Source organism: Sphaerodactylus townsendi, linkage group LG06 (genome assembly GCF_021028975.2).
Source record: "Sphaerodactylus townsendi isolate TG3544 linkage group LG06, MPM_Stown_v2.3, whole genome shotgun sequence".
Classification (NCBI taxonomy): domain Eukaryota; kingdom Metazoa; phylum Chordata; class Lepidosauria; order Squamata; family Sphaerodactylidae; genus Sphaerodactylus; species Sphaerodactylus townsendi.
This window is the reverse complement of record NC_059430.1, coordinates 11,730,256-11,874,434: the sequence shown is the minus strand read 5'-3', so window position 1 is coordinate 11,874,434 and position 144,179 is coordinate 11,730,256. Positions and strand designations below refer to the sequence as shown.

At 47.7% G+C, this 144,179-nt stretch overlaps 2 protein-coding genes across 4 annotated transcripts in view; both read right to left on the bottom strand.

Moving 5' to 3' along the window:
- Positions 1-43,358: 43,358 nt before the first annotated feature.
- BCAT1 (branched chain amino acid transaminase 1) lies at positions 43,359-130,803 on the bottom strand. 3 transcript variants are annotated; one of them, XM_048500250.1, is made up of 12 exons: positions 130,559-130,803; positions 84,726-84,794; positions 74,758-74,958; positions 72,583-72,639; positions 65,655-65,765; positions 63,045-63,164; positions 58,819-58,982; positions 53,696-53,838; positions 49,379-49,464; positions 48,179-48,319; positions 45,693-45,767; positions 43,359-44,344 (listed from the first exon to the last, which is right to left on the bottom strand). In XM_048500250.1, the coding sequence occupies exons 1-12, from the start codon at positions 130,562-130,564 to the stop codon at positions 44,303-44,305; spliced, it is 1,215 nt and encodes a 404-aa protein (XP_048356207.1). In that variant the 5' UTR covers positions 130,565-130,803; the 3' UTR covers positions 43,359-44,302. The 3 variants fall into 3 exon arrangements, with proteins under 3 accessions (XP_048356207.1, XP_048356206.1, XP_048356208.1); XM_048500249.1 differs by lacking the exon at positions 130,559-130,803 and adding an exon at positions 84,932-84,981; XM_048500251.1 differs by lacking the exons at positions 72,583-72,639; positions 130,559-130,803 and adding an exon at positions 84,932-84,981.
- Positions 130,804-142,077: 11,274 nt separating this feature from the next.
- The window catches only part of GOLT1B (golgi transport 1B), a 21,702-nt gene continuing 19,600 nt past the window's right edge, over positions 142,078-144,179 (bottom strand). The window contains exon 5 of the mRNA XM_048500252.1: positions 142,078-142,780. Coding sequence (XP_048356209.1) covers positions 142,742-142,780 — 39 coding nt within the window. The 3' untranslated portion in view covers positions 142,078-142,741. The remainder of the gene's footprint in view (positions 142,781-144,179) is intronic.

Below are 144,179 nucleotides of genomic sequence, written 5' to 3'. Positions count from 1 at the left end.
TGAGCTGGTACTACAATAGAGTGTGCCACACTTAAAAAGACATTTAGAATTATAGATAAAAAATGCAAGTGTAATTGGAATTCTCCGAGTTTTTAATAACTCAGTGCCTTTCAACGGTTAAAATTCAGTACTTTAATTAAAGGAGATTTATAAGCACGTAGTCCTGTTCGGTAGAGCTGTTAAGAGAAAGTTTGGAATTAATTAACTTGGTATCCCTCTGCTGGTTGATTGAAAAATTCACCTTTCTTCCCTTAAATTTGGAAATGGCACATTTGTGGCTTGTAAGATATAAGTCTTTCATCCCGCTTTGCTTCATCTCTATCTGGAATTCAGATCTGGAATTCAGAAGATCAGAAAGTACACCTCCATAGCCCAGCGCAGTGCCTCCTTGGAACATCTTCAGATCGGAAATTCAGAAGACATTTGCGGATCTGGATTCAGACAATCAGGAAGTCCAACCCCTAGCCCAGTGCAATGTCACCTCTGGACGTTCTCTGATCAGAAGATCAGAAAGTCCACTCCTGTTGCCCAGTGCAGTGCCTTCTTAGGTCATGTTCAGATTGGGAGTTCAGAAGATGGGGGGATCCACCCCCATAGCCCAGTGCTGTGCCATCTTCAGACACTTTTAGCTCTGGAGTTGAGAAGATCAGAAAGTCACCCCATATCACACAGCAGTGCCATCTTTGGACATTTTCAGACTAGGACATAAGAACATAAGAACATAAGAAGGAGCCTGCTGGATCAGACCAGAGTCCATGTAGTCCGGCTCTCTGCTACTCGCAGTGGCCCACCAGGGGCCTTTGGGAGCTCACATGCAGGAGGTGAAAGCAATGGCCTTCTGCGGCTGTTGCTCCCGAGCATCTGGACTGTTAAGGCATTTGCAATCTCAGATCAAAGAGGATCAAGATTGGTAGCCATAAATTGACTTCTCCTCCATAAATCTATCCAAGCCCCTTTTAAAGCTATCCAGGTGAGTGGCCATCACCACCTCCTGTGGCAGCATATTCCAAACACCAATCACACGTTGCGTGAAGAAGTGTTTCCTTTTATTAGTCCTAATTCTTCCCCCCAGCATTTTCAATGGATGCCCCCTGGTTCTAGTATTGTGAGAAAGAGAGAAAAATTTCTCTCTGTCAACATTTTCTACCCCATGCATAATTTTATAGACTTCAATCATATCCCCCCTCAGCCGTCTCCTCTCCAAACTAAAGAGTCCCAAATGCTGCAGCCTCTCCTCCTAAGGAAGGTGCTCCAGTCCCTCAATCATCCTCGTTGCCCTTCTCTGCACTTGTTCTATCTCTTCGATATCCTTTTTGAGATGCGGCGACCAGAACTGGACACAGTACTCCAAGTGCGGTCGCACCACTGCTTTATATAAGGGCATGACAATCCTTGCAGTTTTATTATCAACTCCTTTCCTAATGATCCCCAGCATAGAGTTTGCCTTTTTCACAGCTGCCATGCATGTAGTTGACATTCCCATGGAACTATCCACTAAGATGCCCAAATTCCTTTCCTGGTCTGTGACTGATAGCACTGACCCCTGTAGCGTGTATGCGAAGTTTGGATTTTTTTGCCCCTATGTGCATCACTTTACATTTTGCTACATGTAAAGGAGTTCAGAAGGTTGAAAAGTCCACCCCTGCCACCCAGTGCAGTGCTGTCTCAGGAACATTTTCAAATTAGGAGTTCAGAAGATGATCAGAAAGTCCACCTTTATAGCCCAGTTCAGTGCCACCTTTGGACACTTTTGGACTGGGAGATGAGAAGATAAGGAAGTCGCCCATGTTGCCCAGTGCCTTCTGAGATCATGTTCAGATCATGTTCATGTTCAGATCAGGAGTTCAGAAGATTGGGAAGTCCACTCCCATAGCCTAGTGCCAGAGGCGTAGCTACCATGGGGACATCCGGGGACAAGTGCCCCGGGCGCCACCTTGTGGTGGGCGCAAAAATTGCAGGTTCGTTAGTGGCTTTTTCTATTTTTCAGGGTTTTTCCCATTTCTGGCCTGCAGTTTTTAGGCTAGCAGCACCAAACTTTCAGACTATTGCCAGGTGACTCTCCTGATGATACCAGCCAAGTTTGGTGCAGTTTGGTTCAGGGGGTCCAACGCTATGGACCCACAAAATGGGTGACCCCATACTCCATTATTTCCAATGGGAGCTAATAGTAAACGGCGCTACCATTTTGAGGGTCCATAACTTTGGATCCCCTGAATCAAACTTCACTAAACCTAGGTGGTATCATAAGGATAGTCTCCTGCTGATAGCACCCAGGTTTGGTGCAGTTTGGTTCAGGGGGTCCAAAGTTATGGACCCCCAAAAGGGGTGCTCCATCCTCCATTGTTTCCAATGGGAGCTAATGGTAGATGGGGCTACCCTTTTGAGGGTCCATAACTTTGGGCTTCCTGAACCAAACTTCACTAAACCTGGGTGGTTTAATCAGGAGAGTCTTCTGAAGATAGCCTAAAAGTTTGGTACTGTTAGCTTAAACATTGCTCCCCTGACAGGCACCCTCACATTTTCCCCAGGTTCTCTCTTTAAATCCACCTCCTTTGGAGTGGATTTAAAGGGAGAATCTGGGCTCCTAGATTAAAAAAAACATTAAAAGTATTGTTGAAGGCTTTCAAAAACCAGATTCAACTGGTAGTTGTGAGTTTTACAGGCTGTGTAGCCGTGGTCTGATAGATCTTGTTCCTAACATTTCGCCTGCATCTGTGGCTGGCATCTTCAGAAGTGTATCACAGAGAGAAGTCTGTTATAAGAGAAGGCTGGACACAGTGTATAATAGACTTCTCTCTGTGATACACCTCTGAAAATACCAGCCACAGATGCAGGTGAAACATTAGGAACAAGATACACCAGACCACGGCCACACAGCCCAGAAAACCCACAATAACCAACATTGAAAATGATGCTGTTTGGGGTGGGGAATCTACCCTGAAACAGCATCACTTTCAATGTTGTTTAAACTAGGGAGCCCAGAGTATCCCCTTAAGGTGGATTTAAAAGGAGAATCTGGGCTCTGTAGTTTAAACAACATTAAAAGTGATGCTGTTTCAGGGTGGATTCCCCCTCCTTAAAAAAAATAGCATCACTTTCAATGTTGTTTAAACTAGGGAGCCCTGGGTGTGTTCAGATTTGTGTGTTGGGCCATGTTCTATAATGCAATGGTGACTTTGAGATGACCTGGTGCAAAAAATGTTGTTTGGTCGTGGTGGGGGAGGGAGGCTGCCCAAATGGGGGGGGGGGGCGCAAAACTCAGATTTTGCCCCGGGCTCCATTTACCCTAGCTACACCCCTGCCTAGTGCAGTTCCATCTTCAGAAGTTGAGAACATCAGGAAGTCACCCCAGTGCTGTGTTCAGATCAGGAGTTATAAAGGTCAAGAAGTCCACCCCGCCACCCAGTGCAGCGCCTCCTTAGGACATTTTCAGATATAGTAATCCCTGTAGCTCAGAACACCTTCAAACATTTTCAGACCAGGAGTGTGGAAGATCAGGAAGTCCACCTCCACAGCCCAGCGCAGTGCCATCTTAAGACATTTTCAGATCAGCAATTCAGAAGTCGCTCTGGTTGAGTGTATCACTGTCAGAACCTCAGATCTTTTGAAACGTTTCTGGGGCATACCACCCACTCACTCACTCACTCACTCACTCGCTCACTCACTCGCTCTCTCTCTCTCTCTTCTCTCTCACTCTCTCTCTCTCTCTCCCTTCTCTCTCACTCTCTCTCTCTCTCTCCCTTCTCTCTCACTCACTCTCTCTCTCTCTCTCTCTCTCTCTCTCTCTCTATCTATCTATCTATCTATCTATCTATCTATCTATCTATCTATCTTATATACCGCCCTATCCCTGGAGAGCTCTGGGCAGTGCACAACAAAATCAAATCATAATATAGCTAAACACAAACAAGATTAAACAATTAAACGTCCATACAAATAAATTACCAATCCCTTTTTAAAAACAGCGGTTAAAATCAAATTCAAATGTCAGATTTCAAAAATTCAAAGGCACCCCGCAAGCCCACTGTTAAAAAACCCTCCCCAACGAGAAGACTGCTAGTTCCGTCAATAAGGTGTAAAATATAGGCAGAGACGAGAACAGAAGGGGGGCACCATTCAATGGCCGGTCCCTCCAAAGGCCCGGCAGAACAACTCAGTCTTGCAGGCCCTGTGGAATTCACCAAAGTCCCGCAGGGCCCGGACAGCTGGAGGAAGAGTGTTCCACCAGGCCGGGGCCAGGGCCGTAAAAGCCCTGGTCCGCGTGGAGGCCAGCTGTATCATCGAGGGGCCAGGGACCACCAGCAAATTGGCCTCTGCTGAACGCTCACAGGGCTAACATTTTTGCCACCAAAATGGCATTGTCTATGTAACAGCTTGTGGTCTGTGACAACCAAAATACAGGAATGAAAGGGTTGTTCTATAGAGCAGCAGTATTCAACTTGCAGATTGGGAGCTTCTGGAGGATAGCAGATTTCCACTTGCTGGGTCACAAGATCCTGGAAAGCCGCCGTATTATTGGGGGCGTGTAATTTATGGAAGGGTCTGCTGCTTGTGAACATGTTAGAGTACCACATTCTTCGCTCGCCTTAGTGCCGTGGTGGCGAACCTGTGGCACTCCAGATGTTCATGGACTACAATTCCCATCAGCCCCTGCCAGCTTGGCCAATTGGCAGGATGGCAAGGTGAGATCATTCAGTGGAAAAGGACATTTCTTCACCTCTGTGACCCTTGGCCTGTTTTCCAAAGGTGTCCAACTTATGTTCCCTAACCTTAGCTCTCTCATATTGTCAAAGGCTTTCACGGCTGGATTCAACTGGTTGTGGTGGGTTTTCCGGGCTGTGTGGCCGTGGCCTTGTAGATCTTGTTCCTAACATTTTGTCTGCATCTGTGGCTACCATCTTCAGAGGTGTATCACAGAGGGAAGTCTGTTACACTGTGTAACATTCATAGCAGGTTGGGTGGTCTGGAGGAGGTACAACATCTTGAGACAGTCCTTTCTTTGAGAAGTGGCTGTCCCAGCAGGTGTGGAGTAGAAGGAGAAGGAGAAGGAGAAGGAGAAGGAGAAGGAGAAGGAGAAGGAGAAGGAGAAGGAGAAGGAGAAGGAGAAGGAGAAGGAGAAGGAGAAGGAGAAGGAGAAGGAGAAGGAGGTGGTGAAGGAGAAGGAGAAGGAGAAGGAGAAGGAGAAGAAGAAGAAGAAGAAGAAGAAGAAGAAGAAGAAGAAGAAGAAGAAGAAGAAGAAGAAGAAGAAGAAGAAGAAGAAGAAGAAGAAGAAGAAGAAGAAGAAGAAGAAGAAGAAGAAGAAGAAGAAGGAGCAGGAGCAGGAGCAGGAGCAGGAGCAGGAGCAGGAGCAGGAGCAGGAGCAGGAGCAGGAGCAGGAGCAGGAGCAGGAGCAGGAGGAGTTTGGATTTATATCCTCCCTTTCTCTCCCGTAGGAGACTCATAGGGTCTTACAATCTCCTTGTACTTCCCCCCTCACAACAAACACCCTGTGAGGTGGGTGGGGCTGAGAGAGCTCCGAGAAGCTGTGACTAGCCCAAGGTCACCCAGCTGGCGTGTGTGGGAGTGCACAAGCTAATCTGAATTCCCCAGATAAGCCTCCACAGCTCAGGCGGCAGAGCTGGGAATCAAACCCGGTTCCTCCAGATTAGATACACGAGCTCTTAACCTCCTACGCCACTGCTGCTCCTTGGGTAACCAATCATGGGGGCAGGAAGAGAAGAGTGAGTCAAAATTCCTGGGAAAGGACAAAGGGTGAGTGGAAGTCAAACATGCTGACCTCGTATAGGTCGGACTGACCAGGGGAAAATATTTTTGAGGCCATGGGTCAGGCAGTAGCAGGGTTGCCAGCTCTTGGTTGGGAAACACCTGAATATTTGGGGGTGGAGCTTGAGGAGGGGCAGGTTCCGGGGACAGAAGGGACTTCAGTGGAGTTTAATACAGAGGTGGGATCCAGCAGGTTCTCACAGGTTCCCGATAGTAGGTTACTAATTATTTGTGAGTGCCGAGAGGGGGTTACTAATGATTTTGCCATGTGACTTTTGCCTTGGTTACACCCCTCCTCTCGGCAGTAGCGCACAGAACTTGAAGCAGTCTAGCAGGAGGTGCACCAGCGTGCGTGGCAGCCTGCGCCTGCCTGCGTGCATTCATTTCCCGCCCAAGGACTAGCGCAGCAGCTGCGTCCTTGCCACAGCCCCGCCCAGGAATGCCCCGCCCCTGGAATGCCCGGTCACGCCCCTGTCATGCCCCGCCCAGGCCCACTGTCACTGTTTGAATCCCACCACCATGGGAACCTGTTACAAAATTTTTTGGATCCCACCACTGGTATAATGCCATATAGCCCATCTTCAAAAGTGGCCATTTTCTCCAGCCGACTGGATCTCTGTTACCCGGAGATCAGTTGTCATCCCCTGTAAAGGATTCAATGGTGTTGATGAGCGGGTCAGCCGCCTGGCCTTGACTACATTCCACAGCCCGGGCGATGGGCCAGCTTCTCCATGGAGACCTTTATCTCTAAGTGAGATGAGACCTCCGCTCCTGGGCTGGAAACCGGGAGGGGGGGATGGATTGACAGAGTTATAACCTGTGCTTCATGGAGATCTTATTCCTGCCAATGCAATGCGAGCTTCTAGGATGTCTGAATAAACGGTCTTTTACACCCAAAAAGCCTTTTATTTCTGCTTCTATGGAATTCTTACATTGTGAAATCAATCGCTCATCTGTCTTCCCAGTGCAGTGGACCCTGGTGTCCTCGCATGGAGAGGCTGAATATTCCCATGGAAGGTTCGTAGCCCCAAAGAGGGCCCGAAGCCTCCCTTCTGGGATTTGGAGGAACCGGGCTGGAGAACAGGTCTCACAGGTGACTCTTTCCCGTCCCTCAGATCAGCACCTAGTCTCCTTACCCTGCTGGAATGAGGGGACCAGAAGACTCCACCATGGGGACTTACATGAGTCGCTTTGGGCGCTTGTCTATGGATCGAAGGCCAGGATCGGATATCTGCCCGCTTTATTATGGGATTACAAACCTCAGATGCAACCTTGTCGTAGGAGACGGGCCTGACCCCCTTTCCTGCGTCAACACAGGAGTCCATTGAACGATCCCTGGACTCGTATTTTGGTGATGCTCCCAAGGGATCCACCGGCATAGCACTGGGGCCCGGCCCGAAGACCACCGTGCTAGAAACTGGGACTATACCGGGATTGGGGTATCCGTACCTGCCCGATCGGAACCCCCAGATCCCGGACCAGCAGCTGCACCTGAGATGCCCCAGGGAGCCACCGGTGGGCAATGACGTCCCCGCGCTCAGATGAAGAGGAGTCCGAAAGCCTTGCACTCCCATCCTGGATCTATTCCCTCTCCCATCAAAGAGCTGGGATGAGGAAGTGGGCCGACTGCTAGATGCCCAAGAAGCATGGGCCCGTGAACGCCAGCTATGGGAAGAGGAACCAGAGCAGCTGCAGCAAGAGCTGAAAACCTGCAAAGAGACCGAAACAGTAGCCAGAAATCCAACTCAATTGGACCGCGCTAAAGACGCTGCAACGGCAATATGTGCAGAACCTATCAGTCCATGATAAAGTCCTGAACACTCCAAACTGGACTTACAGCTGCCAACAAAGCTGCTCAGGCTCCCCGCGTATCGCAGTGAACTAACTGCAGCTGTTCAACGGTAGACGAATTCACAAACTGGAACGAGGAAAGCAGCTTTGCAGCATTCAGGGATGCATTGACTGCGCAAGGGAGAGAGAGCTGGTCAGCCTTTGGAGAGGGAACTGAAGAAGCAGCAGAACAAGACACTCAAGTTGGAGTTCACGCTGTCACTGGTACAGCCGGCACCAGGCGACACTGCTGGTCCCAAGCACCTTTCCAAGGACCGGCTCCCACCCAGAACACCAGCGGCACCGGCGGTACCTCCCACCTCCACTGATTCCGGCCCCTGCGCTGCTGCCTAACCTGCGAACTGGCCAGCTGGCGCCAAGGAGTCAGTGGAGAGGATATTACAGACCTCCAATACCTGCCTCGCTTTCAATGGGACCGCCTTCAAACTTCCCTACTTCATCCTGCAACCGACATGCCCACATGGAGGACTATGATCATTTATACCCGGTCTGAGCGGTGTCATCGGGACATCGGCTCACCTGGATGCAGCGGCAGCCACTGGTTTGTGACTCTTTGAACCTACAAGATGAAGATACTTGCACGGTGCCCGCTCCTCCAAGCCTTAAGGGCTCGCCTAAGATCCAGGTGCTGAAAATGAAGCTATCCGCACCATCAAATCTATTCAGCAAGGCAACCGCTTCGCTTGCAGAATTTGCCCGTGAATTTCGATGCGGCGGCTGCCTCGACCTCCTGAGTGGGCCTGAGCGCATGCAATGTGAATACTTCTCGGATGCTGTCGACGGCAAGCTGCGTGAAACGGTGTTTTTAATTCGATCCCCGCATCTATTGCTGATTGGATCACCAATCCCAGGTGGCGCCTCGCTTGGAATGCTGCCAGTGTCGGGGCTCGCACGCCCAAAACCCGCCACTCACGGCTCACCGCCAAGTGGTTCACCAAGCCAAGCCCAGCCGCCTCTACCGAGACCACCTCGAGCTGGCCGTGCCGACTGGGATTAATGTCTTTACGCGGAGGACCGGGTCATCTAGCCGCTAACTGCCGAAAAGCAGAAGCCAACCGCCCGCCGCACGCACCTCCCATCTGCCAAGCCACCACGCAATCCACTTCCCAACAGGCTCGTCTAAGGCAGTTACCGAAGGCGCACCCAGAGGAGGAAGCAGCTGTTTGCCTTTCTTCAGCCCCCCATGGACATGTAGGGTTCGACTCCAGACGCTGTGAGTGAAGGCAGCCCCATTACAATCCAAGCGCTTGGCCAACCCGCTAAGCATACCTCGGGGACATATAGCCTCAGCCCTTGTAGATTCTGGGTGCTCCCATTTGCTTAATGCGGCTCCAGGTGGCGGAGGAACTAGGTTTAGACCAAGTCTCTGGCTAAGCTCCATACCATTCACTCCAAATGGACAGCAGTCCTCTCGGGAGCTAAGGACCGCCCAATCTAAAACGCAACTGGTTCTCCTCACATGTAATTCATTGGGAGAAAATTAGTTTTATTCTGGCGCCAGTGGCCAAACACTCCATAGTCCTGGGCAAGGCCATGGTTGTTGCTGTATGAACCAAATTTATTTGGAAAGAAAGGATCTTAGAATTCACTGGACCCTCCCCTGGCGGAGAACACATGAATTGGGGAAAACTCGCTTCTCCTGACATACCGGCTTCATCAGCGATGCACGCCTAATTGTTCCCGATTCTACCGCATTCCAATCGCTTACCAAGATTTAGTAGAGTATTTCAGGGATAAGAATGCATCAGTTGCCACCCCATAGAGACACTGACTGCAAAATCGTAATACAGCCAGGGGCGCAACTGCCCAAAGGTAGAATCCACCGCATGAGTCCTGCAATGAGGAGAAGGAACTTCGCGGTTCTTAGACAAGAACCTCGGCTGGTTCATAATGCATGGGCTACCAAACACACACATGCTGCTCCTGTATTGTTTGTAAAGAAAAGATGGGTCTTTAATACGGCTCTGCACAGATTACCGAGGGACTCAATGCAGTCTCCTGTCCAATAAATACCCCTTTGCCATTAATCAAGGACCCTTTTAGGACGATTGGGCAAGGGACGATTCTTTACTAAGTTGGACTTGAGAGAAGCTTACTACAGGGTCAGAATTCATGGAAGGCTATGAACACTTGACTGCATTTAACACGAAGTTTGGACAGTTTGAATACTCTAATGCCATTCACAAGTGGGGCCCCCGAGCTTTTATGGCCTTTATCAACTAAGTTCTCCATGATTTATTGTACAAGGAGTAGTGATGTACTTAGATGGCGTTTTAATTTACTCACAAACCATGGAGGAGCATGAAGCATTGGTTCGAAGTATTAAAGCGTTTGCTCAACAACTCCCTCTTTGCCAAACTTTGAAATGCTGTTTCCACCAAACCTCTATTGACTATTTGGAGTTGCGGATCTCACTGAGGGCCTAAAATGGATCCTGCTAAGATTGATGCAGTCCTCCAATGGCCTGCCCCTACCAACCAAAGGAGCTCCAATCTTTCCTAGGGTTTGCTAATTTCTATCGTGGACTTTATACCCCAATTAGCTGAACTGGACTCTCCCACTCACAGACCTCTACGCACTAAGGGTAAGGGATCCACAGACTTCCAAACCCGGGCCCCTTCCTGGTCTAAGGAATGTCAGACAGCCTTTCAGCTTTTAAAAAATCTGCTTTTACTACCTAACCTATCCTGAAGCACCCCTGACCCAGATCTCCGTTTGTGGTTCACGCGGGATGCCTCGGACAAAGCGCTTTGGGCAGCCCTGTTGCAGAGAAATAAAGATGATAGGCTGGTTCCGTGTCTTATTTATCAAAGAAATTCTCGGTGCTGAGCTCTCAACTGGACTGTAGGGGATAAAGACTGCGGCCATCAAAGTAGCACTCTCCACTTGGCCACTGGCTGAGGGGGCTAAACACCCTTTCAAGTTTGGTCGGATCATAAGAACTTGGCCGCCCTCCACCCCCCCCTCAAGATGTCTCAATATAACCGTCATAATGATTTCTTTTCGTTTCGCTTTCACGGGTCCATTTTTCCCCGAAACCAATAAACTGGCTGATGCTTCCTCGCTACCGTCTGGGAGGGTGGAGCTGCCTTACGGGACATTCAGCACTGTTCTCTCCCCTCCCAATTGGGGCTGGCTGTCACCCGATCTCAGGCGCCCACTCTCCTTCTCTGCCCATTCCCAGCCTGGTCTCTCCTTTCCCTACGAGAACTCGAGGGAGGCGGGGAAGGCGCGAGCCACCGGGCGAGGAAGGTGACTCCACCAGTGCGTTTGGAGAATGGGGTCTGGCATGGGGATTGTTGGTACGTGCCTCCCTCCGTAAGCAGGTTCTCGAGGGCTGTCATGATGCCCGCTCAGCTGGACATTTTGGCTTCCTAAAACTCTGCATTTGGCCCGCCCGTCAATTTTGGTGGCGCGATGCTAAGGACATTGAGACGAGTATATAAAGGTTGCTCTGTTTGTGCAGCCAAGAACGTTCTGAAACCCCATGGTCTGTTGAAACCTCTCGGTGGCCTCCGCCCTGGGAAGTCATCTCCATGGATTTTATTACAGATTTGCCAGAAAGTCATGGCAACACGGGTCTTCAGGGTGGTGGTGGACTTATTTTCAAACAAGCCCATTTCATCCCATGTGCTTCCATCCCTCCGGCCCTAAGTTAAGCGTCTGTTCATTCAGCATATTTATCGTCTACACTCCGCCCTCATAAGGTGGTCTCCGACCCATGACCCCAATTCATTTCAAAGTTCTGGAAAGCTTTTCTGGGTTTGTTGGGGGGGCGGGTTGTCAGCCTCTACCTGCCTTCAAAGTGGCGGTGAGTCAGAGAGAACGAACAGAACCCTGGAGCAGTATTTACGTTGTTACAACCAACTACCACCAAGACAATTGGTGCGAAGTTAATTCACGCAGAACAATGCTTCTTATAATAATCGCGGTTCATAGCGGTACAAAAAAAGACCCCCCGCCGAAATTGTGTCTGGTGCTCCCTTCCCTCCGTTGCCGCAACTACCTAATGGAAGCATTGGATCCTCGGAGTTTCAGCAGTGGATTTCATCTCTGGCGAGGGTGGAAAATGGTCCAGACTGCCTTTACAACAGGCTAAAGACTCCCAAAACTGTAGCGGATAAGCACGCTGGATTTCCCTCTGCGTGTGGGAGCCTGGGTGTATTTGTCTACCAAAAAATCTCAGAGACGTGCATAAATTTTCAAAACTAGGCAAAAGATTCGTGGGACCTTTTCAGATTACTAAAGTGATTAATGATGTCACTGCCCGGATTGGACTTGCCTAATTCTCTTTAGTAATATCCATCCTGTCTTCCATTCCAGTTTACTCTAAGGAGGCTCCCGCTTCCGATGCCTGGCACGACTCGCTGAGAGACCCCCACCGACTATTATTGATGGGCCGATAGCATTCACGAAATTGGCGCTTCATCCTGGACTCTCAGCTTTAATCGCATAAGCGCTTGCAATATTTAGTCTCTTGGGTGGGGTATTCCTCTGGGTATAATCAATGGTTTATTCGAAAATATTGATTCCGCCTCATTTCTGCTTTCCATCGTGACCTTTCCGCATTAAAACCGGGGAGAAGTCTTCTTTTAAAGGGGGGCAGAGTGTAAAGGATTCAATGGTGTTGATGAGGGGGTCAGCCGCGTGGTCTTGACTACATTCCACAGCCGGGGCGATGGGCGAGCTTCTCCGGCCGGAGACCTTATCTCTCAAGTAGGGAGATGAGACCTCCGTTCCCATGGGAAACCGGGAGGGGGGATGGGATGGACAGAGTTATAACCTGTGCTTCTGGCGGGAGATCTTATTCCTGCCACGGCGTGTACGTGAGCTTTCTAGGATGTCTGAATAAACGGTCTTTTACACCCAAAAAGCCTTTTATTTCTGCTTCTATGGAATTCCTTACATCCCCGGAGATCTCCACCCACCCACCTGCAGGTTGGTGACCCTAGGCAAGAGTGAACGCACTCCATTTTTGTGATTCTAGCAGCCGGTGTTCATTACTGAAATCCGATCGGATTTTGTAACTAGGACGTGCCTCTTCCAATTAATATATCAGGCTACTTCTGAGTTCTACAAGCCTGAAGCTCTTAACGCAAAACAAACGGGGCCAATTTTATTATGAAGCGGGCTGGTCGGGGCCGTGGACTACTGCCTAAAGGGGTCCCTAGTTGTCATAAACTGACCCTTCATAGTGCAAAAACCAAGGTTGCCTGGGGCTTCTAGGATGTGCTCTGAAAAAGTTGAAGGGTTGGCTGCTCCTCGGAGCTCTTCAAGAGCAAGGTAAACATCCATTTATTAGCAACCAGGGTGAAGAGGGTCTTTCATTTCCCACTTCTCTGTCTCTCTCTCTTTCTCTCGCTCTGACAAAAAAAAGGCAAACAACATTTGCATTTAAAGAGGTGCAGAGACCTGGAGCTTGATCCTACAGGATGGCTACTCAAGAGGTATTCGGGAAGCCACTAAAGGGCTCCTGACAGCTGCTCAGTTCAGCACAGAGATACTTCACCGTCTTGAGAAGTAGGTGCTAGACCCGGCAACGCCAGCTGCCGCACTGCTCCCAGCAGGGAGATGGTTTTTAGAGGAAACAAGGCTGCAAACTTCATTGCCGTGGTGCGAGCTTAAATGATGTTGCGATAAGTAGGCCTTATGCAAAAACGTCCTTAATCACAGAATTGATATGTCTGGAGAAGGGACCCGAGCACTCACCAATCCGTGATTTCATCATAGAGTGCCACCTGGTGGTCCCTGAAGCAGTTTTCTCACACACACACGCACACGCACACGCACACACACTGATGACAGGCTTCCCAATTCCTTAGACCCAATCCCCCGCCCACAAGAAATTGAGGAGTGGGAATGGCCGCCACTGTGATGTTCTAGGAGTTTCCTCACGGCGTTCTGATTTTTACCATAGACATTAGGGGAAATTCCTAGAGTGTCACTCGGACGTGTCATCAGATGCAGCTGAAAGAAGGCACAGTGCCAGGTTAGAAGCCCATTCTCCAGCCAGTGAGTCAGACTATTGCTTTAGGCCAGTGGTGGCGAACCTATGGCACGGGTGCCAGAGGTGGCACTCAGAGCCCTCTCTGTGGGCATGCAAACAGAGTCGCCCCCACCCACCCCCACACACATCTAGACTGGCCTGGGCTGCTGGGCTCGATTATTAGCATTAAACCTAAGACCTAGTTTTGGGGAAGCAGTGTAGGTAACCCAGGGCCTCTCCCCAATCCCTTCCATCCCCCCTATGCCGCGCGCTGCTCTCAGCGCGCGGCATCCCAGGCGCGCGCCCAGGCGTCCCCACGACCCCGCGCTCTGTGCGGGGTCGTCAAAAGGCGCCGTTCGGAAGAGCGCCTGGGATGCCGCGTGCTAAGGGGGTGCGACAGCGGCAGCGTCGGGGCGGCTGCACTGTAGCCGCCCCTGCCGTGGGGAGGGAGGAGGAACCCCGCGCTCCTCTCCTCAAGTAGCGCGGGGCTTACGGTAAGTGGGGAAAGGCCCCCTGTTAAGTGCTGTTAAACCCCACTGATTTTCATGCGACAAACTAAAGCGTGATCCTTTACCTGGGAGTAAGCTCAGTTGCTGGCAATGGGGCTTGCTTCTGAGTAAACCCTCCTAGGGTCGTGATTCACCCGTAGGAAGAGTTGCACGGTTGCTTCAAAACAAAGCCAGCGACTACCACCAAGCTTACTCCTGAGTAACGCATGCCTCGGAGCCAACCATTTTTTCTAAACTAAAACCTCAGTACTCAGGTTAAGTTGCCGTGTTGGCACTTTGCGATAAAGAAGTGGGTTTTGGGTTGCAATTTGGGCACTCGGTCTCGAAAAGGTTCACTATCACTGCTTTAAGTCCCCGTCAGGCTGACTAAGTCCCTCAGGATTCGGGCCCCATGAGGAGCTTGTCAGGTGAAATCCAGAAGAAGCCTTCAGGACAGCTGGACCTGCGTCAGCCTATTTCAGTTGAGATAAGGAGCTGAATCAGTTTGCAAACTACTGACCCAGAGACTCGGCCCTTCCCAAGCTGTAGTTGGCAGGTAAGTCCTTGCTCTTAAGGAGACCAGCCAACTTGGAAGCCCAAGGCTAGAAAACTGCCTGATGATCCTGCCACATTTTAATCAATGAGGCAAAGAATTTGCAAGATACTTTGTTTATTTATTTATTTAGGAGTAACATTGTCACCTGAGATGATTGACAGCCACCCCGTCTTTTTCATAGGGGTTCCATTTTAAGATGTATGGGCAGGACTGATCCTTGAACAAGCAGAAGATTTCATTTTAAAAAAATAATCTTTATTAGTTTTCACAAACAAACCAATTAATAAAATTCTGTACAGTTTCAATTTCCTGATGATTTATCCTCTACAAATATCAGGAATCTACCATTTCTTTCATAATATTACTATCAACTTCCCGCTAGAACTTAAACTTGTTTTGATATTCTTTACAGATCTATGTCACGGATCAAAGTTTAATCCATTATACTATCCCTCTTTGCTATTAGTTACCTACTAGCGGGGCCCGGCCATGCGTTGCTGTGGCAATTGTCCTTCTCATCACAGTCTGCAACCCACACAGATATCCATGCAGGCCAATGATCCCCAGCATAGCCTTTTGGGGTGGTCAAATGGAATCCCTCTTTCCCTTTTCAATTCACATTGTTATATGGTGGTGTCTTGTTTTTTTAGTATAAGGTAACCCTTTCCATTCCACAACGGAACTGTCCAGAGTGCGAATCCCGCTGTCCATGGGGCTGGTTGACACGCACAGTCCTGGCTTGGGGAAGGCAGAACTGGGGCAAGGAGGCTATCCCAGTCAGGCAGCAGAGGCAGGGTGGTGAGGAGCTGAGATCGAGGCCAGCTCCCTGGGTTCTTAAAGGGCCTTGTGCAAAAGAGGCGGAGCAAGTAGTGTTGGTTTGCCACAACCCAGCGGATTTTCTTAGAAGAAAAAGGCAAACTCCAGCCTGCTTTTAGTAAAAGAGAGCTGTGGCAAATATGGGAGAGGAAGTGGGTAAGTGGTGGTTGGATGTGAGGGAGGGCAGAGTGAGGTTTGTGAGGATGAGCTGGATGTGTATGAGAGTATGTGTGTTGTGTGGTAGCCGTGGGTGAGGCACAGAGAGTGAAAGTTACCTGCATGTGAGGGGGGGAACCCCACCTGGTGTCTCACACGGCAAAGTGTGTATGTGTTTCACTTCCACTCGTATTACCTAACAGTATTACCTATTTACTGTTTTAACTGCTCATCTCTGGCCATCTGCACGAACATTGTAAAGGCAGACCAAGCCCTCAGGCCACAAACAGGCTGCACGAACATTCTAAGGGTGACAGTTAAACCCAGCCAGCTTCATGGCCTGGTGCACCAGGAAAAAGATGTTTTACCTGGCTCAGGTATGGACTTTTGGCGATTTGAAGGTCCGATTACCTGCCCACAACAGGGAGGAACGTTATGTGAAAATTTGGGGGGCGATCCGTCCAGCCGTTTCGGCGTTAGGGCATGACTAACAAAGTCACTGCTAGCTTTTTATATATATAGATGAGCTATGTGTCATTTCTCCTAAACTACTTCTGCATTAGAACTGTAGACAATTTGTCAGATGTTGAAGATCTTTTTTGCTTTTAATATAGTTCAACAGCGGGTCCCAGTCTTCTAGAAAGTTATCCCAATTCTTGTATTTAATTAATGTGGGCAGTTTATCTATTGCTGCATATTCCATTATTTTATTTATCCAGTCTTCCCTTGAAGATTTATCCAATCCCACCCTTGAAGGGATTTCCTAAATTTCCAATTCTTCGCTATCAGAATCCATGCCGCTGAAATCATACACAGTACAAATTTCTCATTCCTCTTACTAATATCAGAACCCAACATATTTTACAGAAACATCTCCAGTCCTGTTATAAAATCATATCCCAAAATACTTTTCATTAACTTATAAACTTCAAACCAAAAATATCTGACCTTCTTACACCCCCACCACAAAAGGACCCTTTCCCTCATTTGCATTTCCAACAAATATATGATACCTTTGTATACATTTTTGCTAGTTTTACTGGATACAGATACCAACCGTAAAACATATTAGGAAAATTTTCTTTTATATTTGTAACAACACGTAAATTTCAGATTTTTTTTCTCAAATTCTGTCCCATTCTTCTAATTTAATAATGATGCCTAAATCTTGTGTTTATTTTATCATATTTTATTTTAAGCTTTCCGTTTCTGTTTCCATGGCTAATAACAATTTTGTACCTTTGGAAGGCGTTTTAATGTCAGCTTGTCTGATTTGGATTTAGCAAGGGATTCTACAGCTGTGTTCCAATACATGCACAGCATTGGACCAGGAGTGATGGGTTCAAGGTGAAGGAAAAGAGATTTCACCTAAACATCAGGAAAAACTTCCTGACAGTCAGGGCTGTTCGACAGTGGAATGCACTACCTCAGAGTGTGGTGGAGTCTCCTTCTCAGTGGCGAATCCGCCTAGGGACAAGGGGTACCCCTTGTCCCCGGGCGCCACTCTTCTTGTCACGTGGGGGGTGCAAAATTGGCTTCCTGCACCCCAAGCCCCACCCCCCAACCTCAGTGCTTATAAAAGAAGGTCTCCAAGGCCAGGACTGCAGTCTCTTCTGGCCTGCCCGGAGGGGAGGTCAGAAGAGACTGCAGGCTGCTGGCTGGGAGCCCAGCTGGCAGGGGGAGTCTGGGGGGAGAGGTGGGCGCCCTAAACCTTGCCCTTGTCCATGGTAACATGGGTGGGGTCGAGGGATGTGGGGCGGAGCCAGGGTGGGAGGGGCGGGGGCAGAGCCTGAGGTAAATCTGTCCAAGCCCCTTTTAAAGCTATCCAGGTTAGCGGCCATCACCACCTCCTGTGGTAGCATATTCCAAACACCAATCACACGTTGCGTGAAGAAGTGTTTCCTTTTATTAGTCCTAATTCTTCCCCCCAGCATTTTCAATGGATGCCCCCTGGTTCTGGTATTGTAAGAAAGAGAGAAAAAATTTTCTCTGTCAACAAAATTCCTCTCTGTCAACACCATGACCATCCAGCCTCTCTTGAAAAACCTCCAAAGAAGGAGCAGAGGCGTACCAGGAGGTGGTGATGGCCACTAACCTGGATAGCTTTAAAAGGGGCTTGGACAGATTTATGGAGGAGAAGTCGATTTATGGCTACCAATCTTGATCCTCTTTGATCTGAGATTGCAAATGCCTTAGCAGACCAGGTGATCGGGAGCAACAGTCGCAGAAGGCCATTGCTTTCACATCCTGCCTGTGAGCTCCCAAAGGCACCTGGTGGGCCACTGCGAGTAGCAGAGAGCTGGACTAGATGGACTCTGGTCTGATCCAGCTGGCTTGTTCTTATGTTCTTAAGTCACAGTTGAGACACTCATGCCGCCATATTGGTAGGTGTTGTTGTTTTGGCTGCTTGTGAATCCCATGGCTCTAGTACTCTAGGCTCTTCAACCGTTGGTGGGGCGAAGGAAATTTAATGGAATCTGCTTGATGTTTTCTCTGGCTGTTGTTGTTGAGAAGCTGGTTGTTATCAAAAGCTATGCTTGGAGCAAAAGTGAGACAATTTTCTTTACCAAGAAAGCCTTGGCTGCCAAGGGTGCCATGGCTGCCAAGGGTGGACTGAGTGGGTGATGGTAACCCTGTCTTTGTTTTCCTTGATGGAACAATAGTAGATCTCTGCTGCCATATCGATTCTTCAGAGTACTGATGGATTGGAGGTCTCGGAGGTTCTAGCAGATAGAGGACTCTTCCTTTCAATATGCTGGACTGAATTGTAGAACTCAACATAAGCAGTAGAGTTCTGAGAGCTGTATGTTGTTAGACAAGGCATGGGAAACTGCGGGCTGAAATCCCTGCTGACCATGAAAGTCTACGCTTGACCTTGGGCCAATACTTCTTCTGTGGCCTAATTTATCTATGAGGCTTCCATGAGCATAAAATGGAGAGTAGACGAACCAAGTACTCCACTCCAAGCTCCTTGAAGGAAGGGTGGAATAAAAAATGTGTGAAATAAATTCTGAGCCGATAGATCGGCGTGTACCCCTGCAGTTCAGAGTTGGGGGGCCGAGTCACATCTTTAACCATCCCTGCAGATTAGAAAAAGGCACATCAAAGAGACTAGTTCTAATTTAGTTCTCCACAGCCTCTGCTCATTTGCTCTTTACCGAGAATGAATTACGGAGGGAAATTTTGAAATACGTACTCTCTGACCTGCCGTCTGAAGCGATATGGACATTCAACCACCTCAGCGTTTTACCAGTTCATTTCCGGAAGATGGTAATCCAGTATAGAAAAGCCAAGTGATATGAAATAGTCACATTGCCTCAGTTGCAGTTATTTCAGTTCAATGTCCTTCTGTCATACATAGGGTGGTCAGCCCCTGGTACCCTCACCAGTTTTAGGTGCCTCTGGGAGCCTGTTGCCTGGTACCCCTAGGAGTTTTAGATCAGGGCACGGAGTGGGAAATGAGGTCAAACAACATGCCAATGTCACTTCCTGATGAGAATCCTAAAGTGTCATCAGATAGCAATTCTAAGCAGGTCTACTCAGGTCTATTCAGTGGGACTTACTCCCGGGAAAGCGTTCTTGGGATTGCACGATTAGGATTCTAAGTCGTATTATTAGTTGGTCTGGAAGTCCTCTACAGTTTTCGTCTTGACTGTCTCACTGACAGGAGGGCAGACGCAGCCTGGCAGAAGGGGGGAGTGGTCTACATCCCCTGTGCAGTGATGTCACTTCCAGCTTGACAAGGAAGTGCCAGCATTGCACCAGGGGGACCCTGTAGGTCTCTCCCCCCAAATTCTTTGAAAACCATAGAGGTTGGGGACAAGTGCTAAAGCAATGATGGCGAACCTATGGCACGGGTGCCAGAGGTGGCACTCGGAGCCCTCTCTGTGGGCACGTGCGCACAGAGTTCGTCATGTGGGGGAGGGGGCGGAAAATCACACACACACACCCACACACACACATCTAGGCTGGCCTGGGCCACTGAGTATGACGTGTGCACACCGCAGTGAGCAGGGAGGACTCGGCTGGTGGGCCTGGTGCCTGAGCTCCGGGTGGCTGCTGCCCGAGAGGCGGGTGCAGAGGAGGCAGAGATGCTAGAGAGGCACAGAGCGGTGCGCGCGGGACTTGCTGGAGGCTAGAGCAGGCTGGCCCCTGCTCGAGCGGGTGGGGCGGAGGAAGAGGGAGCCAACCGGTTTTCTCTAAACTAAAACCTCAGCATTCAGGTTAAATTGCCGGGTTGGCACTTTGCGATAAATAAGTGGGGTTTGGGTTGCAATTCGGGCACTCGGTCTCAAAAAGGTTTGCCATCACTGTGCTAAAGCATCCCCCCTACAAGTGCAATGCTGGCACTTCTTTGTCAAGCCGGAAGTGACGTCTTAAAGCAGGGGACACAGATCGCCACCCCTGAACCCCCATCCCTAAAATTCCTGTCAGCTGCTGAGAGGGTCCTGGAAACCCTACTCGCTGATTTTTGTTTGCTTTCAGTCACGGTGTTCTGTTGATATTATTTTCCCCTATTCGTTTGTACTGGCATTTTGGTTGCAAAAAGGCAGTTCAAATCAATGCCAAGTTTTTCCCCCCCGAATCCCTGCAGTTAGTTGAAATGTCTCGGTAGTTCTGTCTCTGCCTTGACACAGAGGTTTATCAGTTGCATCATTACAGGCCTGTCAAGATAATCACCCTTAAATAAAACCGGGTTTCTGTAAATGCCAGAAACGTAGGAGCTAAGCACCATCTAGTGTTCTGCTGATGGAAGTGCCATCTGGCTGGCACGCAAAACCTCTTGGTGGTCGGAAAATTGCACAATTGCCGGGGTGGGCGCGTGGTTGACGGAACCCCACTGTGGATCCTCTGGAATTGACTGGATTCCAGAATTTTCAGTTTGCAATGATCAGTCTTCTAACATGCCATGAAATACCACTGCATTGAAGAAGACTCCATTCTGTACTGTTAGTAGGTTATTTATCTCCCCCCACCCCCCCACCCCGGGATGAAGGACAAGAGGCAAGATATGTGGGCACTCCTGGACATTTATGGAGCTGAAGAAGAACGGAGTGGCAAAAATGGAAGATTGGTCTATACCACAATCGATCACGTAGTTTGCGCACTATTCCCTCAAGAAATCACGTTTTGGAATCCTTGCCTATGCAAATAGAGGGGGAAAAGGTAAAGTTTCCCCTTCAGTCGTGTCCGACCCTGGGGTACCACTGCGAGCAGTGATTTCATAGGCAAGCCGTTTTTATGGGGTAGTTTGCCATTGCTTTCCCTGGCTATTCTTTACCCCCTAGCTATGAGCTAGGTACTCGTTTACCGACCAAGAAATGGATGGATGGCTGAGTTGACCATGAGCTACCTGCCATGATATGTGACCCACAGGGGGCTTGAACTCCACGTGAGTGGCAGTTCAAGCACTTAACCACTACGCCACGCGGCTCCTACCTACCTTCAAATGGAGAACCAACATTGCAAGCTACAGCATAAGTGGATAGAACATTCCTCCATGCTGTTCTAGCTTTGTCTGTACTGCATCTTTGTCATACAAACACATATTCTACATTGCAGTCCCACAAATAATTCCAATCCACTTTTGATCCATTCACATTTTGCAGTTAAAAAAAAAGAAATTATGTGTCCTATCAGTGCCGGATAATTATTACTACTGCCAATGTTATTGTGGTTTTAATGTTTTCTTTGCCTTGAGTTTTTTTTTATATAATTTGAAATATAGGCAAGAGTTTTGTGGCACCTTAAAGACTGATACATCTTGATTCCTGAATAAACTTGGGAGGACTAGAACCCATTTCCTCGGTTGCATCTCAGGGTGAGATCTTAAGCATTTAAGCATTTACAATCCCTTCCCCCCTGGATTATCAATTACTTCAGTGTTACCAGACAGACCCACGGTGGGTGAAGGAGGCCTGTTTTTTGGACAGCAGAGTCACTGCCTATCCTACCAGCCATAGAGGTAGCTAGCAGCAGCAGTGGCGTAGGAGGTTGAGAGCTTGTGTATCTTATCTGGAAGAACCAGGTTTGATTCCCAGCTCTGCCGCCTGAGCTGTGGAGGCTTATCTGGGGAATTCAGATTAGCCTGTACACTCCCACACACACCAGCTGGGTGACCTTAGGCTAGTCAGAGCTTCTTGGAGCTCTCTCAGCCCCACAGGGTGTTTGTTGTGAGGGGGGAAGGGCAAGGAGATTGTCAGCCCCCTTGAGTCTCCTGCAGGAGAGAAAGGGGGGATATAAATCCAAACTCTTCCTCTTCTTCCTCTTCAATGCAGTGCCAAGATGGCGGCCATTCCTGTATTTGCATAAAGTTACCAGTAAGGACAGAGACCTGCCTGGGCAAGATGTCCTGGCAATATTAACTTGCAGATAGCCAGTCTTGCCTTTCCTAAAGCAATTAGAAAGCCTGGGAAATTCCAGTTCCCATCTCAACCGTGATACACTTGTCTTCTGTGGACAAAGGGTATGCAAATTGCCTAAGACATAATGCAATAAAACTTCCTTTCATAGAATCATAGAGTTGGAAGAGACCACAAGGCCATCAAGTCCAATCCCCTAGCATGCAGAAACTCAGAATCAAAGTACTCCCAACATATGTTCATCCAGCCTCTGTTTAAAAACCTCCAAAGAAGGAGACTCCACCACCCTCCGAGGCAGTGAATTCCACTGTCGAACAGCTCTGACAGTCGGGAAGTTCTTCCTAATGTTTAGGTGGAATCTCTTTTCCTGCACCTTGAACCCATGACTCCGTGTCCTAGTCTCTGAGGCAGCAGAAAACAAACTTGCTCCCTCTTCAACATGGCATCCCTCCAAATATTTAAACATAGCTATCGTGTCCCCCCCCTTAACCTTCGCTTCTCCAGACTAAACATCCCCAGCTCCTTAAAGTCTCTCTTTGTAGGGCATGGATTCCACACCTTGGACCATTTTGACTGCCCTCCTCTGAACACGTTCCGGCTTGTCAATATCCTTCTTGAATTGTGGTGCCCAGAACTGAACACAGTATTCCAGGTAAAGCCTGATCGGTGCAGAACAGAGAGGTACTATTACGTCCCTTTCAGCCACTCTTCAAATGCACCAATCCAGGGGTTTCAAACTCATGGCCCTCCAGATGTTCATGGACTACAATTCCCGTCAGTCCCTCTCAACATGAGCATTGGCTATACTGGCATGGGCTGATGGGAATTGTAGTTCATGAACATCTGGAGGGCCGCGAGTTTGACACCCCTGCACTAATCCAATCTCTACTCTTCCTGACCAATCTCTAGAAAATACCAGCTCCATCTGCAGGGCGTAATGCCCATTGGGCAAGGTGGGCAGCTGCCCAGGGCATCACCTTGTGGGGGGCATCAAAATGCAGGGTTCGTTTTGGGGTATTTTTAGTGGTTTTCCATTTTTGGCCTGCAGGGGGCGCCGTTTTTAGGCTAGTGGCACCAAATTTTCAGCGTATCATCAGGAGTCCGTCCTTATGCTACCCCCCAAGTTTGGTGAGGTTTGGTTCAGGGAGTCCAAACTTATGGACTCCCAAAGGGGGTGCCCCATCCCCCATTGTTTCCAATGGGAGCTAATAGGAGATGGGGCTACAGTTTTGAGGGTCCATAACTTTGGCCCCCCTGAACCAAACTGCACCAAGCCTGGGGGGTATCATTAGGGAAGTCTCCTGATGAGATCCTGAGACTGTGCCTTCAGAAATGTGTCCCCCCAGCCTGCAACCCCCATTGACAGCAATGCAGAAAACTCAATGCAGAACCAAGATTCTTGGGCAAATTTCTGGGATGTTCCTGCAGGGAGTGCATTTTTGGACGTATCAGCACCAAAATTTCAGGGTATCATCTGGAGACTGTCATTATGGCACCCCCCAAGTTTGGTGCAGTTTGGTTCAGGGAGTCCAAAGTTACTGGACTCTCAAAAGGCTAGCCCCCATCTCCTTAGCAAAGAATGGGGGATGGGGCACTGCCCAGAGCCATCCAGGGGTGGGCAGTTTAGCAAACCCAAATAATACATAAATAAATAATGCCAGGACTGTGATTGTATCAGTCCCATACCAAACTAATCATCTTTGGACGCTCCCCAGGTTTAGACCATTAAGTCTAAGTGTCCACCTCTCCTTTGTCCCGGGAAAATCAAGTCTTTTAGCATAGCCTCTGGACCCAGTTCTCCCTATAATGAGCCCAAAGTGTTCAGTATTTCTTGGAGTGTGCTTTGGTCTAGAGCAGTGGTGGCGAACCTTTGGCACTCCAGATGTTATGGACTACAATTCCCATCAGCCTCTGCCATCATGGCCAATTGGCAGGGGCTGATGGGAATTGTAGTCCATAACATCTGGAGTGCCAAAGGTTTGCCACCACTGGTCTAGAGATACTGTTCTCAGTGCCAGTTTGATATTGGCCTCAGCTTCCAGGGGGCCAGCTTTAACCTGCAGGCTTCCAGCAATTTCTCGGCAGTTTTTCACCCTGCAGTTTAAAGCTTCATCCATGTCTCTCTGAGGCCAGGATCAGACTGATCACTGGAGGTTTACCAGTTCTCGCTCTACGTTGTTGGCTCCACCCCCAAGCTCCACCTGACCAGAGCTGGAGCTTTGGGGGTGGGAACCAATAGTTTGAAGCTGGAAGCCTGCGTTTGGGACTCTTTAGTTTGGAGAGGAGACGTCTGAGGGGGGATATGATTGAAGTCTATAAAATTATGCATGAGGTAGAAAATGTGGACAGAGAAATTTTTCTCTCTTTCTCACAATACTAGAACCAGGGGGCATCCATTGAAAATGCTGGGGGGAAGGATTAGGACTAATAAAAGGAAACACTTCTTCACACAACGTGTGATTGGTGTTAGGAATATGCTGCCACAGGAGGGGGTGATGACCACTAACCTGGATAGCTTTAAAAGGGGCTTGGACAGATTTATGGAGGAGAAGTCGATTTATGGCTACCAATCTTGATCCTCTTTGATCTGAGATTGCAAATGCCTTAGCAGACCAGGTGCTTAGGAGCAGCAGCAGCAGAAGGCCATTGCTTTCACATCCTGCAGGTGAGCTCCCAAAGGCACCTGGTGGGCCACTGCAAGTAGCAGAGAGCTGGACTAGATGGACTCTGGTCTGATCCAACTGGCTTGTTCTTATGTTCCTATGTTCTTAGTTGAAAGCTGGATTCAGGCGAGCTGAGGCTAGCATTAACATGGAGATTGGGGGCAGGGCAAGCCAACTGGCCCCACTCCCAAGCCACACATGGAGCTTGGAGGCAGAGCAAGCCCACTCATCTGGTTTCAACTGCAACGCGGCCCTGAACGCCACAGCAGGTTTGGGTCTGAAGCGCAGTTGCAAGGGGTGTGCGGCCCTTCAATACATCTCCAAAGACGTGGCTCTTGAGGCTCCACCCACCTCCAGCGTACCCATGCTACAGCACTGCCTATGGGTCACATTGTGGTACTGCATCAAGGGATGACGCAGATATATCACCAATGTAGTAAAACAGCCATTTTTGTAGAAGGCTTCTTTGGTTTTTTTTTAAAAAAACAACCTTAAAAAAACACTCGGTTGCTTTCCTTCTATAAAGAATGAAAAGCAAAAATTGCAGCTAGAGAAAAAGGGTGACAAGAATGTAACTTTTATTACCTTTTTTTTGTTCCCATCCATCAAAAATCATCAAAAGGCCCCTGATTTGAAGTTCGGGCAATGAACAGATTTATTTACACTCAACCAATCAATTAATTTAATTAGCTAAAAGGCAGATGACCAAAGGCAGCTGTTAATCATTTGACAGCCCAAACTGAAATTATTAGCAACTCTTGGACCAATCACTTCTGCGTACTGAGCAATTCAGTGCTATGCCATAGTCTGAAAAAGGGCTATGGAAATTATTAGTGCCATAAAATAAAATAACAAACGCATTCCCCAATGTTTGTGTCATACCGGGCTGCATAACAGGTGTTCACGAAACGGCTTTACAAGAGAGAGAAACATCACATAATTACAGATATGATTTGAAAACACAATGGCGGCGTGTGTTTCCATTGCCAGCAAAACACCATTATTGCGTCTCTTTTCGAAATACAAATAAAAAGTGTTCCTGTCGCACCAGATGGTTTCTGTGCAACAGCCCCGCTAGGGGCATTTAATTGTGCTTCTCCGAAACTTTAAAAAGAAGAATGAGGCGCAGTTTTCCTTTCTTTACCCCATAATTTCTCCCTCAACCATCTGGTTCTTTATGATTTTTATCTGTTTGTCCCTTTGGAAAATATACTGTTACTTAAACATTTATAAAAGCAGAGACTCTTCCAAAGCGTACTCTGTGGCATTTTGTTTCCTTCGGATACTGATAATGGCGGGAGTGTTCTCGTAACCAATGAAAAAAAAAATGAGAAGACAGTTTCTCCATCTTTTTTGATTGGTGACTTCCAGCATTCCATTGCTTTCTCTCTGGAGCAGACGGAAGAAGTGCGTGCTGAGCCTCTAAGCCATCTGAAGAGCTTTGTGGAACCATATGGTACAAGACAAGAGCCAGTGTGACGTAGTGGTTAAAAGCAGGTGGATTCTAATCTGGAGAACCGGGTTTGGTTCCTCACTCCTCCACCTGAGTGGCAGAGGCTTATCTGGTGAACCAGATGTGTTTCCGCGCTCCTACGTTCCTGCTGGGTGGCCTTGGGGTAGTCACAGTTCTTCAGAACTCTCTCAGCCCCACCTACCTCACGAGGTGTCTATTGTTGGGAGAGGAAGATAAAGGAGCTTGTAAGCCACCTTGAGTCTCCTTACGGGAGAGAAAGGAGGAGTGTAAGTCCAAAATCATCATCATCATTTCCTTCTTCATCATCATCATCAAGTCAAATAAGTCAAGGCTATGATAACATAGACATGAGATGGTATTTCCTTACTCCAGTGTCTACTGAGGCATGACTGACAGGCATCGAAGACCTTCCAAAATTTGGTGAAGACTGCTCGTAGAGAGAGGGTTTGGGGCTTTCTTGTAGCTATTGCTTCTCACTTGGATCTTTGGGTCCTTCTAAATAATGCATGTTCAGGGTTGCCAGTTCTTGATTTGGAAATTCCAGGAGAATTTTGGGGTGGAGCCTGCAAATGTAACCCAACTTAGGGTTTAAGAGGGATATTATCATTGTTGGAAAGGGAGTTCAAGTTTCTGACAGTGTGATCCCACCTTGTGACCCATACCATTCGCCAGACTTGCAACAAAAGAAGACTTTAAATCTGTGCTCTGCTCATTATAACAATAATGTGCAATACAACAATGAAACATGGTAAACCAATGCAGAACAATAATCAACATGTCATAGTTCTGGCCTGTTGTGCAAAACAGGCTAGCAGGGTCTCAGTCCTTTGCAATTTTCTCTAGCTGTGTCCTTTGGCACTGTTGGTGGACTTGCAGCTTTGCTGTTCTTTGCTGAGCCCTCTCTCTTGGTTATCAAGCCTTCAAGGGCAGCCCTGAAATATGCAAATATAGTTCATAATAACAGAACTCTGTGAAGTAGGCTGGCTCCAGTCACAGGCCTCTAACAGATCTGAGGGAATTGGAGCTCTTTCTTCCTTATATGGAAAATCTGAGCTCTTTAGCCCCCCCCCCCATTGGACCTGGGTTACACAAAGAGTGGGATTTTGGGATGGCAAGGAGCTTAGTAGGGCATAATGCTAGTAGAGTCCATCCTTCAACAGCCATTTCCCCAGAACTGTGACCTCTGTCACTGGATACCAGCTGTAATTCTGGCAGATCCCCAGATCCCACCTGGAGGTTAACAACCCAATGCACATTTGAAATTGTGGTTCAGAGGTTCTGTCTTTTTTTAAAAAAAAGTTGTAGATGCTTGCTGTTTTTGAGATATCTCTGGTGAGATATTGTATGCCACTGTGCAGTGAATACTGTTGCCTATCAAGAGGTCATCCACATAGACTGTCTATAGATGATCCCACATGTACGACCTGAATTCTCCAAGAGATATTGTTCACAGGATCATCTAAAACCATGATTTTTACACAGCAATCCATGGACAATCAGGGGTTTGTGTGGCAACTTCAGATGGCTTCTGGGACCATGGTGAAAACACAGAGAGATACCCCAGGGCGTTCCAGAAGGAACAGTCATGAACAGCAAATCAAACTCCAGGTTCTTCTTTAATCCTGATTTTCTGTAGTGACATTTGGGGAAAGGCTGCCCATATAGTTTGATTTGATCAACATTGGGTTAAGGAGGCTACACCTTTTGGGGTTTCCCTAGCATTATTACTGTTGGCCGGAAGCAGGACAGAGCTTCTCCGAAATCACAAATCATGCAGATTAGCACCACAGCAGTAAACAGGTGGTCCTAATGACACATGATTGAATTCAAAAGGATACCAGAAGAGAACTTAGCTACAGTGTAAATGACAGAATTTCACCAGAATAGGTGACTGGCCGAACCATCACTTTTCCTTTCTTTGATAAATTTAACGGCCTGCAGCAACTTTCAAACGTTTTAGAGTTGGAAGAGACCCCAAGGGCCATCAAGTTCAATCCTCTGCAATGCAGGAACATATAATTAAAGTATTCCTGACAGATGGCCATCCAGTCTCTGATCAAAAGCCTTTAAAGAAGGAGACTCCACCGCACTTCGAGGTAGTGCATTCCACTGTCGAACAGCCCTTACTGTCAGGAAGTTTTTCCTGATGTTGAGGTGGAATCTCTTTTCCTTCACCTTGAACGCATCACTCCTGGTCATAGTCTCTGAGGCAGCAGAAAATAAGCTTGCTCCCTCACCAACGTGACATCCCTTCAAATATCTAAACATGGGTATCATGCCACCACTTAACCTTCTCTTCACCAAACTAAAAATGCCCAGCTCCCTAAGTCTCTCCTCATAGGGCATGGATTCCAGACCTTTTACCATTTTGGTTGCACAACTCTGGACTCGTTACAGCTTGTCAATATCCTTCTTCAATTGCGGTGCCCAGAACTGTACACAATATTCCAGGTGAGGTCTAACCAACGCAGAATAGAGAGGTGCAATTACATCCCTTGAACTTGACACTATACTCCTATTGATACAGCCCAAAACTGCATTGGCTTTCTTGGCCACTGCATCATGCTGCTGACTCATGTTCAGTTTGTGGTCTACTCCCAGATCCCTTTCACATGTAGGGTTGTCAAGCTAGGTGTCAGGTTATCTCAAAGTATTATTTCCCGCCTTGATCTGGATGGCCCAGGGTTTCCCAATCTCATCAGATCTTGGAGCAGCGGTTCTCAACCTGTGGGTTGCGAGTAGGGGAACGACCATTTCACAGGGGTCACCTAAGGCTCTCTGCATCAGTGTTCTCCATCTGTAAAATGGATAAATGACATTTAGGGTAGGGGGTCACCACAACATGAGGAACTGTATTAAAGGGTTGCAGCATTAGGAAGGTTGAGAGTCACTGTCTTGGGGCTTTTTCGCACACATGGTTTGTTCTTGATTTAATATGTGAGGTCGTCACGGTTTCTGCCTTTTTTTTCACGCACACTTGAGCCGTAATGTGGCCCAACCCCTAATCTGTTGCTCATTTCAGCCTTTGTCTCACATTTTTCTTGTCGCTTGATAATTGTTCAACTTTCTTGGATAAAACGGATTCCCCCCACAATCTGGTGCCTAGGTGCAAAACGCAACTGGAACAAGCGACTGCGAGGGATCACGCCCACTGCGTGATGCGATTTCCTCCAACCAATCAGGATGCGGTAGAGCTTGCCAGTTGCGTGCACACATTTCACTGTTTCATTTCCGTCTCACTCTCCTCCCGCCCCTCCTTGCAGTCGCTCATGCAGTGCATTGTTTCCAACGCCGCCCCGATATCTCGAGATAGCGAGTTCTCAATGCAGTGGTACACTAAGATAGTGAAATCACGCTGACTCGTTAGCTCGTGATGACGGGGGCCAAGCATCACACGGAACACACCCTTGGACGGCACAACAGCCAATCGGAACTCTCGTTTGTACTGCATTCCAGGGCAATGCAAAACCAAGGGATTTCTGAAGCAACAAGAACATCCACAACAACCTGGTGATGTGTGAATGATCTCGAGCGATGAAACAGCAACAAAAAGGTCAGGATGTCGATGCAGATTGTCTTAATTCAAGAACAAACCGTGTGTGCGAAAAAGCCCTTGAAGGATAAGCAGGGTAAACCTGGTTAGTGTTCGGATGGGAGACCACCAAGGAAGTCCAGGGTTGCTACGTAGAGGCAGGAGATGGCAAACCAGTTCTGAATGTCTATTGCCTTGAAACCATACAGTGTTGCCTTAGTTGGCTGCAATTTGACAGTCCCTTCCACCAGCACCATTATTTCCTATGGATCAATACAACATCAACCTTACGGAAGTTTGGCATGCACAAAAAAAATAGAAAAGAAAAAAGAACGAAGCCGGGCACGTTCCCACGCACAAAACGGGATCGATTCATATCATCCTCAAGCCCCACCCTTTGCCAACTCTACCCAAACCCGAGAGGGCTGAATAGCCATTTGAACAACCCAATTAAACATTAAATAATTGCAGCCAATTATGCAAATATCACGCAACAATATTAATTTGTTGATTTCTTCTTTGAGCAGCCCCAAACGTTCCTAACGTTAGCCTATCTCATGTGTTAAACGACCAATTAGCACTACCATAACTAAGCGGTGAAGAATGGATAATTGCCCAGTTATGATGTACCATCCCCTCGCAGTGTTAATCCACCACAATTAAACAAATAGTGCACAGGGGAAAGGAAAGACGCACAGATGTTCTTTTACAATCCATTATTAGCTTGGGGAATTGTGCAGTTTTCGGCTAAGCGGCAAGGTTCGGGGTGAAGGGAGAAACACAATAGAATCTAATATCTCAGACTGGGTTATTGTCATTTATGCAGAAATAGATTCATTACAAAAATTAGTATCTGGAAGCCCAGCATACCTCAAACTATAGATATGTCTACCTCAGCGACTGTGAATGCCCCCTGCAGCTGATTCACCTCAACTAAGGTGACCAGATGGTCACCTTTGTGAACCGGGACGGGGGGGGGGGGTAAGCGGCCGCGTGCGCAGCTGCAGGAGCGCACTGCCTTCTGGGGCTTGCTGTTTCCCGCCCTGTCACAGGGCGGGAAACGGCAAGCCCCAGAAAGCCGTGCTCCTGCGGCCGTGCGCATGCGCGAATGGCAAAGCCCCCCCCAATGGACAGAGGCGCCTTCAGCTCCCGGGCCGCTCCCCCCACGGACAATTTGTCCCACGTCCCGTGGGTTATTTCAATTGTCCTGATTTTTGGGAGGCTGCCGCACTGCCTTGCACCCCAGAAGGCAGTGCGCACTGCCTTGCACCCCAGAAGGCAGTGCGGCAGCCTCCCAAAAATCAGGACAATTGAAATAACCCGCGGGACACGGGACAAATTGTTTGAAGGTGGGACTGTCCCGCCAAAAGCAGGACGTCTGGTCAGCCTCTGTTGTGCTGCTGTCCCTGGAGATGCTACCCAAGAAGAAGAGTTTGGATTTATACCCCACCTTTTTCTCGTGTCACGAGAGTCAAAGGAGCTTACAAGTTCCTTTCCCCACAACAGACATTTTGTGAGGAGGGGGGAGTCTGGGAGAGTTCTGAGAGGACTGTGACTGGCCCAAGGTCACCCAGCAGGAATTTAAGAGCAGGGTAACAAATCTGGTTCCTACCAGATAAGACTCCACTGCTCATGTGAAGGAGTGGGGAATCAAACCTGGTTCTCCAGGGTAGAGTTCACCTGCTTTTAACCAGTACACCATGCTGGCTCTTACCCAGGTCTCAGAATCAGGGTGTGGCAAGGGCTGTTATGTCCAGCCCTCTTCCCAGACAAGAGTTCAACCTGTATACCATCTCTTCCCCCTCCCCCAGCCCTTCTCCCTTCCCTACTCTTCTCATACCCCAGGGTGGGTGGGCCACAACCAGATGATGGGCCCTTTTCTACTCCTAGGGTGGGTAGGCCATGACCTGATACCCCTCCCTCCAGGGTGGGTGGGCCATGACCAGATGATGGGCCCTCTCCTACTCCTAGGGTGGGTAGGCCATGACCTGATACCCCTCCCTCCAGGGTGGGTGGGCCATGACCAGATGATGGGTCTCCTCTCCCCCCGGGGGGGGGGGTAGGCCATGACATGATACCCCCTCTCTCCAGGGTGGGTAGGCCATGACCAGATGATGGGTCCCCTCTCCCCCAGGGTGGGTAGGCTATGACATGATACCCCCTCCCTCCAGGGTGGGTGGGCGGGCCATGGCCAGATTGATGGGTCCCCTCTCCCCCAGGGTGGGTGGGCCATGACCAGATGATGAGCCCCCTTCCCTATCCCTTCCCTTTCCCTCAGTCCAGGTGCCTCTCATTAGGTTTAACTATGAGTTCTGGCCATTGGCCAGTTGTGGTGTGAAGAGGCTGCTGATTCTTCATTTCCATCTAGTGATGTCATCAATAGGCAACTGGGAGCCCTCTTGTGAGGGCTGGTTCCTGGGCTTCTCAATCAGTGTGGGTGCCAGAAGTGAGCTGGATCCTTGGTGCACCTCCATCCCCGGTTCCCAGTGTGAACGGATTTCCCCCAGTGGACCAGGTAAGTATGGTAGTCCAGGGGTGACCCTGGGGTGAAGGCCAGGTAAGGGGCTGCACCTGGACAGAGTAGTAGCTCAGTGTCACAGTGCCATCTTCACGTGCAGACGATCCCAGGTGCTGCTTGTGGAAGCTCCAATGAAAAGGACATCAGATAACGGGACTTTAAAAGATATTGCTTGACTTAGGTTGGCCAACTATCTGACACAGTAGAGAGGATGAATATATTCATTGTCTATTTAAGTACCACTTCCCAAACTCATGTGTTGATGAAGATGATGGCAATTCAGGGGAGCTGGGCTGGGTACGAGAGTCTGTTTCAACAGAAAGTGTCCCATATATTTGCCAGAACAAAGACTTCAAACTCAACGGTGACCAAGAGCTGCACAGACACCGGGTTTGCCCAGTGGAGGGAGTTTTCTTGACTAAACTGTGGACCACCACCCTATCCAAAGAGCTTTTAGATCCCCATGCTAGCTTTGCAAAGGTCCCCTCATTTATTGGGTGAGGAATTCACTGGTGATAGGAGCGGTCAAAAAGGAGAATGCCCAATACTTTCAAGCTACTTCTCTCACCTTCATTAAGCCACATAGATCTCCCTTGTAGCCAAAAGACTATTTAAATAGAAGTACACACAAAGGCATCACCCCAATGGATATACTACTGTGGACGACTAACCGTGAAATCTCATGCAAAATTAATCCAGTTTGCAGCCTAAAGCTCCTTCCACCAGGGGGCAGAGCAAGGGGGAACTGCGCCCAGTGCACACGTGTGTACGGCGCCCCTGCCACGCCCCCGTCCCATCCCGCCACCGCATGGTATGCCCTTGCCACACCCTCGCAGGGCCGTGCACAAGGTGTGTCGCACAGCCCCCCATCCCCTTGGCGCTACGCCACTGCCTTCTGCACATGTAGAATAATGCACATCCAATCCACTTTCATAATTGTTTGAAAGTGGATTTTGCTATTCTGCACAGTAAAACTCAGCTTTAAAGTGCTCTGAAAGTGGATTGAAAGTGCATTATTCTGCATGTGCAGAAGGGGCCTATGCAGTGGTGGGATTCAAACAATTTAACAACTGGTTCCGGTAGTGGGATTCAAATAACTTAACAATTGGTTGTATACAAGCACCATTTTAACTGCCGAAGTGGTGTGAACCTGCTGAATCCCACCACTGGGCCTATGCCTCTTAGTTTCACTGATAGGATTGTACTGAAAATCACTGAACTGAAGAGTGGGGGAAACAGAATTATTTTTAACAGCCTACTTGGGAACTGAGGCTGTGTCCACATAGACATGCAACAACACTCCTCAATCATGTACTGCCCATCCCTTCAAACTTGTGTGGAAACAGGTGAGAATGGTGTCCACATCTCCCATTCTTCCGCTGCTTTTTTCTGCCACTGCCACCATCCTGTTCCTCCCCTTCCCTCCTTGGTACGTGTGCAAAAACATAGACATGATAGTGATGGATGACCTTCACAAGAAGGTGGATGGGGACGTGCGATTGTACCGATTCTCTTGAACCTCTCAGCAGCTTTCGATACCATCAACCACGGTATCCTTCTGGACTGCCTCTTAGAGCTGAGACTGGTAAGTGCTGCTTTGGGGTGGTTTTGGTCCTACACAGAAGGTCGGTTTCAAAAGTTGGTGCTGAGAGAGTGCTGCTCAGCTCCTTGGCCCATGGATCCCCACAAGGTCCCCATCTTGTCCTCCATGGTCTTTAACATCGGCACAAAACCACTCGGTTAGGTCACACAGAGATTCTGTCTGGCCTGTCACCAATATGTGGTCGACACTCTGCTCTATCTTTGAAAAGATCACAAAGAAGGGTGTCGAAACTCTGAACAGATAGATGGAGGCAGTTTTGGGGTGAATGCGGTTAATAAATGAAGCACAATCCCAACGATTGAGGATTCTTGCTTTTCATGCTGGAAAAATCCCCTTGGCGAAGCAGCTTGAATGGAAAGGCTAGTGGACCGGCCAAATGATTCTCATAGAGAATTGCTTCATTGGTCCACTAATCTTTTAACTTAATTCCCAAGTCATTCTGTTTTTACCTTCCTACAACAATTCCAGCAATTGTCTCCACCGTATTGCCAGTTGGGCGAATGCCTCCAATATTGCCCGAGTGACATACTAGGTGTTGAGTCACAACTTATTCATAGCGACCCCATCAAAGGGTTTTCTAGATAGGAGAGAAGCAGAGATAGTTTATCATTGCCTTCCTCTGCAGCCTACCTTAGTAGTCCCCCATACAAGTACTAACCCTGTTGAACTTCAGAGACTGGATGAGATAAGCCACACCATACCACATCCTCAGTATGTATCCAACTACACGTGTCTAAAAATGTAACTACACGTGTCTAAAAATGCACTCCAGCTTCCAAAGAGGAGGTAGCGATTGCTACGGATTCCCCTCTCCCATGGCAAACTTTCAATTTGTTCTGCTAACAATCAGAAACTAAATTTCCTCAGTGGGCTGTGCTAAGAAGAAGGTTAGATAAACATCATGTGAGCTCCCAAAGGACATCTGGTGGGCCACTGCGAGTAGCAGAGTGCTGGACTAGATGGACCCTGGTCTGATCCAGAAGGCTCTTATGTTCTTCAACCCCACTGATTTGTCTACCTTTGGACTCAGTGACCCAGAACATGTTGTGCTCCATCGAGTGTAACCTTCGTGGTGGACCGCATGGCTTCTTTGTTATCACGTAGAAGATGTTTACTGCTGCAGTGCAAACATTAAACAACGCTGGCAACAGAAGGTATCGTTTTTATTTTATTTTTTCATAAGATTGTCACGCAATATCAAAACACTCTGCTGGTTTGGGTGTGATTTGATAACCTCTTGACATTTAAGAAAAGACTATTTAAAAACCTGGACCTTCATCAATCACAGTGCAGGGAGCAGGGGAGAGAAAAAGTCATACAGATTGTGCCAACAGCCATAGATAATTCCAGGGTTTTAAATTTTGGGTAGTATGTTTCAAAGACACAGAAGTGCACTCCAGCTCATCTCAATGGCCTTGAAGAAGAACGTCCACTCACACAGCCCTTAATTCAATAGCATGCGCATTCACACAGCCCCTCTGGCTCCGTTTGCTACCTTCCTATAAACTCCTTGAGCTGAAAAGGAGCACGAAAATCTGGCGGGGAAAACCAAAGAGGGAATGCATGCCTAAATCCAAGCATACTGAGTTGATGGTACTTGCTACGTTCAACCAATGGTTTTTGTGGCAGAAGGGAAAAGCAGTTTATGTTGTGCTCCTCGAATGGTAACTATAAAGACTATTGGGGTGCATCATAGCAAAAATATGTATAGTCCCTGCGGGGTCAAGATAGGAGGCCCGATTTTTCACCGGGCTGTATGGCCGTGTTCTAGCAGCATTCTCTCCTGATGTTTCGCCTGCATCTGTGGCTGGCATCTTCGGAGGATCCATACAGCCCGGAAACCACACAGCACCCCAGTGATTCCGGCCGTGAAAGCCTTCGACAATATGAAGACAGAGCTAGCACATAGAAGAGTCATTTCTCAGGGGAGATGCAGGTTGCTCTCAGGATAGATTCAGCGCAATCCGTACAACTTCCCTGGTGAAAAATCGGGCCTCCTATCTTGACCCCACAGGGACTATACATATTTTTGCTATGATGCTACTTTTTCCTGGCTCTTTAGATTTCATTGGAGGTCTCAAGGAATCCTCTTGGGCCATTCAAGGTCATATATGGACTTAAGCATGTGCTTACTCCGACTCTGCGGCTGTCTTGAACCGACTGGCTCCCTGTGGCAACACACGTCCGCCCTGTGTCATCTGCTGTTACATGGAAAATGTGGGCATAATGGCTGACGGGCACCATTTCCAAGAGGCAATTCACATCTGCAATTTTTTACCCACTCCACCCACACAAAGTGATCTCTGGGAATTGCTGCCGGTCCATATGGTTATGCTAATTCACCTATGAACTCCATATTGCTTGGGAATGCTAGCTGTGGAAAGGCAAGGAATATCCAAATAGGCCCCATGAGTAAAGAGTGGATCTATAATGGCGAAAGACCAAAGTCCACCTAAATTAGTTAGCTCCAATTATCAACAGAGGCAAAGAGACGTGGGAGTGGATCCCACCCTTGTCCTTCCACTGAGCAAATTTTGAAGCCTTCCTCTGGCCTGAGGAGACTTCCCCCAATTTAAAGTGGTTCTTCTATTGGAACAGCCTTCCACTGAAGGAAGAACTGAAGGAAGTCTCTTCAGGTTTGAGGAAGGCCTTTGTGTCCTGTCCTTTCTCCCCATCCCAGTGTCTTTTAAAACAAATAATGACAAAACTCCTTTCAATAACAGAATCTCATTACAAGCAACAAGAGAATTGTTCAAAACACTTCATGGTTTTTTTGAAAATCAAAATGTGCATGGAGAAGGTCAGTGTTGGGAAAACTACCAGGATGACGTGAATCTGTGGTACGTTCTCATTTGATGATTTCAGAAATTTCTAGGCCACCTTCTCAGAGACCTCACTGCTCACTGAGTAGTAGCAGCAGAAGAAGAGTCCGTTTTTATACCCCACTTGTAAGTGGCTTACAATCACCTCAGCCCCCCCCCCCCCAATTCCAGCCCAGATAGTCTCCTCAAGGCATCTGGCAAAAAGGAGTGCACTCCGTGTATCTTTATCACATTACCAAGAAGCAACTCTTCATCTTCATGGTATCTCAATAGTAGTAGAACAAAATTCGAGTTAGATGTCTGATGAGGTGAGTTTTGACTCACAAAAGCTTTTACCCTGGTATTTGTTGTTGGTCTTTAAGGTGCTATGGGACTCAACTTTTGTTCCTCGTCTCAGTAACTCTTCTCAATTTAGTGCTACTTTACAAGCTCCATACAAGAAACCTTTTCCAACATACATGAAACATACATAGAACAGAACTCAAGAATCCCACTGTGAACCAGTGTCCTCCTGATAATAGCGACCTCCTGGTACGATGTCAGTCGTTCAAAAGGAACTACTTTGAACCTTTACATAACATATATAAGAAAACAATTTACAGATTTCTTTCAGACTTCAGCAGCTGAGAGCTGGATTTAACAAAATACGTCCAACGAACATCAACATCAGAAATACCACAAAGGCTGTGGCCAAGTCAATAGATATTTGTCCTCCATAATTCTGGGATTGGTTTGATTTCTTGTGTACATGTCTTCTTATAAGCATAGCAAGACCACAGTATGCCTCTATCGTCCACCACACTGACATGCCTAAGCACATTTACTAAGAAGTAAGCCACATTGAACTCAATGAGATTTACTTTTGAGTAAAAACATTTAGAATTGCGTCTTCCCTTTTGCTTCAGGGTATTTAACAATGCTACCTCTTCTTTATATGCCTCAAATTATCCTTCCATTTGTTTTGGGGGGGGGGGTCTTGGGGGGGAGAAACTAGGCCTAGTGGGGAAACTTGTGCCAGCCTCAACTGTAAATATTGTTGGGAGGAATAAGAAAGATATATGTCCATCTTCCCAGGAATCTGGATATGGCCTCCTTTCTTCATTCTCTCCTCGGGCTCACCATTTTCCTCTTTATAAAAAAAAAAAAACTGTGTAGGGAGGTATTCAAAACACCTGCAAACCGGCAAGGAGGAATTCACTGGGGGTTAGTTGTTCCAAGAACTCACAGTGGGTTGGTTCTTGGCACCCCATAAACCAGAGCTTTTTGCGTCCAGTTCACCAAAAATAGCCCTCAGGAAACACGCAGGGGAAAAATTCCTGCCCACACTGAAACAAGCTGAGCGTGTCCTATGCTTGACAGAATGCACGGCCTTAGCTGGAACTGTTAATTCCCCTCAGAAGTCTGGCCTCAGAAGTCATCATTCCAATGAGCATTCGAACACAGGGCCCAGAGGAGCGTCTGCTGCTGATCCCTGACCTTATGACCTCTTGTTGCCTAACTCTTGCTTTGGGCGTCAGCTGAACGGGTGGCCTCAGAAGGACTGGGCCCTTCTCCCTCTCCGGCCTCTAGCAACAAAAGCTTTTGCTACATACCCACTGGGGTAACCGATAGCAACCACCACTGCCTGCTTTCTCGGGGAAGGGTGGGAGCACACCTGAAAGAATCTCGACAAGCCCCCCCCCCCCCAGCCAGGTGAAACTGGTCTCGGCCATGGAAATGGGATGGGATGGAACCTCCCGACCATTTCTCCCCCGAGGTGACTTGTGGCAGAGAAACAAAGGGGAGGGATCTCAAGTGTTCCCTTGCCTGCCACTTGTCCTCTGCAATTCCCCTCGTTCGACTATTTCTCTTCATTTCAAGGTATAAACGAACACCTAGGAATCCTGGGAGGGAGACGATTAGCTGGAGGTTAAATGCTGCCCTCCTTCTGCTTGCTTCTCCAGTGTCAACGGCCTCCCTGGCAGCCATTTTCTACGGCAAACATCGCCGATCGACAGCCAGCATCGCCGATTCCTGCATTCGCTGAATATTATTTAAACACGCCGCTTCCGTTTTGGCTCAGTGAGGTGAAAAACCCCTGATGTGGACACATGCTCTCAAGTCGAAAGGCACTCTTCAGTTGTCATAGTGACCTCGTACGACCAGCTCCGCTATCCAACGTTCGACACCTTGGTGTGCCCCACTTAATATTGTGGCCACTAGTCAAACGACAGAGGAGTTGGGCACGCCAGATAGCAATTAGTGGTACATGTACGTTGAACAATGACTGGAGCACGAAACACATTCGAGTGAGAAGAAGAAATACGCAGGACTACGTCTACCATAAAGCGGCACAGTGGTTTGTGCTTAACATTGGTATCCTAAAGAGAAAACTGTCCGGGACAGTCGACTTCAACTGGTCTTCAATAAAGTGTGTGTATATACATCTACAAAATGGATACAAACATACAAAACTAACACCAGACTTCTCGGGCTGGTTCTGAAACTGGAACGGCAGTTCTCGGCTTGCCAGCTGCGGGCAGGTTTGTGCAATACACTCATTTTCTCAACGAGAGCAGCCGTGAGCAGCCAGGTTCGCCACAGTGGACAGAATTTCCTATGACTGAGGTGTCTGAAAAAAAACTCATTATAATTGTAGGAAGAGAGGGCAGCGGCAACGTGGGAAACGCAGGGGCCACAGTAGCCCAGGGCATGTAGCTATGTAGAGAGAGGTCAGCCCAGAAGGACAGCTGGAATGAGCACTGTAGCGCCACCTCCTGGCAGCCGAGCACATCATCCCTAGCCTCCCACTTGTAAACATTTGATCACACATGAGCTCTGCTCACGTAACATGATCATGGGATGGAGCCAAACTATGTTCAGCTTGCAGGTGTGCCGTCATTGGGCCTTTCCCCACTTACCTTAAGCCCCGCGCTACTTGAGGAGAGTAGCGCGGGGTCCCCCGGCACTCCCCACGAGAGGGGCGGCAACAGCGCAGCCGCCCCGACGCTGCCGCTGTTGCGCCCCCTCAGCGCGAGGCATCCCTGGTGCTCTTGCAAAAGGGCGCCTTTTGATGACCCCGCGCAGAGTGCGGGGTCGTGGGGACGCCCGGGCGCGCGCCTGGGATGCCACGCGCTGGGAATTGCGCGCAGCAACCCTCGGAAAAAGGTAAGTGGGGAAAGGGCCTTAGAGGGCCCTTCCGCACATGCAGACTAATGCACTTTCAATGCACTTCGCAGCTGTGCGGAATAGCAAAATCCACTTGCGAACAATTGTGGAAGTAAATTGAAAGTGCGTTATTCTGCATGTGCGGAAGGGGCCTTGGTGAGCGCACACAGGAGGGGTTTGAGCCAGCATGCTCTTTTGAAAGGGTGCGCAAAGGCAAGAGTGCACAAAGAGCCTCTTGGCTCTGCAGACATATACATTTCATGTATAGTTTACAACTGTATTCTCGAATCCAAGAGGTGCATTGTGGGAATTTAGATCACGAGCCAATTCAAAGGTCCCGAAGCACTCAATATAGTATTCCTGAGACTGAACCACTCTGGAAGGTAAGTGGAGGAACGTTTCTCAGTGCTCTCTTCTGTAAATGAGAACTTGGAAATGCAAACCTAGCATGTTCAACAAGTGGTTACGTCTTCAAGTGGTTGAGAGGATGGTGTTCAAATATGAGTTTTCCTTTCCCCTGTACTGTGAAGTAGCATGATCTTGTTTGGGATTTCTCTGTATGTTTTAATTAAGGAGAAGATCAAAAATTATGAGCAGAGACACCGAGAAATGCTGAACGCATTTCCAGGTGTTGGCAAAATAACCGGTAGAGGTAGGCTCTGTTAGAAAAGAGGTAAAGTTACAAGTTTCCCAAATTTTTCAATAGAAAAAAAAAATACTCCTTAGTTTTCCAAGTGCTGTAGAAGTGCAATAGCAAACAGAGAACCAGTTCTCCGTGCTGTTTCATGGGATATCTTACTGGAATAATACAACTGCATCTTTTTAAAGGGACGGTAACGCTAGCTAAATAAACGTCTAATCCTTGGAGTTGTGCAAGTACGGAACGCTGTTGTAAGTAACCTCTTTGGCAAAAGATGTCTCAAAGCTAGCTCAAATAGAGGGTGAGCCACGACAAAGTCTTTTTTTGCAGATGGCACAATTCACGCAAGGGTGAGAGGCAGCAATGATCTGAGAAAGTCAGAGCAGATCCAACAACAAGGAGACTAGATCTAAACCAAGAAAAATGACCATAAAATAGTCAAAGGAGCAGATCCAACAACAAGGAGACCAGATCTAAACCAAGGAAAATGACCATAAAATAGTCAAAGGAGCAGATCCAACAACAAGGAGACCAGATCTAAACCAAGGAAAATGACCATAAAATAGTCAAAGGAAGCTGTCACCAGTGGCCTATCTGCCAGAAAGACATGGGGGTCAATTGACCCCGAGACTCACCCATTAGATCACGTGGGGGCCGCCCCTCAGCCCAGCTTCGTCAGGCTGCTCCTTCAGCGGGAGGAGGAGGGTGGCAGTTGTCCCAGGCAGCCTGGCCGGGCTGGGCTGAGGGGCGGCCCACAGCTCCTGGCCCAGCCTCCACTGGCTGAAGGAGCAGCCTGGCAGGGCCAGGCCACACCCGGGCCAGGAGCCTGCAGCAGACCTGCGGGCCCCGGAGGCCATTTCCCCCCGGTAAAACCTCTGGATATCACAACTCTCTAGTCTCCTGCATATTTAATAAATCCCTAATGGCCGTATTTAGACGTTTGGGATAGATGTAACTTGGCCATCGGTACAATCCTAAGTATGTTTACTCAGAAGTAAATTCCATTTTGTTCAATGGGAGTTACTCCTCGTAAGTATGAACCACTCTGGAAGGTAAGTGGAGGAACGTTTCTCAGTGCATTGCAGCATTGCAGCCTTGGACACTCACTGATATCTCAGGATGCTTAAGAGCATGTGGGGCTAAGAGTACCATCCTAAGCAGAGAGTTTGGGAGGACATCCTTGTTGACCTGTAGTCAAAGAGCTAGATTCAAGCCCAGTAGCACCCTAGAGACCAACAACGTTTTCAGGATGTGAGCTTTCGAGACTCAAAACTCCCTTCGTCAGGTATCTTTGGTCCTTTCCGCACGGCAGAAATAAAACGTCCGGCAGATGTTTTTAAAAGTTCCATTTTGGCATTTCGTGTTCCCACCGAGCGGAGAACACAAGCATTGTTGAAGGCTTTCACGGCCGGAATCACTGGGGTGCTGTGTGGTTTCCGGGCTGTATGGCCGTGTTCTAGCAGCATTCTCTCCTGACGTTTCGCCTGCATCTGTGGCTGGCATCTTCAGAGGATCTGATAGTCTATCAGATCCTCTGAAGATGCCAGCCCCTCTGCTTACAGCTCACCTGTACACGGTTTCCTTTTAAAATGTAGATGAATAGAGATTGTTTTGTCCAACAATCCCTCGCTCATGTCATTTTTTTCTTTCTTTTTTTGAGGGGTATGTCTGCGAAGCTAAGTCAGCACGACTACGCGCATACTGCAGCTTCTCTAATCGTGACGTCGAAGCTTCACAGACGCACCACAAAACAAAACAAAAAAAGGAAAAAGGACACCTGCGTGGGATTGCTAGGCAAAAAACTTTATTCGTCTACTTTTTACACAGAAATCACACGTGAACGAGCTGTGAGCAGCATTGGAAACCTCCATTGGAAACCTTCATGGAGAATCTGCTGAACACACAAAAGGTGGGCGCAAATGGCAAAATGAGAGGAAGAGGTTTGGATGGGAGAAGTGAAGCGTTTCCTGCCTGCTTTTGTTCTCTTAGAAGGCAGGACATGTCTTCAACCCAAGTTGGAGGAAAAGATTGCTAGTTTATCGATTTTTGGAAAACCCAGGTTGAGAGAAATAAAACGTTCTGAAGACATTTTGGGGAGGAAGCTGTACGAAGGTCTTCCCCAAAACGATTTTTAAAACATCCTCAAGACGGTTTATTTCCGCTGTGCGGAAATTACCTTTGACTCTCAAAAGTTTATATCCTGAAAATCTTGCTGGTCTCTCCCAGTGCTACTGGACTTGAATCTAGCTATCCAAAGCAGAACGACACCCTTTAAAGTCCATGGGCTTTGAAGAGTGTCACTGTGCTTAGAACGGCATTGTAAGAATGGTTCATTTGGGTGAGTAAAGGGGTGGCCGCAGGCGTCATCGGAAAGCCAGGATTTCTTTTCTGGTTAGGCAGCTCTGAGGCTTAGGAGTGGACGATCTGGTTTAAGCCCTCCTGATTGGAAAGCTGCAATCCTCCATGCTTACCGGCAGAGGGAGACAGGCATTTTATATACAAAAATGAGATATAGCTGTGAATCTCTATAAAATCTTGCTCTCCTTGCTAAGGGTCACGTTGATTTGTTTTGACCTTCAACAAGTTTGACCTGTGAGGCTTTAAGGGGAATCAAGAATACAAGGATTGTCCGAGGGAGATTCAATGGATGATCTGATACTACGGGAACAAGCTTTGCAATCAGCAAATGGGAGAACTGGATCACCTAAGTGGAATAAAAGAATCCTAGCCTGGGAAACTGCCATACATTTGCCAATCCCCTCAAAATCTGACTGTCTCGATATGAGATGGTAAAGGAACCTATTGCTTATTAGACTTCCCCGTGTACCGGGGGCAGTCTGCCTGTTAGGCTATAAATGACTGCCTAGGGATCCACAGGCGGAGAAGCGTCAACCAGACTGGATTCTCCCCTAGGGCATCGGGATTTGCCCTGGGAGGTACTCTCGGCCCAAGGAGATGGCTGGTAGGGAACCTAATCAATCCTCTCCTTCCTGTATAAGGGATAAGGGTGGGCACTACCATACTCTGTTGCCTGGCGACAATTTGGCGGTCACCTCACTCTATTGCCAGGTGATAAGGATGGTGAACAACAGCTTTCACTACAGCCCAGCTGGATGTGGGTAGATTCCATCTGTGTGCCTCAGGCATCTTAGCCTAGGGTACCCCAAAACCTGGGGGCAGCCCCACGCGTGTCCTATGGTGACTAAAGATGTCCTTTCATGAAGGGGGGTGGGGAGAAGCAACGGGAATTTATCCAAGGCATGGTGTCACCAGACACCAGAAGGGAATCACTCTCGTTTAGAAAATTTGGTGGCTAGGAGGAACTGGAAAAGTAAAAAGCCTTCCGGGGATTTAAGAGAAATGTCCCCACAACGATCAAAGATAACAATAGAAAAGATTAAAAACAAATGAAGAAAAACCAAGAGAGTTCGATCGTCTTCCCAAGCTGGGAATAAAGAAAAGACTCAAAGATAGCAAAAAGGTTACCTCTGAGCCATTTGGCAACTGCGCTACAGGACGCAACTTCGCCTGTGCTTCAAAAGCTTAAGTTAACACGGACAGCACTCGGCTTGGACTGAAGAGCAGTTGAAGAACTTTTTTTAAACACACTGGTGGACTGTACTGAGGACACGAGGGGGCACCAGGAAAACTGCCAAGACAGTGTCTATTGCTTACATCTAGCACCTCTACCAGAAGACAGATTTCTACTCTAGAGCAAAATCACAGTAGAAAATCGAAACGATTGTACTCACACTCCCTGGCACGTGGAAATCAATCCCTACCCCACCCCCAGGCGCAGGAACAAAGTGATTACACATGGACTATGCTACGCAGAGCTATGGTACAGCCGGTCATCGGTCAGGTGGTACGCTGGCCTGCCTTGGTCTGTGTTCCAAGTGGGCTGAGACTTTCCAGTCCTCCGCGTTCAGGATACCTCAACTGTCCACTCGCTGTCTTCTCTTCCATACTACAAAAAAAGCGCAAAGAGCGTTATTCTTTGACCAAAGGGAATAGATCCGTGGTGGTGAACCTATGGCACTCCAGATGTTCATGGACTACAATTTGCCCTGGGAGGTAGTCCATGAACATCTGGAGTGCCATAGGTTTGCCACCATTGCAACAGATCAAACACAACTGGAGGACACGATCAGGACGGACAAAAAAGGAACACTTTAAAATGCGGAATCTGCGGCCAGAGGATGTAGTGCCGGCCACAGGACAGGTTTTTTTCAAGGGCATTCAATAATACAAATCACTTGTGGACTAACAATTATAAGTGATGCTCTTTTATAAGCTTAAATCACATCAAAGGCTTTTCACAGCACACTTGTGTAAATTCTAACTTTTAAAGATATCATATAACAATTATTGCCCTAAATATTTTACTTTAATTCCTCCTTAGAGTTTCTTGTATCTGTTTAATTCACAGGTAGAGTCCAATGAAAGACGCCTCAATCAACATAATAATACCAAGTCCCAATAGAGCAGGGGTCCCCAAACTTTTTAAACAGGGGGCCAGTTCACTGTCCCTCAGACTGTTGGAGGGCCGGACTAAAAAAAACTATGAACAAATTCCTATGCACAAATGATTGTAAAATGTTTGATTTCACCTTTCAGCCTTTCTGTCATGGTCTATTTTTAGATCAGTGACCAAAGTATGTCAAGTACAGGGTGGGCTCCAAATATTGTTGGGGAGGCTGTGGAATACCTTCCCCTGTAAAAAAAAAAAAAAGCAGAACTTTCCCAATGAAACATTCCATCTAACCCAGGATCAGGTATCTTCCTGGGCTCTTTCCTCCCTAGCAGCCAGCGAGCGATTCGCCAGCCTGGCTGATGCCAGAAAATGGGAGTGAGGATGAACAAGAAAGTTCTGAGAGCAACACATGGATGGAGTAGCTGAGAGGGAAGGGCGGAGCAGGCGTTGCCACATGTAAGGTTTCCAACTCTGGGTCAGAAAATTCATGATTTGGGGGTGCCATCATGTAACTGCAATCAACAGCCGTTGGAGCCGGTTCCTCCTCTCCCTCGAGTCCCCACTGCATTGAATGGAGCCATCACCGCCATGCCTGGCGGGCCGGATAAATGCCTTCAGGGGGCCACATTTGGCCCCCGGGCCGTAGTTTGGGGACCCCTGCAATAGAGTGTAGTTTCATGTGGGTGAGCCTATCAGAATGCCGAGACTTGAACCTGGGACCTTGTGTATGCCAAGCAGATGCTCTAGCCCTGAGCCACACTCCCCAATGAAAAGAGCAACTAGATTATTTCTGTTCTTTTCCCCCTTTGCAGTCATCTTAGCAAACAACTGAGGTCCTTACTTGGATATCAGTCAGCTCTTTCAAAAAACGGGTTGCTATCTTAGGTCCGTTGTCCATGGTTGGAATGTGCAAAGTCTACGAGAATAAGAAGGGCAACCGTTATACAAAAGTTACTCACACACACAAACAGGTTCGGGACATCAAAATGCAACTAGTCAAAGGGCCGGGTTTTGTGTGAACTGCAGGAGCTACACAATCAGAAAAATAAAATAAAAAAACCACCAAAAATTGTTAGCCATGGAGGTCGAAAGGAAGTTTATCTTTCTCATCCTCCCTCTTAGGAATAGTGATAAGAATCATTTACCACTCAAGAAGAAGAAGAAGGAGGAGGAGGAAGAGGAGGAGGAGGAGGAGTTTGGATTTATATCCCCCCTTTCTCTCCTGTAGGAGACTCAAGATGACTCAAAGGGGCTTACAATCTCCTTCCCCTTCCCCCCTCACTACAAACACCCTGTGAGGTAGGTGGGGCTGAGAGAGCTCCGAGAAGCTGTGACTAGCCCAAGGTCACCCAGCTGGCGTGTGTGGGAGTGCACAGGCTAATCTGAATTCCCCAGATAAGCCTCCACAGCTCAGGCGGCAGAGCTGGGAATCAAACACGGTTCCTCCAGATTAGATACACGAGCTCTTAACCTCCTACGCCACTGCTGCTCCATAAATTCTATTGTGTTTGTAAAAAGTTGATAGAATGTTTACACCAACGTGGTGTAGTGATTAAGACCAAGTGGACTCTAATCTGGAGAACCAGGTTTGATTCTGCTCTCCTCCCCGTGAGTGGCAGAGGCTTGTTTCGTGAACCAGATTTGCCTCCGCACCCCTGCATTCCTACTGGGTGAAAAGTTCTTCAAAATTCTCTCAGTTCCACCTACCTAACAAGGGGTCTGTTACAGCAAAAGAAAGGGAAAGGAGTTTGAAAGCTGCCTTGAGTCTCCTCACAGGAGAGAAAGGCAGGATATAAATCCAAACTCTTCTTCTTCTAAATAAATAAATAAACTTGGGGTTCCTCAGTCTCCCACGACTGACCCTCATTTCTCTATCAAGCTTGCAAATAAGCTTGGCATACTGTTCTCTTTGCACTTTTAACATATTTGTTCATGTCTTTCATAACATACTAGTGGGCCCAGCCTCACGTTGCTGTTGCTCAGTCTGGTGAAGTGGAAAAGAAAGAAAAGGGGAAGCGAACGGTTCGAACATGTGTCATTGCACAATGCTTGCAAAGGAGGGGAGGGGCAAGGGGCCCTTCACTCCCCTCCCTCTCTCCCGTTTCCTTGCATGGCACCCCGCCCCGTCCCTCCCTACCGTTCCCCTTCCTCTGCTAGGGTAGGTGGGTCATGTCCAGGTGGCGGACCCTGTCTCTTTCACTCCCTTTCCTTGCAGGCAAATTACCTAGCTTAAAACACGCTGGGAGGCATGAGCTACACTGTGTTCAAATTTCAGAGCGTTTGGTCCAGCAAACCCCCGGGCCCTCCCTCACCTTCCCCTTCCTCCGCTAGGGTGGGTGGGCCATGTCCAGATGGCGGGCCCCATTTTTTTCACTCCAGATGGCAGCGGTTTTCAAGGAAGGCATGGTTGTTTCCCTTGTATCAGAGGGTGTTGTTTTGACAACCAGCAGATGGCACTGTTGCGGAACAGAACTGTGGTTCCAACTGTCACATGTGTGGCATGTACACAATAACTGGCACAGTTGTGACATGTACACAACAGGAGGTGTGCAAACAGTATGGAAACCTGGCTGCACGCGAATGTGACGTTGTGTGAAAATTTCAAAGCAATCAGTCCAGTAGTTTGGGAGATTACCTGTCAGCAGAAAAACGCACTGATAGATTTTTATATATATAGATTATTTCTCTTGAACAGAAATCAAAACTGGCTTCCAACTTTCCTCCGTTTTATCCTCACAACCGTCCAGTGAGGTTAAACTGAGAGTGTGTGACGGACCTAAAGTCATCCAGCAAGCTTACGTGGAAGAGCGAGGATTTGGACCTGGCTCTCCCAGATCGTACACAGACACCACATTGAGTCTTCAGAATGGCATGAGCCACCAGTGGTGCTTCAGCGACAAAGTACATGAGCTGCCAAGCCAGACCCCCAAGTTTAGCACAGTGCTTTATCAAATATTCTGCCAAATCCCACAGTGAACTCCTCTATGTACCTCAATATTCAACTTTAGCTTTAAAAAGGGCTTAGCTTTAAAAGGGGCTTGGACAGATTTATGGAGGAGAAGTCAATCTATGGCTACCAATCTTGATCCTCCTGGATCTGAGATTGCAAATGCCTTAGCAGACCAGGTGCTCGGGAGCAGTAGCAGCAGCAGCAGAAGGCCATTGTTTTCACATCCTGCATGTGAGCTCCCAAAGGCACCTGGTGGGCCACTGCGAGTAGCAGAGTGCTGGACTAGATGGACTCTGGTCTGATCCAGCAGGCTCTTTCTTACATTCTTAACTTATTTTGCTGGGCTGAAAAACGAAGCAAAATCCGGTCACCCTCACCTCTCCCTGATACAATATTGTTGAAATAGGACACACAACACAAGCGGTTCCAGCCCCAAACATCTCCTTCACTCGACGATCCTTTAAGGCAGCGATCAAATCGCTCATGGTGATGTATCGCTCTGATACTTTGAATTCCCCCTGCACAGAGAAAAAAGACATAGCGCTAAAAAACGTGCATTTAGAGGCCAAAAGTCGACCTTTGGTTGAAGAAGCAGAAAGTTGACAAAAATATATACCTGGCTGGCAGGAAGCCCTGACCAGGATGACGCAGGCTAGCCTGATCTCAGCACAGAAGCTAAACAGAGTTGTCCCTAGCTACCAGAGGTGGGATCCAGCAGGTTCTCACAGGTTCCCGAGAGTAGGTTACTAATTATTTGTGTGTGCCGAGAGGGGGTTACTAATTGGTGATTCTGCCACGTGATTTTTGCCTTTGTTACGCCCCTCCTCTCAGCAGTAGCGCGCAGAACTTGAAGCAGTCTAGCAGGAGGTGCACCGGCGTGCGTGGCAGCCTGCGCCTGCGTGCATTCGTTTCCCGCTCAAGGACCTGCGCAGCGGCTGCGTCATTGCCACAGTCCTACCCAGGAATGCCCCGCCCCCGGAATGCCCGGTCATGCCCCCATCATGCCCCGCCCAGCCCCATTGGCGCTACGCCACAGTTTGAATCCCACCACCATGGGAACCTGTTACTAAAATTTTTGGATCCCACCACTTCTGGCTACTACTTGGATGAGAAACCACCAAGGAAGTCCAGGGTCACTATGGAAAAGAAGGCAACGGGAAACCATCTCTGTTAATCAGTAGCGTAATGAGGGGGGGGGGCAGAGCCCTGAGTACCACTTTCTAGGGTCTCATGGGAGCACATTGGAGGGCAGCCCCCTTTTTTGCAATAGCACCCTGCCCCCAAACTCCCCGTGGAATTCAGGGCACAGGCGAAGTTAGAGAGTCTGTCTTGGAATCCTCTATGACAGTGGTGGCGAACCGTTGGCACTCCAGATGTTATGGACTACAATTCCCATCAGCCCCTGCCAGGATGGCCAACTGACCATGCTGGAAGGGGCTGATGGGAATTGTAGTCCATAACATCTGGAGTGCCAAAGGTTCGCCACCACGGCTCTATGAAGTTCATAGCAACCACATAGGGTGGAAATGATGCCCTGCGCATTGAGTTTGGAAAGCCACTGGTATTGGACTACCTACCCACTTGTGTGCCAGGTCCAAAATACTCTGCCTTGTCACACCAGGGAGAATGATGCCATCCAGGGGTGGGGTTGCCAGTTCCTCCTCTGTCAACACAAAACACAATGGCGTTGTTTAAAAACAAAAATAAAACTCTCCTTTAATTTAAAAAAAAGGTCACACAGCCAATGAAATGTGTGCAACCAAAATGACCATTTTTATCACTGTTGCAATTATGTTAATTCTGGCACTTATAAAGTTGCCTTCCTATGAGGAGCAGTGGCTCATGCTACTGGTACCTCCACACAACCCAAATAACCCCAGCTGAGTTGTGAGTTGTCCAAGTTCCTTGTAGAGAGCCTGTTGAAGCAGCGGATTTACTCGGAGTAGACCACCTTGTAGGACGCAATGTAGACAAGAACTGACAAGACACACAGTCACCAGTGCAGTTCTATTTATTGCTCTCTACTAACAAAGTGCTTCGCCAGACCACAGGTGTTTTCAGGCACCCATCACACTGCTGTCTGTGCTAACTATATACAATAGTGGGACCAATCAGGTGCCCTCGCCTTATCAGGTTTGCACACGGAACAAGCTGTGCACTCGGTACTAATCTGCACACGGCACCTGTTAGAAGGAGGGACCAGCTGTCATTTAGATTTTGCTCATCTAAACATTTACACATGTTCTGACAGAGCCAGCGTGTAGTAGTGGTTAAGAGCTGGTGTGCTCTAATCTGGAGAACTGGATTTGATTCTCCACTCCTCCGCAGGAGTGGCAGACTCTTATCTGGGGAACCAGATTCGTTTACTACGAAAGAAAACCTCTGCCCGGCTCAAAGAGCAACATTAAAACTATACCTTTAATAGAAATAATTTTAAAGTCTGTATCAAATAACCCAATTAATTAAATAAAGAAAAATACACAACACAGATAACACAATCCAAACAGAAGAGGGATCCCAAAATATACACCTAGAATTCAGTGGTGGCGAACCTTTGGCACTCCAGATGTTATGGACTACAATTATCATCAGCCCCTGCTAGCATGGCCAATTGGCAGGGGCTGGTGGGAATTGTAGTCCATAACATCTGGAGTGCCAAAGGTTCACCACCACGGACCTAGATCAACAAGTCTCTGCATAAATGATATCCCTTCCGTGAAAATTCATAAAATATCACAAGTTGAAAGGGTTCCAAACGTCAGATGATCAGTTGGATTCCACTTCTCTGTCTCCAGCTAATTCTCCCCAACCAGTGTGGAGAGCTGCCTACAGTTTGGAGCCACTGTTCAAGACTATTGCTGCTAGTAGTGTTTGGATTCTGCATGCGGTCATGAACCTCAGAAATGGGCTGCTGCGGCCTTTTAAACAAGCTTTACCTCATTTTCCTCCCGGGGTGATCGTAACAAACCTCCCTGGCATCCTCCCACCCTGTGGCCAGCGCAGCAACCGTCAAAAACTGGCTTCCAAGAGCTATTGTGCCGTTTTGATGGCTTGCCCTGCCGGCTGCCAGAGAACGGCGCTCCCGCGAGCCATTTTAAACTCCCCTTTCGCATGGAATCTTCACAGAGCTTGCGCATAGTGCCCACCCGTCTAGCATTGCCTGGAGCAACATCTGCTTCCTTTGGTACCCAACCGAGAACATGACAATGTGCAACCACTGGGGTGCCAAAAAATGCTCGTTCTTTCCTGTGAACTGCAGCCAAAGCTGACTCCATATGCTTTGTACATTTCGCCACTGCTAAAAAAAATCCCAAACGATGAGCCAAAGGCACTGCTGGAGCTAATAGGAAACGCCTGCACAGAAGCACTTCACAGCCTTTATTCAGACTTTGCCATTTTTTAAAAATAAGCTTTTCACAAAACAAAATCAAAGTATCCCCCATGACATCACTTTTTATTCGAAATATATACGAGGCCAAGCAAGCCATATATGTAGGCAGGAAATGTCTGTCCCCCTCTGGTGAAAAGCTGCAAACGCAACCGTTTTGCATCCAAACTGTATCTGTCAATCAAAAGTCCACACTATACTGAGCTAGACAGAGATGTTCCATTTCTGATGTCTTGCTCATAACCTTGGGATTCTGGGGTCTGCCAAGCTTCCCAGGCACTTTGGTGATTGGGCAAGTGCTTCTATGACATCGAAGCAGCTAAGCCAATGGCAGCCACTGCCAACACAGGATCATTGTGATATCACAGCAGACCAGTAAGTATTGAAGGAGGAGGTTGGACAAGCAGAGAGATCCTATGGAGGACCACACACGTTTTTACTGCGCTCTGCTTTTGAGTGTGTGCACTGTGCTAAACTTGAAGCACTGATGTTCCAGAAATAACCTCATATGGCAGTATTTGTTCATGAAATACCACACTGGCATGTTTCAGGGCAAGAGAAAGATCGATTAGCCATGTTTCCTGTTTGCAAAACATGACTGCTACCTGATCCTAGAATCCGAGCTTTGTTCAAAAGTGGAACAGTGTCAGGAGACTAGAAATTCAGAATAGATCATTTTTAATACTTGTTTTCTAACATCTAAGCAAGGACGACTGAAAGGCAAAGAAACTACCTAGGTAGACCTCAGGTCAATTACGCTACCATTCAATACAACGTTGTTCTCGATTTAAGAAATTAGCATTCTGATTAACTCTAAATGGTTTAGGTTGGATCCAGACAAAATTTTCCATTGGTGGATTGAAAACTCCTCCACCCCTCCTGGAGCAGCAGTGGTGTAGGAGGTTAAGAGCTCATGTATCTAATCTGGAGGAACCGGGTTTGATTCCCAGCTCTGCCGCCTGAGCTGTGGAGGCTTATCTGGGGAATTCAGATTAGCCTGTGCACTCCCACACACGCCAGCTGGGTGACCTTGGGCTAGTCACAGCTTCTCAGAGTTCTCTCAGCCCCACCTACCTCACAGGGTGCATGTTGTGAGGGGGGAAGGGCAAGGAGATTGTAAGCCCCTTTGAGTCTCCTGCAGGAGAGAAAGGGGGGATATAAATCCAAACTCCTCTTCTTCTTCTTCTTCCTCTTCTTCTTCCTCTTCTTCTTCCTCTTCTTCTTCTTCTTCTTCTTCTTCTGAAGGCCAATAATTTCCATGACATGAAGTATGGGGCCCCCAAAGGAGTGACAATATAGGTGTGTGAAGTGGGAAGGAGAAATTGGTAGAAATGTCTTCTTTGCTTATTTAGTCTCGATCTAACCCAATGTCTGAATGGTGCAGACCAGTGATTCCCAAAGTGGGCGCCACCACCCCCTGGTGGGTGCTGCAGCAATCCAGGGGGGCGGTGATGGCCACAGGTAGAAACATTAATACACATATATTTCTGTTTAATTGCTATTAAAAATTTTAAAAAATTAATTTCCAGGGGGCGCTAAGTAATATTTTTTCTGGAAAGGGGGCGGTAGGCCAAATAAGTTTGGGAACCACTGGTGTAGACCATAGGTGTCAAACTGAGGCCCTCCAGGTGTTCATGGACTACGATTCCCATCAGCCCATGCTAGCAGGCCCAATTGGCCATGCTAGCAGGGGCTGCTGGGAATGGTAGTCCATGAACATCTGGAGGGTCTCAGTTTGACACCTAGGGTGTAGACTCTGATACTATTCCAAACTCCTAGAAGTTGGCCATTAACAGTTATGCCCAGATTTGTCTGGCTGCTCTTTTTTTCCTGAATCTGAAAACCTATGGTCAGCACATCAGATGTGGCTGAGCCGGGAGTTAACAGTAGATCAAGTGAGGGGAAAGACCCTGAAACTGGGTCACATCTCCTGTTAAAGAGCATTATGCATGTCCTGGTTTCATTTCATGCTCTAGTTTCCCTTTCCTCTCCCACATCCCAGCTGAGGAATGTAAGAAAATACTTCTATTTTCAGAGATCCTCAAAATGTTAACATTAGCATCAGACGTGAAAAAAATTAGATGTCAAGTTTGTTGATAGCTTTGCCTCAGGTGAAACTTTGTTTTAGAAGCAGACCAATGAGTCTTAGGCCTAGAGATGAAGCTGCCGTTTTGCTCCAACGTTTACCACATAAATAGTTGTCAAAGCTGAGGTAAAAGCCCAGACTGATGAATGGTACCTGAAGGCCCAGAGATGAAGCGCCCATTTTGTTCAAACGTTTACCACAGAAATAGTTGTCAAAGCTGAGGTAAAAGCTCAGACTGATGAATGGTACCTGAAGGCCCAGAGATGAAGCGCCCATATTGTTCAAACGTTTACCACAGAAATAGTTGTCAAAGCTGAGGTAAAAGCTCAGACTGATGAATGGTACCTGATGACGCAACCATTTTATTTGAATGTTTGCCACAGAAATGGTTGACAAAACTGTGTTAAATGCAACGGTTACCTCCATCTTCATTCTGCCAATGCAGGAAGAGATTCATGGTCCCAACTTCTGTGATTTGATGGTCTTCCCCATATAGCCAGAGAACCTGTTGGCACCCTAACTCCATAGCTTCACGCTGGGCATATATAGAAGATCCATAGTTCCTTTTGGAGACAGAAGAAAAAGAGCAGGCTACTGTTATTTGCATACTTACGTATTTTATTGCATTTTTTATCCCACCCTACCTTCAAGAAATGCATCCATCTCTCCTATCCTCCACTTTAACCTCTCAGCAGCCTAGTGGTTAGGCTGGGAGAAAGAGCAGCTTGTTCAAGGTCAACCAAATAAGTTCCATGACAAGCAGGGATTTGAGCCTGGATGTCCAGATACTAGTCCAATATTTGTGCCTATGCCTAGAAACATATTCTGGATATGTTAAGGCAGCCTAAAACTGTGTCATGATCACCATTGGGTAGAGCTGTTTTTTATTTATTTTTATTTATTTATTATTCGATTTATAGGCCGCCCCATCCCCGAAGGGCTTGGGGCAGCTCACAACACGGCTGTTATTCAAACAGCAATCACATAAAACTTAACCTATTAGCCAATTAAAATTAAGCAGCAATTATATACAACATCTAAGACTGAACAACAGAAATAATTTAACAGTTGATCAAATCATTAATTAAGTTAAATTTAGCGTTAAAAGGTTAAAATCGGCGCCCAATCTATAGGCCAGAAAAAGAGGGAGCAGGAGGGCCTGTGATGGTATCTGAAAAACAGGCCCAACCGGGATGGAAAGGATGGACACAGATAGCCTCAGTTGCAATTCCAGCTTCAGTGGGGGGCAGTAAAACCACGGCCAGCCCCCCCCCCCCAAGGCCCGGTGGAAAAGCTCTGTCTTGCAGGCCCTGCGGAACTCACCAAGGTCCCACAGGGCCCGGATAGTTGGAGGTAGCGCATTCCACCAGGCAGGGGCCAGAGCCGTAAAGGGGGAAGTCTAAACTGCAGTTTCAAGAATGGTGAGAATGTTTATGTTTTCTTTAACATGCAAGTGAAATATATGTGTTTTATCAAAGTAAAATTCCACATGGAAGTTGGTGGGAGATATAGTTGGGTGCTGAGGGATGATCAATCCATATGACCACCCCCGTCTCCCCTGTCCCCTCAGAAGGGTTACCGCTGGAGCACTGTCGGAATGGAATCTGCAGCATGAACTTGAAACTTCAGGCTCAAAATGGTAAAACTCAAACAAAAAGGAGAAGAAAAAACTTCAACCCAGAAAAACCAGGCAACCAAGAATGTTGAGAAAAGGCCTAATAATAGAATGGGTTACATCTGATAAATTAGAAGAAGAAAAAGAGTTTGGATTTATATCACCCCCTTTCTCTCCTGTAGGAGACTCAAAGGGGCTTACAATCTCCTTGCCCTTCCCCCCTCACAACAAACACCCTGTGAGGTAGGTGGGGCCGAGAGAGCTCCGAAAAGCTGTGACTAGCCCAAGGTCACCCAGCTGGCGTGTGTAGGAGTGCACAGGCTAATCTGAATTCCCCAGATAAGCCTCCACAGCTCAAGCAGCAGAGCAGGGAATCAAAGCCGGTTCCTCCAGATTAGAATGCACCTGCTCTTAACCACTATGCCACTGCTGCTCCTATTAACCTAAATTAACCTAACTTCAATACAATACCAATAGTAAAAAAGAAATCGTTAATACCAAATGAATTTCAGCCAATAGACCTTTCTCGGTGGTACAAATTGTTGAAGTAGGGCGAGTTGATTAATTAGATAACCCCCTCTGGATAAAATCTAGCTAACGAACTGGCCCTATTTCTTGTGTGTGTTTCAAAGCTTAGGTCAGAAATGTTGGGTTTGGTATTTTTAATCGTTTTGCCTTATGGTACACGGTTTAACAATTTGTACCACTGAAGAACATAGTCCGAAATGTGTTTTGTTTTAATTATTATTAACTTTTCACTGTACCGAACTAAAGTTTTGTTAATTTATCAAATGTAGTCCATTAGTATTCATTTTGCTATTAGTCAATTTGTCAGCAGGGGCTCAAAATGGTACTCAGTCAGTTTTGCTGCAAGTCCTTGTAAAATTTTCAAGTGACGAACATGATGTCAAACCCCAGACTGTTCAATAATAAGATTCGGTTTTCAGCTGATTTCTTTATTATGAAACAATTTCAGGAATCAGTATTTAGACTTCTCTTGCCGGAACTAAGCATAGCCAATGCTGCAGTCACCATTATACCCCTCGTCACCCACTACATCATGTCATGACATCCCAGCTGACCAGCCATTTTACCTCAGAAGTTCATAAACATAAGAAGAAAAATAAACAGTATGTACATATCAACAAATTATCGCATATATATCGTTACATTCATGGCTCATTGTTTGTTACAATTTGGTTGTGATAATAAGCTTATACAGTATCTTTAGTCAAAGGAGCTTTTACATAGCATTGGTTAGCAGTACACAGAGAAACCTCTTTTCTCTCAGTCAGTCAGGGAACAACAGAACTACCAACGGTTTTTAACTGTCACCTTTAGAATGTTTGTGCAGCTTCCCAGAATTCCCTGCTGCTTGTGCTGCTGCTGCATGCAAACAAGGCTGGAAATTCCAACAAAAACAACCGACATTCTCCACAACTGACAGAGCTGCAATAACACATGGTTAAAGAGCTGATAATGGGTCTGGGAAAAAGCAAAGCAGTGTAGCTGAAGCAGAGCAGGGAGAGGTTCTGAGCACCATCAACTTCCCAGATCCCATCCAGGAATTGAAACACGGCACGATCAAACAGAGGCTGATCATGACACATGATGTGGCTCACTAGTTGTAAGGTGTGACATAAGAGGCAGCTTTCTAGCAAGTCAGAGTGTTGGCCCTTAGCAGTGTCTTCTGTGCCAACCCTTCTGTGCCAACCCTTGAAGGCATCAAGGCATTATTCCTACCTAAATGCTGCTACCTGTAGCCCTTTTACTTTTCTCAAAAATAAATTGTTAACTTTCTGAACTATGGTTTTCTGATGGAAAACAACCTTTGTAAACTCAGGTGGCAAAGATCTGTGGTTATCCCCTCTTGCAATGCAGGGTCTGATCTTCTAATTTCCTATCCTAAAAGGGACACACCCTACCAATTTTGGTAACGCTACTGTGGCTGCCATTTGCGGTTTAGAAACTAGCAGGATACCCTTTGGGGATTACCAGTTGCCAATTCCACTCAAGCCCCTCTTCATATCACATCCATGTCATGAACTTCAAGAAGGACCCTCTTTCTCTGTCAGGACAAAAACATCCTACGATGCTTTATCTACTAGCGGCATGTGCTAAATCAACAGCTGCACTATGGCTCAATTGTTCTGGCTCATGCTGCTGGACGCTGTCAGGCGTTTGGCCAGCGGTTCCCCCAGAGCCTGTCAAACACATTTCCCACATGCCTGTATGCCACTAGACGATTACAGATGTCTTTGGCCTGTGCCAAGGAAAGTGGGGATCACAGCCAGGTCTGTCCCCTAAACTTGGCAACGGGTGGCAGAATCTAACAAAGCTGAAGAGGGTCATTGCACGAAAGCTACCAGCTTCCAGAAACCAGAGCGCTCAATGCTTTACAGGGTAGTTTTCGGAGGTCCAGCCCCGCAGATGGACAGTGCAAGAGACCGTTGTCAAAAAACCATCTGCAAGATTAATTCACCGCTCTAGCATTTGTCCAGGTCCAAAAGCAAACCTCTGCCCGGAGCTCATAGCTGAATCCAAGACTACAAGAGTACAATGTGGTGTCCTGGTCAGAGGTGCCCCCCCCCAACTTTTTAGCATCTGTGGGCACATTTGGAATTCTGGCACAGAATGGTGGGCGGAACAACAAAATGGCTGCTACATCTTAAGAAGAAGAAGAAGAGTTTGGATTTATATCCCCCCTTTCTCTCGTGCAGGAGACTCAAAGGGGCTTACAATCTCCTTGCCCTTCCCCCCTCACAACAAACACCCTGTGAGGTGGGGGGGGGGGCTGAGAGAGCTCCGAAAAGTTGTGACTAGCCCAAGGTCACCCAGCTGGCGTGTGTGGGAGTGTACAGGCTAATCTGAATTCCCCAGATAAGCCTCCACAGATCAAGCGGCAGAGCTGGGAATCAAACCCGGTTCCTCCAGATTAGAATGCACCTGCACTTGCTCTTAACCACTACGCCACTGGAGGACTAGGAGTGACCACTACCCATGGGGACTGAGAGGAACCCCTGAACACCAGTGCCAGAAGGCAACATCTTTGAAGACCTCAATCTTTATGCCCTGCTGTTGGTTTTCCATAGTGACTGGCTGTTTATTTTTGAACTCAGACTATTGCCCCAGTGTGGTGTAGTAGTTAAGAGTGGAAGACTCTAATCTGGAGAACTGAGTTTGTTTCCTTGCTCCTTCACATGGAGCCTGCTGGGTGACCTCGGGACAATCACGGTTCTCTCAGAACTTTCGCAACTCCACCTACCTCCCAAGGGATTTGTTGTGGGGTCAGGAAGGGAAGAAGTTTACAAGCCACTTTGAGATTCCTTACAGAAGAGAAAGGCGGGGTATACTTCTCCTCCTTCAAACAGTTTTAGCAGCTGGTTGCTAATAGTTTTTGTGTCATTTCACACACAACCATTTTGGCTCTCAGCTGCTACCAAATTTTTAATAACCTTTTCATACAAGTTCTGTTTGCAAAGAGGGGCTGAGCCAATTTTTCTGAAAGCGGCTTTCTCCCGTTTTCACGTCTTCTTTGCGCTGCTGAATTGCTGTAGCGTGGCGTTTGAAATATCTGAGGCGTTTGGGAAGTGCTGCTTTTTCCCGCCTTTTTGCAGCTCATCCTTTTTTGGCTCTCTCTCTTTTTTTTTGAGCTGCAAATATAGCACTGAATTGCTCCAGTGCTACAGCACCAGAGTTGGAACAAGTTGCCCAAAACTACAAATAAATTTAAAGCAGAACGAACTGCTAGAAAAAACTGGTGCGTGTGCGGTATATGCAAGGCAAGGCAAGGCAAGTGCAAGGCAAGGCAAGTGACATAGCTCTTGCAAATGGCCAGAGCTCTTCAGACATGGCTCATACACGGTGTTAAATTTAGAATTTTACAAATGTCTTATACTTTAAAATTTTCCCATTGGGATGTTCTTACCCTCCCAGTTTGCAGTCTCCTGTTCCTCCTTTCCAGGCCCTGACGTATTTTGGATCGGCCCACAAGGATATGGGATTAAAGCTTCCGGTTGAGAAGTACGGACCCACGGGGCTTAGGATCACGTATAACAGGGCTTTGGATGGCTTCTTGACTCCGAGGGACGGCTGAAATGTCAAAACAAAGACAAATTTAGCTTGCAAGCCGGTTCCGGTAGACGAACTTATATCGAAACAACACTGTTCTAGAGGAGACAGGACCAGAAGTCAATTGGAAGGGAGAAAAGCCATGTTAAATTGATCTCGAAGAGGTCTCCCGGTATATCGGCCATTTGCATTTATTTTACTTGTATTTATTTAGACATTTACACTGTTCATTTCTCGCAGAGGTTTAGATTATCACTACCCCTCATTTGATGCTCACCAAAACCCTTTAGCTGTTTTGTGTTTTTACATACGTATGATACTTTTGGTTTTGATTGGTTTTTGTTTTTAGAATGTTGTATTTTATAATTATTAGCCTCCTTAGTGGCCCTGATTGGGCAGAAAGGAGGTATATAAATGTTACAAATGAAATATAAATAAACCCTGTGAGGTAGGCCAAGCAAAGAGGGACAAGCAGTCCAAGTTCACAACAGGATGGTGATTTGAACCCGAGTCTTTCGGATCCCAGTTCAATATTCTAGCTGCTACATCAGAGGAGGTGAGGGTTGCTCCTTCTTTCGCCATCTCTTGGATCAGTCCCTTTGTTCTCTCATTGCTGCAGATAGCACTCCATGTTTTATTCCCAGCCAATGGCAACATCCACCTGCTGAACTCTAAGAACATAAGAACTAGCCTGCTGGATCAGACCAGAGTCCATCTAGTCCAGCATTCTGCTACTCGCAGTGGTTCACCAGGTGCCTTTGGGAGCTCACATGCAGGATGTGAAAGCAATGGCCTTCTGCTGCTGCTGCTGCTCCCGAGCACATGGCCTGCTGAGGCATTTGCAATCTCAGATCAAGGAGGATCAAGATTGGTAGCCATAGATCGACTTCTCCTCCATAAATCTGCCCAAGCCCTTTTTAAAGCTATCCAGGTTAGTGGCCATCACCACCTCCTGCGGCAGCATATTCCAAACACCAATCACATGTTGTGTGAAGAAGTGTTTCCTTTTATTAGTCCTAATTCTTCCCCCCCAGCATTTTCAATGGATGCCCCCTGGTTCTAGTATTGTGAGAAAGAGAGAAAAATGTCTCTCTGTCCACATTTTCTACCCCATGCATAATTTTATAGACTTCAATCATATCCCCCCCTCAGACGTCTCCTCTCCAAACTAAAGAGTCCCAAACGCTGCAGCCTCTCCTCATAAGGAAGGTGCTCAAATCCTTCAATCATCCTCATTGCCCTTCTCTGCACTTTTTCTATCTCTTCTGTCTCTTCAATCTCTCCATCTCTGCAGATTATAAAGGCAGATGAAGGTTTGACCAGACTTTTTTTGGAAGGCTGGCTGGCTGGCCAGCACTCCCAGTTCCTAGTCATCCCTGCATTCCCACACACCTCTATCATTGCCTTTCCTTTTCAGTTTTTTTAAAGGTGTGTTCACATTGGGATGTGGAATGGCAAAGTATAGCCTGATCTCATCAGAACTCAGCAGCTAAGCAGGATTGGCCCTGCTCAGTATTCAGATGGGAAACCTCCAAGGAACGCCATGACGTTGAGGCAGGCAATGACAAACCATCTCTGAAGTCTTTTGCTGTGGAAATCCTAGGGGGTCGCCATAAGCCAGCTGCGACTGAATGGTCCTTTCCTCCACCTTTACAAACACACAGAAGTCTCAAAGCGCTCTTTTGAAACACAAGCCCATGCAATGCAAAAAAATGCATTTGGGATCTTCTGCAATGCTGCCAAGGATGCTGAGATGCAGTTCTTGGACCATGCAACAATGTGCACCATGCAGAGTTTTGTTCAAGCGTTCTCTGACACAGAACCTTGACGCTTGCCTCTTGGACGGTGGGCTGCCTGGTTGCGGGTGTGAAATATTCCTATAGGCAAGCAGTTGTTTAGTTAGGCTGGCCACGGCTCAACACAGACCCCTAATGAATCACATATTGGGAGAACGTGGTACACATCACACATCATAGATCGAAGAATGGCAGACAAAACTTGACATGGGCAGTGCAGTGGCAATATATTTCCACTAGGTGGAGGTATGATCAAACACAAGTATTACTTTTCTGTTTCAAAGTAGCTGTATTTCTTTACTAGTGAATGCATTTATTTTACTTCATCTATATCCTAATTTCTCCCCAAACCCAAAGCCCCTCAATCATTCTCCTCGCCTCTGTTTTACCCTCACAACAATACCTGGAAGTAGGGGTGGGTAGCGTGGAGGCCAAGTTTGCAGATGATGGAGGAAAAGTCGATTTATGGCTACCAATCTTGATCCTCTTGGATCTGAGATTGCAAATGCCTTAGCAGACCAGGTGCTCGGGAGCAACAGCCGCAGAAGGCCACTGCTTCCACATCCTGCATGTGAGCTCCCAAAGGCACCTGGTGGGCCACTGCGAGTAGCAGAGAGCTGGACTAGATGGACTCTGGTCTGATCCAGCTGGCTTGTTCTTATGTTCTTAACAATGCTGCGAGATAGGTTAAGCTGAGACAGATAGACAGGCCCAAGATCAGCCAGCAAGTTTCCATGGAAAACAAGGGATTTGAACGTGAATCTCCCAACACGCTAACTAGTACACCCTACCGGCTGTCTGATATTACTGTGAAATATTATGTCATGTGCGTAGCAGACACAACATAGCTCCCCCATGCCTGCCAGTTAGGTTTGCCAGTTTCCAGGTGGGCCTTAAATTATGGCTGGTCTCCAGACAACAAAGATCGGTTTACCTGGATAAAATGGCTGCTTTGGAGGGCAATTGTTATGGTATGCCATATATCCGTGGTGGCGAACCTTTGGCACTCCAGATGTTATGGACTACAATTCCCATCAGCCCCTACCAGTATGGCCAACTTAGTTCCAATTGGCCATGCTGGGAGGGGCTGATGGGAATTGTAGTCCATAACATCTGGAGTGCCAAAGGTTCGCCACCACTGCCATATATTCTAGGTCAGGGGTCTGCAACCTGCGGCTCTCCAGATGTCCATGGACTACAATTCCCATCAGCCTCTGCCAGCATGGCCAACTGGGAGTTGTAGTCCATGAACATCTGGAGCGCCACAGGTTGCAGACCCCTGCTGTAGGTGAAATCCCGCATGCAAAAACGACGAGACAGCAGGACTTTCTGGTCACATGGGGGGCCGATTTTGCACCCCCCATGTGACCAGAAGAGTGGCGCCCGGGGACAAGGGGTACCCCTTGTCCCTAGGCAGATACGCCACTGTTAAGAGGTGACAGGATAGCCATGTTTAGAGATTTGAAGGGATGTCATGTTGGTGAACAAGCTTGTTTTCTGCTGCTCCAGAGACTAGGACCAGGAGTCATGGGTTCAAGGTGAACGAAAAGAGATTCCACCTAAACATGAGAAGAAGAAGAAGAAGAAGAAGAGTTTGGATTTATATCCCCCCTTTCTCTCGTGCAGGAGACTCAAAGGGGCTTACAATCTCCTTGCCCTTCCCCCCTCACAACAAACACCCTGTGAGGTGGGTGGGGCTGAGAGAGCTCCGAGAAGCTGTGACTAGCCCAAGGTCACCCAGCTGGCGTGTGTGGGACTGTACAGGCTAATCTGAATTCCCCAGAGAAGCCTCCACAGCTCAGGTGGCAGAGCTGGGAATCAAACCCGGTTCCTCCAGATTAGATACACGAGCTCTTAACCTCCTATGCCACTGCTGCTCCTAGGAAAAAAATTCCTGACAGTCAGGGCTGTTCGACAGTGGAATGCACTACCCCGGAGTGTGGTGGAGTCTCCTTCTTTGGAGGTTTTTTAACAGAGGTTCGGTGACCATCTGACAGAAGTGCTTTGATTGTGTGTTCCTGCATGGCAGGGGGTTGGACTTGATGGCCCTTGGGGTCTCTTCCGTGATTCTAAATGCAGTTAACTGCGGACTCAAAGACACTTGAATTTCACTTTGCATTTAATTATGAACAAATCAGACTTTTGAGAGCACGAAACTCTCGACTCCAAAAAGATTAGTAAGGGTAATATTGGCAAGCTGAGCGCTGCCCTGTTCATAGTCAAATAACTACCGGTACATAGTTTTAATTGTGGAAAAAAATTAAGTTTATAAAATCGCCCCTCTCACCTCTGTTCCAATCAAAGTAGGGCGGATATACAAGCTAGCCGAAGTCGAATATGGCACCCACTCCTTTTCAACTTCCACAAGTTTCCGGATACACTCCAAAAGCTCTTCTTTGTCAAATCCCTAAAAGAAAAAGGGCATGTTTAGAAACAACCCCGACTTTACGAAAACGGTCTGGAATGGGAACACTGAATTCGGCTATTAAATGAGCAGCCACGACGTTCCGGAGAGTTTCGTAAACTGCCAGAGGCGTGTGACCAGGCATGACGCCAAAGGTCATATGATTTTTAAGCACCCAAGAAACAAGCTGGCGTGACTGGTTTTATTGCCGCTGCAAAGTGTGCTTCAGAAACGCAAATACAGGAGATTTGAATCGGCAGTTTATCGCACTTGCAAACAAGGAAAACAAGAGCTAAGGTGATGATCCTGTCTCGTGTTCTCTTTTCATTCTGGCTTTTTCAGAGAAGTGTTAAGGAACAACTTTGATGGGCGAAAGGTCACCCTTCAAGCTCCCTTCTATAGAATCAGACCATTGGTTCAGGAAGGTCAGTATTGTGTACTCAGGCTGGCAGGTGCTCTTCAGGGTCTCAGGAGAGTCTTATTTGTTTGTTTGCTTGTTTGTTTATTCATATTTTTATCCTGCCCTATCCCGGAGGGCTCAGGGCGTACATCACCTGCTGCCTGGTCCTTTTAACTGGAGATGCTGAGAATTGAACTTGGCACCTTGTGTATGCCAAGCAGAGGGAGCAAATGCAGAAAAGCCCACTATCTATTCTGATTGGATGCTACCAGTGGCATAGGGGGAGAAAATGGCGCCCGGGGCAAAATGGCGCCAAGCCACGCCCCCTGCGCCCCCCCCCCTTTACCTTAGCTCTATGAGCAATGTAGTTCCCACCAGGGCTTTTTTTCAGCCTGAACTGAACAGGCCGCTTTTTCAGCCTGAAGCTTTTCAGGCTGAAAAAGCGGCCTGTTCAGTTCAGGCTGAAAAAGTCCTGGTGGGAACTACACTTCCCAGGAGACCATGGGGCTCGCAAGGTCTCCTGGGAAGTATAGTTCCCACCAGGGCACTTTTTCAGCCTGAACACGGTGTCCCCCCTCCCCCGCCCCATTGTAGTTCCGCCTATGGATGCAACTCTTATGGATTTCAGGAAGAGAACAATCTCTTCAAACATCTGAGATCCTTTGGGATGGTTAGGGATTGAACTTGAATCTTCAGCATGCGTTTAGGCAATCTAGTTGCTGAACCTACTTGGAGACTAAATTAAGATGGCTGGAAACACTTATTCCAGATTTCCTGCTATGGGTTCCACACTTAAGAGTTCCCGATAACTCAAAACCGCGCATCCTCTTCATGCTACCGTTTGGTCCAAGAGCAAATAGGGTCAACGATTCCATCTGTAGGCAAGACCAATGGATTGGATTCCATGGATCCGTTCTACAAACTGTGATGGCTCTCTTCCCTGAGCATCTGCAGAAACCAACCCATTTCCATTCCTGAAATGAAGAGAGGTTCCTAGCATGCAGCTCAGTTGCCATGAAGCTCCAAAGAATTTCACTGATTTGTGATGAAGCTACTGCAGAGCCCAATAGCTGAGTTCATATTTCCTTACTGCCAAAAAAAAAAGCATTTCATGAGCAAAACTCATGAAAAGAAAAAGAGGTAGCACCTAGTACCTAGTAACAACTGGTTGTTTACAAGCACCATGTTAACAACTAGTTCTGCCGAAGTGGTGCGAACCTGCTGAATCCTACCATTCCACTTTTGAGTTCCCTCCTAATCCCACAAGGGGAAGATGGGGTCCACAAAATGGGGTCACGAAACGAGGGCCATTTCCAGTGAAGTTTTGGAAGGAGTTATTGCTTAAGACACTACTATTCTGAAATGGAATGTAAGGAAAATTACTGAAGGGTTGTTTAGAGACAGTGTGTTATGACAATTATAAGAAAGGTCTATGATGGTGTCCAAAATATTATACATCTTGACTGGAGGCCCTCTAGATTTTGAGGCCTTAGGCTTTGGCCTGCCAAGTCTGTAGGTAAATCCGGCGCTGAGTGCAGGTACGATTCTAACATGGCTACATCTACTTTCATCTGATTGTCCCTTCCTCCAATTACAACCTGCGATTGCTGTGCCTTTAGTTGGAGGACAAATGGCAAGCCCCAGAGAGGTCGGAAAGTGCTCCTGCATATGCTCGCGGCACGCCAGGAGCGCCACCGGCTACAAGTTCTGATGACGGCTTCAGCCGTTTCCGCTTCACCTCTGCTTCACAGAGCTGACAAAACAACAAGCCCCAAAAGGCACACCAGGTTCTCCCTCGTGCCGCGTGCGCGGGAGGCTGCCACACCGCCTTGCGCCCCAGAAGGCAGCGCGGCAGCCTCCCCAAAATCGGGACAATTTGAAGAACCCGCGGGACATGGGACAAATTGTTTAAAGGTGGGACTGTCCCGCCAAAAGCGGGACGTCTGGTCAGCCTACCCAAGAACCACTTTAAACACGTTTCCTTGGAATTTGTGTTGGATTTTAAATTGTTAGGTGCTAGCTGCTTTGGGAATCAAAGAAGGAGCGAAAAGAGATCAAGAAATAAGGAGGAAACATTGGCTTGCAGTACAGACCGGCAAAGTAGCCCGCATAGCCGACCGCAGCATCCGGTCCATGTTCAGCCTGGGTCGGAAGAGGCGGATTTTGCCGTCCGCTCCTCGATACGCCTTCATGCCTTCGAACAGCTGTGAAGAACCAAGCAGAGCCGTGGCAAAGGGTCAGTATGGCTGAGCAACATCTGGTGTAACGAAAACATGGCTACATTCAAAATGCTATCAGAATAAATGGAATGTTAAGTTTATTGACATATTTTATGCATTCAGAACTGGAGATGTAACAGGAGCTGAGCTGAGGCAATGAACTGTGATCTGTCAGGAGCTTGCCAGTTCCAATTGTCCCTCGTTCACAAACCCCATAGATCAGGGGTTTCCAACTCTGGCGCTTCAGATGTTCATGGACTACAATTCCCATCAGCCCCAATTGGTGGTGCCAGCAGGGGCTGATGGGAAATGCAGTCCACGAACATCTGAAGCGCCAGAGTTGGACACCTCTGCCATAGATAGTTCTCCATCTCAGCCATTCTCTCAGCCCCATTCTCCCACCCCCTGGGGATAATTATACTGCCTAGCATTACAACATCAATGTAACAATTGCAACAAAAAATTATATATCAAGGCTGCCCGCTCCATTTTCCTGCTGGGAAAACTGCCATCAGTCTGACAGTGTGGTAGTACTTGCAGGGAAAACCTGGAAGTAGCATCCCACCTCTCTAGGAGTTACCAAAGTCTCAATGGTTTTACCACAGAGTTTCCAGCAACTCCTAAAGAGGCATGAGATCCATTACAGGTTTCTTTCAGAGGGGATGTTCTGCCATCACTGACGGCACCCTGATGTGTTTCTCCCCAGATTCCTAACAGTTATATATCTGTAAACACTAAAAGCACTATACAAATGTTACATATTATTAAGTAAATGTTAGCTAAATACCTTCTAAATTAAGGTGACCAGATTGTCACCTTTGTAAACTGGGACCCGGGCGGGTAGGCGGGAGGGCGGCCGCACGCGCAGCCGCAGGAGCGCACTGCCTTCTGGGGCGCTCCCGTTTCCCGCCCTGTGACAGGGCGGGAAACCAGGAGCGCCCCAGAAGGCAGTGCACTCCTGCGGCAGCCTTCCAAAAATCAAAATGGTTCAAAAAACCTGCGGGACGCAGGACAAATTCTTTTTAGGCAGGACTGTCCCACCAAAAGCGGGACGTCTGGTCACCATATTCTAAATACTATTGTTTTCTGCTACCCCCAATTAGAAAAATCCTGACTTGCATCATCGACATGACGATGAGGATGATTTTGAGCTGGCAGGGAAGGCAGGACTTCCTGATGCAGACTCTTGAGTGACTTTCTTTTTTCCCAGGGGTTGCTAACTTTAGCTGGCAGCTCAACAAGCCCTTTGATTGACTGATCTTCCGAGTCTGTTTCTAATCAGCACTCATTTAAGGCAGGGGTCCTCACAGCGGTGCACCTGGGCACTCAAAGCACCTTTTCTGGGGCCCACCAAGTGTTTTTAGAAAGTTGGTTAGGGCCAGGTGGGGCTGTTCCCCACAAAAATTTCTGATGGGCTGTGAGGCTTTTTACAAATGCTACATGGGCAGCGGCTGTCACTACAACACAAAGATCTTCACTGTGTGACTGAAGTTAAGCTGTGGCAGCCATTTTCTGGCTGGCTCCACCTCCCGCGGCAGACATTTTGTGACAGCCATTTTGGGTCTGCGCCGACCGTCTTGTATCAGAATTCCAAAGGTTCCCACGGGCTCAAAAAGGTCGTGGACCCCTGATTTAAGGACTTGCAGGGAACGTTGCTTATTAACTTCCAATATCTCAGCATCAAAACGGCAACCTCACCTTGACCTTTTCGGCAATCACAGTTTAAACCAGTGGTGGGATCCAAAATTTTTAGTAACAGGTTTCCATGGTGGTGGGATTCAAACTGTGGCGTAGCGTCAATGGGGCTGGGCGGGGCATGGCCGGGCATTCCGGGGGCGGGGCATTCTTGTGCGGGGCTGTGGCAAGGATGCAGCCACTGCGCCGGTCCTTGGGCGGGAAACAAATGTACGCAGGCGCAGGCTGCCACGCACGCCGGTGCACCTCCTGCTAGACTGCTTCAAGTTCTGCGTGCTACTGCTAAGAGGAGGGGCGTAACTAAGGCAAAAATCTCAGGGCAAAATCACCAATTAGTAACCCCCTCTCGGCACACACAAGTAATTAGTAACCTACTCTCGGGAACCTGTGGAGAACCTGCTGGATCCCACCTCTGGTTTCAACCATATCCTAAATAACTGTGAGGGTGAAAACTTAGATTCATTTGACAAATTAAAGCAGGGATCCTCGTGGATTTAAGAGGACTCCATAAGCCACCCTAACTAGAGAAAGAAGGGTCTGTTCCAGAGGTGGGATCCAACCAGTTCTCACCACTTCTCTAGAAGTGGTTACTAATTTTTTCTGAGTGCCGAGAAGGGGTTACTAAAGCAACCTCCCTGCCCAATAGGGACCGGAGGTGCATGTGTGCGGTGGTGCCACTGTTTGAATCCCACCACCATCGGAACCTGTTATTAAAATTTTTGGATTCCCACCACTGGTCTGTTCTAATTGGCAAGACTGCTGTTAGAACTAATCAGTGCCTGTTGTGTTCAAGGAATGCCCTGATTTCTACACATACTGAGCAAGGCGGTAGCTGCCGTGGTGAAAACATCCGAGCCACACACAGTTAAGGAAGATGCACCACATGATCCGGGCTTTTATGATTCTTATTGTAAACTCTGACCATGCAACCCCAGACATTACTCAACTATGCCTGGATGGAAACCAAGAATGAAATTAGATGTCCACAAACAAGAAGGCCTTGCATAACCATTCCTGGAAATGTGGGGAGCATCTACAGAAACTTTCAGCTCATCCTTTTCGGTAGCGGAGAAAGCAGCGGGGAGTTCTGAACCCGCTGATTTCACTGAAAAACAGTGGCTTGCAATTGCCTGCGGGTGGGATTTTATCACTGCACACAAAGCAGAGCTTGTAAGTGGAGTAAAGTCCTCTGGTTTCCAGGGAAAGCAATGGCAAACTACCCCACAAAAATGGCTTGCCTATAAAATCACTGCTTGCAGTGGTACCCCTGGGTCGGATATGACTGAAGGGGAAACTTTATCTTTACCTCTGGTTCGATTCTCAACGCAGCCATAAACTATCACAGCCCCTCTCATCTCCAAGAGGATACTAATGCTGGTATGCTTTACGGGGCTGTTGTAAGGGTTCTTGAGATAAAATATATAGACACAGATAAAACAAAGCACCATAATGTTGAACAAGGTGCACACTGGTAGCTCATTCCACCTCCGACTTATGGGATAGGTAACATGGACCAAAAAAAAGTAATATTTGAAATTCATTGGTATTTCCACACCGTTTTCTCTGGATCCAAACCTTAGTCCCTTCCCCCCGAATGGTAGCCAAAAGAGGTCTTTTGGAGAGCTACCGGAAGCTGGGCGATACCCTTCTAAGCCCTCTGATATCAACTGATGTAGAAGAGCGTCACTCTGATTAGAACAGGGGTCTGCAACCTTCAGCTCTCTAGATGTTCATGGACTACAAATCCCAAAGTGGAAGAAAGCATTGCCGTTCTACTGGCAATCAATATTTTTAAAGAGGAGAGAGGGAAGTAGTCCGGTTCCGGCTGCCGTTCCGTGCGGTCGCTCCCTGATGAGCTCCTCCGCATTTTTACGATAAGTTTTTAAAAGTTCTTTTACCTCACTCACTTTTTATCTACTACTATTGTTGTTGTTGTTGTTGTTGTTGTTGTTGTTGTTTATTGGGTTTATAGACCACCCTCCCCCGGAGGGCTCAGGGCGGTGAACAGCATTTAAATAGAGCACAGTCAGGTTAAAATACAATAAATATACGTTAGTACGGCTCTAATAAAAATAAACCCTACCCCATTAAAATGTAGCATGTAAATTAATGTTAACTCAAGATGGCGTCTGATATCAATTCCCTCCAATTCTACTAGCACTTCCTTTTAATCTAAAATTGTTTTATCATTCTTGCTTAATGCTGGCGACATGCCAGTTGCACTCATTTGACTGGGACTACAAATCCCATCAGCCCCTGCCAGCATGGCCAATTGGCAGGGGCTGATGGGAATTGTAGTCCATGAACATCTGGAGAGCCGCAGGTTGCAGACCCCTGGATTAGAACATTCCGCTGAAATGTTCAGGCTTGGGATCTTTGAAAATTTCCACTCCCTTGACGTGAGAACCTAACTTTGGATGGTATCACTGATATATCTCAGGGAAAACCATAGTGTCCACCATGGGGATGCTGCTGCCATGTTAAAGTGGTTCAAAAATGCAGTGAGGGCCCCATCTTGTAGCATTCTTAAATCATGTTAAAATGGCCGTTGTGTTCCTGTGGCAAGCATGCGGCTGCCATCATGTCAGAGCTTGTAATGGGGGCACATGGGGGAGGATGCGATCTTTGAAGTATGCTGGCCAAACACTGGTTCGAAAACGAGTGGCCCTTTCTGTACAGACGCTTTAAAACGTTTTAAGGCTGGAAATAAAACATTTTTCCCCAAGGAGTTCCACATAATTTTTACCCCAAAAATGTTTTATTTCCATCCTGAAAATATTTTAAATGCATGGTCAAGAATAGCGCTTCTTTCGCTGAAACTGTTTCAAAACGTTTTGATCTGACGTGGGATTTCTTTAAAATGTTTCCCACGCCTATCTGCAGTCCCCGGACTTCTTGCTCGATGTCATTTTCTGAGCTCGCTCTGATCTGTCTCGCCTGTTTTTTTCATCTGTCTGTTTTTTAATTTGGGAGGTGAAATCTACGAAGCATTGATTACACGAGCTATGGCGAAGGGCAGAACGAAACATTAAAGCATCGAATCCATAAGGAATTTTTTAAAACCTGGAACAATCACAAAAAGGCAGCCAGGCGGCGTTTCGCAGGAGTGCAGACAAACTGGGGAGGGGTGGTTGAAAATGTTTTGCAAATGTTTTGCAAACATATTCAGTGACTTGTGTAGAAAGGGCCACTGTTTGCCATGAAACAAGTAGGTGTTGCTTCTAGGTGAGGAGGCGAAGAGATTCCTAAGATGGATCCAGGCTAAATTGGCTGTCCCAGATTGGTACTTTCCTGGCGGCCTATCCCATTGGAGCCCAACGGACTACACACTGGGGGCAACGAGGAACAACATGAACAAGGGTCTGTAGCAGGAAGTGGAATTTGCAGAAACAGCAAGTTTAGTCTGGGTCCAGCCCTTTCCATTCCTTAGGCAAGAAATACAGAATCTACACAAGCTGCGTTAAATAAACTATCTACTGTGTTTCCTTGAAAATAAGACCTATCATGATTTTTCAGGCTCTTTGGGGGATGCTTAAAATATAATCCCGACTCCAAAAATAAGCCCTACCGGTAGTTACAGATCAGGATGGTGTGATCCAGCAGGGTGTTCCCTGCCAATGAGGATGCAGCTTGCATCACACGTGACGGGAAGCCCACCTTAATGAATTGTGAAGGTACCGTATTTACCCTAAAATAAGCCCTACCCAGAAAATAAGCCCTAATGCATCTTTTGGTGCAAAAATTAATATAAGACCCTGTCTTATTTTTGGGGAAACATGGTAGCTCTGTACTGTGGCTAGCTGAGAAAAGTCTTTTCGAATATCTGCTACTTGTAGGGATGAGTGAACAGTCCCTTTTTCATCTACTTTTGTTTATTTATATTTTTGTTAGAAAGTTATCAGGGCCCTCAGAACTAGGACAAAGAGGCTTAGAGACAGCTTCTACTCTAGAGCTGTGGCTATGCTAAACTCCGCTGCTTCATATTGATGTATTTGGGGCTATGTAGGGATGGGTGGAGGATGATGATGTATGAGTCTGAAATTGCATGAGTCTGAAATTGTATGAGTCTGAAATTGTGTGCATCGAGGAATGCTGCTGTAAATTTCGTTGTGCGTGCACAATGACAATAAAATGCTTATGCTTATGCTTATGCTTATGCTTATGTTATCAGGGCCCTCAGAACTAGGACAAAGAGGCTTAGAGACAGCTTCTACTCTAGAGCTGTGGCTATGCTAAACTCCGCTGCTTCATATTGATGTATTTGGGGCTATGTAGGGATGGGTGGAGGATGATGATGTATGAGTCTGAAATTGCATGAGTCTGAAATTGTATGAGTCTGAAATTGTGTGCATCGAGGAATGCTGCTGTAAATTTCGTTGTGCGTGCACAATGACAATAAAATGCTTATGCTTATGCTTATGCTTATGCTTATGTTATCCCTCTTTTTGCTATTGATTTTGTCGCTTTCCATAGATTTCTATGGCACAGTATGTACACGGTGCGCCACTTGTTGATTTAACATACAAACAATGCTGATTTATCGATGCACAAATCCGTTGAAAAAGGCACACATTTAATGGAACCATTCAGATGCAAGGAAACGGAACAATGGCGCAAAAAGAAAGAACCGCCAGTTTGACTGGCGAAAGGTAGAAGCAAAACTGGGATTTTCGGGGCGAAACAACAGGAGATGAGAAATTCGGCATTGTTCGTAATAGCTGAATTCTTGAACGAGGGACTGAATCATGGAACCTCCGCATGCAAAAAATTTGCTCTGCAATCCACCGTGATGCAATCCCACCTAACCGCTAGCTGTATAGCAACATGTGACAGGCAAGCAGGCTACTAAGTTCTATGAGCTCCGCAAGGCCGGTTCAAGGCATCTTACTGATGGATCGATATAAAACGGAAAAACAAAATGAAAACAAACGAATGTATGAACAATAACCTGACACTCGCCATGTAATCTGCAACAGACAAGCCGGACCACGTAGGTGGCAGAGCCAGGATTATTGGAGGAATCACAGACCACAAAAAATGCAGAGACGGGGAGTGGGAGGGGGAGGGGAACGCCAAAAGCATCATTGTGAACTCGTGTTATACCCACTGTGTATTCATTGAGCCACAGCATGTGGAGCAGTTTCGCCTCTGTCAGTCCTCGTGGCTAGAGGAAACGTGAAGCAACAAGGGTCCAAAAAAAAATTGAAACGAAAACAACGGGGAGGGGACATATAAAAAAGAGCATATTCGTTATTAGCAATGAAGACTTCAGATACTGTATATTACAGCATTTCACATCCAGGATTATCTAGGGTGTCTCATTGCTCCTCACAAAGACCAGGAGCGCTTAATGTATCCAGCTCTATTCAGCCAAAGAGAGATCTGATAAAATCACAGGACTGATCTCTGGGAGAGAAGAAATTGGAGGGGGTCAAGATCAAACGGAGCCTGATGTAGAAGAGTGTCACTCTGATTAGAACAGGAGTCTGCAACCTGTGGCTCTCCAGATGTTCATGGACTACAAATTCCATCAGCCCTTGCCAGCATGGCCAATTGGCAGGGGCTGATGGAAATTGTAGTCCATGAACATCTGGAGAGCCACAGGTTGCAGACCCCTGGATTAGAACATTCCACTGAAATGTTCGGGCTTGGGATCTTTGACAATTTCCACTCCCTTGACGTGAGAACCTAACTTTGGATGGTATCACTGATATATCTCAGGGAAAACCATAGTGTCCTCCATGGGGATGCTGCTGCCATTTAAAAGTGGTTAAAATGGATCCAGGCTAAATTTGCTGTCCCAGATTGGTACTTTCCTGGCGGCCTGTCCCATTAGAGCTCAACGGTCTACAAACTGGGTCTTCCTAAGGACTCTGGGGGCACGGAGGGGACCCGAGGCCTTCAGCCAGACCCTGGTCCTACCCTTTGGAAGCCACACAGGACATATACCACCTTACAAAACCAATTGACCATTCTCAAATTCGCAACACAGGGAGAAGGGAAAAAACCCTAAAAAAGAAACAAAAAAAAGCCCCACGTTTTCTCCACACACTCCTTGGCAGCCAAAACATGCTCTTAACTGAGGCTCCGACACAGATGGAAGTATAACATATGCCACTCTTACGGGCACCAACATGGCAGCATTTGGCACGAACGCCTCAAACGTTCACCGCGCTGGTTTCTGGCAGGCACCAATTAATTTCAACGCTGGAGGCAACACACTTTTGGCTTCCAGTGGATGTCTGTACTAGAAAGAAGTTGTTGGCCCAGGAGAGTGACGGGGAGTTTGGGAAAGGTCAGGGAACAAATGCCATAGGTTCTTCTGCCAACCTGAGGTAGAACATAAGAGCATAAGAACAAGCCAGCTGGATCAGACCAGAGTCCATCTAGTCCAGCTGTCTGCTACTCGCAGTGGCCCACAAGGTGCCTTTGGGAGCTCACGTGCAGGAGGTGAAAGCAGTGGCCTTCTGCGGCTGTTGCTCCCGAGCACCTGGTCTGCTAAGGCATTTGCAATCTCAGATCAAAGAGGATCAAGATTGGTAACCAGAGATCGACTTCTCCTCCATAAATCTGTCCAGGCCCCTTTTAAAGCTATCCAGGTGAGTGGCCATCACCACCTCCTGTGGCAGCATATCCCAAACACCAATCACACGTTGCGTGAAGAAGTGTTTCCTTTTATTAGTCCTAATTCTTCCCCCCGGCATTGTCAATGAATGCCCCCTGGTTCTGGTATTGTGAGAAAGAAAGAGAAATGTCTCTCTGTCCACATTTTCTACCCCATGCATAATTTTATAGACTTCAATCATCTCCCCCCTCAGACGTCTCCTCTCCAAACTAAAGAGTCCCAAACGCTGCAGCCTCTCCTCATAAGGAAGGTGCTCCAGTCCCTCAATCATCCTCGTTGCCCTTCTCTGCACTTTAGGTAGGTGCTGATTCACAAACATGCGTTCAGCAGCTGGTGACAGCAACCTCAAACCACGATGGGCGTATGTGAATGAGCCATTGGGAACTGAAGAGGGACTTTTTATATCACCTCACATTCGCCTCAGTGCTTTCCAGTGGAGCTAGGTCATGTACTTAGCTGCAATTCACACTTCATTCTTTTCCAATTACACATGTCATTTTTCCGGAGCAACAATTTTCAAATAATAATTTCGGGACCCTACGTTCAACCGTTCGAACGAAAGCAGCGAGTTTGTAACGCAAGAAACGATGCTTAAAAACGACGAAGCTTAGAACTATAACAGATAAGAACTCGTTTTTGTCCTACTGCGGTACTCACTTCTACGGCGTAGTGAAAGGCTGATATGGCGGGATGTACGGACAGGTTCTCCAGAGGCTTAATATGAGGTTTCTCCCATCCTGACGCTAAGGACCACTCTATAAACAGCATGTTGTCAGAGAACACGGTTCCAAACACGAGACCAGTGGGATCCGGCTTTTCCTTGAACGTAGCAGCGGGGTTGATGATTAAGTCGGCAGCCTATGGATAAAACAAAACAAAACCAGGATACATAAAAATGTTTGCACCTGCAATCCTGGACTTGAAGAAACTATCCATCATGTTCTATTATATTGCCCTTTATATGCTGTAGAGCGGGAAAGACTACTTAATCCTCTCATAACTGATCTAGGCAACACTACAGATGCTGTCAAAACTTTGTTCTTGTTAGACAGCAACTCAACCGCTACTATCGAACAAACTGCCAGATTCTTGTGTGTTGTCATCACTGAACGTTCCCAAATGCAATCCCAATTCAGTGGCTTAATATTCCAGCTCTTATGATGCTTGTTTTTTAAAAAACTTTTTTACCAGCCAATTTTAATTTCTATTGTATAATTTATATATATGCCATTAAAGGTTTCGCCATCATCATCACATAAAAATGTAAGATCAACTACGTTGAATTGGTCACCGAGCCAGACCACCAACCTGTTTCATACAAGGGTCAGTCACGTACCTCCAAACAGAATATCGATAGTCTGTAATAGCCTTCTCTGTCCTCATTCCACATCATCTGATATTCAGAGGACTACTGGCTTTGAACCCCAAAAATCTATTTAGTCATCACGGTTAATAGTTGGTGACGAGGTGATGAATCTGCCTTTCGTGCATTTGTCTAATCCCTTTTCAAAGTCAACTAACCTAGTGGTTATTGTGATACCTCGTGGCAGATAATTCTACAATTCAGTGAATTTTTGAGTGAAGCAGAAGTTACTTTTTAATGTCTTAAATCTTCTACCCAACAGCTTCACTGGATTCCCATGAGTTCTGGGATTATGAGAAAGGGAGCGAAACAGCTCTTTTAAGAACATAAGAACATAAGAACTAGCCTGCTGGATCAGACCAGAGTCCATCTAGTCCAGCTCTCTGCTACTCGCAGTGGCCCACCAGGTGCCTTTGGGAGCTCATGTGCAGGAGGTGAAAGCAATGGCCTTCTGCTGCTGCTGTTGCTCCCGAGCACCTGGTCTGCTAAGGCATTTGCAATCTCAGATCAAAGAGGATCAAGATTGGTAGCCATAGATCGACTTCTCCTCCATAAATCTGTCCAAGCCCCTTTTAAAGCTATCCAGGTTAGTAGCCATCACCACCTCCTGTGGCAGCATATTCCAAACACCAATCACAGGTTGCGTGAAGAAATGTTTCCTTTTATTAGTCCTAATTCTTCCCCCCAGCATTTTCAATGAATGCCCCCTGGTTCTAGTATTGTGAGAAAGAGAGAACAATTTCTCTCTGTCAACATTTTCTACCCCATGCATAATTTTATAGACTTCAATCATATCCCCCCTCAGACGTCTCCTCTCCAAACTAAAGAGCCCCAAACGCTGCAGCCTCTCCTCATAAGGAAGGTGCTCCAATCCCTCAATCATCCTCGTTGCCCTTCTCTGCACTTTTTCTATCTCTTCAATATCCTTTTTGAGATTTAAAAAAAAATCCGCTGTCTCTATCCCAACAGATTGGAAGCTAAAGAGTTTTAACCATGGTCAGTACTTGGGTACCAAGGAAGACTCAGGTTGCTACGCAGAGTAAGGCAGTGGCAAACCACCTCTACCCATCTCTGGTTTGTAACACCTTGCAAATGAGGTCACCGTGAGTTAATTGCCACTCCACAGCACATTCTTCTTCTCTATCACATGCTTAATTTTATAAAACTCTACTGTAACCTCTGTTCCCCCCACTGAGGCCTAAATTTTCAGGTCTTCTCCTTCACCCTCCCACTTTGTTGGCCTTCCTCAAAACCACTTGGTTGATCTTCCTCAAACTTCTATGTCTTTCTTTACGTCTATAATAACTGTATTATAGTGAAATGATTCAAACTAGATTTCAAGGGTAAGAGCAGTTCCATATATTATGATGGCCATGGAAATATTAGCAGCCTGAATAGTCCAGGCTATTCACATATCATTGGTCTTTGGAAGCTAAGTAGGGCTGGCCCTGGTTAGTATTTGGATGGGAGACCTCCAAGGAAGTCCAGAGTGGCTTTGAACGAAAAGTTATGACTTAATGGTCCATCATTGTCAGTATTATTATTATTTTACAAAAACACTAGACACGAGTTGATGCTTCCTGCAGCAAAAAATAACACGGGGATCTCTTTCTCACACCACACTCCCGTTCACATGTGGTTGGAAACTGTGACTGGGGCAGGTTTCCCAACCCAATATTCACACATGTGATTTGCTACAAAAGTCTAACACTGGAAATGCAATCAGAAGCAGAGTTACTGCCTTTAAGACCATCAACTGCAATGGACTCAGAAGGCTACGCCTTTGTTTATGATTGCATTGTGTGTGCCCTTCACCTCCTAGCAGTAATAAGAATTGTTGTCAAAGTCACAGGTCGTTTCCTCACTTATCTGCTGCTGCGCGCTACTCTCCCCAAGTAGCGCGGGGTCCCCCAGCACTCCCCACTACAGGGGCAGTGACAACACAGCTGCCCCGACACTGTCGCTGTCCCGCCCCCTCAGCGCGCATCATTCCTGGTGCTCCTCGAAACGGCGCCTTTTGATGTGGGGAAGCCTGGGAGCGCACCAGAAATGATGCGTGCTGGGAGTAGCGCACAGCAACCTTTGGTAGAGGGAAGTGGGGAAACGACCACAGTCGAGGCAAGAGGCATTCAGAGGTGGTTTGCCATTGCCACCGTTATTCCTTGGAGGCCTCCCATCCAAACATTTGCCAAGGTCGAGGCTGAGAGTGTGTGACTGGTCCAGGGTCCCCCATCAAGTTTCCATGGCAGAGAAGGGAATCAAAGCTGAAGGGATGTCATGTTGGTGAGGGAACAAGCTCTAGAGACTAGGACCAGGAATAATGGGTTCAAGGGTGAAGGAAAAGAGATTTCACCTAAACATCAGGAGAAACTTCCTGACAGTCAGGACTGTTCGACAGTGGAATTCACTGCCTTGGAGAGTAGTGGAGTCTCCTTCTTTGGAGGTTTTTAAAGAGAGATGGCTGGATGGCCATCTGTCAGGAGTGCTTTGATTGTGTGTTCCTGCATTGCAGGGGGTTGGACTTGATGGCCCTTGGGGTCTCTTCCAACTATGATTCTATGATTCCAAGATCCTAGTCCAACACCTTCACCGCTATACCACTCTGGCTACCAGATTTTTTTTTAATTGCAGATACTGGGATTTAAACCTGGGACCTTCAAAGAAGAAATGTTATTCAGCGACAATCCCCCTCTACCATGAAAAAAGTACAGAGTATCTGTATACTCTCCCTCCCTTCAATAACATTCCAAGTCATCCATCTACAAAAACATTGTCCTGGATGAAGACAGCACTACAGCAAAGAAAACATTTCAGTAACATCCCACTAGATCTTGACTATTAGCAGAAGAAGACCTCATAACTAAAGAGCATTTGTTAGGTGCCTGATCAACCTTCAGCATCCTTCATTTCAGACAAAAAGGGAAATTCATGATCCGTATCTGATGCGCGCTGCTGGCCAAGTGAAACCGTCTAGCCCATAATATCCTGCTGAGGCATGCAAACAAAGAAGAAAGCCTCCTTCCCTGAAACAGCATAACAAAGATCACAGGGAAATACAGTTCTCGAAGAAGAAGAAGAAGAAGAAGAAGAAGAAGAAGAAGAAGAAGAAGAAGAAGAAGAAGGAGGAGGAGGAGGAGGAGGAGGAGGAGGAGGAGGAGGAGGAGGAGGAGGAGGAGGAGTTTGGATTTATATCCCCCCTTTCTCTCCTGCAGGAGACTCAAAGGGGCTTACAATCTCCTTGCCCTTCCCCCCTCACAACAAACACTCTGTGAGGTAGGTGGGGCTGAGAGAGCTCCGAGAAGCTGTGACTAGCCCAAGGTCACCCAGCTGGCGTGTGTGGGAGTGTACAAGCTAATCTGAATTCCCTAGATAAGCCTCCGCAACTCAAGCAGCAGAGCTGGGAATCAAACCCGGTTCCTCCAGATTAGATACATGAACTCTTAACCTCCTACGCCACTGACGCCTCTTTCAGATTTGTCTGAAATGGGGCAAGACATTGTCATTAAACAAGTTGCAGACACGGCCTGCAACAGCTTTGTCTGGGTGATTTTTCTCCACAACCCCCTGCACCTTACTGCAAATCGATGAAAACCAAGGCAAATCGATGAAAACCGAGACAAATTTTTCACTGAAAAAAATCGATGAAAACCAAAACCGATGAAATCCGAAGACAATGAAAACCGAGGTTCCACTGTATTATTATTAGGGAGAAAGACTATTTAAAAAGCAATCTGGGGGCTTTTAAGTCAGTATTCTGATTCCTGCAGAGCAATTAGAATATGGTTGAGGGATGTTTTTATATAAAACATTGGTAATATTCTGCATGCGGAACTGAAGGGTAGAGGTCACAGCTCAATTAGGCTTATTCCGCACTTGCAGAATAATGCACTTTCAAACTGCTTTCAGTGCTCTTTGAAGCTGTGCGGAATGGCAAAATCCACTTGCAAACAATTGTGAAAGTGGTTTGAAAACGCATTATTTTGCGTGTGCAGAAGGGGCCAATGACAAAGCTTCTTTTTTGCACGCAGAAGGTCCCGGTTCAATCCCTGACCTCTCCAGTCAAAAGGGTCAGGGAAACAGGTGAAAGACCTTGACCTCAGACCCTGGAAAGCTTTAGCCGGTAAGAGCAGACAATATCAGTCTTGACAGACCAATTGCCGGACTCAGCATAAGGCAGGTTTGAGTACGATTCTTCAGGAACTATGTGTAACCTCCACATCAGACTGGCCTCAACTGGCAGCGTGGCTGCAATCAAAAATATAAACTACATTCGCAGTGTAATGTCGAAGGCTTTCACGGTCGGATTCCACTGATTGTTGTGGGTTTTCCGGGCTGTGTGGCCGTGGTCTGGTGTGTAATTTACATTAGCAGCTTTTTGTTCAGTGGCTCCCTACACACCTCCAAAGCTTTTGTCCCTGCTGACAAAGAAGAAGAAGAGAAGAGTTTTGGATTTATATCCCCCCTTTCTCTCCTGCAATCTCCTTGCCCTTCCCCCCTCACAACAAACACCCTGTGAGGGGGGTGGGGCTGAGAGAGCTCCGAGAAGCTGTGACTAGCCCAAGGTCACCCAGCTGGCGTGTGTGGGAGTGTACAAGCTAATCTGAATTCCCCAGATAAGCCTCCACAGCTCAGGCGGCAGAGCTGGGAATCAAACCCGGTTCCTCCAGATTAGATACATGAGCTCTTAACCTCCTACGCCACTGCTCCTATGGTAGACAAATCCATAGGTCATGAGTAATTAGGCCTGCCAGACTTGTAAGCTGCAAGTTCCTGTTTCTTGAGGGTGTGTTTCCTGTTCTAGTTCATGTCCAGCATAAAAACCTGCAGTTTAAATCTGAGGGCAGATATGCTGGACGTAAATTTGTATAATACTAAATCAACCACTAGAGGGAGCAAAACACATATGGAACAGGGGGGAAAAAACTCCTGAAGAAACAGGAATTTACCAGCTAGGAAAACGAGAATGTGACCTCTATAGAACGGCAGCAACTTAATGGCATTTTCCACTATTGCCAAAGCAGGTTTTAAATGGTTGTTTAGTATGCATTGATTTGAGCACAGTGAGTCATCTGGACAGCCAGTTTGGATAAACGAGTCATAAATAAAATCTGACCACAACTGGCAATTGTACTATGACTACCATCTTTTCACAGATTCTCTGGCAGAAGAGAATTTTTCTTGGTACCAGTTCATTATTTCCAAAAGGTCACTTTTAACAATTTCTAAAAGTTACACAAGGGCCGTTTCGTGCGTGTGTGTAATTTACTTTCCTTCCCTCTAGTTTTAAACACATAAAAGGAACAGTCAGCTGCTGCTGCTCTTTCCTGACTGCCACAATGCGTGAGCCAAAAACGTTAACATCCTTTGGGAAGCGGCAAACTCTTTTTTTTTTTAAGATTCATATTCAAGGTCACTCAAGTCTGTGTTTGCAGTTTTTGCTGCCAGTTGCTGTTTCATTTAGACTAGGCTAGGAATAAACACGATCCCTCCCGAACTGCAGGGATGGCAAAACAAATTGGCATCAGGTTTTTCTTATGGGAGTGGCTGACTTTGATAGAGCCTTAATTGAAGGATTGATTGCTGCTCTGAGCCAGAGTTTCAAGCTGAGCTCATTTGTGGTCGCCGATATCTCCCACATCCTCCAGTTTGGAGTGCTAGCAGTTGTCATGGGGAACCTTCTTCCATTAAAACAAGAGTCTCCAACCGGTTGTGGTGGGTTTTCCAAGCTGTGTGGCCGTGGTCTGGTGGATCTTCCACCAGACCATGGCCACACAGTCCGGAAAACCCACCACAACCAGTTGAATCCGGCCGTGAAAGCCTTCGACAATACAAGAGTCTCCCAAGTTCAATCCCTGTCATCTGTAGTTAAACAGTCACAAATAATAGTGATCCTTAACAGATCCTTAACAATAGTGCCCCCTCACTGCTCTTTGCCTTGGTGCTGTTACATCAGGGTCCCCTCATATTGAGGGGCCCGCCGTCCCCCTTTCTTTGGGGGTTTTAATTGGGGTTTCTGGACGCCTCTTGTGTATTTATTTATTAACTGTTATCAGCTGTTTTATATGAGTTTTTAGGTTGTTTTATTGATGACTATGGGATGGAGCTTATGTAATTATATTTTGTGCATGACCTGCTCCTGCTTGATGTTTGAATTGTGTTGTTCACCGCCCGGAGCCAGCACAGGGGATCAGGTGATGCCTCATGAGGGGGGGGGGGGGGGGGGGGGGGGGGGGGGGAAGGAAGGAAGGAAGGAAGGGGGGAAGGGAGGGAAGGAAGGAAGGAAGGGAGGGAAGGAGGGAGGAAGGGAGAGAGGGAGGATGGAAGGAAGGGAAGGAGGGAGGAAGGAAGGAAGGAAGGAAGGAAGGAAGGAAGGAAGGGAGGAAGGGAGGAAGGGAGGAAGGGAGGAAGGAAGGAAGGAAGGAAGGAAGGAAGGAAGGAAGGAAGGAAGGAAGGAAGGAAGGAAGGAAGGAAGGAATCATACCACTTTTTGAGCTGAACATGTAACACAGCAGTCCTGTAAGGTAGGCTAGCGTTATTGTCCCGATCTTGCAGGTAGAGTAGCTGCTCGCTTAAGGATGCCCAGTGTGTTTGTCGCTAAGACGAGGCTAGATCCAGCAAACTTCTCGATCGTTCTCCCAGCTGCTAGGCTGTATCACCGTCCAGGCAAAATGAGACGCTGGACAGTTGCTGCCAATTAGAGCTGTCAGTACTGAGCTGGTTAGACAGACAACCAGAACGGGGTACCAGTCAAAGTATCGGACCAGGAAAAGCAGTGAGGTTCAAATCCCCAGATGATTATGGAGAACAGGGGACCTTGGAGGCATACACATGTGTGAGTCACACACCCAGAGGCGTGCCTCTCATTGGGCAAAGTGGGCAGTTGCCCAGGGCACCGCCTTGTGGGGGGCGCAAAAACTGCAAGTTCGTTTGTGGGATTTTTTATATTTTCAGCGTTTTTCCATTTTTGGCCTGCAGAGGGTGCAGTTTTTAGGATAGCGGCACCAAAATTTCAGGGATTTTTCGGGAGACTCTCCTGATGCTATCACCCAGGTTTGGTGAGGTTTGGTTCAGGGAGTCCAAAGTTATGGACTCCCAAAGGGAGTGCCCCCATCCCCCATTGTTTCCAATGGGAGCTAATAGGAGATGGGGGCTACACCTTTGAGGGTCCATAACTTTGGACCCCCTGAACCAAACTTCACCAAACCTGGATAGTATCATCAGTAGAGTCTCATGAAGATACTCTGAAATTTTGGTGCTGCTATCTTAATAATTGCACCCCTGACAGCAGGCACCCCCTGACCACAGGCATTTCCCCAGATTTTCCTTTTAAATCCAACCCCCTTCCTGCCAATGCTTGTTTTCTTTCTTTCTCAGGTTTTGCCCAGGGCTCCAGTTTGCCTAGGTATGCCACTGATCGCACCCTAAACCTCCCTCCCAGGGCTGTTGTGAGGACATAATTCAGAAGAGGAGAAATGTGTAAATCGATCAGCGAAGTATAATGTCACAGAGAGACCACCCTCTTAAGCGGCCACTTTCTCCAGGGGAATTGATCTCTTATTAGGCCCCTTCCGCACATGCAGAATAACGCACTTTCAATCCACTTTCATAACTGTTTGCAAGTGGATTTTTCTATTCCGCCCAGTAAAATCCAGCTCCAAAGTGCATTGAAAGTGGATTGAAAGTGCATTCTTCTGCATGTGCGGAAGGGGGAAGAGCAGGTCTAATTCAGGGGGAAATCTTGCTGCCATATGGAAGTTGTCAACCCCATTGTGAATAGTGGCAATGAACAATATTGAGCTATGAAGCAGAGGCAGAAATAAGAGAGGAGGTTAGCAGGGAGTTTTTTTTTGGGGGGGGGACTCCTCCGCCAGGACTTAAGCAAGAGCAAAAAAATGAGAGGAATGACATCTGGGCAAATGCAGACAAGTTGGGATCCCCCTGCGAAATCATCTGTGGTTTGCTTTTTACCGACAACTAGAGAAAGATTTCTCATTTGTTTTTTTAAAAAAAATTGACAGAGGAAATAACAAAGGGAGAAATAAGGAAGGATCTGTCCCATTTGGGGTGGGGGGGACAGGAAAAGAGGAAGTGTCCACAGCACAGTTGATTTTAGGAGCTAAAAAGCCTTTCTGTGTTAAAAAAAAAAGCCTTTCTGTGTAAAGCAGCTGAGCAGAACCCTAATTTGCACTGAGACTACAATAGGGTTGCCAATCTCCAGGTGGGGCCTGGAGATCTCTCGGAGGCCGTTTCCCCACTTTTAAAATGACGTTGGTTTCGTCTGGTCCAGGACCTTTTTAGCGCGAGGGTCGTGTTCCCGGGCTTCCCCACTGCCTCGCGCTGCGCGCGGGGTCATCAAAAGGCGCCATTTTGAGCAGCGCCAGAATGGCCCGCGCTGAGGGGGCGCAAGAGCAGCAGAGTTGGGGCGGCTGCGTTGTTGCTGCCCCTGTAGTGGGGAGTGCAGGTGGACCCTGCGCTACTCGGCAAGAGTAGCGCGCAGCAAACAGTGAGTGGGGAAAGGGCCGGAATTAGAACTTATCTCCAAGCTATAGAGATCGAGTCTAGTTTGACCCAAAGAAGTTTATCTAACCACATTTCTCTCTCTCTCTCTCTCTCTCTCTCTCTCTCTCTCACACACACACACACACACACACACACACACACACCCTTATCGCCAAGGAATTCTGGATAGCTTACAGGGTCCACCCCGCCTCTACTGTCTCTGTACAACAACCATGCAAAGTAGGTTAAGTCAAGAGACAGTGACCAGACCAAGGCTTCCCAATGACCTTCAATGAGAGGATATCAGAACCCAGATCTAGCTATCAAACTGTTTTTATCCCATCAAGAGTGGCCAACACAATCCCTGTTTCACCTTCCATCTTCTCAACAACCTTGTGGAGTAGGCCAGGCCCAGATAACATGACAGATCCAAATTCCCCTGGCAAGGTTTGCAGAAGAATGTGGATTTGGCCCTGGCTCACCCGTGTCCTAGTCAAACACGCTAACTTCTGCACGACACTGCCTTCCCTCTTCTTAACATGGCACTCTAAATACAACCGAACACTGTTTTTCTTAACCACCGCAACGCATCAGGATCAAGCGTGTCGGAGACCCATGCTGCCACCCACGGAAGAATCCTTACACCCACGGAAGAATCCTGCAACACGCTCGCCCACCACACGTCAATAGCTTCACAACCCTCACAGGCCAAGCCAAATCCAGAGAAACGCTCCAGGCAAGAAAGCTTTCACAAATAACGTACCTTGAACGATTCGGTCACGTGCTTTGCGGTGGCTGAGGCACATCCAGCTCCACAGTCGTTCTGACAACCCTGCAAGGGACAAAACACTATTATAAAAAAAAATCTATATACTCGGCAAGAAGTGCTGCAGTACGTCAAGCACCTGTCCGGAAAATGCTTGAAAAGAAACTGGGCAATTGTTATTCAGGCCAGGCTCAAAACCCTACCTGAGGTTTACCGTCCTCATTCATTTTGCTACAAGGCAGATCCGAGGAGCCTTCTGCACTTCTGGGCACGTAAGAGGATTGGGCAAAGGCGACTACCCGTGCTTAGGACCCCGACTTCCTGAGACACAAAAGCACAATTGTTCCAGCTTAAAGCCGAACCAAATGCTCAGTAAATTAGCAGGCAAGAGGTCTGAAAGGTCCCCTGTGCTCAAGGCAAAAGGTGATGAGAGTACAGGAAGGAAAAAGGTGAGACCAGTACAGCTTTTGACAATCAATCATCGCTCACTCCCAAATCAAACAGGGTCCACTGTGCCAAACATCCAGAAAAACAAGACCAACGCCAAACCTGTTCCAGTGAGTATGTTGTTATTAACCCAGTTACGTTTGATTTCTTGAAAGCAGATGTTATCGTAAGAGGGAGCCAAGGGGAAACAGCAAACACACCACGGCGGTAATAGAACCGCCTGAAATTATGTTCTGCAGACAAGAGAAGACCGCTTTCCTATCACTATGTATCTCGCAGGACCATCAGTGGATGGATGTGAACAAGATGCAATTCAACAAGGAAGTTCAGATTTATACCCTGCTTTCCTCAACTTTAAGGAGTCTCAAAGCGGCTTACCAACTCCTCCTCTGCCTCTCCCTGCCACAGACCCCTTGTGAGATAGGTGGGGCTAGGAGAATTCTGAGAGAACTATGACTACGCCTAGGTCACTCAGCAGGCTTCATGTAGAGAAGTGAGAGATACTCATGTGGAGGAGTGGGGAATCAAACCTGGTTCTCCATATTAGAGCCCACCACTCTTAACACTATACCATACTGGCTCTAAATGCCAAGTTGTACATCTGGGGAACAAAAGCAAGGAACACGCATACTGGATGAGGGACACAAGTCTGGGTAGTGGTGTGTGTGAAGAAGATGCTGTAAGCTGATCCTGAATTGAGCAGGACATTGGCCAAAATGACCTGTATGGCTCCTTGCAACTCTATGATTCCAACACCTGTCTGTCCCAGGGATGAATCAAACCTAACAAAACCCTCATGTTCTCCCCATGTGTCTGGTCAACAGATAGCACATTGGACTTCTGCGCTCAGGAATTAAGTTCCAGAAATAGCAGGACTGACTTTAGGTCACAACCTCAGCACGTGGAGTGACGGAGGGGGCTTAACGGTTCCCCTTTGCAATTTTCCTGAACTTAGACAGATCTAGAGAGGCAAACTCTATGCTGGGGATAATTAGGAAAGGAATTGAGAATAAAACTGCAAAGATTGTCATGCACTTATATAAATCCATGGTGCGACCGCACTTGGAGTACTGTGTTCAGTTCTGGTCGCCACATCCCAAAAAGGATATCGAAGAGATAGAAAAAGTGCAGAGAAGGGCAACGAGGATGATTGAAGGACTGGAGCACCTTCCTTATGAGGAGAGGCTGCAGCGTTTGGGACTCTTTAGTTTGGAGAGGAGACGTCTGAGGGGGGATATGATTGAAGTCTATAAAATTATGCATGGGGTAGAAAATGTTGACAGAGAGAAATTTTTCTCTCTTTCTCACAATACTAGAACCAGGGGGCATTCATTGAAAATGCTGGGGGGAAGAATTAGGACTAATAAAAGGAAACACTTCTTCACGCAACATGTGATTGGTGTTTGGAATATGCTGCCACAGGAGGTGGTGATGGCCACTAACCTGGGTAGCTTTAAAAGGGGCTTGGACAGATAAATGGAGGAGAAGTCGATTTATGGCTACCAATCTGGATCCTCTTTGATCTGAGATTGCAAATGCCTTAGCAGACCAGGTGCTCAGGAGCAACAGCCGCAGAAGGCCATTGCTTTCACATCCTGCATGTGAGCTCCCAAAGGCACCTGGTGGGCCACTGTGAGTAGCAGAGTGCTGGACTAGATGGACTCTGGTCTGATCCAGCTGGCTTGTTCTTATGTTCTTATAGATACACTATATGCCAGTGGTGGTGAACCTATGGCACGGGTGCCAGAGGTGGCACTCAGAGCCCTCTCTGTGGGCATGCGGAAACAGAGTGCCCCCACATACACACATCTAGGCTGGCCTGGGCCACTGGGCTCGATTATTAGCATTAAACCTAAGACCTAGTTTTGGGGAAGCAGTGTAGGTAACCCTGTTAAGCACTGTTAAACCCCACTGATTTTCATGCAAAGAACTAAAGCGCGATCCTTTACCTGGGAGTGAGCTCGGTTGCTGGCAATAGGGCTTGCTTCTGAGTAAACCCTCCTAGGGTCGTGATTCACCCGTCGGAAGAGTTGCACGGTCGCTTCAAAGCAAAGCCACCGACTACCACCAAGCTTACTCCCGAGTAACACATGCCTCGGAGCCGACTGTTTTTTCTAAACGAAAACCTCAGTATTCAGGTTAAATTGCCGTGTTGGCACTTTGCGATAAACAAGTGGGTTTTGGGTTGCAATTTGGGCACTCGGTCTCGAAAAGGTTCGCCATCACTGCTATATGCTTTGCTGGGAAAACTTACTTCTGGATCTTCAGGAATTACAATTGAGCTCTAGATTACAGAGATCAGTCGTCCTGGATAAAATGGCTGTGTAGAAGTTGGACTTCATAGAATTAAACTCTGATAGTGTTGCCAACTCTGGGTTGGGAAATATCTGGAAATTCTGAGGGCGGAGCCTAGGTAAGGCGGGGTTCAGGGAGGGGAGGAACCTCATTGGTGTATAATACCATAAAATCCACCCTCCAAAACAGCCACGTTCTCCAGGCGAGCTGATGTCTCTCAACTGGTGACCAGCTGCAATAGTGGGGGACCTCTAGGTAAAATCTGGAGGTTGGCACTCCTATCTGTTGAAGGCTCTCTCCAAACCTCACCTTCCACAGGCTCCACCCACAAATCTCCAGCAATTTCACAACCCAGAGGCGGCAACCTTAAAAAAAGACCTATTTACGACCAGGCAACCTCAGCCGGCATACTAAAGAGGGATGCAACGTTCTGGTAGCAGGTGGTGAGGATCTACCTCCTGAGATGGAAGACAACTCTAGGACACCCTTCTCCCAGGATCAGGGGGAAAGAACATAGTGACCAGATGTCCCGCTTTTGGCGGGACAGTCCCACTTTTAAGCAATTTGTCCCACATCCCGCAGGGTTTTTAAAATTTCCCGATTTTTGGAAGGCTGCCGCACTGCCTTCTGGGGCGCTCCCCTTTTCCCGCCACAGGAGAGCGCCCCAGAAGGCAGTGCGGCAGCCTCCCGCACTGCCGCACTGCCTTCTGGGGTGCTCCCGTTTCCCTGGGACGCCCTGTCACGGGGCGGGAAACCAGGGAGCGCCCCAAAAGGCAGTGTGCTCCTGCGACTGCGGGCGGGCACGCGCCCCGCTTTGAAAATCTGGTCACTTTAGGAAAGAAGAGAGAGTGGGGCTGCCCTGTTCCCTCCTCTTTCTTCACCCTACAGCCCCATTCATTCCCAGGGGATTGGTTTACTCCCCAAAAACAACAGTGCAGGAGGTACATTGCCAGCGGCCTGCAACACTATGTTCTAAAAAGCAGAGCAAGTTCCAATAGCAGATCACATTTCAAAAAGTTTGAGGACCACTAGTCTTTCACAAAGGCAAAGGGAATCTAACAGCAACACAAGAACTGGTTAGATCCAGGTACGTGTTATTACGAGAACCACACGTGTGTATTTATTTATCCGCACTCACGGGATAGTCAGATTTCTGCCGCGTCCTCCAGACCAAGCAGAGGACGGAACGACTCAGAGACAAGCCACGTCATACCCGCCTTTTTGACAGGTCTGGCAGGCCTTCTCCCTTTTGATATTCTACGCCATTCCTCAGCAAAGCTCAATCATTTCATACGCAGCAGGAGCTTAGATACACGCTGGCACACAGAGGCCTCTCTGACTGCATCTGGAAACCAAGTGAGACTCCAGCCAGAACATTTTTAACCTGCCCCTACAGACATCAGAGTCAGCACTGGCGTGGGCTGGGAAAAAAGTCTGGCTTTTCAGCCAGCCTCCAAAACGTACCGTGTTTCCCCGAAAATAAGACAGTGTCTTATATTAATTTTTGCTCCCAAAAATCCGCTATGTCTTATTTTCAGGGGATGTCTTATTTTTCTGTGTTCTGTTCGTCGGGCATGCTTCCAAACAAAAACGTTGCCAATACCTCTTACTCTCTCTGGGATGCCCTATATTCCTCAAGGCTTTCAGCAAAACCTCTACCACAGCCTTTGTATTTCCTTTTCTGGGGATGTCTTATATTCGGGGAAATAGGGTAGCTTACAACAGACCTCTTTGCCCTGCAAAAATAAGACAGTGTCTTCTATTAATTTTTGCTCCCAAAGATCCGCTACGTCTTATTTTCGGGGGATGTCTTATTTTTCTGTGTTCTGTTCGTCGGGCATGCTTTCAAACAAAAACTTTGCCACGTCTTACTTTTGGGGGATGCCTTATATTTCACGCTTCAGCAAAACCTCTACTACGTCTTATTTTCTGGGGATGTCTTATATTCGGGGAAACAGGGTAGCTTACAACAGACCTCTTTGCCCTGCAACTCAACAGGCTGAACGCAGCTAAGTCCCATGTTCTGTGGTCTGCCAGCTGCTTCCCCCCCTCCCCATTTCCTTCCCAATTTTTGCAGTCCCAGGCAGAAAGCAAAAATAGAAACTCCGTCAAATCCCTGAAAGGACACAATGCAGAGTTGGTGAACCGCTGCTGGCCTAATTGTGGAAGCGGGGTGTCTGTTTACAGACCCCTGCACTAACTTGATGCTCTGGTGAGTCGTGCCTGTTTTGGACATCACACATCTATATATATATAAATCTAACAGTGTGTTTGTCCCTGACGGTCTCCCTCAGAAGCTGCTGGACGGATCGCCCCCAAATTTTCACAGGACGTCCCTCCCTGTTGCGGGCAGGTAATCGGACATTCAAATCACCAAAAGTCCATACCTGAGCCAGGTAAAACATATTTTTCCTGGCGCACCAGGCCATGAAGCTGTTTGTGTTTAACTGTCACCCTTAGAATGTCCGTGCAGCCTGTCTGTCTGTGGCCTGAGGGCTTAGAGTGTTCATGCAGATGGGCAGAGATGAGCAGTGAAAACAGTACATAGGCAATACTGTTAGGTAATACGAGTGGAAGTGAAACACATACACACTTTTCCATGTGAGACGTCAGGTGGGGTCCCCCCCTCTCACAGGCAGGTAACTTACACTCTCTGTGCCCTACCCATCAAGCTATAACACACATAACCCAGCCTATCCCTCACACACCTCACTCTGCTCCCTCCCTCACATCCAACCACCACTTACCCACTTCCCTACCCATATTTGCTACAGCTCTCTTTTTAATTAAAAGTAGGCTGGAGTTTGCCTTTTTCTTCTAGTGCAATCCACGGGGTGGGGGGCAAACTAACACTACCGGCCTCATTTCTTTTGCACAGGGCCCTTTAAGGTCCCAGGGAGCTGGCTCCTTGATCTTGCTGCCTCACTCATCTGCCTCTGCTTCCTGACTGGCAGTCTTTCATTGTTCTAGTTCTGCCTTTTACCCTGGCCAGGCCAGTGCAGGCAACCAGTCCCATGGACAGCAGGATTCGCACTCTGGACAGTTCCGCTGTGGAATGGAAAGGGTTACCTTATACTAAAAAAAAGACAGCACCATATAACGATGTGCATTGAAAAGGGAAAGAGGGATTCCATTTGACCACCCCAAAGGCTATGCTGGGGATCATTGGACCTGCATGGACATCTGTGTGGGTTGCGGACTGTGATGAGAAGGACAATTGCCACAGCAAAGCGTGGTCGGGCCCGCTAGTTTATTTATAAAATGTATATGCCAGAGATACGCCACCTCTCTAAGATCTGATCAAAGTGGCTCACAGCAGAACATGCGAAGGAATCATCAAAGCCGAATAAAAACCTGGGAAATCCAGTGGTCAAAGGCCACTTCAACCTAATTATCTGAAGTGAAACAAGTCGGAGGCACAGAGGTACAGTTCATAGGCTAACAAACCATGGTTTGGCTATTGAGACGTGAGACTTTTGTTCATGTGCGCCCTCTCCCCTCCATGCTTTCCTGAACTTTTGTACTCTGGACAGACCATAGTTTGCAGTTCCATATAGAATCATAGAGTTGGAAGGGACCCCAAGGGCCAACAAGTCCAACCCCCTGCCATGCAGGTACACACAATCAAAGCACTCCTGACATATGTTCATTCAGCCTCTGTTTAAAAACCTCCAAAAGAGACTCCACCACTCTCCGAGGCAATGAATTCCACTGTCGCACAGCCCTGACAGTCAGAAAGTTCTTCCTAATGTTTAGGTGGAATCTCTTTTCCTGCACCTTGAATCCATTACTCCGTGTCTTAGTCTCCGAGGCAGCAGAAAACAAGCTTGCTCCCTCTTCAACATGGCATCTTCGACATGCACTGGAAAAACTACAGTTTGTTCAAATTGCTTATCAGCAAACATCCTCTTTGATCTGAGATTGCAAATGCCTTAACAGTCCAGGTGCTCGGGAGCAACAGCCGCAGAAGGCCATTGCTTTCACCTCCTGCACGTGAGCTCCCAAAGGCACCTGGTGGGCCACTGCGAGTAGCAGAGAGCTGGACTAGATGGACTCTGGTCTGATCCAGCTGGCTTGTTCTTATGTTCTTATGTTCTTAACTAAGCCAATGGAACATGACTCTCTTGCCCGACAGCTATGCCTCTGCATCTGCCATCTCCATGTGCATCTCCATGTGCTAATGATGCTGGGGGTACACTTATTAAAGCATCCAGAGAGACAGAGGCAACACTCCTATTTGTTTACCATGCTGTGTCGGCAGAGGCGTAGCTCGAAGGGGACAGGGGGGTGCGCGACGCATTGGGTGCATGCCCCTGCGGGGGTATGGCGGGGCAGGGGCGGAGGACGCACCAGTGCAGTCGGCGCTTTCCCCTCTTGCTACGCCTCTGTGTGTCTGTTGCACAGGCCAGAATTATGGAGATTGTTCAAAACTGCACACCTTTGCTGTTTGAAAGCCAACGTTCTTCTAAATGAATTTAAACCAGCCATTTAGAGCAATGGTATAGTGAAGATGTTTCCAGGACTGTTTGGGCTGTCCCTCACCTTGGCCCCTTTTGCACATGCACCATAATGCACATTCAATCCACTTTCACAATGGTTTGAAAGTGGATTTTGCTATTCCGCACAGGAAAATCCAACTTCAATGTGCACTGAAAGTGGATTGAAAGTGCATTATTCTGCGTGTGTGGAAGAGGCCCTTGAGAAGTAAGCTGGGCTAGGAAATGTTGAAAACAGAGGCATTCAGTCCTGGTTGGGGTTTGTAAATCTATTGCTGTTTCATCAAGCAGAGAAAGCGACGACGGCGCTCTGTGTCTGAGTCACGCAAAACTATTTTTAACTCCAGCTGAAATGGCTCGGAACTCCTCGTGACCTTTCCAGAAGAGATCTGGAGGAAAAGGAATACAGTCAAGGAAAGCGCATCCCCCCACCACCACCAATGTTGTCAATTTTGTTTTTGAACTGAACCAAATTTGGGTAAGAAGAAAACTGTGCAACCGTCAAAAATCGAGGGACAGTCTGCTAGTGCTAAATTGCACAAGATTGGCTATATATTTGACCATCTGCCAACCCCCTCCCTCCCAGGGTTTGACCACTGGGGTCTGATACCAGACGTCTCTTATTATTAACTAGCGGGCCTGGCCATGCTTTCACGCATGGCTTAAGGGGGGTTTCACAGGGATCTTGCCGCTGCTTCCCGGCGGCGGCTATCCTCGTGCCTGGCTGGCCCTCCACTCAAGGCGCTCTTCCTCCGACGGCAGCTAAGCCTAGAACTGGGTTGTGGTATTTCCCCCGGCCCCACTCTGCTCGGGGTCGGGACTGGGGCCCATCAGCTGCCCTTCCGTGTCTTGCCGGCTCGCTTCCTCATTCTGCCCTTCTGTTTGTGCCTTCCTCGGGCGGCGGCGGCCTGGCTGTTTGGAGCGGCTCCGAGGTTTGGGGCATGCGCAGTGGACCCCAACCCTTCCGAGCATTTTTACCTGGCTCAGGTGTGTTACCTGAGCCTTTTCAGTATGGGGCAAACATGCTCGGATGGATGAGCAGCATTCCCTGAAAGTTTCAGGGCGTTTGCTCCAGCAGTTCCTGAGTTAGACCGTGAGTAACAACCTCACGGTTAGCTTTTTATATATATCGATCACCTACTGACGGTCACTGCTGCTATAGTTTTATAGTTTTAAGGTTTTGTATTATTTTAACTGGGGCTATTCGATTTGTTTTATTGTGTTGTTTGTTGTTGTACCCCGCCCTGAGCCCTCCGGGGGTAGGGCAGTTTATCAAATCGAATGAATGAATGAATGAATGAATGAATGAATGAATGAATGAATGAATGAATAAATAAAATAAGATTATGCCCTGTGAGAATTAAGACAATAATGAGGCTAGAACTTGAAATAATGGGTCTAAATTACAGGGGGAAAGGCACAGGACATTAGAATATTTTTTACAGTAGGAGTAGTTCCATGGTGGAATTGGCTGGCATAGGCAGGGGGTGAATTCCTCCTTTCTAAAAGTCTTCCGACTGGACAAACATTTGTCAAGGATGCTCCAGGCTGATTCTGCATTGAGCTGGGGGTTGGACTAGATGGTCTCTATGGCCCCCTTCAACTATATGATTCTATGATCTATAGCCGTGGGGGTGAACCTTTGGCACTCCAGATGTTATGGACTACAATTCCCATCAACCCCTGCCAGCATGGCCAATTGTAGGGGCTGATGGGAATTGTAGTCCATAACATCTGGAGCGCCAAAGGTTCGCCACCACGTAGGCTCCTCTGAGGCCAGAATGTTCAGAAATAGCCAGGTGTAGACTGGGATGGGATTATGGCCCTTAAAATGGGGCCGTCTCCCTTGCTGGAGGGAGGGAGGGAAAGAGGAGAAAGCAGCCTGCCCCGGGAACTACCTCTTCCGAGCACTGTGCAGACCTCTGGCTGGCCAGCCATCTCTCGCCCAGCCACACAGGCCTTTGGTGGACTTTGTCTGCCTCTCTCGGGCTGTTTGGGCCATGCGAAGACCAGGTGTCACCTCCCCCTGGACTGTGTGGGCCCCAGACAGGTAGGGCACTATGTTGGCTGGCCGAGTACACATCTGGTGAGTCAGGTGTTCTTTCCCCAAGCCACCCAGGCCTCAGGCAGACTGGGCAAACTGACCATGAGCTGCATGAGCTTAGAGACGACCAGGTGCCGGGAAATTCATGACATATTCTATTTACCCTAACAACCCCCCGGAAAACCTCCAAGATTCCACAGTGAACGAACCCAGCCCAAACATTTCACTGTTATCTTCCGCCAGATTCTGCCACAGGAGGTGGTGATGGCCACTCACCTGGATAGCTTTAAAAGGGGCTTGGACAGATTGATGGAGGAGAAGTCGATTTATGGCTACCAATCTTGATCCTCCTTGATCTGAGATTGCAAATGCCTTAACAGACCAGGTGCTCAGGAGCAGCAGCAGCAGAAGGCCATTGCGTTCACATCCTGCAGGTGAGCTCCCAAAGGCACCTGGTGGGCCACTGCGAGTAGCAGAGAGCTGGACTAGATGGACTCTGGTCTGATCCAGCAGGCTATTTCTTATGTTCTTATGTTCTTATTCTTTCCCTCCAGTAACACGTCGCCAGAAATGTAGTCTGTCAGGACAGTGGCTCAAATTCTAAAATTTTGTGGCTTGAATGCCCAGCAGGAGGAGGACTGGCAACATACAGGGTGAATTTTCTGCAGAGTTGTGTGGAGGAAACGGAAGCGACAAAATTCTTATTTGCAGCCTTCAATTGCCCTTGCGCACGGGTCTCCATGATGTTGTCGTCACCAAGGGTGAACAGCATCCCCTCCTTAGGAGTCCCTTCAGCCCATTTTACCTAATTATATTCTACACGTCTCTAGGGCCCCTTCCGCCCATGCAAAATAATGCACTTTCAATTCACTTTCGATGCACTTTGCGGCTGGATTTTACAGTGTGAAATAGCAAAATCCAGCGGGGGGGGGATCCAAAAATTTTAGTAACAGGTTCCCATGGTGGTGGGATTCAAACTGCGGCGTAGCGCCAATGGGGCTGGGCGGGGCACGTCGGGGGCGTGGACGGGCATTCTGGGGGGGCCGGGGGGCAGCATCCTCCTGGGCTGGGCTGTGACCAGGTGCAGCCTTCTTGGGAGATCAACCTTGGAAGCAGGGAACGAATGCACGCAGGCACAGGCTGCCACGCACACCGGTGCCCCTCCTGCTAGACTGCTTCAAGTTCTGCGCGCTACTGCTGAGAGGAGGGGCGTAACGAAGGCAAAAATCACGTGGCAAAATCACCCATGAGTAACCCCCTCTCGGCACACACAAATAATTAGTCACCTACTCTCGGGAACCTGTGAGAACCTGCTGGATCCCACCTCTGGCAAAATCCACTTGCAAACAACTGTGAAAGTGGATTGAAAGTGCATTATTGTGCATATGCAGAAGGGGCTCAAAGGAGTTTAGGATGCTGTGCGCTGTCTCCCCTTTCTCCTCACATTTTCTCCACACAACCACCTTGTGAGGTCGGTTAGGTTGAAAGAGAGGGATTGGCCCAAGGTCACCAAGTGGGCTTTACGGTCTAGACCATATCGTTCTAGTCTGTCATGCTAACTACATGTCAGCCTGTTCACCGCTGCCTGGGACAGATCCTCCCTGTTGGTTTGCCTGCCTGCTAGCCAAGCAGAAGTCCACCTGGTGAGCTGCTGCCTGCTGCCCATGGGAAGGAGTGAGAGTCCTTCCCCACCCACCCCATTGGACACACCTGCAGGGGGTGGGGTCTGGCAGCTACAACAGGAGTTCCACCAGCAGCCCAAGGCAGGTAGGACTTGGAAGGCAGCTGAGGCCGAAGAGGCACCACCCGTTCAGGGACTGTTTGGGGAGGGTTGATGGAGCAGACTCTATGCTAGTTCACTGTATTTTAGTTTTTGTAGTTGTGGGAACTGTGATTTGGGGGTTAGCTGATATAATTGGTTGTTGTTTATAGCATATCATTGTGATGCATTATTATGCTGTTGATATTGATTTATTGTTGTTGCTGTTTATTATGCTGTTGTTATTATGCTGTTGATTATGATTTATTGTTGTTGCTGTTTATTGTTTGTTCACTACTGTTGTTTGCCGCCCTGAGCCCTCCGGGGGAGGGCGGGATATAAATTAAATGTGAAATGAAAACGAAAAACATTAGACAACGTTCAGACCTGCAGGAGACTGAAACTTACAACCTTCTTCACGCCCAATAGTATTGTGCTATCAAGTCGCTTCCAACTTATGGTAACCCTATGAATAAACTATCGTCAAAACGATGAACAGCTTTCAGTCCACATTCACAATTGCTTGCAAGTGGATTTTGCTATTTCGCACAGTAAAATCCAGCCGCAAAGTGCACTGAAAGTGGATTCAAAGTGCATTATTCTGCATGTGTGAAAGTGCCCTTCGGGGATGCCAGCAAACAGATCTGGCAGTGGCACCCACAAGCATTATGTTCAGGGATCTCTGGCCCTTTCCGCATGAGCACAACATACAGGAGGTCAGCAAGTGCCTTGGGGTAGGTGTCCCCTGGCCTCCAGCTGACAGCGCCCGGACTGGTCACAGGGGAAGGTAGGTCGATCGGGCTTAATGTGCGCAGCGCCATCTTCCCGGTAGCTCTGGGACCCGTTAGATGCGAAGAAGGGGTCCCAGAGTGGGTTAAGTCAAGGCGTAATGTATCACTGGACCCGACCCCCAGCGTGGCCGTGTGGAAATGGCCTCTGACGCAAGGAGAATACCTTCCCCCTCTTGCGCTATTCACTGTCCCTGAGATGGCTCTGTAGATCTGCTGTTTGCCCCATTATGGGAAAATACTACATCCCCCAATTGAACTAGAGCCCCAAATGGCTGCTGTTTACAATAAAAGAAATGTCTTGCTCTGCATGAGTTTTCCCCCTGATCTGTGATTTCTCAGCCTACAGTGAGCCTGAAAAACCACTGCTTTAACTAGCACCACCAGCCTCGCTCTCCTGTTCCAAAAGCTGCTATATCACCCATGGCCCAATGTGAAAATGACCTGGATATAAGCGCACTGATGGTTCCCCCTTCTCTTCCCTGTTCCGCTTTAATTAAAAACGTCAAGAATGGATTTCAAAATTATATAAGAAGTAAATCTTTAGCAGCTCTCCCGCCAGGACTCAGCATAACAATTAGGTTAGGCAACTAGGATCAGCCAAGAAAGTAAACAGCCTCGGAGGAAAACAATATGTAGATTGCAAGGGGACTATTTTTTAAAAACAAAAATGAAGGGCTGTGATTAATGCTCGGGAAATGAATTTGCTAAGAACTATTTAAGTTAAGCAATCTATGCCCTGTATAATCATTTGAGGTAGAAAAGCAAAGATGTACACAATTTCGCCCAGCTAGCCAAATATATGCCTTTTAAACCAGATTTTTTTTGGTGTATTGGCTGTATTTTTTATTTATTCTTATTATTTTACCAACAAAAACAGTTATAGAAAAGAAAAGAAGGGTGAAAAGTGAAAGGAACATAACAACCATGATCATCAGAATTAGAAAAAAACAATTATATTGAACACATTAACTTATATAGGTCAAAATAAGCAATAACAGTGTTAAATATACAATGGATCTGCAATTATAACCTTCAAAATAAAAAAAGAGCTACCACTGACAACTATACTGGTTAAAAATCCAAAAATTTGTTAAGTGTTTTTTAAATTGGTTGGTTAGTAAAGGTAAATTCAATTTTAATTTGATTGGTAAAGGCAAAAGAGGATATTGCAGTAATCTTAAAAGGCTTTATTCTGGTCTGGGTATTAGAATATTACAAATACTTGACTTACAGTTATCTATTAATATATTTATTCAAAACTGTGCTGGCTATGATTAATTTCTTTCTTTGTCATCTCCAAGGTATTCCTTAGATACCAGATTTTATTTACAGTTTGATGTTTTCTTTCTGTGCTGTGTGTCTTCCACAACAAAGGGCTTCAACAGACAAAACAAAGATTGTTTCATCCAGAAAATGCAAATTGCAGGCTTGCAAAGCTTCAATTTGCCTTGGGGCCGTGAAAGGAAGGGAATGAGGGTTAAAACTCCAAAGCCCATTCAGTTTCCTATTCAAAACTTGGCTCCCTATTTTTCAACTTGATTATTTTAAAGTGCTTTTTAGAGGATATGTCTTTTTTCCTCTCGAATGCTAATAACAAAGCAGGAAACCCAGTTTGAAATCACAAAACTGAGGAAAACTCAAAGGGTTAATTTTCCTCATCGCTTCCCATATAGCCCGAGACAAATTGAGGCAGAACAAGCTTGGAATGATATTTTATGGAGGGAGGGAGGGTGGGAGGTGCTCAACCATCATCTCACCTGTAGGAGCCCTAACTCTAGAGTTTTGGCAGAGTAAATTCCATGGAGAATCAAGGGCCCTTTCCAAACGGGCCAATAAACACAGGTTAAGGCGGGGTAAAACCCGGGGCGGGGGCTTCGCATGGATCCCGCTTCTAAAGTGAGTCCGCCCCGGGTTTTCCCCCCCAACCCGGGTTTAACAAGAATCGCAATTTTCACAATTCTTTTGTTTTAATGTGCCTCGCAGCTGTGGCTGAGTGAATGGCCGCAGCCGCAAGACGCGTTATGTACCGTGTTTCCCCGAAAATAAGTCGGTGTCTTATATTAGTTTTTGCTCCCAAAGATGCGTTATGTCTTATTTTCAGGGGATGTCTTATTTTTCTGTGTTCTGTTCGTCGGACATGCTTCCAAAAAAAACCTTTCCTATGTCTTACTTTCGGGGGATGCCTTATATTTCGCACATTAGCAAAACCTCTACTACATCTTATTTTCAGGGGATGTCTTATATTTGGGGAAACAGGGTAGGTGCGATTCTCTGGTTGGATCAGTCCCTTCTTCACATCTGTGGACCCACACAGGCACAAAGGGCTGTATCTTGGCCCTGGGAGTCAGTCGTGCCTGCCTGCGAAGCTGCGCGTTGTGAGGAGGTAAGAGCCACAACAAAAGACACGATGCCATTTGCATGGCTGGCTGTCCATGGGACAGGGCCCGGGTTGAGGACAGGTTCACGTAACCCGCCTTTCACCCGCGTTTATTGGCTTGTGTGGAAAGGGCCAAGGTGGGATTGCCTGGGTGCCTACCTAGTCTGCAATGTGAATACTTCTTGTGTGCTTTGTGGAACAGACTAGGGCTGTTTCCGCACGGGTGGAATACAGTGTCCCAGACGCTAAAAACAGCATCCCTGAGGAGGGGTTTGCACAGCCGCCGCTGCTGCATTGCAGCGGCGGCAGCCTCGCAACCCCCGAACGGCGCGAAGCCGCTGTTTCCGAACCTCGCTCCCTGAGCGAGGTATTTCGGAAACAGCGGCTTCCAACCGCTGCCATGCGAACGGCAGCAGCTGGAAGGCGCCATTTCCCCTTTCCCGGACGCCACGAAATCTGTCTCTGGTTTTTTCCAGCTTGCTCGCAGGAGGCCAGGGGACACACCCCTGGCTCATGCGACTCCAGAGCCGTGGTTCCAGGCACTGTGGGAGTGTATCCCCTGGCTTCATGCGACGAGCTTGAAGCCAGGAGACAAGGTAGGTATTCGGCTGACGGCTTACGGAAGCCTGTGCAGTAGCTCCAAGGCGCCACCACTCTGCCGCCCTCCCGCCGTACCGCCCATGCGTAACGTGTCTGGGGGTGCATCGGCATTGTTTATGCTGATGCACCTCACGTGACTTATCGAGGTGGTGCATTGAAAGGGCCTTGTGGGATCCTCTATTGGATGACAGTATCTTGTGTTAGGACCACTTGAGAAATGGTTGTGTAACAACCGAAAATCCAGTTACACAGCCAGTGTAAATAGAATGTTGAACCAGGACTGTTCAAAACCCCACACCATCATTTATTCATTTTAAAAAAATATTTACCCATTTTCTCCTGGCTGATTCAGGCCCCAACAATAAAATATAACAAAAAGTGTAAAAAAAAAAACCCTCGTATAATTATAACATTAAAACAATAAGTAAAATGCATTTTAAAATATTTTTAAAGCACAGTTTTTAAAATATCCTATTTATATATTGCCTTTGACCTAGACTTGGCTCCCAATGCCCTGAAGAAGTGTACTGTTGTAGAGTCTCGTCCGAAAGCCAAGACGGAAACATTCCTCCCTTTGACCCCTTCTGGGAGGCTGTTCTACAGGCAGGGGCAGTCATTGGAAATGCTCAAACCCAGGAATTTACAGAGCCCCTCCCCCTGCCACAGAGGGGCCACAACCAGCAGGCCCTGCACAGGTGAGCGAAGCTCAGTTTTGAAGCTCGTTGGGTGACCAGACACTAACCAACCTCACAGAGTGATGAGCTGGGGAATTATACCTTGCCAAGAGGTATTTGGAAAAAGGGTAGGAAAAATGCAAATGAATCAATTGCCAATATTTTCAACTTCGGACTGGGATGCCAGACTAGGATCTGTAATATCCCGGTTCGAATCCCCACTCTGCCATGAAAGCTTGCTGGGTGACCCAGGGCCAGTCACATTCTTGGTCTAACCTACTTCGCAGGCTTGTTGTAAGGATAAAACGGAGGAGAGGAGACCTATGTAAATCAATTTGGGTCCTCATTGGGGGAAAAGGCAGGATATAATTACAGTAAACAAACAATCAAAAAGGTTTGCTGATCAACAGCTAAAACTGTGCAACCCATCTTACGGTCTTGATCCATGGCTTTAAGACCTATGCAGATGACCATTCAAAAACTACACGCAACATTACACACCCGCACCAAGGGTTCATGGTTTGGATCAGCATAAAACGGAAGCATATGCATACATGTGCACATGGAGGGCAAATACTCACCTAGGAAAATAAGTAATTAATGTGATTCCTGCTACAACAATCTTCGGATCCCCCTTTCATGCTTTGAAATCAACCCTCTCTAGCTCATAGCTCCTCAGATAATGTGGAGGGCTGTAAGCTTACATCTGTGCAATCACAGACATATACTGAACAGATGGTTAGGGGGACAGATTTCTCATATTCCCACTATTCTGGGTTGTTTGGGGGGGGGGGGTTTGGTGAAGAACGCAAATCAAATAACACAGTTGGAAAAACATGACAAGCAAATCCCACAATTTAATCAAAACTGTAGGGCGCCCACATCGTCGGCCTGTTTCGCAGCCACCGAGAAATTCTGGAATTTGCTTGCGGTATCATTTGGTGCTGGATTAAGAAGGCAGCGTTCTAGGGATTAGAGATCGGCCCAAGAAATCCTCCCAACCACAGGAAAAACGTGCATTTTACATAAGGATCACAGTCATGTCTCGTCTCAGATCTGGGCACTAAACTGGAAGCAGACACGATCACTTACAAACAAGTTATTCGCCCTGATTCAGACGGTATTGGCACGTAGGTTGCTCTCTCACTTCCTCTCAGCATCAGGGTGCTTCTATGTACCTCCTGCGGTTTCCTCTGTGGTTTCCAATGCCATTTTTCTGTAATGCTCTGGGAAAGGTCACAGCAAAGCCAGGATAGCACTAGTACTGCGGCCCCTTCCGCACATGCAAAATAATGCACTTTCAATCCAGTTTCACAACGGTTTGCAAGTGGATTTTTGCTATTCCGCACAGTAAAATCCGGCTGCAAAGTGCATGGAAAGTGGGTTGAAAGTGCATTATTTTGCATGTGCGGAAGGGGCCGCCGCCAGTCTCCAAGCAGTGGATGCAGATCTCCTGCAGCAGTGGCATAGGAGGTTAAGAGCTCGTGTATCTAATCTGGAGGAACCGGGTTTGATTCCCTGCTCTGCCACCTGAGCTGTGGAGGCTTATCTGGGGAATTCAGATTAGCCTGGGCACTCCCACACACGCCAGCTGGGTGACCTTGGGCTAGTCACAGCTTCTCGGAGCTCTCTCAGCCCCACCTACCTCACAAGGTGTTTGTTGTGAGGGGGGAAGGGCAAGGAGATTGTCAGCCCCTTTGAGTCTCCTGCAGGAGAGAAAGGGGGGATATAAATCTAAACTCTTCTTCTTCTTCTTCCTCTTCTTCTATTAAAAACTATCTCCAGGTGGCAGAGATTAGTTCCCCAGAGAAAATGGCTGCTTCAGAAAACGGACTCTATATCATTATATACCCCACTGAAGTCTCTCCCCTCCACAAACTCCACCTTCCTCAGGATCCACCCCCCAAATCTCCAGGCAATTCCCAACATAGAGTTGGCAATCGTAAGGATGGGGAAGTCTAGATCTTCTAGCACTGCTGTTTTCTCTTCCCCAGTACCACACAGCACCCCATCACTGTTTGAGGGCCCTTTTAAAAACACTGACAACTGACATGCTGTTACCATAGTGATTCTGCACAGGCAACTCAAACAGGTTACATGACCTTGTGTTGCCTTGCGCTGTAAATCAATTTGGGTCCTCATTGGGGGACCCAATCTCCAAGTGTGCATTTTTTAAACACCTCCTACCTGTAGCTCAATGTTAGATCTTCATGAAGTCAGAACAAATAACTCTTATGCTCTGATTTCACGAAGACCGAACACTGAACTACAAGTGAAAGGTGTTTAAAAATGCGCACACATGTTCTTTAGCTACTGTTCAGCACTGCAGTTAAATGCTCCTAAATGCAATTTGTGTGTAATTTTAAAAAAACACCTTACAAAGAACTGAACGTTGATGGGGAGGAAAACCTGTTTCCGCCTGGTTTCAAACCAGGGACCTTTCGTGTTAGGCAAATGTGATAACCACAACTCTACGGAAACCTCCATGCACAAGGATGTAACTATTTTAAAGGTAATTTTAAAATGTCTCTAGAAATTACAGTTCTTGACTTCCTGTTGTCGCTTGAGATTAACACAAACCTGACTTCCACGAATATCTGAGCGGCTACAACCCTTTAAATACTCAGAGTCTGGCTGTCAACAGTTCGCCTCTGGAAGAGCAGAGAAGACAAAAAGCCTTGTATGATTAAATTCAGAAACCAACAACTAAGCGTTGTGGAAGAAAACAACCTGCCAGCTGTCAATCACCATCATCTGTTATAGTCCCGACAAAGAATATATTGCCTTAACAGACCAAAGAACTCAGGATTCCACTGGGGCACCTACACAATCGCTGAAAATCTGTCAACACTCATAGAAAGTCTTTCTAAAAAAATTAACGTGAAGCTTTCTCTTAATTCATATTGTTTGTTTCTCCCAGGGGACTTCAACGTTTTCAACTTGCAGACATCTCTGGAATTTTGACACTAGATGGTGGACCCAACGACAAAATAGCTGTCACAAAATGGCTGCCACGGGAAGCCGAGTTGACCCAAAATGGCTGCCCCAGCTTACCTTCAGTCACACAGTCAAGATCCTCGTGCTGTGATGGGAGATGATGCTAAAGCAATGTTCTAATAAAAATGCACAGCCAATCAGAAGCCTTGCTGAGTAAAAACCCATCTAGTCCTGCCCAGTTTCCAAAAACACTATTTGGGTGCCTGAAAAGGGCACAACGTTGGAGAACCTGGTTTACCTACCTTGGAAATATATCCCAAATTGACAAAAACAAAACAAGGTCTCAGTCTGAAGTCTTCACACAGATCAGTGGTGGCGAACCTATGGCCAGAGATGGCACTCAGAGCCCACTCTGTGGGCACGTGCAAACAGAGTGCCCCACACACTTCTAGGCTGGCCTGGGCCGCTGGGATTGATTATTAGCATTAAACCTAAGACCTAGTTTTGGGGAAGCAGTGTAGGTAACCCTGTTAAACCCCACTGATTTTCATGCGAAGAACTAAAGCGTGATCCTTTACCTGGGAGTAAGCTCAGTTGCTGGCAATGGGGCTTGCTTCTGAGTAAACCCTCCTAGGGTCGTGATTCACCCATTTGAAGCACTGCATGGTTGCTTCAAAGCAAAGCCAATGACTACCACCTAGCTTACTCCCAAGTAACGCACACCTCGGAGCCAACCGTGTTTTTTCTAAACTAAAACCTCAGTATTCAGGTTACATTGCCGTGTTGGCACTTTGCGATAAAGAAGTGGGTTTTGGGTTGCAATTTGGGCACTCGGTCTCGAAAAGGTTCGCCATCACTGTCCTAGATCCTGTGCATTTAGACCGGTGTAAATTTGTTTAGAATTGCACTGCAATTTCTTTATAGGAGCAGAACAAATCAAGGGAAAAGTCCCCTCCCAAGATTCCAAAACTCAGAATATCAAGGCAGTAAGTAACCCAGATGCTCGGACTGGTTTATCGGCGGACACAATCCAGGAAACCCTTGGACTAAAAAATAGTGGTTTCGCTGGATTTGCAGTAGAAGAACAAAACCTGCTCCTTCAGATGAGCAAAGTCAACACATTTCCAGTGGCGGACGAGCAGTATTTGCTGAAGCTCTCCTAATGGAAGAAAGTTAATTTAGCCTCTAATATAATAATAGGTTCATTGAAGAGGCTGAGCGCCCAGCTCCCTAAATGCAATAACCTGGTTTCTTAATGGAGACGTTATTAGACAAAGCACTTAATTCCGAAGAGATATAGGAATCACTCAAGCTTGTAAAAAAAGAAAAATAGGTATGCTGCATTTTACCGGGGTGGATGAAGCATTCATTAGGAGAAAAAAAGGAAAGCCCTGCCAAAAACACCATGCAGATAATGAATATTGTTCTCTTCTCTACGTAAGTACCGTGTTTCCCCGAATATAAGACAGTGTCTTCTATTAATTTTTGCTCCCAAAGATGCGCTATGTCTTATTTTCGGGGGATGTCTTATTTTTCTGTGTTCTGTTCGTCGGGCATGCTTCCAAACAAAAACTTTGCTACGTCTTACTTTTGGGGGATGCCTTATATTTCGCACTTCAGCAAAATCTCTACTACGCCTTATTTTCCGGGGATGTCTTATATTCGGGGCAACAGGGTAGCTAAACGCTACAGTGTCCTAGAAGCAAAACGGACTGATTTATATCGGCTTTGTTTTAACAACTAGTTTGTTTACTGAGAACTGAAACCAAAAACCGAATGTCTCGATGCCAAGCTCTCTTAGGAACACAGTATATATATTTATCCTGCCTCCTGCCTAGTTTAACTCATCCTCATCCATCTCCAAGTAGTTACTCTCGCTTTACCATCTCTTGTCTGCTTAATAAATCTGTTATTCTGGTGAAGTTAAAATCTGCCACAAGTATTTATTGTAGCTGTGCTTTTGTGAGAGGAATGCCTGTGGAAAAGAGAAATAAAAGTCAACAGTCATCCTCCGTCTCCTGAGACATAGACCTGGGGCTTTGGGAAGAGATGCACTTTGTTCCTAGAGGGAAAAAAATGGCCAAAACCTGAGTGAGTGGTTTCCCTGCTTGAAAAAGCATAGAAGGAGGTGGGGAATTGTTGCAGCCTCCAACTCTGGGAGGGATTTTTCGTACCAGGACTATTATGATGGCCCATTTTGGAGTTCTGGATTAGATCAGCTGTAGTGTTTACCGAGCATGCTGATAGTGCGTAGGGTGACAACGTCTGGCCCTAGAGCTAAATTTGGCTCAATATGGAATCAGATATGGCTCCTCAAAGAGAGAGAGAAGAAGAAGAAGAAGGGTTTGGATTTATATCCCCCCTTTCTCTCCTGCAGGAGACTCAAAGGGGCTGACAATCTTTGGGTGACAATAAAAAAATATATAGAAGCCAAGTGATAGATGGTCCGGCAGGGTCACCTTTTGTAGCCCAGTTAACCTTGCTGTGCGCCCCCCCCCCTCCCCCGAATCATCCTAAACAGAGTGGGGCCACAACTCGCTGGTCGGGCATCTGCTTTGGATACAGAAGGTTCCTGGTTCAAATTCGGCATCCCCAGTTAAAACTATCAGGCAGCAGGGTGATGTGAAAGACCTTAACCTGAGATACTGGAACGTCACTACTGCCAGAGCAGTCGATTCTAACCTTCCTAGGTTCTAACTCAGTAGAATGCAGCTTCATGCAAGATCATGAGTTACAGCTTCCTAGATCAGTGGTGGCGAACCTATGGCACGGGTGCCAGAGATGGCACTCAGAGCCCTCTCTGTGGGCACATGCAAACAGAGTGCCCCACACACTTCTAGGCTGGCCTGGGCCGCTGGGATTGATTATTAGCATTAAACCTAAGACCTAGTTTTGGGGAAGCAGTGTAGGTAACCCTGTTAAACCCCACTGATTTTCATGCGAAGAACTAAAGCGTGATCCTTTACCTGGGAGTAAGCTCAGTTGCTGGCAATGCGGCTTGCTTCTGAGTAAACCCTCCTAGGGTCGTGATTCACCCATTTGAAGCACTGCATGGTTGCTTCAAAGCAAAGCCAATGACTACCACCAAGCTTACTCCCAAAATGCTTAGCACCTCCCAGAGCCAACCGTGTTTTTCTAAACTAAAACCCCTCAGTATTCGATTTGCATTGCCGTGTTGGCACTGCGATAAAGAAATTGGGTTTGGGTTTGCAATTTGGGCACTCCCGGTCTCGAAAAGGTTACGCCATCATAGCTGTCCTAGATCCTGTGCATTTTAGACGGTGTATGCAAGAATTTGTTTAGAATTGCACTGCAATTTCTTTATAGGAGCAGAACAAATCAAGGGAAAAGTCCCCTCCCAAGATTCCAAAACTCAGAATATCAAGGCAGTAAGTAACCCAGATGCTCGGACTGGTTTATCGGCGGACACAATCCAGGAAACCCTTGGACTAAAAAATAGTGGTTTCGCTGGATTTGCAGTAGAAGAACAAAACCTGCTCCTTCAGATGAGCAAAGTCAACACATTTCCAGTGGTAGGGCTGAGCGAGTATTTTGCTGGAAACTCCTAATGGAAGAAAGTTAATTTAGCCTCTAATATAATAATAGGTTCATTGAAGAGGCTGAGCGCCCAGCTCCCTAAATGCAATAACCTGGTTTCTTAATGGAGACGTTATTAGACAAAGCAATTAATTCCGAAGAGATATAGGAATCACTCAAGCTTGTAAAAAAAGAAAAATAGGTATGCTGCATTTTACCGGGGTGGATGAAACGACCATTAGGAGAAAAAAAGGAAAGCCCTGCCAAAAACACCATGCAGATAATGAATATTGTTCTCTTCTCTACGTAAGTACCGTGTTTCCCCGAATATAAGACAGTGTCTTCTATTAATTTTTGCTCCCAAAGATGCGCTATGTCTTATTTTCGGGGGATGTCTTATTTTTCTGTGTTCTGTTAAATTAGGACATGACTTCCAAACAAAAACTTTGCTACGTCTTACTTTTGGGGGATGCCTTATATTTCGCACTTCAGCAAAATCTCTACTACGCCTTATTTTCCGGGGATGTCTTATATTCGGGGCAACAGGGTAGCTAAACGCTACAGTGTCCTAGAAGCAAAACGGACTGATTTATATCGGCTTTGTTTTAACAACTAGTTTGTTTACTGAGAACTGAAACCAAAAACCGAATGTCTCGATGCCAAGCTCTCTTAGGAACACAGTATATATATTTATCCTGCCTCCTGCCTAGTTTAACTCATCCTCATCCATCTCCAAGTAGTTACTCTCGCTTTACCATCTCTTGTCTGCTTAATAAATCTGCTATTCTGGTGAAGTTAAAATCTGCCACAAGTATTTATTGTAGCTGTGCTTTTGTGAGAGGAATGCCTGTGGAAAAGAGAAATAAAAGTCAACAGTCATCCTCCGTCTCCTGGTTGTGAACAGGGCTTCAGGAAAGTGCACTTTAATTTCTGAAGGGAAAAAGGCGGCCAAAACCTGAGTGGTTTCCCTGCTTGAAAAAGCATAGAAGGAGGTGGGGAATTGTTGCAGCCTCCAACTCTGGGAGGGATTTTTCGTACCAGGACTATTATGATGGCCCATTTTGGAGTTCTGGATTAGATCAGCTGTAGTGTTTACCGAGCATGCTGATAGTGCGTAGGGTGACAACGTCTGGCCCTAGAGCTAAATTTGGCTCAATATGGAATCAGATATGGCTCCTCAAAGAGAGAGAGAAGAAGAAGAAGAAGGGTTTGGATTTATATCCCCCCTTTCTCTCCTGCAGGAGACTCAAAGGGGCTGACAATCTCCTTGCCCTTCCCCCCTCACAACAAACACCCTGTGAGGTGGAGTGGGAGCTGAGAGAGCTCAATGGCCCATTGTAGCCCAAAAAAAAAAGGTCACCCAGCTGGCGTGTGTGGGAGTGCACAGGCTAATCTGAATTCCCCAGATAAGCCTCCACAGCTCAGGCGGCAGAGCTGGGAATCAAACCCGGTTCCTCCAGATTAGATACACGAGCTCTTAACCTCTTACACCAGAGAGAGAGAGAGAGAGAGAGAGAGACAGAGAGAGACATAGACAGAGAGAGACAGAGACAGAGAGACAGAGAGAGAGACAGAGAGAGTGTGTTCTGGACCCAGTTTGCACCCAGTTTGCATTTCCACCCTCCAAAGGATCCATTTTCTCTTGGGGAATTGATCTCTGCAGTCTGGAAATGAGTTGTGCAATTCCAGGGCACCCCCAGGTCCCACCTAGGGACTGGAACCCTAATGCTGGAATAGTGAGTATGTGAAGGGAATGACAGGCAGAAGTTTTTAAGAAGCTGAACTAGGGCTTCTTCAGCAGTGAAGGAGCAGCAGGGGCGTAGTGGATAAGAGCAGGTGTACTCTAATCTGGAGGAACTGGGTTTGATTCCCTGCTCTGCCACATGAGCTGTGGAGGCTTATCGGGGAATTCAAGGTCCTTAGCTATGCAGCTCCAGCTGGATTTGTTTGACCTTGAGCTAGTCACAGTTCTTCGGAGCTCTCTCAGCCCCACCTACCTCACAGGGTGTTTGGTGTGAGGGGGGAAGAAAGGAGTTTGTAAGCCCCTTGCAGGATTGAAAGGGGGGATATAAATCCAACTCTTCTTCTTCTTCTTCTTCTTCTTCTTCTTCTTCTTCTTCTTCTTCTTCTTCTTCTTCTTCTTGTGCTTCTTCTTCTTCTTCTTCTTCTTCTTCTTCCAGAAATGTACTGTCAAAAGGCTTTCACAGTCAGAAGAGATCAACTGGCTGTTGTGGAGTTTTCTCTGGGCTGTGTGGCCACGCAGTCCGGCAGTTTTACTCCCTAAGTTTAGCCTCTCTGAAGATGTCAGCCATAGATGTGGGCAAAAGTTAGAAGCAAAAACTACCAAACCGCAGCCACACTCTCCAAAAACCCACAACAGATGCTTTGCAGAAAAGGAAATGAGAGAGGGGAACAGTTGCAAGAGGTCAAAGTGCAAATAAGGCCCAGTTACATATTAGTAGACTAAAACAATATATAAAGAGCTGCTGGATATACCACTTATTGTGAGACGCTGCGTGTGTACATTACTTATAGAAAGTATTTGCAACAACCATAGTTAGGGCTTCAGAAACCTGTCAATTATCTGTCGTGTTCCACTGCATAGTTTCAGATACCAAACAAATTTTCTTATTCTGGCTGTTTTGCTGATCTCTTGATCTGAATGTCAATGCAGTGTGGCTCTTGAATCATTAAAAGGTTGCCGACTTCTGTTTTTGTCCAACCGAAGTGGAGCATATAAATCTTCTAAATTTAAAATATTTCAATAAACGGCACGGTAAGTCAGCTTGGAAGGGAAAAGGGTGAAATAGCTGTAGACTAAGTTGCGTACGGTCCCTTTTGACTTGAGACTGGAAATGTTTTTAACTATTGTTATAAGCTATCTTGAACCTCATAGAAAGACAGGGTATAAATATATTTAAATATAAGAACATAAGAACATAAGAACAAGCCTGCTGGATCAGACCAGAGTCCATCTAGTCCAGCTCTCTGCTACTCGCAGTGGCCCACCAGGTGCCATTGGGAGCTCACATGCAGGATGTGAAAGCAATGGCCTTCTGCGGCTGTTGCTCCCGACCACCTGGTCTGCTAAGGCATTTGCAATCTCAGATCAAAGAGGATCAAGATTGGTAGCCATAAATCGACTTCTCCTCCATAAATCTGTCCAAGCCCCTTTTAAAGCTATCCAGGTTAGTGGCCATCACCACCTCCTGTGGCAGCATATTCCAAACACCAATCACACGTTGCGTGTGATATATAATACATTTTAAGGATCACGGCCGAAACAAGATTTGGAAACTGGCAGCACTGTGCTATTTTAATAAACCAGTTCCTCCAATCAGGGTTTATAATATCAGAGCTTATAATGTTGCTTTGGATGACCACCACAAATTGTGCCAAATAATTTTTTAGTAGCCTCTGTTTGCACCCAGTTTGCATTTCCAGAACCACACCCTCCACCTCCTCTCTGGACAGAAGCTACCGCCGTTGCAACGATGCACAATAATCCATTGATAAATCCTCTTTGTGTACACTGGCCATTCAGTTATATTTGCAGAAGGCAGCGTGATAGTGACTTGGCCGTCTCGCGAGAATGCCGAGAGCCACAATTAAGCTGAATCGCATTACCTAGAGGATGATCGGCGGATGCCAGCAAAGCCTCAAATAACAATTTCAAATGCCCCCGAGTGTAGACACAACTTATTTCAGAGATCAGCCATACATTTTCTAAAACAATTTTACTTGGAGTACTGTGTCCAGTTCTGGTCGCCGCATCTCAAAAAGGATATTGAGGAGATAGAAAAAGTGCAGAGAAGGGCAACAAGGATGATTGAGAGTTGGAGCGCAGCCTATGAGGAGAGGCTGCAGCGTTTGGGACTCTGTAGTTTGGAGAGAAGGCTGACTGAGGGGGGGATATGATTGAAGTCTATAAAATTATGCATGGGGTAGAAAATATTGACAGAGAATTTTTCTCTCTTTCTCACAATACTAGAACCAGGGTATACATTGAAGAAAATGCTGGGGGGGGGAAGAATTAGGATTTAATCAAAGGAAACGCTTCTTCAGCATAGCGTGTGATTGGTGTTTGGAATATGCTGCCACAGGAGGTGGTGATGGCCACTCACCTGGATAGCTTTAAAAGGGGCTTGGACAGATTTATGGAGGAGAAGTCGATTTATGGCTACCAATCTTGATCCTCCTTGATCTGAGATTGCAAATGCCTTAGCAGACCAGGTGATCGGGAGCAACAGCCACAGAAGGCCATTGCTTTCACATCCTGCATGTGAGCTCCCAAAGGCACCTGGTGGGCCACTGCGAGTAGCAGAGAGCTGGACTAGATGGACTTTGGTCTGATCCAGCTGGCTTGTTCTTATGTTCTTATGTTCTTACACCCGGGTAGTTAAGGAAGTCAGACCAGCTTCGGTTCAATCGGTTTTACCATTATGTGTCCACGAGAGCAAGATTTCCCCAGCAGAGTACGACAAGCCCAGCTTCCCTTTTTCTCTGCATCCGGTGACCAGAGGGAGAGACTATTTCTGTTTGTTGAGGTTCATGGCTATATGAAGCAGCAGTGGCGTAGGAGGTTAAGAGCTCGTGTGTCTAATCTGGAGGAACCGGGTTTGATTCCCAGCTCTGCCGCCTGAGCTGTGGAGGCTTATCTGGGGAATTCAGATTAGCCTGTGCACTCCCACACATGCCAGTTGGGTGACCTTGGGCTAGTCACAGCTTCTCGGAGCTCTCTCAGCCCCACCCACCTCACAGGGTCTTTGCTGTGAGGGGGGAAGGGCAAGGAGATTGTAAGCCCCTTTGAGTCTCCTGCAGGAGAGAAAGAGGGGATATAAATCCAAACTCTTCTTCTTCTTCTATATTGGCTGGTCATTGTTGTTATGTACATATACAGAAAATGGATCTATTTTAAGAAGTTATCTCAGGCAGACCTCATCATGACATCCTGAAGCAGAGAAATCAACAAGTTAATTATAGTTTGTTTGAAAGAAGCACTCCTTTTATCTGTTGCAAACCCAACAATTCCTTTTATTCACTAGTCCAAGTTCTAGTATTACGAGATGTGTATCTATTCATTGCTTATGATTCTTTAAAACTTTTACCATGTCCACTTTCAGTTGATAATTTTTCTCAACTAAAAAAAAACGCTTTAGCATTTCCTTATCTAGGAGAGATTCCATACTTTTCTAGTATTTAAATTTAACTTTCTTGCATTTTTTCCAGCTGGAGTAACTATAGTGTGACTGCACCGTTGCCTTACCTAATAATTTTGTAATACTTTCTGCTTTTATCTTTAATCCCTTGACACTAGTTTGCCCATATTTCACCAGAGGTAAGCTGAAGTTAAATCCCCTAGCAACAGGGTCCATTTTATTCCAGGTAGGGGCTATGGCTCAGTCATAGAGCATCTGCTTAGCATGCCAAAGGTCATAAGAACATAAGAACATAAGAACAAGCCAGCTGGATCAGACCAGAGTCCATCTAGTCCAGCTCTCTGCTACTCGCAGTGGCCCACCAGGTGCCTTCCCAGGAGCTCACATGGGGCAGCGTGGCAATGGCCTTCTCGCGTGTTTGCTCCCGATCCACCCTGGTCTGCTAAGGCATTTTGCAATCTCAGATCCAAAGAGGATCAAGATTGGTAGCCATAATCGACTTCTCCTCCATAAATACTGCTCAAGCCCCTTTTAAAGAAGCTACCAGGTTAGTGGCCATCACCACCTCCTGTGGCAGCATATTCCAAACACCAATCACACGTTGCGTGAAGAAGTGTTTCCTTTGATTAGTCCTAATTCTTCCCCCCAGCATTCTCAATGAATGCCCCCTGGTTCTAGTATTGTCCCAGGTACAATTCCTGCTCTCTCCTGTTAAAACAAAGGATCTGGTAATATATGGCACAAAAGACCTCGACCCGAAACCCTAAACAATATACTGACTGTGATGGACCAGTAATCTGATTCAATATAAGGAAGACCCATGTACAGCATATGTTTTCAACCAATACACTGGAGAATTAGTACAGCACGACTCAAGAGTTACTTATTTGCCACTCATGTCGTGGCTCTGAGCCTCCTTACAGCTTTTCACAAAGGACAGCTCTTCCTGTACAGCAACATCACACTGAAGAGTCCAACCGTATCCCCTTTTCTGAACGCCCGCTCCACATTCAGAAATCTAGGATGTCAGGGAGAAGAGTGCTAGTCCTTATGTTCTAATTGTCTGCATGCAGGGAGGAAGAACTGGGGCTCGCCTCAGGCCACCTTGTGGGTTTATGGCACAGTTGATAGTTGGACGATAACCTGCACCACAACTTAAAACTGCTTGTGTGGGACAGGAGAATGGGGAGAGGCAGTGGGTCAGTAGAACAGTGCTTGGTTCATATGCAGAAGGTCCCAGGCTCGATACCGGTTAAAAAGAATCAGGTAGCAGGTGATGGGAAAGACGAGACCCATGAGAACTAGGTTGCTGCTGACAATTTTGACCATGACAGGTAAAGATTCTGATCAAGACAAGGTGACTTGGCACCATGTAGCTTTAGGTGTTCCATTCGAATACCTTTCACATTCCATCTCCTTCATATCCACCAGTAAACACCAGCTTGTCCCAGCTTCATCCTCCTATAGCGATGCACAAATAAGCCCCGATATGAAACGAGCAGTTTATAAGCCAATAAAAAGCATCAAAAAAAACCCCCAGCGCCGGCTGTCCATTATTCTCATGAGACACACATTCCGCTTTCCCCGTAAGCCAATTTGCCTCCCTTTAAATCCACTCAACCCAACAGCGATACTATAAAGATGTAATCTGAATTATGGCTAAACAGATCGTTCGGACTTTACAGATCATTGGTTGCTGCAGAAAGAAAGAGAACGAGGCGGAACGTCAGCAGCATTAAAAACAAAATAAAAATTTACCTGATGGGATCTTTGATCCTGATAATTTTAGTAGGAGGAGAATCTACAGTGTGGCGACGTGGTTAAGAACAGTGGACTCTAATCTGGAGAACTGGGTTTGATTCCCCGCTCCTCCACATGAGTGGTGGGCCCTTATTTGTGGGCCCACCCACAAATAGTGGTGGAGCAGCAGTGGCACAGGAGGTTAAGAGCTTGTGTATCTAATCTGGAGGAACTGGGTTTGATTCCCCGCTCTGCCGTCTGAGCTGTGGAGGCTTGTCTGGGGAATTCAGATTAGCCTGTACACTCCCACACATGCCAGCTGGGTGACCTTGGGCTAGTCACAGCTTTTCAGAGCTCTCCCAGCCCCACCTACCTCACAGGGTGTTTGTTGTTGAGAGGGGAAGGGCAACAGGAAGTTATGTAAGCCCCTTTGAGTCTCCTACAGGAGAGAAAGGGGGGATATAAATCCAAACTCTTCTTCTTCTTCTTCTTATTTGGTGAGCAGCAGTGGCGTAGGAGGTTAAGAGCTCGTGTATCTAATCTGGAGGAACCGGGTTTGATTCCCAGCTCTGCCGCCTGAGCTGTGGAGGCTTATCTGGGGAATTCAGATTAGCCTGTGCACTCCCACACACGCCAGTTGGGTGACCTTGGGCTAGTCACAGCTTCTCGGAGCTCTCTCAGCCCCACCTACCTCACAGGGTGTTTGTTGTAAGGGGGGAAGGGCAAGGAGATTGTCAGCCCCTTTGAGTCTCCTGCAGGAGAGAAAGAGGGGATATAAATCCAAACTCTTCTTCTTCTTTTTCTAACCAGATTTGTTTCCCCGTTCCTCCACATGAAGCCTTATTGGGTGACCTTGTCACAGTTCTCTCAGAACTGTCTCAGCCCCACCTACCTCACAAGGGGTCTGTTGTGGGGGAAGGAAAGGATAAGGAGTTTGTAAGCCGACTTGGGACTCCTTACAGAAGAGAAAGGAAGGTATGAAATCAAGCACTTCTTCTTCTGGACAGGGGGTTTCAGTAGTCCTAATTATATCATTAGGATCATCTGAGCGCAACCATGTGTACTGCTGAAGGCTTTCACAGCCGGAATTAATGGCCTGTTGTGGGTTTTCCAGGCTTTGTGGCCATGGGGAGAGGAAGGGAAAAGGAGTTTGTAAGCCGCCTTGTAAGGGAAAGACTGCTAATAGGAGAGAAACAGGGGGGGTATAAATCTAAACTCCTCCTTTTCTTCTTCAAGGACATTTTAAGCATAAGCATAAGCATTTATTGTCATCGTGCACGCACAATGAAATTTACAGCAGCATTCCTCGATGCACACAATTCCAGACTCATACCCCATCCACACTTTCCCCTTCCTCCACCTACACAGCCCCAAACACATCAACACGAAGCCACGGAGTTCAGCATAGCCACAGCTCTAGAGTAGAAGCTGTCTCTAAGCCTCTCTGTCCTAGTTTTGATAGACCTATATCGTCTGCCGGATGGTAACAGTTCAAAAAGAGAGTGTGCTGGATGAGACGGGCCTCTCGGAATATTTTGGGCTTTCTTTAGGCTTCGGGAATTATAGAGTTCTTCCAAGGAGGGGAGAGGGCAGCCGATAATCCTCTGGGCAGTAGTGATCACCCTTTGGAGCACCTTCCTATCTGCCACTGTGCAACTGGAGAACCGTACACAGATGCAGTAGCTACCATCCTAAGCAGAGTCACATCCTTGGGAACCCATTGAAGTGAATGAGCCTGCAAGTATGTCGCTCTGCTTGGGATGACAGCTTCGGGGCAAACAGAATTGGCATTTCATTCCATAAAACCGTCATACAATCATTCCAGGCTTCCTCCCCCACTGCCAAACATCCAGACCTTTGACCTACCAGACCTGCTTGGCTGAGAACAGTTTCTTGGTATTGTTGGTAAAAACAGGTTGCTGACGATAGCTCGGTCGGGATCGTCACTATAAACAACCATTAATTCACCAGCTCACTCCGCACCCAGCCCGCTGTGACCGAGCCGACCTATATCGGCCTGTGGCATTCTTGACTCTAATAACCGAATCCCATTAACTTCAGTTTTACCCCTCAGTGGCATCTCTCTTTCGTAACGAATCTGCTCACCTTTTTATTTCGCCCTTCCAAAACTGTTACTGCCATTCAGCATTTCCTTCTAAACATATATAATTCCAATTTTTCTGATTATTTAATCCCTTCAAACTGGTGTATCGTAGAGAGATGGGTTCTAAATGAGAATCTAAATTGATTGATTGATTGATTGATTGATTGAATGAATGAATGAATGAATGAATGAATGAATGAATGAATGAATGAATGAATGAATGAATGAATGAATGAATGAATATACCGCCCCATCCCCGAAGGGCTCTGGGCAGTGTACAACATAAAACCACAGATAAAAACATCATACAATACTTCCAGAAATATAATAAAGCAACGATTGTGTCCTAAAATGGCCTCCCACCTAAAACCTTAATCCTCCTAGGAGGAGGGAAGTAGCGGGTCCTGATAGTGATAGGACCCATATATCCCAATACTTGGGTCCGATGATATAGGGGGAGGGGCACACTCAGTAGCTGGTTTCTCAAAAAAGCCGATTAGGAACAACTCGGTCTTGCAGGCCCTGCAGGAGAATCACCCAGATCCCTTGCGGGGCCCAGGACTAACTTTGGAGGGAGAGTGTTCCACCAGGCAGGGAAGCAGAAAGCAGTAAAGGCCACAGCCGAGTGGAAACAACAGCAGCCTCTCATTGAGGGGCCAGGGGTCTCCAGTAAGTTGGCCTCTGCCATGAATTCACTCTCAAACATTGGCCATCTTCTGAGCCAGCGTGGTGTAGTGGCTAAGAGCAGGTGCACTCTAATTTGGAGAACTGGGTTTGATTCCCCACCCTGCCACTCGAGCTGTGGTTATCTGGTGAACCAGATCAGCTTGTGCACTCCAACAAATGCCAGCTGGATGATCTTGGGCTAGTCACAGTTCTTTGGAGCGCTCTCAGCCACACCCACCTCCCAGGGTGTTTGCTGGGGGGGGGTGGGGAAGGGAAAGGAGATTGTAAGCCCCTCTGAGTCTCCTTACAGGAGAGAAAGGGGGGATATAAATCAAAACCCTTCTTCTTCTCTCTGTCTCAATCTCCCCTCTGCAACATGGGGATGCTGGCCTACCTAAAAGGGTTGTTGTAGGAAAAAAGAAGACTCATGGTATGTGAGTTGTTTTCAGCACTGAAAACAAATCCTGTGGCACTTTGAAGACTAATTAAGTGTTATAAACATTTGTAGACTAGAGTTCACTTTGCCATAAAAAATACTTTCATATGCTATAAAATGCTAAGTGCCTGTGTTATGACTCTCAGCTCTAACGCACAACATTTTAGAATGCTATAGCAGTTAGAGCATCAGAGTGGGATCCAGGAAACCCAGGTTAAATCCCCCCCCCCCCTGGACGTTTGCTGGATGACCTTGGGCCAGGCACGCACCCCCAACCTGACCTACCTCGCAGGGTTATGATGAGCATAACATGGAGAAAGGGAGCAAGACATGAGCTGCTTTGGGTTCCCACTAGGGAGAAATGTGGAGTTGTAAGTGGAAATAGAATAAAAATAAATCAATAGTGGCCGTGGGCGGTTGTGAGTTTTCAGGACTGTGGGGCTGGGGGCTGGTAGTTCCTGCTCCTAACATTTCTCCCGCAATTTGCAGTCGCATTTGAATGCCTCTGTTTTTTGGTTCTGGTGCTTTTTAGTAGGTTGTGGGTTGCATCTGAGCCTGCTGGGTTCTTGCTCCCTCTAACATTGTCTGACAGATGAACTGGAGATGCCAGGCAATGAATTCGGGATGTTCTTGCCAGAGCCACAGAACCTCCAAGCTCGGCCCTGAGCATCCAGTAGCAACACTGAGCCCAGAAGCTCAATCAAAATACAAACGGCTCTGCTGGAGAACGTCTCCCTCTCTAGACCGGATCTGAACAAAACAGGAGTGCGGTTTCTAGGCAGGCAGGAGGGACAACGGACACGAATTAATTGCAGGATGAGGTGAGACTGGGCAAGCTGATAAAAAAGGAGGAGGAGGAAGAAGAAGAAGAAGAAGAAGAAGAAGAAGAAGAAGAAGAAGAAGAAGAAGAAGAAGAAGAAGAAGAAGAAGAAGAAGAAGAAGAAGAAGAAGAAGAAGAAGAAGAAGAAGAAGGAAAGAAGAGAGTTGGATTTATATCCCCCTTTCTTCCCCCCCTCACAATAAACACCCTGTGAGACAGGTGGGGCTAGAGAGAGCTCAGCTGTGGCCTTCTTGAGGTCCACCCAGCAGGAATGTAGGAGTGTGGAAACACATCTGGTTCACCAGATAAGCCTCTGCCACTTAGGTGGACGAGTGGGGAACCAAACCCGAGTCTCCAGATTAGAATCCACCTGCTCTTAAATACTACACCACGTTGACTCTCAAGATGGATTTTCCTTTTGATTATGAAAAGAAAGGATCTAATTTCATTGGGGGTATAAAGTGTGTGGGAGTGCACAGGCTAATCTGAATTCCCCAGATAAGCCTCCACAGCTCAAGTGGCAGAGCGGGGAATCAAACCCAGTTCCTCCAGATTAGAATGCACCTGCTTTTAACCACTACGCCAACAGGGACACGTTGGCTCTACCGCTACCCAGAGCGGCTTCCTCTTATCCCTCTTTTAAATAGTTTTCAATCCCACTTTCCTGAATTGTCTCACTTGACTTTTTCCATCAATTCATCTGCCCCTATTTTTTCGCCACCCTCCATTAGGTAGCCTCAGAGGGTAGCTGTGCAGGACCGTGGAGATCAACAAGAACATCTGGGAAGGAGCTTTCGAGAGTCAAAGCTACCCAACAAAGGAAGCTCGGACTGTTTTAAGCTCATACCCCCAGAAATCTTGTTAGTCTAGGGCAGGGGTCTGCAACCTGTGGCTCTCCAGATGTTCATGGACTACAATTCACATCAGCCCCTGCCAGCATGGACAATTGAAGTCCATGAACATCTGGAGAGCCGCAGGTTGCAGACTCCTGGGGCCATCTAATCCAACCCCCTGCCATGCAGGAATACTCCGTCACAGCACTCCTGGCAGATGGCCATCCAGCCACTGTTTAAAAACCTCCAAAGAAGGAGACTCCACCACCCTCTGAGCCAGCGTATTCCACTGTTGAACAATCCTTACCATCAGAAAGTTCTTGGATTCAAATCTTCCATTCCCTGTGTTTCTGCTCCCTTTTCCCCCTAACTGTTAAGGCATTTGCAATCTCTTGATCCTCTTTGATCTGAGATGGCAAATGCCTTAACTATCCAGTGCTCTTCGGGCAACAGCAACGCCATGAGCCCTTTGCTTTCACCTCCTGCCGCGTGAGCTCCCAAAAGGCACCTGGTGGGCCACTGCGAGTAGCAGAGAGCTGGACTAGATGGACTCTGGTCTGATCCAGCTGTCTTGTTCTTATGTTCTTATATTCTTAAATGCCTTAACAGTCCAGGTGCTCGGGAGCAACAGCCGCAGAAGGCCCTTGCTTTCACCTCCTGCACGTGAGCTCCCAAAGGCACCTGGTGGGCCACTGCGAGTAGCAGAGAGCTGGACTAGATGGACTCTGGTCTGATCCAGCTGTCTTGTTCTTATGTTCTTATATTCTTAAATGCCTTAACAGTCCAGGTTAACCGGGGGGCAACAGCCTTGTAAGGCCCTTGCTTTCACCTCCTGCACGTGAGCTCCCAAAGGCACCTGGTGGGCCACTGCGAGTAGCAGAGAGCTGGACTAGATGGACTCTGGTCTGATCCAGCTGTCTTGTTCTTATGTTCTTATATTCTTAAATGCCTTAACAGTCCAGGTGCTCGGGAGCAACAGCCGCAGAAGGCCCTTGCTTTCACCTCCTGCACGTGAGCTCCCAAAGGCGCCTGGTGGGCCACTGCGAGTAGCAGAGAGCTGGACTAGATGGACTCTGAAGTCACAGATCCAGCTGTCTTGTTCTTATGTTCTTATATTCTTAAATGCCTTAACAGTCAGGTGCTTTCGGGAGCAACAGCCGCGAAGGCAGCCACCTCCTGCACGTGAGCTCCCAAAGCCTGGTGGGCCACTAGAGTAGCAGAGAGCTGGACTAGATGGACTCTGGTCTGATCCAGCTGTCTTGTTCTTATGTTCTTATATTCTTAAATGCCTTAACAGTCCGGGTTAACAAGGGGCAACTTGGCCATGAAGGCCCTTGCTTTCACCTCCTGCTGCGTGAGCTCCAAAAGCCTGGTGGAGCCCTCTTGAGAGTAGCAGAGAGCTGGACTAGATGGACTCTGGTCTGATCCAGCTGTCTTGTTCTTATGTTCTTATATTCTTAAATGCCTTAACAGTCCAGGTGCTCGGGAGCAACAGCCGCAGAAGGCCCTTGCTTTCACCTCCTGCACGTGAGCTCCCAAAGGCACCTGGTGGGCCACTGCGAGTAGCAGAGAGCTGGACTAGATGGACTCTGGTCTGATCCAGCTGTCTTGTTCTTATGTTGTTATATTCTTAAAATGCCTTAACAGTCCAGGTGCTGGGAGCAACAGCATAGAAAGAGCCCTTGCTTTCACCTCCTGCAGTGAGCTCCCAAAAGCCTGGTAGGTACTCACGGTAGCCAGAGAGCTGGATAGATGGACTCTGGTCTGATCAGCTGGCTTGTTCTTATGTTCTTATATTCTTAAATGCCTTAACAGTCCAGGTGCTCAGGAGCAGCAGCATGAAGAGCCCTTGCTCACCCTCCTGCCGCGTGAGCTCCCAAAGGCACCTGGTGGGCCTGCGAGTAGCAGAGAGCTGGACTAGATGGACTCTGGTCTGATCCAGCAGGCTAGTTCTTATGTTCTTAAGGCCATTGCGTTCACCTCCTGCACGTGAGCTCCCAAAGGCACCTGGTGGGCCACTGCGAGTAGCAGAGAGCTGGACTAGATGGACTCTGGTCTGATCCAGCTGGCTTGTTCTTATGTTCTTAAAGGCCCTTGCGTTCCACCTCCTGCACGTGAGCTCCCAAAGGAGCCTGGTGAGCCCTGCGGTAGCCAGAGAGCTGGACTAGATGGACTCTGGTCTGATCCAGCAGGCTAGTTCTTATGTTCTTAAGGCCCTTGCGTTCACCTCCTGCACGTGAGCTCCCAAAGGCACCTGGTGGGCCACTGCGAGTAGCAGAGAGCTGGACTAGATGGACTCTGGTCTGATCCAGCAGGCTAGTTCTTATGTTCTTAAGGCCCTTGCGTTCACCTCCTGCACGTGAGCTCCCAAAGGCACCTGGTGGGCCACTGCGAGTAGCTTGAAGAGTGGACTAGATGGACTCTGGTCTGATCCGCTGACAGCTGGTTCTTATGTTCTTAGACCCCGCCTAGTTCACCTCCTGCACGTGAGCTCCCAAAAGGCACCTGAGGTGAGGCCACTGCAGTAGCAGAGAGCTGGAACTAAGATGGACTCTGGTCTGATCCAGCAGAGCTAGCTCTTATGTTCTTAAAGGCCCTTGCTTTCACATCCTGCCATGTGAGCTCCCAAAAGGCACCTGGTGAGCCTCTTGCTGAGTAGCAAGAAGCTGGACTAGATGGACTCTGGTCTGATCCAGCAGGCTAGTTCTTATGTTCTTAAGGCCCTTGCTTTCACATCCTGCATGTGAGCTCCCAAAGGCACCTGGTGGGCCACTGCGAGTAGCAGAGTGCTGGACTAGATGGACTCTGGTCTGATCCAGCAGGCTAGTTCTTATGTTCTTGAGGCCATTGCTTTCTCACCTCACTGCCAGTGAGCTCCCAAAGGCACCTGGTGGGCCACTGCGAGTGGCAAGAAGAGCTGGACCTAGATGGACTCTGAAGTCTGATCCAGCAGGCTAGTTCTTATGTTCTTAAAGAGCCATTGCTTTCACCTCTGCACGTGAGGCTCCCAAAGGCACCTGGTGGAGCCACTCACCGAGTAGCTTGAGAGCTGGACTAGATGGACTCTGGTCTGATCAGCAGAGGCTAGTTCTTGTATGATTCTTAGGCCCTTGCTTTCACCTCCCTGCACGTAGAGCACCCAAAGGCACCTGGTGGGCCACTCTGCGAGTGGCAGAGTGCTGGACTAGATGGACTCTGGTCTGAGAATCCAGCAGGCTAGTTCTTATGTTCTTAAAAGGCCCTTGCTTTCACCTCCCTGCACGTGTGAGCTCCCAAAGGCACCCTGGTGGAGGCCACTGCTGCAGTAACGAAAACTGGACTAGATGGACTCTGGTCTGATCCAGCAGGCTAGTTCTCTTATGTTCTTAAGGCCCATACTTGCAGTTCACCTCCCTGCAGTGAGCTCCCAAAGGCACCTGGTGGGCCCACTTTCGCAGTAGCAGAGAGAGCTGGACTAGATGGACTCTGGTCTGATCCAGCAGAGGCTAGATTCTTATGTTCTTAAGACCCTTTAGTTCACCTCCTGCATTGAGCTCCCAAAGGCACCTGGTGGAGCCCACTGCGAGTAGCAGAGAGCTGGACTAGATGGACTCCTGAATTCTGATCCAGCAGGCTAGATTCTTATGTTCTTAAGACCCTTGCGTTCCACCTCCTGCCGTGAGCTCCCAAAAGGCACCTGGTGGAGCCACTGCAGTAACGAGAGCTGGACTTCAGATGGACTCTGGTCTGATCCAGCAGGCCCTAGTTCTTATGTTCTTAAGGCCCATTCGTTCACCTCCTGCCGTGAGCTCCCAAAAGGCACCCCTGGTGGAGCCACTGCAGTATGAAGAGCTGAGACTAGATGGACTCTGGTCTGATCCAGCAGGCTATTGAATTCTTATGTTCTTAAAGGCCGCTAGTTCACCTCTCCTGCCGTGAGCTCCCAAAGGCACCTGGTGGGCCCTCGCAGTGAGAAACTGGACTAGATGGACTCTGGTCTGATCAACAGGCTAGTTCTTATGTTCTTAAGGCCATTCGTTCACCTCCTGCGTGAGCTCCCAAAGGCACCTGGTGGGCCACTCTTGCCGAGTAGCAAGAAGAGCTGGACCTAGATGGACTCTGGTCTGATCCAACTGGCTTGTTCTTGTATGTTCTTAAGGCCCTTCGCGTTCACCTCCTGCGTGAGCTCCCAAAGGCACCTGGTGGGCCACTCGCGGTAGCAGAGAGGCACAGACTAGATGGACTCTGGTCTGATCCAGCAGGCTGGTTGCCCATGTTCTTAAAGGCCATTGCGTTCACCTCCTGCGTGAGCTCCCAAAAGGCACCTGGTGGGCCCACTGCGGTAGCAGAAGGCGCTGGACTAGATGGACTCTGGTCTGATCCAGCAAGGCTAGTTCTTATGTTCTTAAAGGCCCTTCGTTCACCTCCTGCCGTGAGCTCCCAAAGGCACCTGGTGGGCCACTGCAGTAGCAGAAGAGCTGGACTAGATGGACTCTGGTCTGATCCAGCAGGCTAGTTCTTATGTTCTTAACCCAAGAGCCATTGGGTCACCTCCTGCGTGAGGCTCCCAAGGCACCTGGTGGGCCACTCACGCGGAAGTAGCCAGAGAGCTGGACTAAGATGGACTCTGGTCTGATCAGCAGGCTAGATTCTTATGTTCTTAAGGCCCGCTGCGTTCACCTCCCTGCCGCATTATGAGCTCCCAAAAGGCACCTGGTGGAGCCACTGCAGTAGCAGAGAGCTGGACTAAGATGAGACTCTGGTCTGATCCAGCAGGCTAGTTCTTATGTTCTTAAGGCCATTCGTTCACCTCCTGCAGTGAGCTCCCAAAGGCACCTGGTGGGCCACTGCGAGTAGCAGAAGCTGGACTAGATGGACTCTGGTCCTATCCAGCTGGCTTGTTCTTATGTTCTTAAGGCCCTTCGTTCACCTCCTGCCCATTGAGCTCCCAAAAGGCACCTGGTGGAGCCCTGCGAGTGAAGAGCTGGACTAGATGGACTCTGGTCAGATCCAGCAGGCTAGTTCTTATGTTCTTAAGGCCCACTGCGTTCACCTCCTGCCGTGAGCTCCCAAAGGCACCTGGTGGGCCACTGCGAGTAGCAGAGAGCTGGGCTAGATGGACTCTGGTCTGATCCAGCAGGCTAGATCTCATGTTCTTAAGGCCCTTGCGTTCACCTCCTGCCTGTGAGCTCCCAAAGGCACCTGGTGGGCCACTGCGAGTAGCAGAGAGCTGGACTAGACGGACTCTGGTCTGATCCAGCAGGCTAGTTCTCATGTTCTTAAGGCCCTTGCGTTCACCTCCTGCCTGTGAGCTCCCAAAGGCACCTGGCAGGCCACTGCGAGTAGCAGAGAGCTGGACTAGACGGACTCTGGTCTGATCCAGCAGGCTAGTTCTCATGTTCTTAAGGCCCTCTAGATTCACCTCCTGCCGTGAGCTCCAAAAGGCACCTGGTGGACCCTCGCAGAGAGTAGCAGAAGCTGGACTAGATGGACTCTGGTCTGATCCAGCAGGCTCGTTCTTATGTTCTTGTAAGACCCCTTGCGTTCACCTCCTGCACGTGAGGCTCCCAAAAGGCACCTGGTGCCAGGCCACTAGAGTAGCAGAGAGCTGGACTAAGGATGGACTCTGGTCTGATCCAGCAGGCTAGTTCTTATGTTCTTAAGGCCATTAAGTTCACCTCCTGCAGGTGAGCTCCCAAAGGCACCTGGTGGGCCACTGCAGTAGCAGAGTGCTGGACTAGATGGACTCTGGTCACCAGTCAGCTGGCTTGTTCTTATGTTCTTAAAGGCCCTTGCCGTTCACCTCCTGCACGTGGCTCCCAAAGGCACCTGGTGGGCCACTGTGAGTAGCCAGAGAGCTGGACTAGATGGACTCTGGTCTGATCAGCTGGCTAGTTCTTATGTTCTTAAGGCCCTTCGCGTTCACCTCCTGCCGCGTGAGCTCCCAAGGCACCTGGTGGGCCACTGCGAGTAGCAGAGTGCTGGACTAGATGGACTCTGGTCTGATCCAGCAGGCTAGTTCTTATGTTCTTAAGGCCATTGCTTTCACCTCCTGCACGTGAGCTCCCCAAGGCACCTGGTGGGCGACTGCGAGTAGCAGAGCTGGACTAGATGGACTCTGGTCTGATCAGCAGGCTGGATTCTTATGTTCTTAAGGCCCTTGCTTTTCACCTCCTGCACGTGAGCTCCCAAAAGGCACCTGGTGGAGCCCTCACGAGTAGCAGAGAAACTGGACTAGATGGACTCTGGTCTGATCCAGCTGGCTTGTTCTTATGTTCTTAAGGCCATTGCTTTCCCACCTCCTGCCACGTGAGCTCCCAAAGGCACCTGGTGGGCCACTGCGAGTAGCAGAGAGCTGGACTAGATGGACTCTGGTCTGATCCAGCAGGCTAGTTCTTATGTTCTTAAGGCCCTTGCTTTCACCTCCTGCACGTGAGCTCCCAAAGGCACCTGGTGGGCCACTGCGAGTAGCAGAGAGCTGGACTAGATGGACTCTGGTCTGATCCAGCTGGCTTGTTCTTATGTTCTTAAGGCCCTTGCTTTCACCTCCTGCACGTGAGCTCCCAAAGGCACCTGGTGGGCTACTGCGAGTAGCAGAGTGCTGGACTAGATGGACTCTGGTCTGATCCAGCAGGCTAGTTCTTATGTTCTTATGTTCTTAACCCTGTTTTCTTTTTCCACCTTTTGAAGACTACAGAGAAAAGGTAGACAACCTTTTCAGCTGGAGCCGGAGTCTCCGATCTATGCCCCCCCCCCCCCAGATGTTCATGGACTAGGATTTCCATCAGCCCCTTGCCGGAATGGCCAGTTGGCAGATATGATGGGAATCATAGTCCATGAACATCTGGAGGGTCACAGGTTGGAGACCCTTGGGCTGGAGCATCATAAAAAGATGTCTATCCATGAAGATGCTTGATGCTAGGACAGTGATGGAGAACCTTTTGGAGACCGAGTGCCCAAACTGCAACCCAAACCCCACTTATTTATTGCAAAGTGCCAACCTGGCAATTTAACCTGACTGCTGAGGTTTTAGTTTAGAAAAAAAAAAACGGTTGGCTCCCTCTTCCTCCGCCCCACCCGCTCGAGCAGGGGCCAACCTGCTCTAGCCTCCAGCAAGTCCCGCGAGCACTGCTCTGTGCCTCTCTAGCATCTCTGCCTCCTATGTGCCCCCCCCCCCCCCCCCCTCGGGCAGCAGCCACCCAGAGCACAGGCACCAGGCCCGCCAGCCGAGTCCTCCCTGCTCACCACGATGCACGCACATCATGTCCAGTGACCCAGGCCAGCCTAGATGTGTGTGTGTGTGTGGGGGGGGTGTGATTTTCCGCCCCCCACATGACGAACTCTGTGTGTGCGTGCCCAAGTGCCACCTCTGGCACCCGTGCCATAGGTTCGCCATCATTGTGCTAGGACCACTCAATTCCAATGGACCAAGTGGACTGTTAAGAAGATAAAGTCCGTTGGTTTTGATACTGCATTGTTGATTTTGGAGGAAAACACAATAATGAGACCATTGCTGGACATAGAATCGCAGAAGATTGAATTTCTTGCCTCAGGATCCCCACGGTTGCTCGGAGTTTTGCCACCTTACGGATCAGTAGCCCCTCACCTTAATAATTTAATTTCCTCAGATCAGCGACCTGCTTTTTCATTAGCCAGAATGAACACGTCACCTTCAACTCTCCTCCAGGGAAGATTGAACAAAATCCCATTTAAAGACAGACTCCGTCCTTGCTCCTTGAAGGAGACAGAAGCGGTGCCCCGTGTCCTTTTGCGCGGCTGCTTTTCTGAAAACGTTCGGAAAACTTTACTTCGTTCTCTGGTAAATTCATATAGCATTTCATCGGACGAGAGAATTGTGGTCTATTTAATAGCTGATTCGAACCCATGTTATTAATACAGTGGCTAAATTCCTGGCCTTCGCTGCAAGATTAAGAGAACAACGGGGTTAGTTAAGCTGATTTTAAAGTTTTGTATTTAACCCTGTTATGTCAATAAAGGCAATGATGATGGTGATGATGGTGATGATGATGGTGATGATATATGCTAGGAAAGTGGTGGCGAACCTTTGGCACTCCAGATGTTATGGACTACAATTCCCATCAGCCCCTGCCAACGACAGGGTTAGTTAAGCTGATTTTAAAGTTCTATATTTAACCCTTTTATGTCAATAAAGGCAATGGTGATGGTGATGATGATGGTGATGATGATGATGATGATGATGATGATGATGATGATGATGATGATGATGATGATGATGATGATGATGATGATGATATATGCTAGGACAGTGGTGGCGAACCTTTGGCACTCCAGATGTTATGGACTACAATTCCCATCAGCCCCTGCCAACAACGGGGTTAGTTAAGCTGATTTTAAAGTTCTGTATTTAACCCTTTTATGTCAATAAAGGCAATGGTGATGGTGATGATGATGGTGATGATGATGATGATATATGCTAGGACAGTGGTGGCGAACCTTTGGCACTCCAGATGTTATGGACTACAATTCCCCATCCCAGCCCTGCGTCATGGCCAATTGGCCCATGCTGGCAGAGAGGCTGATAAGTGCTCGAATCCCTAAACTGGCATAAGGATTACATCCTATGTCTTAGGATATCTGACGGGGAGGACAAAGGTCAAACTTTGCCCCATGCACTCTGAATGAGCTCAGCCCCAAAGGCAACACCACTGCCTCAGGGACTGGCCCTAGACTCATGGGTGTCAACTCTAGGGTGGGAAATTCCTGGAGATTTGGGGGGGGTGCGGCCCTGGGGAGGGAAGACCTCAGAGGGTATACTGAAACAGATCTTCCAAAACAGCTGTTTCCTCCCCAGGAACTGTCTGGAGATAAGCTATCATTCCAGGGGTTCTCCAGTTCCCACCTGGAGAATGGCAACCCTACTTGAAACTGGCACCAGCTCAGATCCAAAAGGCGACGCTGGGCATTGGCCAGCCCTGCCTTTTAGGCCACCAACCTCCATGCTGCTGCCTCTACCCTGCAGGGGGCAGAGGGGTTGTCTTGGTTGGGGTTGATGGGAATTGTAGTTCCTGAACATCTGGAGAGCCGCAGGTTCCCTACCCCTGAACTAGAAGAAGAAGAAAAGTTTGGATTTATATCCCCCCTTTCTCTCCTGCAGGAGACTCAAAGGGGCTGACAATCTCCTTGCCCTTCCCCCCTCACAACAAACACCCTGCGAGGTAGATGGGGCTGAGAGAGCTCCGAGAAGCTGTGACTAGCCCAAGGTCACCCAGCTGGCGTGTGTTGGAGTGCGCAGGCTAATCTGAATTCCCCAGATAAGCCTCCACAGCTCAGGCGGCAGAGCGGGGAATCAAACCCGGTTCCTCCAGATTAGAATGCACCTGCTCTTAACCTCCTACGCCACTGCTGCTCCTCAGAACTAGTCTCAGAACGGGGCCTGGTCACCGAGCAAAATGTTCTGCTGCAACACAACGAGCACATGAGCCTCCCCCCCCCCGCCTCCCGCCCTCCTCCCACTTTCAGGCCTCCGGACAGAGCCGAAATTTTATTCCACATTCCAAATTTAGGATGGGCAGCATTTCTTCGGAGCGCTCCCTTCCTATGCCTCAGCAACGGCAGCGTGACACCGATTTCAGAACTTCCGGCCAGTTGGAAGCCGCCGCCGGGGTGTTTTTTCTTCACCCGCTCCTGCCTCAGGACTGAGCAAAACAGGAAACGTTTCACCTTCGTTTGCAACCAGCGGATGCTCATAACCCAACGTCAATATTTAAGCACAGGCTCTCCGGTCTTATATTATTTTCAAAATGGTTTGAAAGACCATGCAGGGTACGACAAAGAAGTACGTGCATAAGCTGCTTGGCAGTAACATTAGATTACATCGACGGATCTTTCATCTATCATCGTACAAACACAAATCAACATGTAGACCGTAGGTGTCAAACTCACAGCCCTCCAGATGTTATGGACTATAGTTCCCATCATCCCCTGCCAGCATGATGCTGGCAGGGGATGTCAGTTCTTTATAATCCCATAACATCTGGAAGGCTGCTGGTTGACACCTGTGATGTCGAACTTCCTAGAGAATAGACATAGGTCAGAAAGAATGATAGCAAAGTTAGTCCGAGGAATCCGGATACCGCTTGACTCGTCAGGGGAATTCCAGGAAGGCCTGGGGCAGACGGTCAGCTCTTTAAAATCGCTTTCAAAGACAGGACAGTTTTAGTCCCAACCCCAAAAGGGACAATGTCTCATTTAATCATCTTGGACGACGGTCTGTTGTAGCATCGGCTAAGATTAAGAGTAGAATCTTATTTTAAACATCCTCTAGACCGCCGCACAATGTGCCATATTTCGAAGCGTCTCATTAATGGCCGGTTTATGTCCGCATGACTATATATGACGGATTAATTGACGTACTTCCATCGTCCCTACATATATTTTCCTAATACTGTACAGACTCCAAACCATTTGAAAATGATATAAGAGCAGAGAGTCGGCGTTTAAATGTTGACTTTGTGTTTTGAGTTATGCGGCACAGGGCTGCTAGCGCGCTTTTCAAAGCCCGTGAAATTCACGTTCCCAAAGATGCGTGCGGATTTGGGTACACTGACAGTTTGACAGTTTTGACAGTTTTGGTACCCCCTCCAGACTGATAGAAGCGGCTGTCAGAGCCGGATGCTGTGACAGGGAACGAAAATATGAATATAAGGGAGGAGGTGAGAATGAAAAAAACGCTGGGGAACGTCAAGATTCGAGAGCTCCTTCAGAAGAAGAAGAGTTTGAAGATTTCCTATCCCACCTTTCTCTCTCCTGCAGGAGACTCAAAGGGGCTGACAATCTCCTTATAGCCCTTCCCCTCTGTAAACACCCTGTGAGCCAGGTGGGTGGGGCTCGAGAGGAAGCGCCAAGGAAAGCTGTGACTAGCCCAAGGTCACCCAGCTGGCGTGTGTTAAGGAGTGCACGAGGGCTAATCTGAATTCCCCAGATAAGCCTCCACAGCTCAGGCGGCAGAGCTGGGAATCAAACCCGGTTCCTCCAGATTAGATACATGAGCTCTTAACCTCCTACGCCACTGCTGCTCTCTGGAGACATGGAGAAGGGAGACATGACCACTGGCTACCATCCTGCTACATCTCGGCAAGGGTATGAACAGCACACTGTTCCTCTATGCAACTCCACGGTGACTTTTTGACTGGCAGACGGTCTCTTCCGTTCCAAACGGGTCAGCAGGCGCCTGCCAATTCTGGCCTCTCTACTCTGGTCTCCCGCCCAGACAGCCCCTTGCAAGATCTTGGAGGGAAGGCAGCTTTGCATTGGGAGAGAAAGTTACCCCCTCCCAAACACACACATACACACACACACAAAACACACATGACCCCCTGGATGCCTTGGGAGAGAGCGACTTCTCCGCCTCAACCAGCAGACATGACGTGCCAAAGGAAACAGAATCTCGTGTACATCTGTTAGAAAAGTCTTGGTTGCCAAAGAAGGAAAGAGAGAGGGGGGTGGGATATCCAGGATGTGGTCACGGTAATTGGGGCAGGCTGAAGTCATATCTCCCATTAACTCCCACAGTGCCTACCAGCTGCCGGGTGGCTGCTGACCTGATTCGGAGCGGGCCAATGGATTCGCACAAGCCGGAGATCTATAAATAAACTTGGGGGGGCCCTCTGGAAATCTAGCCACAGGGCCCCTCCCCTCCCCTCCCCTCGTTCCCAGCCGGAATGTTTCCCCCGTTGCTTCTCCTGCCATTTCGGATGGCAAAACAATACACGGGGCGGGGAGGAGGCGTTTGACAGCGATGCAAAATAATAACTTTGGGGTTTGGGGGGCATCTGGCTGGGCTCTTTGCACCCCTGCAAATCCAGCATCGCGTCTCTCCCCCCCCCCAAAAAAAAATCTCTCTCCCTTCCCCCAGGCCCCAGACCCACAGAGGACCCCCAATGCTGTCATGCCTCCTCTGCCCCCGATCCTATCAATTTGCAAAGCCCGCTCATCCCACTGCCAATCCCTCTCCGACGCGCGCAGGTGCCATCCTAGGCAGGGGGTCCGAGGGGGAAGAGGCGGTTGGAGGGAAACAGCTCGCCCACCACCACCCCCCGGTTTTGCAAACGTGGCCCGCTCCGCGTGCATCCCCCTCTCCCTCCCTCCCTCGTACCTTCATCTTGCTGGCTGGATCCCGCTCCGCTTCGCAAAAAACGTGGCTTTGCAAGGCGCAGCCCCTCCGGAGGGTCTCCGCTTGCAACGGCGGAGCGCGCCCGGGGGCCGAGGGCTGCCCTCCCCGCGCCAATGCAAGCCCGGCTTCCTCGGGGGAGGCTGCGAGGACAGCGGGCGCCGGCGGGACACGTTGCACGTCGGTTTCAGACGGACGGGCGCTGGAGACGGCGGCTGCTCCGTGCCCGCTCCGATTGCATCACGGGCAGGAAGCCGCAGCGCCCGCCGTGGCCGCTAGGGGGAGCCCGCGCGCGCGCTTTTCTCGCCGCCGCCGCCGCGCAGGACCCGAACCCCGCACCGGTTGCAAAGGTGTGCGGGGCTGAGGCTCGTGCGTCCCCGCCACTGTTCCTCTTTTAAGAGTCGCAAGGCTTCACGCGTCCCCCTTTTACGAGCCTCACGGTTTGCAAGGCCCACCCTGGTTTTGCAAACTCGCCCTGCGGGGATGAGCGTGCCTTTGAGCCACATGCAGAGTGCCGGCATCTGCCGGCATCTGTTTTCTATAGAAGAAGGGGGGAGGAGGAGTAGTTTGGATTTATACCCCACCTTTCTCTCCTGAAAGGAGACTCAAGGTGGCTTACAAGCTCCTTTCCCTTCCTCTCCCCACAACAGACAGCTTGTGAAGCAGGTGGGACTGAGAGAGTTCAGAGAGAACTATGGCTAGCCCAAGGTCTCCCAGCAGGAATGTAGGAGTGCAGAAATACATCTGGTTCACCAGATAAACCCCGCCACTCAGGTGAGGAGTGGGGAATCCAGATTAAAATCCACTTGTTCTTAACCACTACACCACGCTGGCTCTCCTATTAAAAAATATAGGGTTTGAGAATCTGTAGAGGTAGAGGAGAGGAGTTTGAATTTATACCCTGTCCTTTTCTTCTGTAAGGAGAATCAAGGGGGCTTACAAGCTCCTTTCCCTTCCTCTCCCCACAACAGGCACCTTGTGAGGTAGGTGGGGCTGAGAGAGTTCTGAGAGAACTGTGACTGGCCCAAGGTCATCCAGCAGGCTTCATGTGGAGGAGAAGAAAAGCCTGTTTTTCTCAACTGTCAAGACTCTCAAAGCAGGTTATAATCATATTCTCTTCCTCTCCCCGCAACAGAGACCTTGTGAGGCAGCTGGGGTTGAGAGAATTCTGAGAGAACTGTGACTGGGCCTAGGTCACCCAGCAGGCTTCATGTGGAGGAGCAGGGAATCAAACCCGGTTCTCCAGATTAGAGTCCATGTGCTCTTCACCACTGCACCCTGCTGATATACCCTCGCTAGATCAGACTGGTGTGCCTTATAGTCTAGAATGCCTTTCATTCAGCCAGTTACCTTGGAAGGCCGTCAAATGGGGGAAATGAGACCGAGGCCTTTTGTGATATTGCCTTCCAGCACTGTATTCTGTAGTTTTTTGCCTCTGAATATGGGGGACCCCTTTTCGTACCGTGGCTGGTTCTTCATGAGTCTGTTTAACCTCTTTTAAAGCTATCCATTAGCCATTGAAGAAGAAGAAGGAGGAGGAGGAGGAGGAGGAGTTTGGATTTATATCCCCCCTTTCTCTCCTGCAGGAGACTCAAAGGGGCTTACAATCTCCTTGCCCTTCCCCCCTCACAACAAACACCCTGTGAGGTAGGTGGGGCTGAGAGAGCTCCGAGAAGCTGTGACTAGCCCAAGGTCACCCAGCCGGCGTGTGTGGGAGTGCACAGGCTAATCTGAATTCCCCAGATAAGTCTCCACAGCTCAGGCGGCAGAGCTGGGAATCAAACCCGGTTCCTCCAGATTAGATACACGAGCTCTTAACCTCCTACGCCACTGTTGCTCCTTGAGACGTCCGCATTAGTGGCGAATTCCGTCATTTAATTCCTTTACGAATTAAGCATTTCCTTTGGTCTGTGGGGATATGAACCTGGTTCCCCCAGATCTTAGCCCAACATCCTAATGGAGGCACCGCTGCACTTGCCAACCAACACTATCCGTGGTGCCCGCCAAGGGTTTTTAGAGGTTTTTTTTTCAACAAGGCTCCTGACCGGCTATTCAGCTGTGCAAATTTTAAAAAACTTTACTTTGGCAGAAGGATCTTCACGGTACGATTGAAGATGAGCTGTGGCAGCCATTTTGTAGCAGTGTTCACCTTTCTGAGACATTTGTCTCTCGCCCCTGGATCGTGGCCTGGTTCCTCCTGAGCACGTCTGAAAAATGTCCCCACTGAGTTTTCAGAAGACTCTGCTAATCTGTTTTTCCCTGCTAGAATGAAATTGCCGGCGAAGTTTCCAAAATACCGTTTTTGTGGATTTTGTATTTGTTGTTGAGGCTTATTTCTCTCTGTGTGTGAGAGAGAGATCTTTTTTCCTGTTATTGTGTATCTCTGCTGTGAGTCATAAATTACAGGTGGACTGAAAGCGCTTCTCATAAGTGATCATTTCATACAGTTTCTTCTTTTTTTCCCCCCTCACCAAGAAGCTCCGGATGATATGTTTGGTTTTTTCCTCCCATTTTTATCCACGCAACCTCCCTCTGTGATAGGTGAGAGAGAGAGAGACTAACACAGTGATGGCGAACCTATGGCACGGGTGCCAGAGGTGACACTCGGAACCCTCTCTGTGGGCACGCACACACACAGTTCGTCATGTGGGGGGCAGAAAATCACCCCCCCACACACACACACACATCTAGGCTGGCCTGGGCCACTAAGCACGACGTGCGCGCAACGTGGTGAGCAGTGATGACTTGGCTTGCGGGCCTGGTGCCTGTGCTCCAGGTGGCTTCTGCCCGAGGTGGGGGGTGCAGAGGAGGCAGATATGCTAGAGAGGCACAGAGGGGTGCATGCAGGACTTGCTGGAGGCTAGAGCAGGCTGGCCCCTGCTCGAGCAAGTGGGGCTGAGGAAGAGGGAGCCATCCGTTTTTTTTCTAAACTAAAACCTCAGCATTCAGGTTAAATTGGCACTTTGCGATAAATAACTGATTCAGGTTGGCACTTTGCGATAAATAACTGGGGTTTGGGTTGCAATTTGGGCACTCGGTCTTAAAAAGGTTCGCCATCACTGGACTAACACAATAGTCACGCCACTGAACTTCATGGCCAGTAAAGGATTGCATACATTTAGCATAAAATGTATTTTATTTAAAACATTTCTGAGTCATCCAAACAGGATCCTCAAGGCCCTGCAATGTTTATTTATCGTTCACTTATTTACTCCCCATCGCCAAAGCCCCAATAGTCAACCTTCACGACAAACCTGCCAGGTTGCCTTGTAGTCCAGCAACGAGATTATCTGCCTGGGGAAGAAATCCTTTGCATTTCAAAAACATTCACGTTTCACATGCCTCTCCTCCCGAGCTGCTGCCGCTGCTGCGTTTTGAACTGCTGCAAAGCATCACTTTGACTCAGCATCCCTCCGATGCCTGGAGCGCATCAAAGTCAGGGAGAGCAAACCGGGGCTTTAGCAACGGCAGGAAAACACAAGCCAGTCTTTGCCAGATCAGACGGCAGAGAGTGGTACGTCGCCATGGAAACGTCCAAATGATAAGCCAGCGGTGGATGCTGCCGCCGATAGAAGCGGTGTGCCAGCCAGCAGGGTGGGCTTTTGAAAAACAACTAGCAAGCGGCCGGCCAGAGAGGGCTGGCGGGAGCATAATTTGCCAAATCCTCCTGTTTGCTGTTTGCAGAGCGTATGGAGGCGCTGAGGGCGGTTAAAAATTTGCAACAAGGTTCGAAAACTGACTGCTGGGCCCATCCCGGACTGAATATCAAAACGGTGAATTTGGGGGGATGTTGCAGAAAGCAGTTTGAATGCGTTGTATTGTATTATTCGATTTCTGTTCAGTTCTGGTCGCCACATCTCAAAAAGGATATTGAAGAGATAGAAAAAGTGCAGAGAAGGGCAACGAGGATGATTGAGGGTCTGGAGCACCTTCCTTATGAGGAGAGGCTGCAGCGTTTGGGACTCTTTAGTTTGGAGAGGAGACGTCTGAGGGGGGATATGATTGAAGTCTATAAAATTATGCATGGGGTAGAAAATGTTGACAGAGAGAAATTTTTCTCTCTTTCTCCCACAATACTAGAACCAGGGGCATCCATTAACTTGAAAATGCTGGGGAAGGAATTAGGACCTAATAAAAGGAAACACTTTTTTCCATAGCGTGGTGATTGAGGGTGTACTGGAATAGGCTGCCACAGGAGGTGGTGATGGCCACTAACCTGGATAGCTTTAAAAGGGGCTTGGACAGATTTATGGAGGAGAAGTCGATGTATGGCTACCAATCTTGATCCTCTTTGATCTGAGATTGCAAATGCCTTAACAGACCAGGTGCTCGGGAGCAACAGCCGCAGAAGGCCATTGCTTTCACCTCCTGCAGGTGAGCTCCCAAAGGCACCTGGTGGGCCACTGCGAGTAGCAGAGTGCTGGACTAGATGGACTCTGGAAATGACAAGATCTGTCGTCTGCCTATTCCTGGGCTGTCAGTCCCCAGAGGATTTCTACTGCCTATATCCATTTCTTCCCGGGTTTAAGAATCCACTCTGTCAATACAAAATGAAAAAGCTCCTAGGAGTCCCGTGGCGCCAAGTGGTAAGCCGTGGCTCTGTTCACGACCTGAGCTCAATCCCAGTGGAACTCTGCTTCAGGTAGCCGGCTCAAGGTTAACTCAGCCTTCCACCCTCCTGAGATCAGGGAAATAAGCTTGCTGGGGGTGTGTGTTAAAGTGTAGACAACCGGGGAAGCCAATTGAAACCACTCTGTAAGCAGTCTGCCTCATACAGTGATGGCGAACCTTTTTGAGACCAAGTGCCCAAATTACAACTCAAATCTCCGCTTATTTATCATAAAGGCCAACCTGGCAATTTAACCTGAATGCTGAGGTTTTAGTTTAGAAAAAACCGGTTGGCTCCCTCTTCCTCCGCCCCACCCGCTCGAGCAGGGGCCAGCCTGCTCTAGCCTCTAGCAAGTCCTGCGTGCACCACTCTGTGCCTCTCTAGCATCTCTGCTTCCTCTGCGCCCCGCCCCCCCCCAGGTAACAGCCACCCTAAGCACAGGCACCAGGCCCTCCAGTGATTTTCCGCCCCCCACGTGACGAACTCTGTGTGCGCGTGCCCACAGAGAGGGCTCCGAGTGCCACCTCTGGCACCCATGCCATAGGTTCGCCATCACTGGCCTAGTAAATGTCAGGATGTGAGGTCACCCGATGGGTCAGTAATGACCCAGTGCTTTTGCTCCTGTTGACGAGCATACAGGAGAAAGAGGAGGAGGAGGAGGAAGAAGAGGAAGAAGAAGAGGAGGAGGAGGAGTTTGGATTTATATCCCCCCTTTCTCTCCTGCAGGAGACTCAAAGGGGCTGACAATCTCCTTGCCCTTCCCCCCTCACAACAAACACCCTGTGAGGTGGGTGGGGCTGAGAGAGCTCCAAGAAGCTGTGACTAGCCCAAGGTCACCCAGCTGGCGTGTGTGGGAGTGCACAGGCTAATCTGAATTCCCCAGATAAGCCTCCACAGCTCAGGCGGCAGAGCTGGGAATCAAACCCGGTTCCTCCAGATTAGATACATGAGCTCTTATCCTCCTACGCCACTGCTGCTCCAGAATTGATGCACTTCACCACTACTCCTGAGGAGTCCTTAGAAAGAGAAGCATCACTTGAAAGTGTCCGAGTCGGTGCCAGGTCCAGAGATACAGGAACTGGAGTTAATCCAAAATGCAGAATAGAACCCTCCCCCAATAGGATCCTTGCATCTCTACAGATGCTAATTTTCAGCAGCTTAGCGTCTCTCCTCTTTTTTTAAATCAAGCTGATTATATTTTGTGTTGTCTCTCTGCATCCCAACCCCGTTCTTTGCAGCACCCCTTCAACTTGGGAGATAAGAATTCCAGGATCTCCATTCCTACTTGCATCTGACGAAGGGAGCTTTTAACTTACAAAGGCTTATGCCCTGGAAATCTTATGTGTCTTTAAGGTGCTACTGGGTTAGCTCTTCTACTGGACCCCAATATGGGTACCCTTTGAAACTAGCTCCAGAGATAGGTTTGTACAGGGATGGGGGAATACTTGGAGTAGATGGGCGTAGATGAGCCAGTCATTTCCCTCTCTTCTTCTGGGTCCAACCTCTCCAGCCAGCCAGACGAGGTAGTGAATTGTGGCAGCTGTTTCTCCCCACCTGCCACTTGCTTAAAACATGCCAGGCAAGCAAGCAAGAAGTCATCACAAAGAGATGCAGTCAGGAATTCATAGAATCCTAGAGTTGGAAGAGACCCCCAAGGGCCATCAAGTCCAACCCCCTGCCATGCAGGAACACACCATCAAAGCACTCCTGATAGATGGCCATCCAGCCATCTCTCTTTAAAAACCTCCACACTCCAAGGTAGTGCATTCCACTGTTGAACAAGCCCTTACTGTCAGGAAGGTTTTCCTGATGTTTAGGTGGAATCTCTTTTCCTTCACCTTGAACCCATCACTCCTGGTCCTGGTCTCTGGAGCAGCAGAGAAAAAAAACTTGCTCCCTCACCAACGTGACATCCCTTCAGATATCTAAACATGGCTATCATGGCCCCTCTTAACCTTCTCTTCACTAAACATCCCCAGCTCCCTAAGTCTCTCCTCATAGGGAATGGATTCCAGACCTTTTACCATTTTGGTTGCCCTCCTCTGGACCCGTTCCAGCTTGTCAATATCCTTCGTGAATTGCGGTGCCCAGAACTGATTTCTGCACCACGATATTTAAAGGGGTAGAAATTATGACCAATCAAGATAAAGAGATTTTACAACTGCATCTCTGGCGAATTGGTAGTGGGATAGTGGTGGAAAGTGCCAGCAAGTTGTAGCTGACTTAACGGTGACCCCACAGAGTTTCCGAGGCAAAAGACATTCAGAGGTAGTTTGCCGTAGCCAGCCTCTGCATAGGGACCCTGGACTTCCCTGGTGATCCCCGTCCGAGTATTAACCAGGTCTGACCTGGCTCAGAGTCCAAGATCTGGTGAGATCAGTCTGGACTGTCCAGATAGCAGGGCCACCCCTGAAAATGCTTCACCGGATTCCATACATTTGTTATGCAGTAATGGTCTTAAACTAAATTCCCCACGGGTTAGACACAGTCCTGCGATCTATGTGGGAGTGTTTGCCCTGCATGCTCCGGCAGCGAATGACAACATACTGTATCAACATTTCCAGCTGGCGAGAAGTAGGAAGGGCTCTGCATTGGTAGAATCCTGTTACACTTACTACAAGGAGAAGATGCTGCAAAGCGACTTCAGAAGGAGGAGGAGGAGGAGTTTGGATTTATATCCCCCTTTCTTTTCTGCAGGAGACTCAAAGGGGCTGACAATCTTTTTGCCCTCCCCCACTCACAACAAACACCCAGGGAGGTGGATGGGGCTGAGAGATCTCCGGAAAGCTGTGACTACCCCAAGGTCACCCAGCTGGCGTTGAGTGGGAGTGCACAGGCTAATCTGAATTCCCCAGATAGGCCTCCACAGCTCAGGTGGCAGAGCAGGGAATCAGACCCGGTTCCTCCAGATTAGAACGCACCTGCTCTTAGCCACTACGCCACTGCTGAAGAGGAGGAGTTTGGATTTATATCCCTCCTTTCCCTCCTGCATGGAGACTCAAGGTGACTTGCAAGCTCCTTTCCCTTCCTCCCCCCACAACAGAAACCTTGTGAGGCTGGTGGGGCTGAGAGAGTTTTGAGAGGACTGTGACTAGTTCAAGGTCACGCAGCAGGAATGTAGGAGTGCGGAAACAGATCTGGTTCACCAGATAAGCCTCTGCCACTCAGGTGGAGGAGTGGGGAATCAAACCCAGTTCTCCAGATTAGAATCCAACTGCTCTTAACCACGACACCACGCTGGCTCTTACTGGTATCTGCACAGACCCTCCCGTCCCCACGACAGCTCGCACACGTATTTCATTTTGTGGCCACACCAGTCAGTAGAAGACTACTTGGAACATCTGAACAGGGATCCTGGCAAGAAACAGCAGTTACATTGCCCCTCCCAAGAGAGGAGATAGAAAAAGTGCAGAGAAGGGCAACGAGGGTGATTGAGGGACTGGAGCACCTTCCCTATGAGGAGAGGCTGCAGCGTTTGGGACTCTTTAGTTTGGAGAGGAGCTCAGGCGGCTGAGGGGGGATATGATTGAAGTCTATAAAATTATGCATGGGGTAGAAAATATGGACAGAGAGACATCTTTCTCTCTTTCTCACAATACTAGAACCAGGGGGCATACATTGAAAATGCTGGGGGGAAGAATTAGAACTAATAAAGAAGCAGCACAACTTGGCAACGTGTGATTGGTGGTGCAGAATAATATACCACAGGAGGGTAGGGATGGCCACTCACCTAGATATAGCTTTAAAAGGAAACTGGACAGATTTATGGAGAATTAGGTTTGTGAAACACCAATCTTGATCCTCCTTGATCTGAGATTGCAAATGCCTTAACAGACCAGGTGATCGGGAGCAAGAGCCGCAGAAGGCCATTGCGTTCACATCCTACATGTGAGCTCCCAAAGGCACCTGGTGGGCCACTGCGAGTAGCAGAGAGCTGGACTAGATGGACTTTGGTCTGATCCAGCTGGCTTGTTCTTATGTTCTTAAACCTTGGGAAAGCTTTTAAAACAGGATCCCTCTCTCCTTTAGGAAGTTAAAAGGATGTAGAACTTTTTGGCAGCAAGGTTTTTAAAAAAGAGAAGACATTTGATCATCAGTTTATAGAAAAAAGTTCCTTTTTATTCAAGGTATGACAAGTGTATTTACAGTGTTCATTTACTGGCGAACGCGGCAAGATTTGTGTCTCGTTCGGACGTGAAGCCATATTGATTCTTCAAACAGGGAACGGGCAAATCACGACGGGCGCTCTTCATTGAAGATATCTTGCCAGACTGGCAGACGCAGCCTGATTTTGGCGTTATCAATGTTTGGAACCGATGTCTCCGGGACCAAATTCAGTCTTGGCTGTAAAATACAGCAGACTTCGGTCTAAGGAATTGTTCCGACCACTTCACAATACCAGCTCTGCAAAATCTGGCACGCGTCCATTGAACGCTTATTCGGCAGTTGCGCGACCAGTGTCTTCTCAATCATTTCCGCCTTCCCCTATCTCTGTAGCCAGTTATCCCGCTGGAAGCGTTGAAGCCCGAGGATTCTGATCCGCCCCCTCCCACCTAAATATTCAAGGCAGCTTTGGACACACCATCATTTCACTCGTATTTCATCCTACCATGCTTGTACACACAAAAACCCACACTCCCAAGTACTTTCTTAATCAAATAGGGCCTTAGGAAGACAAGCCCACAAATTACACCAAGTTGGCAGTCACTCACTTTAGAAAAAAAAAATATCCAACAAGTTCACATGTAACTTTCTTGCTTTTAAAAGGGAGGCCGGACAGATTCCCAACAAGATGAAGGTTTGTTGCCGGATCAGTTTTTTAAAAAAGTGTTCGCTTTCCTTTGTAAGGGGATACAATCAAGGCTTCTATCGCCGTTACTAATTAGATAACGGGTCTCTCCCATGCCTAAAGTAAAGCAAAGCATTGAGAGACCATATGGGCATGGATCATGTCATACACAAATGCATTGTACTTGAGGGAGCAGAAGGACTCTTGTCACAGTTACTGCAGGGAGGAAATGCTGCACAATGGCTTAGTAGTATCCGCACAGACCTTTCCATCCCAGTTACAGCTCTAGGAACGATGTATGAACTGCTTGGCTGCTCTGAGCCTGAACCGAGACGTCGCTCTGAAGGCTCGTAACACGAGAGAATCGTTTTTAGATACAGCATGGCTTTTGGATACAGAAGCGACTCACGGGAATGTGCTTTTGTAGAGGTTTCATATGAGAGTGGGTTGTAGAAGTTTCATATGATAGAGTTCCACCCAGAGCGACAGCCGCTGATTTGTGTGTTCAGCTTGAACTGTAGTGTACACACAGCCATCGGGGAAATTTTGTGGCAGCCTCAACAACTGGTTACATCTCTCAGGATGTCCCGCTCAACAGGATATACTTGTTTTTAGAAAGGCCTGCAGCCAGAGTACCCCCCCACCCAATACATATTTTTTACATCTTACAGGCAGCAACATGTATCACAGTGAGACCAAAATGAGGTATGTATGTGGCTTCAGGATTAAAAATAACCAATTTCAGGATTTCTGGGGGGTGGGGGGTGGATAGTGCTCTCCAAGTGCATTTTCCTTTCCCCAAGATGAAGCCGAAGACACGGTGAAGTTCCTGCCGGAAAGTCTCATCCAGAAGTGTTTTTCAAAGCTTTAAAGGGAAAGGGGGGGTTAGTTTGTCTCACCTTAGGAGCAAACCGATTGAAATAATCACCCACTGGGTTTTGAAAAGGGCCGTCAAGCCGGGCAAACTTATCAATGGTTTACACCATAGGTGTCAAACTCGTGGCCCTCCAGATGTTATGGACTACAGTTCCCAGGATGCTGGCAGGGGATAATGGGAACTGTAGTCCATAACATCTGGAGGGCCATGAGTTTGACACCTGTGGTTTACACCCAAGTTCAGAAATTAGTTGCCACGAATTAAGAAGTTCATGCTCCAAATAAAACGATCAATGTACACCTTATCCGCCTTGACGAGGGCTTAAATCGCCATTTGGAGCCAAACAAATAAATTAGTCTTGCGTTAATACGCAGAACTTCTGTCAATAAATAGCACTCTGCGCGAGATATGCATTTTAGAGCCAGGTCAGGTGATCTTCCCCTTCTAAGCCTCACCCAAAAGTGGGAGCTGGGTGACGGAGAGAAGGAAAATGAGCGGGGACAGAGTACAGACACATCGCTTACTCTTACCTGCTTCATTGACATGTAGAAACCAGCTCTAAGGCTTTGTAGAAATACACGCCCTCTCCAACCATCAGAATAAAAGCAAATTAAGCCACAAAGATGGAAGCAGCTCTTCAGCGAGGCACTCAACTAAAGCTACTAAAATTTCCCACAGGTCTCCCAGCAGCCAAATGACTGAATATTTTTAAAAATCTCATGGTTAGGTTATTTACAGAAAAGGTTTGCGCTGTAACATGCTGCCCAAGATTAAGAGTAGGCTACTTAAACCCAAGGGTCCCAATTTGGATCCCTGACCCTTTGATTTGCAGGTGCAAAAGTCATGATGCCGTACGATGCCGGGACGTTACGACGGTTACAGGCAGAAACGCACTCAGGGTCAGAGCACCTTTCCGGAGAGGCGGTCGGTGTTTTTAAAAAATGTGCGAGCACCGTGAAAACGAGCAAGCCATTTCGTAAGCCGGACTCGAGGTGCGTCAAGTTTTATCCCGTGACAAAAGGACTGCAAACCTTTTTTTCCTAATGCATTCATGTAACACGGATCAACGAAAACCTGCCACAAAGGAGTGTAAAATCTGGTTTCCGCAGCCCCCGCCCGACGAAACAGGTGTCGAAACCAGGAGCGGCTTCAGGCCGAAGTTAGTACCGAAATAAAAATCGGCTGACCTACTTGCATATTCCAAAGAAAAACCTCATCGGAATTTTACGTTTGGCTTCAAACATTTTCCTACAAAGCTTTATTCTAGCCGTATATTTACAAAGAACTGTATATAAGCAGGATTGCGTAGTGAAGTCCTCTAGGGGCGCGCGGCTAGAGATGACGATCCACCTTAAAATGCTGCAAGTTACACCTGTGGTAAGACTCTTTGCTGTTGACAGGCAATCCAAAAATGGGCATTCGCTTTCTTCTGAGAGAGCAGCACAGGTAGAGAGGTTGGCTGGTGGAAGAAGAGAAAAGACGACGCCTTACGGATGAAGCCCTGCTTACTCTAAACACCTTTGAAAATTAGGAGGTCAAGTTACAGGCACAGTTAGTCCCGCATGGGGGGGGGGGGGGGGGTTTGCCGCATTTAGCATCTACTCCAAAAAGCATGAAGAACTCTTGAGTTGTTTTAGACTGCAGTTCTGCCCACGGCTTTTCCTCCAGTTCACTGAATCCTCGGAGCAACAAGTCCTGGGAGCACGATTGTGGGGTCTTTCGTTGCGAACAGTGCTTTTTTTAATGAACCGTGGTGTAAATTTAAAAACTGGCATCAAGACTTTGTGACAAATGTTACCTTTGTACACAACCGGAACTTTTGTGCTCATCTTTTCTTCAAAAAGGACACTATAAATAATATAAATTTAGAACCAGTCTTCGGCACTCTCGTCATTATACCATGTTGTTGCTTTCGCCGACTTTGTCTACGAGCTGTTGCGGGCAGGGGGGTGGGGGGGGTGGAGAGAAGAAAAGGGGAGAAAAGTTTTAGTTCGGAGATTCAACCACCCTTGCAGGATAATGCTAGGCACCGCTGAATAAACAGGCAAGGGCCTGAACTCAGACCGTACTCACCGGGTTCTTTATGGGGTCTACAAAAAAAAAGGTTAATGCAACTCAGTTCTAACTGTGACACTGTTTCAGCATGGGGTGCTTTTATACCGACACTGACAGCGACATGAAAATGCAACGCAATGGAACAAACAAAAAAAAAGAAATCAGGGAAAAAGGCACGTCTCAATGCTGTCAGCTCGATGACCCAAAAGGGAAAATAAATTGGAAGTCAGCTTTTCATGCATTAATAGATCGAAGATGATTTTTTTTTTCAACTAACCATTATTGAGGCCTGTCTTCTGAGCCTACGCGGGCTTTGAAGAAAACATGGACAAATAAGTTTTCAAGTAGGATTTAACTCCGTTAAAAGTCCAATGCATACTGTGTTTCCCCGAATATAAGACAGTGTCTTATATTAATTTTTGCTCCCAAAGATGCGCTATGTCTTATTTTCAGGGGATGTCTTATTTTTCTGTGTTCTGTTCGTCGGGCATGCTTCCAAACAAAAACTTTGCTATGTCTTACTTTCGGGGGATGCCTTATATTTTGCACTTCAGCAAAACTTCTACTATGTCTTATTTTGGGGGGATGTCTTATATTCGGGGAAACAGGGTAAGTGTTATGGCTAAAGAACAACAATCAACAAAACATCAAATCGGATTATAAGGCACGAGACTGGGACGCTGAAACTGATTTAGCGAGGGCGAGAAAATGCAATCGACATCAACACGGCTTGGACACCACCCCTACAAATTACTGGATTGGCAACTAAGCGTTTGGGGCTGTTATGGTACTCTAGCGTCGTAACCTGGGTGTTGATGTTGGAAGGAGCATCCTCAGTGGCTCCCCAGAACCGAGTTTGAAAACCACAGGGGTCTGCAACCTGCGGCTCTCCAGATGTTCATGAACTACAATTCCCATCAGCCCCTGGCACCATGGCCAATGGGGAACTGTAGTCCATGAACATCTGGAGAGTTGCAGGTTGCAGACCCCTGCACTAGCCCAAGCTACCAACTCCCTATCGAACAGCATTTTTAAAAACCAACTCAGCCAATCGCAAACATTTTCAGGTTCACAGATGAGTTGAATAAATACTTGATGATGACGATGCAACAGTCTACGGACCTCAACTCGCAGAGAAAGGAACCGGTCAGACACAGAAGCCCTTTTTGTACCAAAACAGGTGCTAATCTGAAGCCAAAATGAGATAACAAAAAGGCACTCCCGTAATTGTTATCACGGCTGCCGAAGTTCAAGCTGGATCAGTGGAATGTATGTG

Excerpts from the sequence above, each read along its gene's own strand:
- BCAT1 (XM_048500249.1), bottom strand. The coding sequence starts at position 84,955 with ATGAATGAGGACGGTAAACCTCAG. Across the intron at positions 63,165-65,654 it reads CTATGCGGGCTACTTTGCCG|GGATTTGACAAAGAAGAGCT; the intron begins GTCTGTACTGCA and ends TTTTTCTTTTAG. Across the intron at positions 49,465-53,695 it reads TTGGCAGAATGAAGATGGAG|AGGAGGAACTGGCAACCCCA; the intron begins GTAACCGTTGCA and ends TTGTGTTGACAG.